The following is a 144,179-nucleotide window of genomic DNA, read 5'->3' on the forward strand; positions in this document are numbered from 1 at the left end:
GATATAAACTCTCTCCCTTCCTTACAGGGTGGTGGCTGATCTACACTGTGAAGTTTACTGTTCCGCATCGATGTGACTTACAGCAATGTCTTTCAGTTAGGACAATTTTTGTTTTCAGAGTCTCCCCTTCAACTTCTTTTTAAATGTGTATTTTTTGAGACAGTATCTGGCCATGTTGCCCTATCTGGTACTTTGCAGACCATGCTGGCCTCTAACTCCCAGCTAGCCTCTGGCGTCAGGCTCCTAGTGCTCCTAGTGCTCCTGCTGGCTGATTTTTCCTACTTCGATTTTTTTATTCAAATTCAGATATGTAAAAAGTCAAAAATTGCGACACACATTCTACCACCATCTTTTGGAGATGGGGGTTTGAAACAGGATCTTCCTCTAGCCCTGACTGTCCTGGACCTGGCCTCAAACTCACAGATCCACCAGTCTCTAGTCCTGGGATTGAAGACACGGCAGCACCTTGTTGAAGACATGCTGTTTGGGTGTTTTCTGTTTTTTCTCTTATGCACATAAATGTGTGTAATACATTAAGTTTCAAGAAAAACTTGGCACCAAACTGTAAGAAAGACTTTACCCCTTCCCCCCTTCCATACCCACCATTAGACTGTGTAAACATAGGTGTTTCTTAAGACGTATAGCTGAGCACGGAGACACACACCTTTAACCCCAATCCTTTGGAGGCAGAATTTGAGGCCAGGATGGTCTACATAGTAAGTCCCAAGACAGCCAGGGCTGTATAGAGAGACTGTGTGTCAAAAATAGAGAAATAAACAAACCCAACCCCCATACTCCCCCCAACCCAATAAAACAAAACAAAACAAACAACAAAAACAAAGACAGCAGTATGTTTAGCTGCCTGGTGACACGGGCCTGTTGTCCCAACGCTTGGAAGGTAGAGAAAGATCTGGAGTTCAGGTTGTTGTCAACTGTGGATCTTAGGGTAACCTGGGCCGTCTAACACTCAAAACCGACGAAAACAAAACAGGAGGAAGAGACTGAAGAGGAGCGGCAGGACAGTGGAGAGGTGGCTGGTTGCGGGTTCGCTTTCTGAACGTCCTGCCCAGCCCAGGACTGACGGGACATGTCTTTTTGCAGCTTCTTCACTCTTAGTCTGGACCAGCTGCTGGTCAACCAGAGCTTCCCCAAGATGGAAAGCAGAGGCGGATTTGAGCTTGCTCAATGGAGTATGTCTGGAATACCCTTTGCCTGTGCACATGTTAACATGTAACCGAGGTGGACAGTGTTAGCAGCCATGACCGCTAAAAAGGCTGCTGATTTTTGGCCAAACACAGCAAGTTCCTGCTTTTCCGGAGCTGCCTTATAGACAGCTACAAAATCAACAGAGCTGAAGACAGGCTGGGAACTATGGTCCTGCAGTACTGTTCAAGTTTGACCAAGAAAAGCCTTATTCTCAATTCCTAATTATTTGGGTGACTACTTTATTATAACTTTATTGTAAAGAACTTGCAAATAAAAACAGTGAAATTAATCAGGCGCAAAGTTTATATGTACAATGAACTTCTATCTTGTTAGAGTGCATTTATACCTTTGTTTTTGAGCCAAGGTATGACTATGTAATCCAGGCTGATCTTGAACTTGGGACTACCTTAACTCAGAGTGCTAACCAATGATAGATTTGTAGTCTGCACTGAGCAGGAAGAAGCTATTTTGGTGAATGGAAACATCTTCCTCCAGTGGGGCCAGGTGGGGAAGGTACCTGGAAAGCTGGGGAAGGTCTAAGCCTGTGGGCACCTGGGTGAGAGCCTGTGGGTGTAACAGGGGTCCTACTTGCCAGGGGCAGGCTCAGCCACTGTGTGGACAACTGCAGGTGCAGATCTGCTCTCACGGGTAGCCTGTAACAGCGGTGCAGATCTGCTCTCACAGGGTAGCCTCTAACAGCGGGTGCAGATCTGTTCTCACGGGGCCTCCTCTAACAGCGGGTGCAGATCTGCTCTCACGGGCAGCCTCTAACAGCGGGTGCAGATCTGCTCTCACGGGTAGCCTCTAACAGCGGGTGCAGATCTGCTCTCACGGGTAGCCTCTAACAGCGGGTGCAGATCTGCTCTCACGGGGCAGCCTCTAACAGCAGGCTGGAGGAGTGAATGAGAGGTCAGTACTTGGGCGAGTGTGGCAATACAAGTCAGAGAGGCCTGTGACTCTGTGACAAGAAGTGGCGAGCACAGGCAGGTTATGAAGGACAAGCCAACAGTCAAGGCGCCCACAGGCACATCCTGGGAGCACTGGCCACACTCCGGTCACCTCCTGCCCAGTTGGTGCTATGGGAAGTGACCTCCACACGGAGAGAACACAGGGCAGGCATCTTCTCAGCTGTCTGGGGAGCACTTGGCCTTTGCTCAATTCTTTTCCTCTTGCTCTAGGCAGGCTCTGGTGCAACACTCATCACCCCTCCTGCAACCCGGCACTTCCTTATCACACCGGCACTTCCTTTGTGAAAGCCCCGACCAGGCCCTTCCTGCCCCACACTGCTCTTCCTTCTGAAGGAGGGCTGCCTCATTCGTATAGAGAAACTGAGGCAGATAGCTTCTCTCTGCAGTATTCACATGAATCCAAGTTACTACTCAGCCAGGCCAGTCTTTGCCTTGACTCTGCACACTGCCTGGTCTCTGGCTTCTCAGTGGTAACAGCATCCCCAAGGGTCATTTTCTTTACATCCAAGTTCCTGTCTTGAATTGCTTGGTCACCCTGGGCCCTTAGGCCTGAGGTCCTGCCTTGATTCCGCCTTTAGCCCACAGAAAGGGGAGGAAGCAGCCCTTCTTCAGCCCTGTACCTTTGCCCAGATAGGACAGGTCGTGAGCATCCTCAACACAGACCAGATAGGACAGGACATGAGCATCCTCAACACAGACCAGATAGGACAGGACGTGAGCATCCTCAACACAGACCAGATAGGACAGGTCGTGAGCATCCTCAACACAGACCAGATAGGACAGGACATGAGCATCCTCAACACAGACCAGATAGGACAGGACGTGAGCATCCTCAACACAGACCAGATAGGACAGGACATGAGCATCCTCAACACAGACCAGATAGGACAGGACGTGAGCATCCTCAACACAGACCAGATAGGACAGGTCGTGAGCATCCTCAACACAGACCAGATAGGACAGGACGTGAGCACCCTCAACACTGACCAGATAGGACAGGTCGTGAGCATCCCGATAGACTCCCATCTTCCAGGTTCCATGTTGCACTTACTGGCCTGAAGTTGTTCCTGGCTTCTTCACCTCGATGGTCTCCTAACACCTGACCTGCTCAGTGAGTGGGAAGAGTTCCAGAATTGCCCCACCCCTCTGCCCTGCTCTGCAGTTAATTGAGTCATGCTTGCCTGACTTTGGCAAGTATATGTGCATATACTCTCTTGCTCAATATTAACCTAAAGGTTTGATGGAGCCAAAATACTTTTATATACATAGTTCTAAGACACAAAGCTATTTAGAAGATACTTAGAAACAAAGCCTCTATCATACTTTATGTACAAACATACACACACTTTTAAATTTGAGATACTGTTTCTGTGTAGCTGTCTACCCTGGAACTCGCTCTGTAGACCAGGCTGACTTTGAACTAAGAGATACTCCTGCCTCTGTCTCCTGAGTGCTGGGATTAAAGGTGTGTGCCACCACCACCTGACAAAATATGTATTTCTTTTAATTTAAAAAATTGAGATAGGATCTCCCAATGTAACCCTGGCTGGCCTGGAGCTCCATACAATGTATTTTTTAAACTAAGTAACTTGAGAAGCCTACAAATGGAAGAAACTGGGGGCAAAGGGAGCCTTACCCTAGTCTCTCTGTGGACTGGTGAATTATATTTGGGATATATTCTTTGGTTCTTTTTCCTCAAATGACCTTTCTTTCAGTTGCAACAATTGAAGCCAACATTTCCAAAATAGAAACCAGGTAGGAAGTAACGTTTAACCTTGTTAGTCCAGTAAACAGCTTTTGGAGCGCCCACGACAGCTGGCTGTATCCACATGTTCTCATAAACCTGAGGCATCTACTCTGAAGTCAAAGTCTGTCTCTCCAGTCGCCATTGCAACCCGCCCCTCAGCAGTGCCCACCGGAAAGGACAAGTGACTCCAACTCCTCCACACCTGGCTGTTCTGCAGAAGGTTTGTTTGGCCCCTGTCTATGACAAAATCGTCTTCCATGGGCAGCAGCCCGGCCAGCAAACCCTGAAGAGGCTCCAAACCCTGGCTCTAGGACTGGGTAGGCTGTTAACCTTTTTATTTTTCTAACTGAAATAATTTTTATCCCATACCATATATTTAGATTATGTTTTTCCCTTTCTTCCAATTCCTTCAGGATCCCTCCCCCGCAACCCCCCCCACGCCACTTAATTAACAACCCACTTTTTTGTTTGTTTTTTGTTTTTCGAGACAGGGTTTCTCTGTATTGCTTTGGAGGCTGTCCTGGAATTCACACTGTAGACCAGGCTGGTCTGGAACTCACAGAGATCCACCTGTCTCTGCTGTTTCTTTTAAGGCAAGAAGTTCAACAGGAAACTGTGACAGAAGTTATACGAGACAAAACATAAGGGATTTCCCTACCCTCAGAGTCAGGGTCAAGGATGGCTTTGGAAAGGACAAGGACCTAAAGTGTGTAGAAGCAAAAGCTAGTTTATTTCAGTAGCCTTTGGCTGAGGTTTGGTGTCAAGCCTTTCCCAACAGAAATTCCTCAGGGTTTATAAACAACTGTGAACTGGACCCCTGATCCCCCTCTCAACTACTAAGCATAAGGAATGACAAAATGTGCATTTGTCATCTAAGTCATAAGTGACATCTAAAAATTTTAAGTCCCATGTGGAAAGAAAACAGTACCATGATTAACTTGAAAGGATTATTAAACAACTTTCCAGGAGAATCTAATAGCTCAAAAACATTTTAAAGTTTTGTCTTGTAGCTTAAAACTTTTTATGTGTAGGAATGTTTCACTTGTATGTATGTCTGTGTACCACATGTACCTGCTGTCTTCAGAGGTCAGAAGAGGGCATCAAACCTCCAGAACCACAGATTGAAGCCATGGGACCCAGGCCCCTGGCACTCCAAACCACAGCGCCACCTCTCCAGCCCTCTTTAAATGTTAAGAAAGCAGAGATTGACAACAACGCTCAAACTTGGTCTTGCAATACATGTCTTTTACCCATTCCTAAATACCAGTCTGCAGGAACACTAGTACTTACCTAGTCCTGGGTTACGGTCCACAGGAGGTCCAAGAGAGCCCATGTTATGGTAGGAAATGTGAGAGACCCTGCTTGAATTCTGACTTAGTCCTTTTTGTGTGTGTTAGGCAAGTACAATCTCTCTGAAGAATTGATAACCTCGTTCTGAGGATTACAGGATGTAGTCCGACATCTATAAACTTCCCTCAACTTCAGACTGTACCCAGTGATGCATACTCATCAAGTTCCAAACCAAAAACAATAATAAAAAAGTAAAGGAAGTTCCCTCGACTAAATATAGACTCACTATTGCCTCCTATAGTCATTTTCTAGTCACGAACCCCTCTCGGGAACCATGCTTGACACTTTTTTCTACTAAGAGCTCCTTAAAACGTAATCCAGTATGTTTTTCTCCCCAAAAGACCATCTTAATATCCACTTTAGTAAGTACATCGCTTCATCTTGAAATTTCTGTCTGGACCAAGCTACCTCTGCAGGGTTTTTTTGTTTTGTTTTGTTTTTCGAGACAGGGTTTTTCTGTATTGTTTTGGAGGCTGTCCTGGAACTCTCACTCTGTAGACCAGGCTGGCCTCGAACTCACAGAGATCCGCCTGCCTCTGCCTCCCCAGTGCTAGGATTAAAGGTGTGCGTCACCAACACCCGGCTCTCTGCAGGTTTTTAAAACTGCCTTGAGTGTCTTCCGTCATCACCACAACCCATCTCCATCTCCCACTCAGTTCTTCATTCTCAGGTGACTTGGGGAGGAGAAATTCTTTTAAATCAAAAGTAGTGTCTTATCTAAATATACTTAAATAAAAACTGGTTCACTGTGGCTGGACAGAACTATGGGACTTGGCCATCTGTAAAAACAGAACAGAACAAATACACTAGAGCCACACAGATATAAGCACAAAGCGGGCACCAGTAGTTCTGGAAGTCTGAATCTATGGTCAAAACACCAGGTCCGTCTTCCGAAGAGCTTAGTTCTATCACCTATGAGGTGGGGGTGATTAGTATGTATGGGCTGGGGGGGGGGGTCGAGCGTGTTAGTATGTGAAAAGCACTTGGCATAATCTTTGGTATGTAGAGACATGGAAAAGGGCAGGCATTGTCAACTACTTCCTCAGTAAAAAGAAGAAAGTGTCATATTGTCACAAGCATGAAACCTGTGGGCAGTCACTCCCGTTCCAGTCTACATGCTCTCCATAGGCATTACAACCCTGGCAGGTGACACCTGTCTTGGTGAACTAGGACCTGCTAAAACAGAGCCGAGGGACAGTCTCGCGAGAATAAGCAACAAAAGAAACGCCATCCAAGTTCCTGACAACAAACATGGTATTCAAGTCTAAGAAAAAAAGAAGTGCTGGAGCTGGGAACCGGATTGTTAGGTCGTCACACCCCCTAGTGGCCACAAAGGAAACGGTCCTTAGAAAATGATAGTTTGGCCAAGATGATTTGCATTTGTATGTGCCTTTAAAAAATAGTTCACCACTCTTATGGGGTTTCTGACCATTTTTTAAAAAAAGATGATGTTACAAGACATGATGAAATATTAACTTAAGACACAAGCAAGGACTTTCTAATTTATGGTCACCCAGGTGAGAACCACAGGCAAGGAGACTTTGTCTGATATCCTTTTCATCAGTTATTTACAAGTGAGTAACAAGTTATGATGCCAAGACTATCAATCTACTCTTTGTGAAATCCTCCACTTCTGTAATAGGTAATTTTAGTAAAAGCTTCAATTACATGGTTTCTTCCTCTTGTACTTCATCTCTAGGACTAAGTAGAGAAAATTCAAAATAATTATTCATGTTAGGGGTTGCTCTTTTTGTAGACAGGGCCTCCTACAGCTAAGGCCTGAGCTCCTGACCCTCGTGACGCCAACTCCTGAGTGCTGGAATTACAGGTGTCTCTAGGGGGAGGTATTTTAAGTAGAAAAAAACAGGACAGAAATGATATTCACATTATGATTACCAATATGTAGGGAATACACACACAATCAGGCAAGAACTAGGAGGGAATGAAAAATTAAAACCTTACCGGGGAAAAACAGTGAATTTTCTCATTTTCCTGCCCTTTTCCTTACACTACTGTCTGTATGATTTTAATGTTGTGAGCTTTTACAGTCACATCTTCTACCGTATCAGCATCCGCAGGCCACCACACCCGACCGGGACAGAAGTTGCCCCCCCACGTAAATATATGTGATACTTGGTACATATCTGTATGTGAATTTTTTTTAAGAGAGGGTCTCCGCCTTTAATCCCAGCATTCGGGAGGCAGAGGCAGGCGGATCTCTGTGAGTTCAAGGCCGGGCTGGACCGACAGCCTCCAAAAACAATACAGAGAAACCCTGTCTCGTAAAACCCAAAAAAAAAAAAAAGAAAAAAAAAAAAAGAGAGGGTCTCATTATTGTAGCCTTGGCTATCCTGGAACTCACAGAGATCCACATGCCTCTGCCCCCTGAGTACTGGGATTAAAGTGTGCACTATTAAGCCCAGATATATGTTTTCATAAACCTTGACAGACCCCAGTGTATAAGCTAAGAAATCACTCCTGAATGGAAATTTCATTATAGCAAATGCATATATTTAAAATACTGTTTATTTGTGATTTAACATTAATTAGCATAACATCTAAGAGCAATATCAGATAACTTTTACACATTTCTCCACAGGACACTGGGTTCACTGGCTCATTCATTATGCCAAAGCAAGTAAATAGAGGCATTAGCAAAAGGTGCAATAGTTCACTGTTGTGTTTAAAAATATTTATGCATATTGCATTCATTTAGATATATATCTTCTTTAAAAGTTATGGAAAAGGATAGTTCACAGGTTACTGTGTCTACATACTTTGTAATATAACAAAAATGATGTAGAACGTAAAACAACCGTCAGATACATGGTTCAGCAACTCAAAGTTTCCACTACGAGATGAACAGACTCCAGTAGTTAGTGAGATCTAAAATGACATTTGCAGGCTCTGTTTCAAGTTTGCAACCACACAGACAGAACTGGCCCAGAGAACACTGTGGTCAATGTAACTTCTGCACGCCAACTCGCCCCCCAGGGCACCTTCATCATTTTTACTCACTGAGTATTGTGGATCATCCATTTACATTGATCTGTGACATTACTTGGGAAAATGGAGAACACTATATTAAACCTAGGTTTAAATTTGTATTTACAGTAGAAAGAAAGTTAAAAGAATTTTTAAGTTGGCAAAAATCAAGAAGTGGTAGTTTTCTCGCTGGTGGGATTAGACCTGCTGCTTTGTTCTAGTGCTGTTCTCTAAAAGTACGTATGTTTTAATCTCTTTAAAACTCAGTATCAACCAAGACATTGATTTTGGCAGAGAAAGAGACTTTTAGAAATTTGGGACTTGTTTTCAGTAAGTCAAACTATATATTCCACTGTGGATACACATCATTATCAAAGTAGACTCTTCCTTCCCATCCTCCCCTACTTCCCCTTTCAGCCTTTACATGTGGTTACCTTAGGAGACACTCTTCAGCCCTCAGCAATACTAAGAGAAAAATACATTATCCGGTTCAAATGCGAATCTAGACTTTTATATGCCCTTTGGATGCCATGTCCCTGGACTCCTGAATTATGCTCAGTACCAAGAAGCCTCAGGTGCGCTCTACTGTTAACTGATTGGCTAGATGCACATGACACCTTATACTGAAGGTATACAAACATTTCAACATACAAAAATTGTTTTTGTCAGAGTTAAACTAAATAACTCATGTTATGTATACAAAATCCCCTCTATGAAAAATAAGGGGCTTTCTAAACTAATAAAAAAGGAAGTTCTTCAAAAATTATAGTTTATTAAAATGACTTTTTTTGGCAAACAGTTACTTCAGGTGAGAGAATTTCATACTATGAATAAAAATCCAAACAAATCTTTCTTAAAACATTTAAAAAAATATGTGCCAGTGTGTACTAATGCGGCAGATTCTTGTTGTAGAAGCTTTTAGAGCATTCCATTAGCGCCCACTGAAACAAGGGGACCCAAGAGAAACAGTCAGTAACCACGATAAAGTTATAGTCTGATTAGCAAGTCAAGCAGCTGCTGAGAAGTAAAACTTCTCACTTTTCACTGGCAATTTCTTTCTAATAAAATGATGAGAAGGCCTGAAGTAACAGACAGGTGTCTGTTAGTGATCAACAGCAATAATACTTCATCAGGGTAGGGCTAAGTGACACTAGCAACTGTTTACAAATTCAAAGCCATTTTTGGACATATAAAAAGAGATGAATTTCAAAGTTTTTCCATAATGTTTTTCTTTTAGTAAAACCTCATTCCAGTTTTTTAAGTCCAGTTTGCTACATACCCCAATCCGATCTACCACTGTATATTAACAATGAACTAAAATGTGGTATTTAATTGTGCAATGTCACATTGTAATATACAAATTACAAAAAGACTACTTAGGCCTCAACTTTCTCCTTTTTTTTGCTCTTTTTGAGAAAAGAAGGTGTGCGGAATTTCTTCTTTTTCTTGGATGGTGACTTGGAAGGCGAGCCATCAGGTGACATGACCTCTTCAGTTCTTTCTGGAGACTTAATGGTGATCTCGATGCTCTCTATGGTCGTGCTCGTAGTTAACCTACTGACCCGCTGAGCAAGCTCATCTTCAGCGTCGTGCAGCTCATCCTTGCCGTTCACGATCATGACAGGCACGTCCACGGAGGTGAAGCTCTTGGAAAACAGCTCATGGTTGTCTACAAAAGGGGAAGGTTGAGGATTATTATTTACACAGTCAACATTTCTGTTTAGTTCTCAAAACTGAGGTGCTTAGCAATGTACTGAGGGACTGCTTTAATTTTACTGAGGACAGATTGTCATTTTAATAACCTACTATCTACTAGCATGAAGCTAATTTTCTTAAATGCCACAGGGGGAGAGAACACGGGTATTAAAAAGTCAAAGGTGACTGTAGCCTGATGGCACGTCATTTCATTGTAAATCGAATCATTACAAATGAAGAGGACAGCACTTAGTTTTCTCTAGATTGAGGGCGTCTGTGACATTTTCAACTGTAAAGAGCCTCATGCTTTTGATTAGAAGATGTATGACATGACGAGTCAATTTTAATTCCACAAATTCTTTAAGATTATGGGTTAGCCCAAGCCAGGCCAAACTGACTCAATGTAAGTGAAAGTAGTACATTCCATTTCGCAAGTGTGTAACATTTGGGGGAGAATTCAGTAAAACACTGGCAAGGTTACTGTGAACAGGTGTTCCATTTCTGACATGGGCACAATCGACAAGAGTCTTACGATATGAAGGCTATGGGAAATTACATCGAATACCTTCTAATTGTTCAGGGACATTTTGCGGAGACTGAGTCTGAGACTGAATTTGTGAAACAGATGCTGCGTCATCTGAGAGTGACTCCTGCTCAGCGTCTGTTGAATAAGATGTTCAGTTAAAAGCCATGCAAACAGAACAAGGAAGCTTACGGTTTCAGAGAGGTTAGTGCGCACATCCAACGCCTGCTCACAGAGGCGCCAAGCCCTTCAGCAATGAGCTAAGCATGCTAGCGCTATCCCACATGTCAAACTCTGATTCTGAGGAGAGTAACGTGTTAAAGCTTTGGGCCGTGAACTGTAATTCTTCACACTGGGTTAAAAGAAGCATGGACATTGACAGCCCAGACAAAGAATATATATGCACTCAGCTCCTGCAAGTGCAGGAAACCAAAATGGAGCCAGGCAGATGAAGAGTCACACAGCCTCGCCAGCGTTGCCACACGGGTGAGGCAGAATGGCTCACTGAGTTCCTAACCATTTCCAGTTAGTGCTCCTGTTGGAGCAGTGTTAGTGAGCTAATGCAGGAATGTAAAAGAAATTACTTACAATGTTATATATAGAAAGTGATGTCTAGAGTCTATTTGTTACCTGGCATCTTTAGGCTTTCAAAAATAAAAGATTAAATAGGGACATTTTATAAAATAGAAAAAGTTTCTTATGTTAGAACAACAAGTTAAATGTGCCACTTAGAACAATTGCTGTAAGTACATTAGTGAGTAGGATAAGCTGCTTTTGGGATAAATGGATGCCCAGATGTCATTAGCTATCTATCAGGTAACGCCATGGTATTTAACACAGAAAACCCGTCTTTTTTTTTTTCTCTATGTAGCTCTGGCTGTGCTGGAATTCACTCTGTAGACCGGGCTGGCCTCACACTCACCTGCCTCTGCCTCCCGTGCTGGAGTTAAAGGTGTGCACCACCGCCCAGCCACACAGACAGTGCTTTTATCATTGGCTCTGTTTTGCTCTGGTAGAAATGCTAACTGGGCACTGAAGCTGAGGGCACACAGAAGCTCTTATGCATCAGAGACTCCTAAATTCCACCCCGAGTCCTGCTTGTCCAGATGTCTTTCTTTAGATGTCACTGTCTGCCTTTCAGGTGTCTTGAGACCCAGCCCCAAGACCCTGCTAAGACCAGTCTCCTGCTAGGACTCAACTGCCAGGGCTTTTTCATTAATAACTTATTTATCTATTTACTTGTTTTTGAGACACGATATTCCCATGTAGCCTAGGCTAGTCTTCAACTTACAATCCTCCTGCCTCAGCCTTTGGTGCTGGGATCACAGCATGTGCCTCTTCACTACCAGCTCTCACAAAGACTTCCAAAGTCACCAAGACTCAACGCATCAGAGCACCCATGTGCCCCAGGAAGTAACGTCTAATCCTAGCAGTGTGTGCTGCGTGTTGATTTTGAATGACTATACTGACGCCGTTTTACAAAGCACTGAAACCATGTACTTGAGAATCTGTGACTAGCAATCCACACGCCATGCAATGTTCAAAGCAAGACCTGTATTTACTTTGTCTGGAAACCCTTTATTCATCTGGGCCTTGGTGTTACAAGTGTAGATAACACAGCCCGCGTTCAGACTGCTCTCTGAGGGGACAGGCTTTTCTGTCTTAAGGCGTAGGGTGGTCCTCTGCATCCTGGCTCACTGCAGCTGGGCAGGGCTAGAGTAGATGGGCTGGAATAGAATGTGAGAGCTCTGACTGCCTCTGCCATCAGTGTGCGGACCCCAGAGCTAACCAAAGAGGAACTCACCGTCCAGGCCTCGCTGCTTTCTCTCGATTGTCTTCGTGTATTCTTCAAGCTCCCCCTCTGTGAGATGACTGAATGGATTAGGAGGAGCTGGTGGGCCCTGATCATCATCTTCAAATTGCATGGTCTTACAAAGAAAAAAACCAACAACTTACATTCATTATCAAATGCTGTACATATCTTTCATATCTTTATCCACACACTCACACGCACGCGCACACACACACACAGTTACACACCCATGTAAGTCTTTGTGATTACCCAGTTCATAGCAATTGTAAGAAATGACTATGCATCATGCATTTTAACTTTTAAAATACTCTTATCAAATTATAAACAGAAATACCATATGATCCAACTGTATAATTCCTGGGTATATACCTGAAGCAGTCAGTCAATACATAACAGAGATACAAGGGAATAGACAAGTGGACAAAGAAAATGTACATATATACATTATTATTCAGTATTATTATTCAGCCACAATGAACAACGAAAATTATTTCAGGAAAATAGTTGTAACTGGAGGTCACCACATTCAATGAAAACATGACAGATCCACAAGGATGCACGTCACCATGTTATCTCATAGGTGACATTTGCAATGTTGAGGGCTGGGGAGGGATAGGCAGAAACAGTGGGACATGAGTGTGGTCATGTCTATGAGAAGTTCCAGAGGAGCTTTGGAATTGTACCCATGGTATGCAATTTCCTCACCGGAAGGAATTTTGCCACAAAGCCATTTTAAGAAGCTACAATTTTGAAAAGTCCTATAACTTCCAAAGTTTCAGACCTTCCTCCAAGGCCTAGGCTCCATTCTGAGGCAACTTAGTAAAGATGAGGGGCGGAGGTCTCGTTCCAGTCTTCTGTGTGTGTACGAGTCTGCTCAAGGCTACTGGGTGATTGAAGTCTTTTGTACTTCCAGGTGAATCTTAGTTTTGCTGGCATTTTTTTGATGGCTAAACACACTCAACCCTTTTTCCATGTGTTATTTATAGATTGGCTTGTCGTTTGGGTGCCCAGCTTCGAGCCCTTTGTGTCTTCTCAGTATTAATCACTTGTCAGAAGAATAGCTAGCAAAGATTTCCCCGTCTCTCCCTTCTCTTGGCTCTGTTGCTCCTGCTGCTGTACAGGCACTTGGAACTTAATCGTTCCTCATTTGTTAATCCCTGCTTACTTCTGGACCCACTGGAGTTCGTTTCATAAAGTTGCTGCCAATCTCTCCAAGTCCTCCAGTATGGTTTCTTTTTCTTTTTGGTTTTTTGAGACAGGGTGTCTCTGTGTAGCTTTGGAGGCTGTCCAGGCACTCACTCTGTAGACCAGGCTGGACTAGAACTCACAGAGATTTGCCTGCCTCTGCCTCCTGAGTGCTGGGATTACCGGTGTGCACCACCACCTCCCGGCTCCCCAGTACGTTTTCACAGCAGTGTCAGAACTCCATGTTCTGAATTAAGATCTTTGATACATTTTGCACTGAGTCCTGTGCAGGGTGAGAAGCAGGGACCTAGTTTCAGTCCTCCACAAGTGGACAGCTTCCCTGCCTTTTCTAGATATATATTTTTGGCACTTTGTCAAGAGTCGTGTGAATATAACTGTGTGGGCTTATTTCTGGGTTCTCTATTGTATCCCACTGATTTACTTATAGGGTTTTGTGTCAGTACCAATTTTTTGCTACTATGGCTCTGTTGAATAATTTGGAGTCAGGTATTGTAACACTCCCAACTCCCTCTTCCCCTTCTCTCTCTCCCTCCTGTGTGTGGACTCATACACATGTGTTCGAGTGTCTGCTAAAGAATCATTTGCCTGTTTGAAGTCTTCCATTTGAGTTTCTGAATTCTTTTTCTACTTCTGTGAAGAATGTGATTGGATATTTAGTGGGGATTGCATTGAATTTATAGATTGGGGTCAGTAGTAAGTTATTTTCATAGGGATAATTCAATTTCTTCTTTTCCTATTTCCTTTCATTTCATCTCTTGCTTTATTGCTCAAGAGTGGAAAGCTTTATCTTGTTCTTGTCTTCAGTCTTCCCCAGTTAGCACGTTAGTTACAGCTCTATTGTATATAGCTTTTATTCTTGTTGACGTATGACAAGCCTGTTCCTAATTTTTCCAGGACTTTTGTTTTGCGATAGGGTTTCTTTGTGTATCCTTGTGCTGTCCTGGCTGGAGATCAGGCTGACTTTGCACTCAGAGATCCACCTGCCCCTGCCTCCTAAGTGCTGGGATTAATGGCGTGCGCCACCTTGCCTGGCTTCTTCAGGACTTTATCATGGAAGTATGTGGAATTCTGTCAAACGCTGTTTTTGCATCTATTGAGATGAAGATGTTTTTGCTTGTGTGCTGTACAGACACAGATATTGATTTGCAGATGTTGAATCATCCTTGCCTTCTTAGAATGACACCAACTTGATCATGGTGTGTGATCTTTTCAATGTGCTCTTGAGTTTGATTTGTAAATATTTTATTGAGGATTTCTGCATCTATGTTCATTAAGAAAACTAGCCTACAGGTTTTCCCCCATTGTATCTTAATCTGGTTTTGGAACCAAGGTATTATTGTTTATATGGAATGAGTGAAAGTGTTCCTTTTCTGTTTTATGAGCTAATCGTTTAAGGAACACTGAATGGCATTCTTCTTCAAAAGTATGATAGAATCCAACAGTGACTCTGTCCAGTCCAAGGCTTTTCTTTGTTGGGAGACTGTTACTGCTTGGGTCTTGTTTTGAAGGAAGCAGGCAAAAGCACCTTGGCTTAAGCATAGTCATTTTGACTTCAAACTCCATTTTACCTGTAGGGTGAAACAAAGCCCAAATTCCCATGGGGACTGTCCAGAAGCTAATCAACTTCCTCTCTAGGCAACAATTCCCAAAACATAATGCCTGTTCCTAACAACAAAAAGAACAGATGGATTAACTGGTTGGACACTCTGTGTCAGTTACAATGATGGAGCACATAGGGAAAGCTCCTAATCCCCATCCTGATTGGTGAAAATGTAACTGGGGTGTTTATGGTTTTGGACTTATAAACCCTGCTTCTGCCCTGACTCAGGGCTGCCGGGAGGAACAGGCTCCTGAGTCCTTGTCATGCAGCCCTGATTGATTAGTGACCTGCTTATGTGGTAATTTTAAAGACTCCAGAACCCACAAGTGCTGTCTTTCTCCTTCCTCATGAAGCACAATGGACACAGCTTTAATGGTTTCTTGTTATTGATCTGTTGAGTTTTTCTTTCTTAAAGTTCTTGGTCCAATTTTGGTAAGGCGTAGGTATGTAGAAATTTATTAATTTCTTTTAGATTTTCCAACTTACTAGAGTATAAATTACAGAGTACTACCTAATGATTTTCTGAATTTAAAATCCCATTTTTCAGCTCTACTCTCACCGTTTTGGTCTTCTTTCCTGTTTGTTTACTATGGCCTCTAGCAGCTGTCTCTCTATGTGTGTAGTTCCCATTCTGAGGTTTATTCTTTCCTTTCACTAAATCTGGAGCTGGGTTATTTTCATTTTGAGCTACATCACTAAGGTTGTTTATCTGCAATCTCTTTTGTGTGTGCTTTTGAGTGTCAAGTGCGAAGGTCTGAGGAGAGCTGTGACAATGCAGCCTAAGCACTACGTAGGCTAAAGAGAAAGAAGAACAATGGTTAACTTAAGGCTGGTTGCTGTGTGACCAAGGAAAGAAGTGGACCAGGGGAAGCCACGGGGTCAATAGCAAACACATAGTAACACACACCTGAAAGCTGATTTCTTAACAAACAAAACCCAAATACGACATGCCTTCTGGGGGTGGGGAAGGACTGGGAGCATTCTGTAAGCATGAACTAAAAGTTTGTCCATGACAGGGTCAGCATTGCTCTTATTGTAAGATGAACTTTCCCCCACATTTTCTAATCTCTGGAAAGTGGGATTCATAATTTATAACTTCCTACAATATAAACGGCAGTAGTACCTTTTCTCTTAAGTGAGAAATAAATAATACTTGATAACCAATAAAATGAGTCAAGGTTTAAAACTAATAAACCAAGAAAAAGCAGATAAGCAAAGTGCTTTTTAGATGGGTCTTGCTCTGCGGTCCAGGCTGTCCTCACACGTGCAGTCCCTTCTTGTCCTCCAAAGTAGGAATTACACTGTGTAGAGGTGGAGCATAAAGTTGCTATTTAAACACATGGAGGCAAATGCTTGGAGCAACTAGAGGAACAGTCTGCCTCTGGAAATTGGGGACTGGATGGAGCACTTTAAGTTTTATGAGTTCTTCTGACTTTTAAATTACAACCTTAGTTTCAAAAAAAAAAACAACAACAACAACAAACATAGAAACATAGGCTTTGTGTGGCAGATTGAAACCCAAGGTATAATGCCTCAGACTTACAGAAGGAGGCTTGTCCACAACAATCCCTGCGAGCAGTTGAGACTGTGGTCCTGCTGTCTTCAGGTCGTATCGGTTCTGTTCCCGAATCTGAATAGAAATAGTAAGTTCTTAGGGTCACCAAGCACATGACCTCTGTCTTCTCTGTTCCTAAAAGTTATGGTTTGATATCCCCAAGTAAGAGTTGTTAATTTTTAACTCCATGAAGTTATGCCCCCTTTTACCGTCTGAACACCAGTAGCACTAATCCCTACCCTCCTGGTTCTCAGTTTCCTACTGTCTCATGCTGTGAGAGAGCTGTACTTCCCACTAATATGAAGGACTTTACAGCAGAGACATGTTGAATATTCCTTTCTCATAGAGCCCATTCATTGATGACTAGCACAGAGCTGGAGGTATCCAATCAAGCTAAAACTAATGAACTCCTGAACAGGATAAAGATCTCTCTTCTGGCCACAGAGCCGTGTCTTACCTTATTTCTCTTTTCCAGCACCTCAGTTGGGTTCGTGTTTAGAGGAACAAACTGATTGGGATCTTCGATTTTGATAGGTGTTCCACTACTAACTTTAGAGGAGTCCTCTGCTTTCATCCACTAAAGAACAAAGAATAAAATCATTTCTAGAGTGAAGCTTCATGTGAAAGAAATATTAGATACTAAGTAGCCGAGTAGAGTCTCCAGGGGGCATATTTTACTAAGTAGTATCTTGGTAGGTAACTACTACCTCATGCTAGTTAGAGAAGCCTCCACAAATATTGAGTTTAGCTGAAGCAAATGCCATTACAGTGCACATGAGTAATTCATGATGCTCCCAATTAATGCTCTCTTCTTTTGACAGCTGAAAGCAGGCTGTGGAAGCTACTTCAGACAGACAGACAGTGTAACTGTGCATTAACTGTTATTTTGGAGTTCTGTCTCCTGCACTGAATCTCATCAGGTGACAACAGCCAAGAAATCAAACTCAAGGAATGTCTTTAATGTACAATCTTTTAGATTTTTGCCTTTTAGTGTTGGCTGGAATTGGGACAAGACTTGAACTAGGATGCTTTAGGGGGTAATCTAAAGCCTCTAGCATAATGGGAACCATGGGGTTTGGAGGACCTTCTAGAATTCCTCTCCTCACTCTACACTCTATCTAACCCTGAGAGAAGGCTAAGTAAGATCAGTGGTGGCTGACTGGCAATCTCTGATTATTAAATCAATTCTGGGAAACTTAGATTTAATTATGTATCTTCCTGGAGATGACTGAATTAGATAATTAGAATTAAATGTCTAAACATTGCCATACTGAATGCTATTTATTTATATGATAGGTTGAACTAATTTTAAATAGCTAAGAAATGTTTGATGGAGCTGGGTGTTGGGGTGCACCCCTTTATTTAATCTTAGCACTCAGAAGGCAGAGTGGTCAGGTCTCTTTGAGTTCCAGGCCAGCCAGGGCTACACAGTAAGACCTTCTCTCTTCATCCAACCCCAAATAAGTTTGGTGGTATGTACTCCAAAACCAAACCAAATGTGGACCAAAAAATTTAAAGCAGATAAAATAACCCAATCTCTATTTACAAGGTCATGCTGAAAAATAACTATATACTGACTCATGCAATTGCGGCACAATGTGGTGTTTTAATGCCCTGAGCCACATCAACCACACAGCAGTGTCACATAGTGGGTTAAGAAGGTTCGAGACACTGTTGTCATTCAAACTCTCATTTAACCACAAAGAAACAGTTAACCAGGGCTGAGAAGTGGCTCAGCACTTAAGAGCACTGGCTGCTCTTGCAGAGATCCTGGGTTAAATCTCCAGCACCCACATGATGGCTCACACCATCTCTAGTAGTATCTTATGTCCTCTTCTGGCCTAAAGGTGTAGAGCCCTCATACACATAAAATAAGTAAAATAAAAAAAAGAACAAAAACATTTTTATGCATGAAAATGTCTATGAAATACATCACTTTGTGTGTTAATCTAAAATAAATAAGTAATATTAAAAAAAAGTTAACCGCTTTTGGTCTTCTTATCTAAAAAAAGGAGAAAAAGAGTATTCACTTTGTATTAGGAGAAGAAAATGAGATTATTCAAATATGAGGCTTGGGACAGAGCCTTAAATTTACTACTTGATAATGACAGTGGTGTTATTTTTACAATGCATCCTACTTCCCTGTAGCTCAGATGTGGGTCGGTGAGCAAGCAGGTAGAACACTTTGAGCGGGCCATGTGTGCAGAGTGGAGGCGTACCGTGATTTTGGTCCTGGGACTCATTTCCCCATTCCGAGACTCCTCCGGCACATTCACTTTCATGTAAGTGTTTGGCGAGTTCAGCCATCTTGTCTTTTCACGCTGCTGTCTCTGAGCCATGTACTTGAGGGGAGAGAGTGGCACAGTGTCATCCTCGAAGGAAAAGGCAGTCACAGTAGCTGGGATTTCCACGTCACTCTTGTGCCGAGGCTTCTCTCGAACCAGAGGATGCCTGTATGCATAGCCTGTTCGGTAGCCCTGTGGAGGAAAAGCCACACTGAATCAGCCAAGCCTGTTCCAACAATGCACTTGGAGGAGGCTACATCTTTAAAAAAATGATTCAAAGAGTCCCTGTTGAAAACAGGAGGGAAAATAAGCTGCACATAGCCCCTATATAACACTGGAGGTGAAATTAAACCCATTTTAATATATGTTTGAAACTGAGTCCAGCTGGTACTCTAGCTTCTACTGACAGAACTAGCATCTACCCTGATGGTCAGAAACATTTCCTGCTATGAAATTGGTTTTGGGAAACCAGAGCTTGGAGTCTTCCTTCCTAGGTCTAAAGACAACTTGTCTTCAGACCCTCCACTGAAGACAGTAAACATTCTAAGATGGCGCCTGCTAAGACATGCATCTCTAAGTGGTCAATATCCAATTTGTCTAAGGAACTAAATAAAGCAAGCAACAAGAACTGTAGATTGAAACACAAGCAAGGACCCGAGTCAATATTTGGTAAAAGATGACACTGAAGTGCTCAGGCCTATGAGAAATGCAAATGGAACCACATCTGTCAGAAGCCTATTTATTATCAGCAGACAAAAGATGAGTCTTGGGTAAAAGGGGAAGTGACGGGGGCTGCCCTTCTGTATATATGATTCTCTGATTGGTTGATGAATAAAACACTAATTGGCCAGTAGCCATGAGGAAGTATAGGCGGGGCTACGAGATGAGGAGATTTCTGGGGAGAAGAGGCAGAGAGAGGCCGCCAGGGATACCATGGGAAGATGGGACAAACTGTGCGCTCTCTGGTAAGAACATCATGTAGAAAGACATAGATTAATAGTTATGGGTTAATAATTAAGAGAGCTAACCAGTAAGAAGCCTGAGCCATCGGCCAAACAGCTTCTAATTAATATAAGCCTTAGACCAATGGGCTGCGGGCCCGTGGGACAGAACCTCCGCACACAGGGCAGAAAGAAACAGGTGCTCCTGAGTATTGTTTGGCAGGACTGTAAATTAACACATCCATAATTGAAAGCAGCACATCAGGACTAGAGCTACTACATGGTCCACTGATCTCCCACTTGATATTGATCTGAAGGAAGTAAAAGCAGCACGATGAGAGACACCCACACCTCCATTTTCAATGCAAAGTCAGCACGATGAGAGACACCCACACCCCCATTTTCAATGCAGAGTCAGTCACAATGACGAGGACAGGGAATCGGTCTCTCTCTGTCGTGAGTGGACGAATGGATGAAGAAAGTGTGTGCAGTAACTCTGGAAAGGGACAACCTTTTCTGTAAACTTCTGTAAACTTCTAAGTTATGTGAATTCATTATGTCTCAATAAAACACACATAAGCTGTTCTCATTCTCTGGCCAATCTTAGTGGCTGGTCTTGGTTGGGGGCTGTCCTGCACCTAAGGCAGGAAGATGGTGGCCTCAGAGAAGATGAAAAAGTCTCTGGAGTCGATCAGCTCTAGGCTCTAACTTGTTATGAGAAGTGGAAAGTACAGGCTGGGATACAAACAGACTCTGATGATGATCAGACAGGGCAAAGAGACATTGGTTATCCTTGCCAACAACTGCCCAGCTTTGAGGAAATCTGAAATAGAACACTGCCATGTTAGCTAAAACTGTGTGCACCCCTACAGGGCAGTCAGCCTGGACTGGGCACAGCATGTGGACAATGCTACAGAGCGTGCACACTGGCTGCCACTCGGCCAGGAGACTCTGACGATACTCTAATACCATCTGCACACCAGAACAGACTGGTGAGAAGTTAGCCTTTAATAAAACTTTAATTAGAGATCCTTTTCAAAACAAACAAACACCACACATAAAATGTGGGGTGAAAATGTAAGGAAATGTGGAAAATGCGCAATAGAATGCTACCCCTTCCCCGCATCCTTCTAAAGGAAGGGAAATTTTGGCATTAGTGGCAATACGGATGAACCCGGAGAATGTTATGATAACTGAAATAAGTCAGGCATCAAAAAACAAATATCACATGGACACACTTACATTTGCAATCTAAAAAAAGTTGAATTCATAGATGCAATTAAAATGGTGGTTACCAGAGGCTAGAGGTAGAAAGAAATTGATCCAAGAATACAACTTTCAATTATGTAGGAGGATTCAATTCAAGAATATACATACTGAAGGGGCTGGAGAGATGGCTCGGTGGTTAAGAGCACTGGCTTCTCTTTCAGAGGACATGGGTTCAATTCTCAGTACCTACATGTTATAGCTCACAACCGTACCTCCAGCACCAGGGAATCAATCCAGTACTCTCTTGTGGCCTCCACAGGCACCAGGCATACACATCACACACACACACTTACATGCAGGTAAAAAGCCCACGCACATAAAGAATTTAAAAAAGGAATAAACTATATGATGTAGGGACTATAATTAATCACAATGTGTTCATGGGGGAAAGGAAAACATTTCTATGTCTCACTGCCTGGTTTTTAAAAATGAGGTGAAATTACACTGTAGGCTCAACTCCGGTCATGAAGAAGTTGGAAATATTCTCTAAAGCCAAATGGAATGAAGTTCTCTTGGATCCACAGACAAGAAACTCAAGTCTAGGTTGACATGTCACCTACCAAATTGTCCAGAGTCCTCATCAGACCTTCGAACTCAATCTCGCCAGTCTTCCATTTCTGATGGGAACCCATATTCACACCACCTCCTCCAGACATGGCTACACCATGGGTGAAAGCTTTGTACTTCTGAAGATCCAGTACGAGCAGATTGTCTACTCCCCCTGCCCCTGCTATTGCCCGCACCTGTAATGAGTGGTGAAATATAGACATGCAAACTATGAGGACAGTAACAAGAATCTTACTTTCCCAAAGCCACAGTTTCTGTCTGGCAGCAGCTCACACTGTGTCAGCTGCTGATAACAAGTAAGAGACAAGCTGGCACTCACGTGCTGTCTGCAGCTGCACAGCCTTCCCACCCCTCTGGAGCAATGCCTTCTGGGACTCCCATTCTTCTGATGGGGAGTGCAATGGGAGCCACATGTTTAACACACTTCAACTAACTGAGCTTTCTTGCTAAATTTTAAAGCCCTTTTCTTGAAAACTTTCCCATGGCTATCTACCTAATATTTTTGTGAAAGGTGTACACGAGAAGGAATATGGAGATGCTGTGGTTCACACTTCAGGACACTTAAACCAAGGTGATGCTCATTGTCCTAGTTAAGCTTCTCACAGGCCCACTTGAGAAGTCTGAGGCTAGCACTGGCTACACAGAGATTGTATCTTCTCAATTTTTTCTGGTCCTGAAATAAATGAAAATGACTGCTACTCACTTCCTGTGAATTTGCTTGACTTTAAAGAGTACTAGAGCTTTTGCATGTATGCAGCATCTCTGAGGAAAGTGTTTAATAAACACCCAATGTGTTATAACACAAAGGTTGGATGGCTGCTAATTGCATGAGTTTATAAAACATCTGGTCTTAGTCTTAGCTTTTACAAAACACACCCAGCTCTTCATTTGCAAACACCTCGGGTTCTTAGTACCATCACTAGAGGGGACAAAGTAAGACTGGGAAATGACGTTCATCCGGCTCTTTGATTGTGGGAGTGTGAGTTTTAATTCCTTTTCCTTTTTTACTTCAAAGGATAACTGAGCTGACAAGCTTTGTTACAGAAATAAAGTAGGACTTCTATTAAAAGATAAAACAAGTCACTGGTCAATAGGACTTTGAAAATAAACACAAACCAAACTAAATGGCAAACATACGGCAATAAAAGAGAGGCAACAACCGGGTCCTACCTGAACCTCACAGGCCATCTGCACATTGAAAATGTAATGGAAAGCCTCCTCAAGTGTCTCTCCAAGCGCCACCACCCCGTGGTTCCTCAGCACCAGCACCTAAAGCAGAGGACAGAGCAGCGTTTCAACCGCACAGCTCACTCGGTGTTCTCACCACGGGCAGCTACCACAACAAAAAGTCAGCCCCTTGGACACAGACGACTACATACCTTACAGCTTGGACCCAGAACTTTCTGAAGTTCAATTCTTTCCTCCTCTTCATCAAGTGACCCCTGGTAGTCATAATAGGCTACATCTCCTAGGATAAGAGACTCTTGGGAAATTGGAAGGATCCCACACTTCATGGAGGACACCTATGGATTGGGTCCAGAATTACACATTTTGTTATGACCCGTATGCTTTGGAGTGTGACTCTTGGGTAGACCAGGAGACACTGGGTGATGTATAGTACCTGGCCCTACAGTGCAGCCCGCCTCCCACTCTCACTCTTTGCTTATTCTAAGGGGGGAGGAGTAGAGTTAAAGGGTACAACACAATTCACATGCATGTCAAACATTATGAAAGATGTTCTCCCCTCAGATTCTCATTGACCCAATTATTAAACTGCTTAGTGATCAAGTTTTTAACTGTTTATTTTTCTTATATGTGCATAGGTGTTTTGCCTGCATGTGTGTCTGTGTGAGGATGTCAGAACTCCTGGAAGCTGAGTTACAGACAGTGGTGAGCTGCCATGTGGGTGCTGGGAACTGAACCCAGGACCTCTGGAAGAGCAGCCAGTGCTCTCAACCACTGAGTCATCTCTCCAGCCCCAAACTGCTTAGTTTTTAAATCCACACTTATTTCTGCAAGTGTTTCCTAGAGTGGAAGCATTGGGTTCCAAGAACTTTTTGCTTTCTGGGAATGCAGAGGGGTTAGCAGGGTGTGGCAGAAGACACACCACGAAGCACCATGTTGGCACAAGCATGGCATCAGCACGTTCTGTAGTCATTCTGGCTTTTGCACAGGGCTGACTTACAGCTGCAGTAGCAAGGGTGTGGATGTGAATTACACACTTCACATCAGGACGTGTTGAATAGATTGCAGCGTGGGGACTGAATCCTGTATGGTCAATCTTCAAATTAGTACTTCCCTGGTCAACCACTTCTCCTATTATATTGACCTTGACCTGAAAAAAATCAGGGAGATATAATTATTTGGTACATACATCCCAAATCTCGTCTACATCCCACAGCTAACCCAGGGAGTGGCAAGTTTGCCCAGATAGTGTTTTAGTGTTATGGCCCTCTGTTTCAACACACGGAACAAAGAAAGCCAGGAACAATTTGTAAAAGAAAGGATACAGCTTTGCTCCCTTATTTCTAAAACAAGCACTAGGTAACAAAAGTTAGGATTGGGACAGCAGGCAGCACAAACCCCAGGACACTGGGTAAGAAGCTCTTTGTCTGGGGTGTGGACAAAGGCTAGCATTTGCTGTAACTGGCTAGAAATGTGCTAACATGCCAGCACCCAGATCGAGTGTGATTCTGTTGTGTGCTATGCCCACGGCAGCAGCGAGGCATGTAATCACAGAGAAAGAAAATACACCAACTAAACTGTTTACATTGAACTGTGCATATGCTTTAACCTTGTTTGGAACTTTTTTCCATGTATACAATATTTGACAGATTTTATTTAAAATATAAGCAGGGCCAGATGTGGTGGCACACACCTTTAATGTCACACTTGGCAGGCAGGGTTCTGTGAGTTTGAGGCCAGCCAGCCCTACCTAGTAAAACCCATCTCAAAAAAAGAAAAATCAGGTAAAGTAATTCCAACTCAATTTATTAATATTGTCAACCACCCTATTTTTCTTGAACTTGAAATTTTTTCTTAAAAACAAGGGTGCCCAGAAAAAGTAACAGGAATGGTGACAATACCAAAGTGGAGGCTGTAGCTTCAGAAAAAGAGAGGCCTCTGGGAATTATTATAATGTGGTCTTGCTCCTTACTTATTCGAACCTGGAAGAAAAAAGGAAAAAACAAGGGCTTACTCTGAGGCACTTGTACTGACAGCATAAACATGGCTAGGATTATGTTTGCAGCGAACAGGGTCTGGAAGGAGAAACCTCCTCCTGTGGAGGAGCCGAGGCGGGTGGAGTGGGACATGGAGGGACGGCGAGAGGAAACAAGCCGGGTGGTGACTTGCGGGACTGTCTGCCCCCCCCCCCCCCGTTTTCTTCAGTGGTCTTTATTCCCAATGCCATCCTTCCAAGTGAGGCAAAGTCAAAGCGGATGGCAGCGAACCGCAAAAGCGCAATTGTTTGTTGGTTTGTTTACGGTTGCATCAGCTGACAGAGCATTAGGTTTCATTGTGGCATTTTTCAAACAGAATTGGGTTTTAGTCTTTCTCCCAGTTCTTCCTGCCCAGCCTCTCCCTCCCGTGTCTCAGAAAGACAAGAATCTGAAGCTGTCTCACATGTGGGTCCTAACCTCCAGTGCTTGTCCTATGCAAATAAGGAAAAGTGTACTTAAAGCTTACAAGCACCAGGAGGAAACCTTCCTGTCCCCTGCTTTCCCTGTCCCCAGGGCTTCCTAACACCTCAGAGGCTCAGCTGCAGGTCACGGATGGGATGACCTGCACAGCTTCTTCCCGGGCAGCTCTGCAGCTAGACTCCAAAGGAACCTCAAGGCAAGAGGGAGGGTGGAGGAAGTCAGTCTCTTCCTTGGAGGTGAAGCTTAATTTACCATCAAACCTGAAAACTGGACTTCCCAGTAACGATGAGAGATCACAGTTGGTTATCTAGCTGGAATTTTAGAACAAGAAGCCAAAAGTAAAGGACTCACCGAGATGTATGTATTTGCCAGATGCGCCCATCCAAACAAATCTGTAAGTCTGTACAGACTGGCCAGTTTGCACCGAGTGAGCTTTTCTCCTTTCACATATGAGGATGTGTCTGCACCAGGAAGGTCATTAATAGGTGTGACCATGCCAAGACCTAAGCAGAAAAAGGTGCAAGAGATGTGAGTCAAATACTTCTTTAACCTGGCCATTAGACCCCAGCAAGTAGGCCATGCCTTGTCAATCTCAGCTTTGTAAACAACCACCTGAAATTTATCAGCACATACAACAGTTTCAGTCCAAACTCCTTCCAGTGAGATGTACTGAGAGCAAAAGTGAGGGCTGTCATCTTCACTATGACCTGGTGAGGGGCCCTTCACTTGGTACCTGTGAGAGACTGCATGTGACATCCCTGGGAAAGATGGTCAGACGACCCCAAAGGCAAAAACACTACTGAGAAACACAGCTTGCTGTTTCTTACAATGAAACGACATCAAGAGAAGGATGTCTAATGTCTCTTTTGACATATTCAAATGTAAGAGCACTGAAAATGGAAAACATGCAAGCAAATGTTGTCTGGATTCGGCCCTTTCCTACCTACCAAGTGGGGTCCACTTTCTGCCTCTGCTCTCTGTTGACCCTGCCGTGCGCGCTCCTCCTCCCCAGCCATTGTTCCCAGGACCAGGCTTCGTGCTGACTCCTGGCTCCCTTTCCTCCAGCTCCTAAGTTATCTTCTCCACTTTCCTCCAACCTGGTTCGCCCCCTGAGCCCAGGCTTCTGTTATGCTCCTGCCTGACTTTACTCTTCTCCATGAAAACATCTCACACTCTCTTCAGTATTGTTCTGTGAGGTCATCTTCATCTCTGGCCAGGCACCTCCTCCTCCTTCCCTGCTATTTCTAACGGCCTGTGACAGAGTAACATACAAAATCTAAAGTCCAAAAGTGATTTTGCTTTCTCTTACTTTTCTTTTCTTCTCTTTATGTCTGCAATGTTGACAACATTACGATTTTTAAAAGCTCAATTCTTAGCAATCTTTACTCCTTTGCATTATTTATTTTACTTTTCTTAGACAGGGTCTACTATGTAGCCTTGGCTGTCCTGGAACTCAAGATGTAGACTAGGCTGACTTAAAACTCACAGAGGTCCACGTGCCTCTGCCTCCTGAGAGCTGGGATTAAATGCATGTGCAGCCACACCCAGCTAAAATACTTTAATTTTTAATAAAATTTTATAGTACCATTATTTTATTCTTTACTCTTTCCACTTGCAAAGTAAATTTGCATTTTTTACAGCACCACAGAAAACCTTCCAAACTGGTCCACTCTGACTCCCTGACTTCCACATGACGGGGATACAGCTTTCCTGCTGCTGTGCTCTGACGTCTACAACCCCAAACACTCCTCCGTATCCATCTGGCAAGACGCTCTCCTGAGCACTCAACCGGCACACGTCAGCAACTCAAAGCAACATGCTGAACTGGACCCTACACCTGCCCTTCCCACTTTTCTTATCAGTCCTATAAAACCTGCATGTCCATCTTGCACAGAAAATCTCATGGGGCTTTAAGAATCACTGTCCAGTTTAAAAATGTCTCCTCGCAGTAGGAACGAGATTCAAAGTTCCAAACCTGGCGATGATGACTGACATCCAGCCATATTACCATCACATTTAAATAACACTGCCTGTGCTGTCATCTAATTTTGTTCTATTTGTCCCTTTAGAGAACAAGCAGACTATTATTTTTTTATTTCTGCTCCTTGAAGAACCTGAACTTATCCCCAGTTTTTCCCCACTTGGCACCTTTACCGGGTGGTACATGAATATTTTTTCTTTTCATCTTAAGACAAACCACACGTCTTACTCTACAAGGTTCGGTTGAAATGTGGTCTCCTCAAAGAGGCTGTCACTGATGACCTTATCTCTGTGCTACCCAGACACCAAGTATATAACCACACTAATTCTCTGCATGGCATTCCTTACCATCTTATCATCTTTATTCAGTGTTTCAAACTCCATGAGAAAAAGAAGCTTGCCAGCACAGTCCTTGTCCCTGAAACAGTGCTTTGTACAAATGCCCACTGCTAGAGTGCTAAAAATAGCTCAAGCATTGAGTTTTTGTTTCTGCTGGTAGACTGTTTCTCAGAAGCCAGAAGCCACTCTCTAGGTGACTCACAACCGCCCCTCCCCAGCACATCAGGATTGCCACTAAGCTCCCTCTGGTTCTCAGTTCTGTTCTCCTTGTTTTCCTCCCGCATATACCACAACCACACGTCTAGTCCAGGTACTTACGTCTCTCATAGACTCTCTCACGGTCTTTAAATGATCTGACCTTAGTTTCTTTCCTTTGCTGGCACTCATTCAGATCATCTGCTAAATCTTTCTTCACACGGGTCTCCACTTTCCATGCTGGCGGCTGTCTTGGGTCTAATAGTGAAGGGTCTTTTCAGCCTGACTCTTTTCCTTTCCCTAGACTGCTATCCCAGGACCCTCAGGCCCAAGGCAATGGTGACTACAAACACTCCTACTACCATGACTCAGGTGTCTGGAAAAGACTTGGAGTCAGTACAATCCTACTCAGAACCTTACTGACAAAAGAAAAAGAAGGGACAAATAGAAGAGCAAATAGAGCCCTCTCTCGAGTCTTCCACGGAGCAGCGTCTGCTGGCTGTCTGTGGCCTCCACACCTGCCCTTCACTGCAGAGATTCGGAACACAGGAAGACCAGAGCTTTTGGCTAACGGGACTTAGTACTCTAGGGAGTTCAGCGACACAAACTGCGGCTCTTTCTAATGAGCTATGCAGCGAATGAAACACCCACTCCTTTACACAAAGCTCTCACTAGAACACCCTTCGAAATCTTATTAGCTGACCCTCTTCTTTCGTCAAGTTTTTATTCAGTCTCCTTTAGGCAATAAACTCCAACTCTGAGCTCACAGCATGAAGACATAGTAAAGGATAACCGATAACTTCTTGTGAACAGTTTTGTAACTTTTTCTTCTATGGTTACTGTTAGGGTTTGAATCTGCAGTGTGCCCTACTGTGAAGGCAGTCCAGCCTTTGGAGGCGCTGGCTGTGAGCAGCAGACCCCAGGGACAGACTCCCTTCCTCCTGGCTGTGAGAGCAGACCCCAGCCAGGGACAGGCTCCCTTCCTCCTGGCTGTGAGAGCAGACCCCAGGGACAGGCTCCCTTCCTCCTGGCTGTGAGAGCAGACCCCAGGGACAGGCTCCCTTCCTCCTGGCTGTGAGAGCAGACCCCAGGGACAGGCTCCCTTCCTCCTGGCTGTGAGAGCAGACCCCAGCCAGGGACAGGCTCCCTTCCTCCTGGCTGTGAGGAGCAGACCCCAGGGACAGGCTCCCTTCCTCCTGGCTTTGAGCAGCTGCTCTGCCTTAGATTCCCATCTCACAGCCAGGGTTGTTTTACCTTTCCTGCCATGATGGACTGAAACCACTCTGAATCTGTGAGCCAAAATAAAGAAAAAATAACCACTACAGTCGTCTCCAGGGTTAGTTCAAACACATCCATCTGGGTCAGGACTATGTCTTATATATGCTACTCTAAGTGTCAGATGTTAATAACTTTTAAAAGGTACTGGGGATTGAACCTGTGACCTTGTGCATTGTAACAACCACTGAACCCAGTCCTCAGACCCTTTTTCACTTTTGAGGGTCTTCATTAGTTTGCCCAGGCTGGCCTTGGCATTTGACCCTTTGCTTCTGCTGCTGAGCAGCTGGTACCATAGGCTTGTGCCACCAGACCCAGCTCTGTCGTGTACTTCAGGGCTGAATTTGAGCAGAGTTAGCAGCTGGAGAAGAGAAAACAAAACCACAATGGACATACTCAGGGGAGGAGAAGAAAAGCCCGAGAAAGAGTTGGCCATGATGTAATCGGCAATCTGCTGTAAGGCTAGCAGACCAGTTGGGTTGTGGCCTTTCTTCATCTGCTCTTGAATGAGGCATTCCAGGTCTTCCCGAAAGGCCTGTAACACAAACAACCACGTGAGCACAAACATCTCATACAGAACTTAATGTTTATATGTAGGAACACCTTCTCCCAAACCTCTTCTGAGGGGTTTTCCTAGGCTGTTTACAATCAAGTATGATATATAAAATAACAAGTGAAGACACTCGAAAAAGTAAGACACTCCTAAGGGAGAAAAAATATTAGGCATTTTTTTGTATTTGTTTCTCTGTATTGTTTTGGAGGCTGTCCTGGAACTCACTCTGTAGACCAGGCTGGCCTCGAACTCATAGCGATCCGCCTGTCTCTACCACCCGAGTACAGGGATTAAAGGAGTGCGCCACCAACACCGGCCAGTATTAGGCATTCTTAATCTCAAAGGAAATGAGATATAATATCTATAGTGGACAGGTACAGAGAACACAACTGATAACAATATGTCTTGCGTACCAGGTGTAAACCAATGCAACAGACATGTCTTATTTTAAAGCTGCATCAGCTAATTTAGCTCCTGTGTGAATGTGGTAACCCTCCGGCTATGGAGTCATTCACAGAAAAAAAAATTGTGTGTGCCTGTGGGGGGGGGGCGCGTGCGTGTGTGTGTGTGTGCGTGTGCATTGGTTGGTTGGTTTTCGAGACAAGGTTTCTCTGTGTAGCCTTAGCTGTCCTAGAACTCACTCTGAGACTAGACTGGCCTTCAGCTCAGAGAGATCCACCTGCTTTTACCTCCTGAGTGCTGGGATTAAAGGCAAAATTTTGTACCACCACTGCTTAGCAAAAAATGATTTTAAAACACAGGAAATTAGGTTTTTATTTCCTGATTTCCACAGCAGTTCCATAAATGCTAACTTAAAACAACAGGAGCTATGCACCCAGTGCTTCTCCTCTACAACCCTGCCAGCGACATCACAAGCTCTTCTGACTTGGGTTCTGTATATCCCTGTTCCGTATCTTTTTATCGGGAGCGGTGGTGGCAGAAAACATGTCCATGGAAGTCAAATCCTAAGCACACTGAAGAACAACTTTACTCTTGTGCCTTTGGGGGCAGATCACTGGGAATCAAGCTTAGAGACACGCATGCTAGGCTGACAGTCTGCCACTGAGCTACTGTCTCAGCCATTCCTGTAACGCAAGCTGTTAACACGATTCATCATCCCAAACTTTTAATCTTTCAAATTAGCTAAAAAGTTGGTCTTGTCTTGCCGGCATTCAATCCACTTTAACTGTTAGTTTAATCATTTATCCTCCTGCTCATGAATATTTCACTTACTTTAAACATAAAAGTTCTTATAGCTCACTCAAAACCTGCTCTTTTTTGAGACTGCTGCACATACAGCAGGAAGCCCAGGAAGCAATGAAATTCAGTTTTCTCCTTGCACTTCAGTAGGAAAGGGCAGATAATGATATCAGTATAGACACCTTGGAGAAATGTCCCTTAGAAGGATCAGTCTCTTTTAGACAGTGGCAGTCACATTCTTCATAAAGGCAAATTTTAAAAAGTGGTAAATATGACTGAGATGTAATAATGCCTAAAGGATGAATTAATAATAGCATAGGATTCCATGATGGCAAGGGAAAATGTGGGTACATAAAATAGGGGTGACATGTTAGAACCAGGCCTGACTCAATGCTGTTCTTAGTTAAGAGGACTCCACAATCATGACCTGAACAAGTTGAGTCACCATGAGATACAATTCAGCCCAGGAAGAGGGTCATCCTTCCCGCTGCCCCATGGGGGCCACACCGGGATCTGGGTCCAAAGCACACCGGAAGCAGCTCCTGCTTTTCAGTGGAGAACTACCTTTCAGCTCTGTCAGCAGAGTGCAGTGGAAATGTGGTGAGGAGACTTTCCCCTCACCCCCACAGGCAAGCACACTTAATGAGACCCTTGGATGGTATAAGCTTTTAAGTTCTTGGGATTATTCAGAAAAAATACAAAAGCTAAAGGAAGAAGCTATGCTTTCTGCTAATAAGGCAGGTAGATATTTGCACTATTAATTAAAAAAACAGCTAACAATGACCATAATTATTAGAATTCTGAGTCCATGAAACAGTTTGCACATTTGTTTTTTCCATTATAGATTTAAGGCTTGTTAAATATAAATCACTAGTACAATTATAAAAACACATAATTGCATTTAAATGTATGATTGAAACCAGATCAATCATCCCATAAAATCCTCTGAGACATACTACATTTATTAGAAAACTCCACCCAAGGCCCTGTGGATAAAGCATGTGAGTGCGTGTAAGAGGAACTGACCCCCTCATAAAGACGAGTAGAGTATTTGCCGTCCAATGGCTGGGAGAAAAGTGGCTCCAGACATTCTCATTATCTTTACAGAACTATAGAAAAAGCTTAGACATGGGGTAACAGGCCAATCTGTTCTTGTAGACCTCTATCTTCCCTTTAAAATAAAACCATTTAAACATTCCTCGGTTTAAAGCAGCTAGAATTAATATTCTTTTATTCAGTTTAAAAAATGCCAGCTATGATGCATATCACTCATTGTCTGTGTCAGCTGTGAGAAGGGACACAGTCTATTTTATTAGGTGCCCTTGTCCTTAGATTCTCCCAGGTAGCTGCCAATAGAATAAAATGAACAAAAGTAAAATAATTTAAACATAGGCAGGGGGCCGGGCGTTGGTGGCGCATGCCTTTAATCCCAGCACTTGGGAGGCAGAGGCAGGTGGATCTCTGTGAGTTCGAGACCAGCCTGGACTACCAAGCGAGTTCCAGGACAGCCTCCAAAGCCACAGAGAAACCCTGTCTCGAAAAAAACCAAAAATAAAAATAAACATAGGCAAGGAAAGTCAAGCTATTGAGAAAAATAAACCCAAGAATGCCAGTAAGAACCAGGAATGAGGCCAAGGTATTAAGTGTACACTATAAACTTGCACATATTTGCTGGAAATGGATTAAAATTTATCTAATCTCCCACGGAATGTACAAGAATCAGGAAAACCCGGTCAGTGTACTGATATAATAGCTTCAAGATTAAAGAGCAACTTGCTGCTCAAGAGAGTTATTTGTTAAACTCATCAAAAATTTCTGCTAAGTGAGATGATACAGCTTCACAAGGTTGTCCAAGGTCACACGGGTAGTAAATGTCAGGGGGAGGACACAGACAAAGTTCTTTTGGTTGGTAAAAATGTTCTCAGTTCAGTGGTTGTGCACATTTTTGATCCCAGCACTTGGGAGGGAGAGGCAGGCAGATCTCAGTGAGTTTAAGGCACGCCAAGTCTACAACGCAAGTTCCAGGACAGCCACGGCTGTTATAACGAGAACCCCTGCCTTGAAAAATCAAAATAGCTCTCACTTCTATAGAATCCACAACATAGTAAGCACCCCCCTAAAGCTTGGGGTAATCTTTGGTGTCATGGAAGGGTGTCAAAGCTCTTCTGAAGTCAAGGAGTGTCCACTTTACGTCTAAATGGCTTCTATGTATTATAAAGTTATTACCAATATACATAAACATATCCTAGCCTTTTCATAGGGTTGAGAATACATCAAGACAATTCTTTTACAGCTAAATATTTAACTTTTTGTCACATATATTCGCAACTCAATTTTTGTTTTGTGTTTTTGGAAGGTTATTCAAATTAGGTCATAAAACAGCAGTAACTATACAATCACTACCAGTTGATTTTATAAACCTATCACTAAACTTACTCAACTTTCAAATAATAAAAACTCCAAGCATAGTGATGTTTACTTAGAATTCAAGCACTTAAAAGGCTGAGGTGGGGGATGCTGAGTTCGAGAACAGTCTGGGCTACATACAGAATTCTAGGCCAGTCAGCCTGGGCAACATAGTAAGACCCTATATTACAATAAGGAAACCAATAGAGCACGATGAATCATTAACCACATTCTTATGTTGTAAGAATCATGTCAATAAACCAAGTCTTTGTCATTGATTGACAAGAACACATGAAAATTTCCTAAAGTATGCAATGACTTGCTTAAGGCTGCATAGTTTAATAAGCAAAGGGAATAAAAATCTGAAGCTAGAGTTTTCACTGGGGCAGGGTCTTTTCCTAACTTCATCACAGCTGGGCTGTGCCTCTGGAACTGAATGTAAGACAGCAAGCATGCTGGGACCAGAGATGCTGAGTGACCCTCCCTGCACTGGGGTATTGGCTGGACGTGGGTAAAGCAAATGAGGTTAGTTAGTGGACTACGGCAATCCTGGAGTACTAGGTGAAGTCTGTCCTCGCGCAACGAGAATTCATCGAAGCACAATGGGATGCTAGCTTATAAGCAGGCAGCAAGGTTATACCCCGGCTTCTAAAGGGGGATGGGTAACTGTGAAGTCTCCAGTAACATACATACAAAATGCTCATGTAAACATGCACACAAACACAGCATAAACTACATCTTCTTCCATTGAAGAACATTAATGAAGGAGGAACTGGAGCTTGTGACATTCTATAAACAGTACAATTAAGCCAGAAGCCATCAGAGTGACAGACTATACCCAAGACATCATGACTATAGTCTTCAAAGAACTGCCACAAAAATATCATGTACTTTCATTTAGGAATTTATGTATACAATTTCCACAAAATTGCTGTGTTGTGGGATAATCCTCTTGTACACTGTAAAGATTTCTCACTCAAATTGATTTAGTAAAACGTTGATTGGCCAGTAGCCAGGCAGGAAGTATAGGTGGTGCAACCAAACTAAAGATAATGAGAAGGAGAAAGGCAGAGTCAGGAGTCGCCAGCCAGATGCAGAGTGAATAACACCATGCTAATAAAGGTACCGCCACATGGCAGAACGTAAACAGGAATATGGGTTAACTTAAAATGTAAGAGCTAGTTTGTAATAAGCCTGAGTTATCGGCCGAGCATTTATAAATAATATTAAGCCTCCAAGTCAACTATTTGGGAAGTGGCCACCAGGTATTTGGGAACAGGAGGGTAGGAGAAAAACTCCACTTATACCGCTGTGTGGTATCTGGATTGCACTCTGACAATAATGCTTTGCCAGAGGGTGGAGATAGCCATCAGCTGACCAAAATTAACCACAGACGTTTTGGAGGACTGTGTACAGAAAGGAGACAGGAAGTAGTAAGGCGGGGCTGAGAGAGGATCTCAGCCCTTTTGGATGGAGGAACAGAAGAGACAGGAGGTCACTGGTGGCTTCTCAGCTTCTCTGATCATTCAGGTTCTTACTCCAATATCTGACTTCCCATTTCTTATTGATAAAAGTAATTAGATAAATGCTTCACAAAACACCCACAGTGTACTAGACACTGTATTGCATTCTTTAGTTGCTTTATTTTATTTTCACAGCAAATGCGTCAAATAGTTTCCTTGTTTATCAATGAGAAAACTGAAGTGCAAGCCAAGTGAGTTTCCTAATAAATGACGATGAGTAAGCTTTGAACACCAATACAAGACAAGCATTATACATGAATGCGTTATGTATTGCATTTTAAAAAGACTTACAGTAACGAGAAAACGTGTTGGCTCTTTGGAAGTCTGGGAGCTGCTCAGTGAACTGCCTTGTAATTCTCCTGGTTTTATCTGCCTGCCCTTAGAACCTGACACCCTGGTTTCGCCTTTAGCATCCTCTCACCACAACATGCATGTCTGTCTGCTTGCTCATTCTACTCTGCCAAAGGGAAGCTCTGGCTTCCACGGCTCCTCTTCCTAAGGAAGCCTTTAACACTTGGTCTTAAATGCAACCTTCTTCTTGGAGTCCCTTCTAAACCCTACTGAGGAGGAATCTGAGTATTTCATCTCTTCTGTGACGCCCTCTGAACTCTTCACCTTTCCTCCCATCATGCTCAGGGTGCCTGTCTTCCATCTGCATTACTAACCTAGTCTTCCTGTGCTACCACACCATGCGCTCATGATTAGGGCAGTGTGTCTCTTTCATTTGTCTAGATGCTCTGTCTAGTTTATCTCAGTTACCAGTACCAAGTTTTCTTTTTATTTTCCTAGGTAAAAAGTGAAGAATCTTGACTTGAGTAAAGGATGGCAAAGATTTATTTCATGGGTTATTACTTAGAAAATAGACTTGTCAGCCTGTCACTTAAGTGGAGGAGTGATTCCTCCTGAGTAATAACTGCATAACACTTTCTATCATCTATGAGGATAAATTATTTTAACTTCATCGGATGCTTTACATTTTTTAAGAAGTCATTTAATGTTGCAACTTAAAGTCCTATTTGAAAACTTAGTTTGTCTCCAGAGAATGACAGTTTTAACAGCTCTCTCATCAAATACGAGTCTAAAACAATACAGTATATAATGCCTAGGTTAACAGCTGACCTGAACAAGGGGGAGCCCTTGGACCCCAGACTGATAGCTTGGAAACCAGCATAGTACTGTTCCAGACTCCCTGAATGTGGAGGTCAGTTTGGAGAGGGGCCTCTGGTAGTGGGTCCGTATTTATCCCTAGTTCAAGAATGGACTTTGGGAGCCCACTCCACATAGAAGGATACTCTCTCAGCCTAGACACATGGGGAAGGATTTAGGCCCTGCTCCAAATGATATCACAGACTTGGAAGATTCCCCCATGGAAGGCCTCACACTCCCTGGGGAGCTGAAAGGGGATAGGATATGAGGGTTGGTGGGGGCAGGGAAGGAGGGGAGGGAGAGGGAACTGGGATTAACTTGTAAAAGAAGCTTGTTTCTAATTTAAATTTAAAGAAATGTAAAGAAAGAAAGGAAGGCAGGAAGAAGGAAGGAAGGAAAGAAAGGAAGAAGGAAGGAAGAAGGAAGGAAAGAGAGAGAGAGAAAGGAAAAGAAAAAATGCTGAAGTGAGGGAATTAAGCTTATCTGAATCTTGAATCCTTTTATTTTCATTCATTGTTGAGAAAGACTATGATACTAAATCTCATAAGATATAGACACAAACAAAGAGAGAAAGCTCAGTTGGTAGAGTACCTGCCACAGAAACATGAAGACGTGAGTTTAATCCCCATAATTTATATAAAAATCAAGGCATGCATGGGTGCAACAGCGGCCTGACTTGTTAGAGCATAACCAAACGCTCTCAATCTGCATGCAAGGCCTGTTCCACAAAAGGAAGTGCATGCATGGCACTGTAAATCTGGCCAAGAATTGTGACCGGGCAACTCATGGGTCCCAGGGATGAACCTACTACTGTTATTTGATAAATGAACATAATATCAAACTATGCTATAAATGTGTCTACCTATAGATTAATATAGTTCTTAGTCCTCATCAGAGAGATTTCTTTATGTAGTAGATGGCTGTTAATGAAGAACTTGCAGTGGTCAAAGTGCAGAGAATAAATGTCAGTTGCGTGCTCAGCCATAAGCGGGGCATCTGTTTCCCACCTCTTTCCCTCAGGCTCAGAGAACATCACGGAGGAGGGAGAAAGACTGCTAAGAGCCAGAGGCTGGAGTGGATTTGGGTAAAACAGTGTCTTCTGGACTCAGCAGCTGAGGGAAGGGACTGCTTCCTTGGTAGGGTGGCCACGCGCCTGTGGTTGGGCCCTACACTGCTGTGTATATAGGCAGCACAGATTGTCATATAAAAAAGAGTATGAAATCAGAAAGGGGTAGAACATGGGGGTTAGGTACAGAAAGAGCTAGGGTGAGGTGTGTGGGATTATTATGATAATTATGATTTGTGGGTATGTGAGAAATTGTCAAAGAATTGATAAAACATTAAAATAACAACACGTATGGTGACAAACGCTTGTAATCCTATTTCAGGGGAAGTGGAGACAGGAGATCTCTGGGGCTTGCTGGCTAGCCAGCTTAGCCTACTTGGCCAGTTCTAGGTCAGTTAAGAAATACCACCACTCCCACAACCTGCCTGCCAAAAACAGTGGGCAGTGAACAACATCTGAAGCTGACTTCTGCATACATGTGCACATGCACACACACACAAGAGCACCTGCCCACTTACACAAACACATATGTACTAAGAGAAGAGCAATTTGTGAAATGAAACTGACCTGATGCAATTATTTTAGCTAATGCTACGAACAACAACACACAGGCAGAATTACCAGTAATATCTACCTTAGGAGTTAGGTAAGAGAATACTGATTAATGTTACAGACATTAGATGAACTAACCCTAAGTATCCACTTCCGGATATTGTACCTATCCGGATAATTACTAGAGAGGAAAACTGGGTATGTCCCAGGGCGTGGGGGAATCACAGACTTGCTCCCCAGGTACCCTACAATTATGCGATTAGATCTCTCCTAAAGCAGGGTTAAGAGCATAATAACTTCCTTAGCATTTCTCCATTAAGAAATGTATTCAACTGGAAATATACACCACTAGTCCTGTTGAGGAGAAAAAACAAACAAATCAAATTTCCTTCTGGATAGTCTTTCCTACACTGACTTACTATGAAAGCAAGGTTAGAATAATAACTTTTCTTCAAGTTGGTATATAAATAAAGTTTATAAAGAATATTTGCATCTTAAACATCCCAAGTGACCAAAAAGAACATGCTGATTCTGACAATTACTCTCAGCAGGTCATACCATTAACACTTAGGCCTTAATCACAGTCATATACTAAGTGCAAATGCAGTTGAACTTTCTTCTGTGTTAGAAAGGAGCATAAGGTGTTTCCTTGTTATTTTAAAATACTACTTGTGTAAGCTGTTTAAGCTACACCACCTATACTTTTCCTGTTTTACAGATTACAGCATACATGTGCTAACCAGTCCAAATTGCTTCCTACAGTGACAAGGCTTAGGACCAAGGACTATTGCCCATATTAAGCAGTCAGTCTGAGCAGAAGGCTGTTGGGTGATATTCAAATGTTTATTACTCAAAGCCCACGTAACTATTCACATATCTATCTACGCATGAATTCAGAATTTATTAAACACCTACACTGTCCAGTGTGCTGTCTGCTAGCTTGTCAGTTTACATGCTTTTTTAACTTTGATGAAGTACCATTCAAGACCCAGCAGTCTGTCCTGGACACTCACTTCATTTTGATCACATTATATGAGGAGTACATTAGTCAAGGAGAGCTTGTGGCTCAAGATTTATTATTTGTAATCTTTAATTATGTGCATCTGTGTGTAGGAATGCGCAAGTGTCCGTGAAGGCCAGAGGCCTTAGGTCTCCCTGCAGCTGGAGTCACAGGCAGTTGTGAGCTGCCTCATGTGGATGCTAAGAATCAAATCCCGACCCTCTGTCAGAGAAGAGGTGCTCTTATTGCCGAGCCACGTCTCCAGCCGGACACTGATAAAATCGTGATCTAAACTAGTTTACTCACTAACATTTGCTTTCTAGATTAGTGTATACACACATAAGTGTGTGTGTGTGTGTGTGTGTGAGCGTGCGTGCGCGCAAGCGTGCAGGTAGATGCAGGCCATTGTGCACACGAGGAGCTGGGTCTCTCCTTCACCATAGCTTCTTGGGACCCAACTCAGGCCATCAGGTTTGTGCAGCAAGTGCTTTTAACTCACTAACATTAAAAAACAAACAAACAGACAAACATATCAAATTAAATATGAAAAGAAGCTGTGAAATTCCTTGAAATAATATTTCTTTTCTTGAAGGTCAAAGGCTATCCAAATTTACATATTTGCATTTATCCATAATGTCTTATCCCTAGAAATTCTGCTTGGGTTGGATTAAATTAATTTAAGCAACAGAATGTGAGGATGTAAAACAAGAGAAGATTTGTGGGTGGAATTTTTGGCTTTCAATGGTAGTTATAGGTTAAGAGAATGGCACCTGGGCTAAAATTCCAACCCTACCATTCAACCAGGCTATAAAACATTCAGCCTATTATTTAATGTTCCTAATTTTCAATTTATTCATTCGTAAAGCAGGGATATCAATGTTTCTTTGAGTTGTTTGGAGGATCACAGATTGCTAAACATCCATAACAGGTACCTGGCACGCAATGAGTTAAATTTAAAAATGTATACTTTGCTTTAATTAGTTTCCCTGATTTGCTTTCTTTTCAAATGACAGGATTTTGTTTAGCTTATAAATATGTTTATAATTTATGTTAATAAACATGAATTGTATTGATTATAAATTTTTCTAATAAAATAGACTTCAATATTCTTAGGAAACCAACAAAAAATTTAAAAAGAATTATAGAGGCAGAAACACTACAAAATTGTATTAAAAGGAACAATGTTTATACACAGAAAAACAGGCCCTTGGATTACGAAAAGCTCTGTGAGAAGGAAGCAAGTTGAGAAAATTGCAAACATGAACCACCTTTCAAGAAAAGGGAAGTATGAGTCAGACAGTGGGACCAAGAGCCATGGTGACACACTTGTAGTGACTAGCAGGCTGAGTCCTCACCAAGGGAACTCCTACATGCTCACGTCCCCAGACTCCAAACTTTTCTGGTGTTGAAGAGTAATGTCTCTAACAGTTACTCATGCCTGTTGGGGGTGGGGAGGGGAAAGGACAGCTAATGCGGCTCTTTATGTGAACAGACTGAGAGGAATTACACATGACAAGCTCTATCTAAGGAACCATTCTCTGAGGATTATCTGCCCCTGGACCAAATTTACATGATAGATTCGGGATTCAAACTAGCATTAAGCAGTGCTAAGACTTTTAGGGGATGTTAAGAGAAGAAAATTAGAAAATCTGTCCTGGCTATAGGGCAGGCTGTGGTCTTCTGAACATAAACTGTGACCAGAGTGGACAATTTTCCCTCAAAAAGATGAACTCCATAGCCCAGTGCGATGGCACATACCTTTAATCCCAGCTCTTGGGAGGTGGAGGCAGGAGGATGACAGCCTGAAAGAAAGGCTATGTGACAAGGAGCTGGGGTCTTTTGCAAACAGCTACCGAAGTGATTCACCTCAGCCCAAGTCAAACCTCCAGATAACAGCAGGCTGGGCAGGAATCTGGACTGCAGTTCACACAGAAAGCGGCTGCTGAGCCACGACCACTCGGCTAGATTGCTTCTGGATTCCTGACTCACGGAAATGGTGATGTAAGAAGAACGCTAGCTGCTTTGAGTGCTAGGCTTTGGGATGGTGTGTTATTTGGCAATAGATAACTAATAAAGGCCACAGTGTGTGTTTCCTTTGTTGAAAAGTTTCTGATCATTTAAAGAAAACGTGAAAATCACTGTCTCACATCATGGCAGAATTTAAAGTTTACATGTTTTCAAATTTGTCATGAACAAAATTTAAAATTCATCATGCAAAGCTCTAAGAGACAAAAGTCTACTCAATAATTATTATTACTTTAGCATCTTTCTGGGTAAAAACTGACCATTCTTGTAAGTGAGTAGATAAGCAATGAGCGACACCTGTTCTTTCCCATTGTTTAACTTCTCCAGGGTATACATAAAATTAATGCTTTAAACGTAAATTTAAAGTGGAAATACACAGTATAAAAGTGAAAGGTTCTCTAAGCGATGATGCCTTTAATTGAGGAATACTAGAAAACAAAAAAAAAATCTGGCATAGAAATATAGTTAAGCTCTTTTTCCATTTAAATTTTAATTGACTGGTCCTCTGGGACATTTAACCTAAAAAAAAGTCAATAGTTTACAATCCTGAATAAAATTTGTTCTTGATTTCATTTTTTCCCATTACTTCACAGGATAGGTTACAATCGTCACTTGGAGAGTGAGTTAGTTCTTTAGGTCTGAGTACAACAAGGCACCGAGAACGTATCCTACCACCACCATCTACCTGGTTTAGTCTCTGCTCATCTGAAATCTTTTAGATTGGCCCTATACTTAGAAAATCCTTCCAAGCTTGCACTGCTCTGTAACGTGTCTTTCGATGCATTTATCAAGGCCACTGGTACAGGAAAATTACTCGGAATGGAATTCCCCTCTGGCTTTGGACTCTACTCCTGTGATTAAATTCACAAGGACACATAACAAAATGACTTTCCAGGCCACGTCAGGCACTGGATGGCCTGTGCTTATTTTAGTAACTAAACTGGAAATCTAGTATAATCCTAACCTAGATACCATGCGCCTATGTGTGCTAACTCTGCCTTAAGAGTCCTACAATCTTCAATATGCATAAACTTATTAATTCATTTTGTTTTTCAAATCAAGCAATTCTATCATTTCCTATCACTTTATGTGACCTGTGCAATTTTACTGTGACACTGGAAAAAATTTAACAAATCACTTCAATATGATGTAAATCAACTGCTGTGTTGACAAAATTTCAGCTTAAGTTAAATTTATAATCCACTTTTAGCCTAGTTAATGTGGAGTATGTTCACCTAGTAACAATAGACTTCTCAAAATCCTGCTATGAGCGTGAAGTAAGGAGCCCACGGGAACACAAAACCATGCACATGGATACACCCAGCTTGTTCCCATGATGTGTGTGCATTCCCTCCCCTCTCTGTTCAGACAATGTCGTAACCGGTGAACTCGTGCATTCAGCAGAGCCGCCTGCTCTTTGGAAGCAACTGCACCCAGAAAGCACACAAGGACGATGTACAGTAATAACTGTTTGGCACACACATTTATGAATGAGCCCATTTTCTCCACCCCTCTTTCACCTCAAGGAGTTTAAGCTATCCAATCACGTTACATCACGGAAGACTCATAATGAGTTCAACTCACAGGACTCTGCAGGATCTGAGTAACTCTCTTCCTCTGCTCCATCATATTGAAGTCCTGTCGTAGATCAGGAGACATATTCCTCTCTCGAAGATATTCCGGATCACTTTCATTGATTCGGTCAAAGTATCTCTCTTTGTGAGGCATGCTGGGAAGGGGAGGAGTAGTGATCACAGCTTGGCTGGTTTCTGAACTCATGCTTCAAGTCTTATTCTCTACAAAGTAAAAACAAAGACAAGAAGACATTTATTACAACACCTTATTATCATTTTACAGGAGCCAAGTAGAACGTTAAAACTTTTGGAACACATACACTTTCTTTTAAAAGCAGCTTCAGGGGCTAGAGAGGTCACTGGTTAAGATCACTGGCTGTTCTTATAGACATAAGATCACTAACAACTGTCTGTAACTTCAGTTCCAGAGGACCCAGAACCCTCTTCTGCCCTCTGCATCAAGCACATATGTGGTGTATACATGCAGGCAAAGCATCCATACACATAAAAGAGTAGCTTGACGGAGGGCTGGTGGGAGAGAGGATGATCCTAATGCATCATGGTCCTGGGTTTGAGTCCCAGCACTTCAAACATTTAAGAAGGCAGCTTCTCCACAAATACTGGAAAAATTTATGTAAACAAAAACTTTTTATTTAAAAACAGTTCGTAACAACAACAAAAGAAAAAAGCTATCTTAGATTATAATACTAAACAGAATTTTTGTTTGTTTTTGAGACAGGGTTTCTCTGTATTGCTTTGGAGGTTGTCTTGGAACTTGCTCTGTAGACCAGATTGGCCTCGAACTCACAGAAATCTGCCTGCCTCTGCTTCCCGAGTGCTAGGATTAAAGGCATGTGCCACCAATGCCCAGCTACTAAACTGAATTTTTAAAGGAAGCAATGATCAAAATATCCCAAAGTAAAGTGTTGCTTACTGATGGTAAATAAAGCATTGATTACTGATAGTAAGTAGCAGCAGCAGATCTCCCCTAATACGTGCTTTTATGTCAGACCAGACTTTTGCCCCATTCAAGGACCCTTACACTTTTTTTTTTTTTTTTTTTGGTTTTTACGACACAGGGTTTCTCTGTATTGTTTTTGAGGCTGTCGGTCCAGCCCAGCCTCGAACTCACAGCGATCCGCCTGCCTCTGCCTCCCGAGTGCTGGGATTAAAGGCGTGCACCACCACCGCCCGGCACCTTACACTTCTTAGTGGGTATTATTTACTGATGTATGAAAGAGTATGACTAGGTTTTTAAATGATTCAGTAACTTCTCAAGTCCTCCATCCTTGTGTAGCACGACACAGACAAACGTATACTTACACATAATTTAAATAAAAGTAAAAGGGGGGGATGAAAAGAAAAGGTATAGACCATGAAGAAACTATGTATGTAATAAAGGACTATGAAAAGAATATATATGAACACTCAAAGGGTAGCAGTAAGCACACAGATACATAGGTAACAAACAAATAGGCACAGGGAAAGATGTTCGCATCCCTCACTAGTCATCAGGGAAACAGAGCTGCAATGGTGCAGCTCTACACAGATCATCAGAATGGTAAAATAAACAGTGACAACTCTAAATGCTGGAAAGATGTGACAAGTCAGAACCTCATACACTGTCAGGATGTACATGGTACAGTTACCGTGGAAAAAAGCTTGATATTTTATTGAAAACATGTAACTACTATACAACTGGCAGTTATATTCCTGGCCATTTATCCCAGAGAAAGAACAAGTCACACAAATCTACACACAAATCTCGAGAGTAGTTTTATTTATAGTAGCTCAGAACAGGAAATAAGCATTGTGTCCTTCAACATATCAACAGCTAAGATAAGATACATTCATATATGGATGGTTACCTAGCAAAACAGGAATGAGCTGCTTGTATTTGCAAATGTCTGAATAAATTTTCAGTGAATTAAAGTGAGTGAAAAAGCTAATCCCAGTGGTTATATGGTGCATGATTCGTTTACATAAATCCTCAAATGACAACATTGTTGAAGTAGAGAACAGACCAGAGGTTGGTGTGTGTGAGAGAGGACGGTACGCTCAGGACCGAGTTAGGATTCAATGTATGCATTAAGTGACCATGGGCACAACTAGAAAAATCTGAAGAGGGTCAGTGCCAACAATTCTACTACCTGGGTACTGCAGCACAGATTTTAATTAAGAATTTCATACATGCACATATGTTTTTTGATCGAGTCCCCCAGTCCCTCCCTTCCAATACCTTCCCTATCACTTCCCCTTCCATTGTTTGCTCAAAACTCCATGTGTTTTTTTCAAAAGCCACTGCATCTGCTTCATGATACCAGGGTGTGCACACGTTCAGGGCCATCTACTGGAGCAAGGGTACCCACCCTGTTAGGAGCCACATCTGTGTAGAAAACTGTTTCTTTCAGTAGCTAGGCCTGGGAGTTAGTGACTACCCCCCATCCATGGTGGGATGGTAAAGTGTCTTGATCTTACACGTCTTGTGCATGCTGCCATAGCCACTGTGAGCTAATATGAGTAACTTCTGATATGTCCACGAAACTCTTGTTCACTGTTTCTGGCTTTTAGAATCTTTCACCCTCTTCTGCAATGCTCCCGAGAGGGGGTGCTACACAGATGTCCCATCCGGGGCCAACTACACTACAGTCTCTTATTCCTTGTACACTGACCAGCTGTGGCTTTTGGTGTTAACTGTTATCATCTACTAAAAAAATAAGGTTCTCTGATGAGGGCTCAAAGATGTATAAAGATAAGAATGTAGAAAGAAGTTTAATTCCACAGCAGTGGTGCCAAGCCTGAGTTCAGAAGAGATGTAGCCCATTCCTAGCACTGGGCTTTTAAAATTAGCCTGGGATGTCTGGGAGAGGCACTTTCTTCCATCCCCTATTGCAGGGTAACTCCATCTAAACTTTCTATGCATGTGGATGTATGCTTTTAGGAGCTTCTACAATAGGAGACATACGTCTTCTTTAAAGGTCTTCAGTGTTCTCTCTCCAGACTCCCTCTTCTCCCCTCTTCCCAAGCCCCATCCTACTTCAGGGTCCCAGTTTTATAAGATGTTACTAATGGGGGAAACTACATGAAGGATACAAGGGATCTCTGCTGATTTTTACAACTGCATATGCAGCTACAACTATCTGAAAAACATTTTTAAAATTTAAAGTTTAATTTTTATAAAATTAATATTCCTTAAGAGTGTTAAAATCAAAACTAAGAGTTCCCAATTCCATAGATGCAGTAGGGTAAAGCTTGTTCTATACCTCTCTTCAGACATTTTCAGTACCAGAAAGCACTCTGATAGAGTTTAACCAAACAACTAAACTGCATCTGAGTGAAAGCACATGGATCCTGTTAGCAGTACCTGGAACACAGTATCAAGAACACTTCTCATGGCAACTCAAGGAGTGTGGAATACAAAATGTGGTTACGTAACAGCCCCTGCCTGGGACACAAAATGAAATTCAGCATTAGAGGGAATAGGCACTTTGTAGCCAGTGTTCAGATCTTAGTACCAGTCAAGGAAGGTACAGCAGGGGAAATACTAACTCAGTGTGTGCTTAATAGGAGCCTGCTCTGTGGTCAGAACAGTTTAAATATGACTGCTCTCCATGAGGACTCTCACACCTAAATACGGTTGAAATTTCAGCTGATTACTAGATCTAAAAAATTTAAATAAATTGTGAAAATTCCATCTGTGCCCTCCTTCCAACCACAAAGCAGCCTACTACACGGTACTCAAAAGCACAAGGCAGACAGAGAAAGAGCAAGTCTTTCAGGGTCCCTCTCTTGCTTCTGCATGCACACAGGCACATATATCCACACACATACCTCCACGGATGTCACACATGCTCACAAAACAAACACAGAAAATGAAGTACTAACACTCTGTAACAAGTTGAATCACGAACTAGCACGAAAAGTGAAAGAATCCAGCTACCACAGACCACACATTTACATGCAGGGTTCAAACAGGCAGGCCTGCAGAGGCAGGGTATGGGTCAGTGGTTGTTCAAGGCTAGGAGAAAATAAGGGTTAGCTTCTACTAAGATTGCTCCTAAAGAACAATGAAGATGTTTGAAAACTTTGACTTAATTGTACAGTTCTGTAACTAACCAGGCTCGGGCGTAACCCAGTGTTTGCCTAGAATACTCGAAGCCTCTGGGTTTATCTCCAGCATAAACCAAGTGTGGTGGTACAGCCTGTAATTGTAGGACCTGGGAAGTGGAGGCAGGAGGATCAAAAGTTTACGGTCATCCTTGACTACCTGGCAAGTTCCAGCTTAGGCTGGGCTAGATCCTGCTTTAAAACAGTAACAAAGAACCAAATCATATACTTTAAATAGGAAACACATATGATGGGTGATTTATATCCCTATAAGATTATTATCTTAAAAATCCCACTAGAGAAGCTCTTGACTAGCTTGCAAATTTGGAGTGAGGCTATATGCAGAGCCTCCACACGGCCAGAAACTGTTACAAACTGCATTTGTAACTTCTAACTAACCTGCTCACAATACACCTAGGTTATAAGCAATTCAAACAAAAAGACTACTCATAAAAGCCTTTCCAAACTTCACATTCTTGGTCGTTTCAACTGTTTTCCAATAAGGAGAGACGTTCTGCTTTCAAGTCTCAGCCTACGGCCTCACACTTGGAATAATAATCAAATGTCAAGACTTCAAAGCAGCACTTGGTTAATAAACAGGCGCTGTTTATTGTGGTAGCTCTTCTGACCATTTCTATGGAATGGTGAGGACATTTAAAGTTCTAGAAAACAACTAAGACCCTGTACAAACTGTGACAAACCATACTCTTAGCCACTCAAGTTTTATTTAAGTTCAAAAAGTCACGGGTTGCTTTTATCTGCTAGCCACAGTTTTGCAAATAACCGACATAAAAATGATCAAGACACGAAGCTGAGAAAATGAAGCAAGTAACCCTGTCATTAGACAATGCAGACGGCACTTTCTGTGCCCCCAAGAGGGAGACTTAATTATCCCACAGCACACTACATCTTACTGCTGCTGCGGCTGCTGTCGCTGCGCCACTTCTCATGCACTATGTTGGATTTGAAAATCATATTTTGCAGATGAGACCAAATTATATGTCAAGGTGGTGATTTTTTTTTTAAAGTACAGTGCTCAAGGTATTGCACACTGGTTCAAAATCATAGCAATGGCATTTATTAGCGTTACACATCACTCAGATTATTCCATGGACTAAACTTATTTCTTCAATGAAATTTAAGTGAACAGGCCCATCATACCATACTTGCTTATACTTAATAAATGCCCCTGGCACACAGATGGCGCCAAAGGGAAGGCTGAAGCTCAGTGGTCCATGAATGGCTGTATTCGTCTCTCAATTCAGTATGTACAAAGGGATGTAGGAGTGAGGTAATCGTATAATGGTCTGATCCAAATACTGAAGGAACATGCTTTTCCTAAAGTGCTAAGTTATTAAAGATATAGAAATGCCCACTAACATTTTATTAATATTGTGTCCTTTCTTAGTCTTTAAAGACTTGGAAGCAAAAATCAACTAAAGAATTAGCCCAAATTTGCTTTTCTCCAGATTGCATAGCAGTGAGGAGGTATCAATGAGATGTGCTTACATATGAGGAGGTATCAATAATGATACATATATACATTCAGCAAGAGCATGCTCAACCTCCTGGAACAGACCGCTCCCACCACCCTGTACTACGTACTCATGACCTTTCATCTTATATACTAGCTCCTTTTCCCATTAGTGCTCAATAAAACACGCTAATAAGCTTCCTAAGGGTAGACAGTATTAGGAGATGAGCAGACTAGAAAGTGTAATGCAGGTGACAATAAGTGCATCATAAAACATTGCAGTATATTCCACACAATTCTGAATTCTAAGTGCATCATAAAACATTGCAGTATATTCCACACAATTCTGAATTCTAAGTGCATCATAAAACATTGCAGTATATTCCACACAATTCTGAATTCTAAGCAAAAAAGAACAGTATGTAGGGTAAGGGCCTTTAGCTGAAAGGCAGAGAAGACCACACAAGCACTGCTCAGCATTTTGGAAATTGGAGCTGTTAATCTTACCGATAACTGCTTATCACATACAGGCTATTTTATCTCCAAAACTAAGTAAGCATCTCTTTGAAAGCTTGAGGGCTTTATCATGAAATGGGCTTGGAAGAGACTATGTTGCGATCTAATGAGTACAATATACCAAACAAATGAGGGGGTGAGGAAGCCAGGTAGGTGATACAGAAGCTAGAGGAAGGAAGGAAGATGGGTAGTTTAAGGCCAATCCCGGGTTAATCCTGACTCAAGAAAAACAACAAAGAAATGAAGGGAAACTTGGTTTATAATGGGTAAGGTATGGAGTCTGGTGTGGTGGCTCATGCCTGGAATCACAGCACTCCAGTTCAAGGCCAGCTTAGGTCACACTGTGAGTCTGTACAAGCCTGATCTATAGTGTGTGACTATGTCAAATAGGGAGGGGAGGGGAGGGGAGGAGAGTTGGGGAGAGACAACAAGGTTCAAATGGTAGGTAGTAGAGGTGCTTGCCCACAGGCCTGACAGCCTGATTCCTAATCCTGGAATCCCACAAGGTGTCAGGACAGAACCAACTCTCTGAGAGGTGTCCTCTGACTACACACACACACACACACACACACACACACACACACACACACACACACTAAAAAATTTAAAACCACAAAACTCTAAGATGGGCACAAAAATAAACTTATGTATACACATACATGCTGAAACTGTAATCAGTAATTCATTTTTTGTAACCATACACTTTCAGATATTGTGTTCTATATAGATAATCTCATTTATTCTGATGGACATTTTCTCTATATATTTCTTTAGTCAATTGTTCTCAACATGGAGTATTTGGAAATGGTTGAGGAGGAAAAGAACTTTTCCTTCCATGAGAAAGATGACAGAGATCAGTGGATTGATGACGTGAGTGTGCCTCTCAGACATTTAGTTTGCTATTGAGTCCCCTAGTATCAGTGAAATTTTAAACAGTGAGATCTAGGAAACAATCCAGAATGTTGGCAGTTCATGATAAATGGGACTTTATATGGGAAGGAATCATTGGAGACTCAGGGTTTAGAGAAAGATTCATCACTCCTAGTTGCTAGTAATACCTCAAATCTTTGGCTTACTATCCCAGGTACTCCTCCTGGGGATAATGATCAACCCCCACATATTTCATGAACTTAAGTCTACTTAATTATTTGTGCAGGACTAAGTTTCAAAAATCAAAACTCCTTGCTTTTGACATTTTTTTCAGTTAATGTCTGAAGTAAAAATTTACTCTTAAGTATTACTGCAATATCCATACTCAGCATAAAATTTTTAAAAATCAATATTAAAATACAAGTGATATAGAAAACTTCACCAAGCCCTCACTTACATTTTTTGTTTTGTTTTTCAAGACAGGATTTCTCTATGTAACTCTGGCTGTACTAAAACTCACTGTGTAGATCAGGGTGGCCTTGAACTCACAGAGATCTACCTGCCTCTGCCTCCCGAGAGTTGGGATTAAAAGTGTGTGTTGCCGCCATCACCACCTGGCTTATGTCTATTTCTTAAGATAGCATTTTTTTTGGTTGTTTGCTTTTGATAATTTGGTTTGTTTTGTTTTTTGGCCATGAACTTTCATTCTTCTTGCCTCCTATCTCCCAAATTCTGGGATTATAGGTATTCTGAAAAAAAAAAATCCTGTTCTATTCAACCTGAAGAAAGACACAAGGCACATTACTAAAAACAAGATGGACTTGTAAAAGGAAACCGTAACTCAAAGTATAGGGAAGGGGGTTGTTACCATCCATTGTACTTCTGGGTTTTATTGCTAAGGTGGTCACTGCGGTCAGTGGAGGTAGGAGATGGGTGGATAAGGGGAACGCGACAAAGCACCTTACTTTGAGAAGGGAGAAGGGTCTGGAGAAACCGCTCAGTAGTTCAGAGCATGCACTGTTCTTGCAGAGGGCCTGGGTTCCACGCCCAGGGCCACACTGGCCATCTCACAACTGCCCCAGGGGATCTACTGCCTCTGACGTCTGTAGGTGCCGACAGTCAGACATGCATATGCGTGTGCGTACACACATGATTAAAAATGTTAAAAATGAGCTGCTGGTGGTGGCACAAACCTTTAACCCCAGCACTTGGGAGGCAGAGGCAGGTAGATCTCTGTGAGTTCAAGGTCAGCATGGTCTATAGAGCAAGTTCTAGGACAGTCAGGGATATACAGAAAAACCCTGTCTCAAAACAAACAAAATAAATAAATCTTTAAAACAAAATTGGAGGAAAACACATACAAAATTAAAGAGAGACACTGATCTATTTAAGTATTTCAGCTAGGGACTTTTGGCTTTCTTTAGCATAACTTACAAGACACAGCTGCTAAAGTCAGCACATTTTTACTACAAAGGGGTCTGACTCGGGCAGGACCGTCCAGCCTTTATATGTGGACTGGTAAGAGGCCTACAAAACCATAGCTCCATCCGAGTTCTTCTTGGAAATCTAGTGCCGAGCCACAGGAGTGCACTCATTAAATGCAGAACTAGTGCCTAGAAATCACTTCAAGTATTTTCTGGTGATGATCAGCGAGGACAGAAACCTGATGATAGCTTTTAAGTGAAGCCCACAAAAAGACAATCTCGATTACCCGAGAAGTGTTTGGTGGTGTTGTTTTTCACAAAAGCAGTTTCTCAAATCTTTATTTGCCCCCCCCCCAAAAAAAACCCAATGCTTTCGATCTCAGGTTTCTCTTTGCATTTTTATTGTTACTTCGTGTGCACATGCGTGTGCCAAGGCAGCCTGTAGAGGGCAGCAGCATCCTCAGGAGCTGGTTCTCTCCTCTCCTAGTGGGCTCTGGGCTCAATCGCAGGCTGCAGGGTTTGTTTAGCACCTGCCGTCTCGCCAGTCCTGAAGCCCAACTCTGACATTCCACAGCAAACAGATAGTTCCCAGCTTAGGATGGTTTGCCTCACATTTTCTTTAATTTCATGACACTGTGAGAGCAATATATATCCAACAGAAATGGTACTTCGGATTTTGATCTTTTTTATAGTCCTAGCACTATACAGTGGGATAATTTCCTTTTTTCTCCAGTGAACTAAAACCTTTATTAAGTAACTTCTGATATCAGAAAAGTAAAAGAATATTCATTAAACATAATTTATTAGTGCTTTGGTCACCCTATGGGATACTCCTCTCCCTCTTTAAAAATCTTCTTCCTTTATTTTTTTTATTTTGTGTGTATGTGTGCTTGCATGTATGTCTAGGCACTGCATGCATGTAACAGTGCCTGAGGTCAGCAGAGGGTGTCAGGTCCCCTGGGACTGAGATTGGACAGTTATAAGCTTCCAGGTTAGGGTGGGAACCAAAGGCAGTCTTACACAAAGCTCTTACACACTGAGCCATTTCTCTGTCCAGAGCTGTTTTCCCTGGCTACTGGGCCAGCAGTAATCCATTCTTTCCGTCACCCTCTCAACCACAGTCAGTCAGTATTCTACAGCATACCACGCTGCTCTGCTATTGTATTTGCTAGGTAAGTTTATGAAAGCATTTTCAGTTTATGAAGGATTATAGGAATTAACCCCATCATAAGTTAAAGAGCATGTATACTGAGTTGGATTAACAACTGTCCCCAAGCTCCAGGGCGAATCCCAGCACTCAGGAGGCAGAGGCAGGCGGGTCTCTGTAAGTTCGAGGCCAGCCTGGTCTACCAGGACAGCCTCCAAAGCCACAGAGAAACCCTGTCTCGAAAAACCAAAAAAAAAAAAAAAAAAAGAAAGAAAGAAAGAAAATGTTATGTTAAGATTCTGAACAAAAATATGTTTGTAAATCCCTGTGAAGATGTTTCAAAATGAATTCCAATCATAAATACAAGTTGCAACAGGTTTTACTGCTTCTGTCATAACTGAAATGTTAAAGCAGGTATCAGATCATAAAATATTAGTTTGATGAAATGTCCTTTTCCCAACATGAAAGCCATTTAAACCCCCGCCTGCAGCTTCAGCAACATGCTGGGCTCTGGCCCTCAGGCTATGAGAAGCTGTAAGGAGATGATGGCTTAGTGCAGCGGAGTGTCAAGTCCATGCTGCTATTGGATCCTACACTGGTATTCGACTTAATAAGAAAGAGACAAAAGTGTGGCTGGATTACTACTAATTTTTAAGATCCCCTAAATCATTCTTGGGTGACCTAAATCCCTTCCTTATTTTCAAATACTCAAATGCAAAACTCTCCAATTGCTTCTCCATGTGGACTTTTACCAATTACCACCCTCTGCCAAAAGTTCCCTGTGTTCTGCCTACATGCCAGGGCTTGACAAATCCCTCATACTCACTGTTAACATAACTGGCCTCTTTCCAATTGCCTTTTGTTAAGAAGCTGACCTCTTCTCAAGGGTTTATTTACCTGAATTCTACATCTTTGCTCAGTCACTCTGTCCTATTTTAGTCTGTGTTTTCTCCAAACCACATTGAAATAAAAATAACCAGAAGGGAAATGCTCACTAAACAGTCAACATTTCTTGAGCTCCTATTGTTGTTTAACTGCTTCAGTGGAGAAGCATGTTTTCATTCACGGCAACTCACATAGCCCTGAGAGGTGAGTGCTGTGATCTCAACTTCTATTGATAAGGAAATGTCTCAGCTGCCTTTCACGGGGCTGGAGAGAGGGACGGACGGGTCAGCGGTTAGGAGCACTTGCTCTTCCTGTACAGGATCCTGGGCCCTGCTTTGCTTCCCAGGATCCACACCAGGGAGCTCACAGTCACCTCTACCTCCAGTTCCAGGGAAGCTGACACCTTGCGAGAACTCTGCATGCACCAGGCACACACATGATGTTCATACATATACGCCGGTATTAACACATATTAAGAAACGCTATCAATTCCCAAATTAGTGTATTGGCAAATGAATTTTTAATTGTAAAACATTTGAAACTGAAAATGACAGCACATGAGGATTTGACATTTCAAAAGAGAATTGAATTTGCGGATTTCCCTTGTTTTACACCAATTTCATGGTGTGTGTTAAATTTATATTGGGTTTTTAAATGAACATTTTTCGTGCCACCAGGACTTATTTGAAGTGATGTGCTGCTGTTTCTCCGCACAGGCGAGTGTTGGGAGTAGGCCTGCAGAGGTCGTGTCCTGTCTCTCCCCCACCATCAACGCTTCAGCATCCTTTCCCACCAGGCTCTTTTGAACATGGTGACTTTAGTGTGCTCAGCAGTTACTGATGGTCCAATGTATTCTGAAGCCCAGCCAAAGCTTTTTTTAGAATAATACTCAAAACAAAGCAAATATTGGCTTAGTTATGACACTTGTTGTTCTAAATGTTAATAGCCTATTGTTCACTGTGGTTGTCTCAACAAGATAATACATTGAAAATCAGCATTTCCTGATAGGAAGTGAATTAATTCCCACTGTGTGTCACAGGACTCTAGGCAAACACTGGGCTGCATCAGAACAGAGTGGTGATGAATCTGATTCTGTCCCCTTTGCTTCCTCCTCTTTATCCCTCTCTCTAAAATGGATTTCTGCTTCAGCTCAAATCATACTCAGTTTGTTCATTTTGCTATTGCTGAACTGTTTTCCTAAAATGGCTTCAAATGCTTAAGCAAAGTTTGTTCAACACCCTGTAGCAGCATCCTGTATATTCCTAACCATGAAGAACTTCCTTAGTTGTAAATGCCACAATAGATGGGATAATTGACAAAGAAGCTATCAGGGTGTGTCCTCAAAACCTAGTCTCTATCACCATTTCCAGGGTTTTATTTTGTATGAGCAACTGTTTAAAGAAATCATGTATGAAGCACAATAATCACAAGCTTCCTTTTCTTACGCATTCTTTAGGAGGAACAACTGAACTTTAACTTATTAGTTCAAGTACTACAGCACTGTTTAATTCATTTAGAGTGCGAGTAATAAGCACAGTCCCTAGCAGATCCGCATACAGAAGAGCACTGTGACAGTACTGAAACTGTTCTAGCAGCCTTTCAAAATCACTGAAAATGCTCTTTGTTTTCACAAACTCAGATTTTAACAAGTTTCTTTGAGAACTTGTACAAGCCAGATGATAATAGAAAACAACAAAGAGATGGAAGTCAGGCATGGTGCCACATGTCTATGGTCCCAGCATCTGTGACTGAGACAGGGGAATTACAAGTTTCAGGAAAGCCATGTCTATGCAGCAAGGCCCACTCTCAAAATAAGAATGAAGAAATGGAGTGGTCAGGAGAGCCCAGTAGGGCCAAGTCAGTCATCAGGACACTCACCATGTACACAGCGCTTGACTCCTAGGACAGTAATATACCTGCCTTCTATACGACAGTCAACACAGAAAGCAGTAGCTACTTAGCATTACTTGGATAAAGAGCAACCTGAGATTTTTTTTTTTTTTTTTTTTTTTTTTTGGTTTTTACGAGACAGGGTTTCTCTGTATTGTTTTGGAGGCTGTCAGTCCAGCCCAGCCTGGAACTCACAGAGATCCGCCTGCCTCTGCCTCCCGAGTGCTGGGATTAAAGGCGTGCGCCACCACCGCCCGGCTGCAACCTGAGATTTTTAAATACAACTATTTAAGGTATACCAAGCCTTCCGCCAAGAAGCCAGTGCAACAAACACAAACTCAAGACTCCCTCCCCTACTGCTAGGCCTTCAGAGATGGCTTAGCACAGATGCAGTTCTCATGTCATTTGCTCAGAACAGGTATTGTCCAACTCTGTGAGGTCGAACTGAAAGAGGCAATGCTGAACACCTATGGATGATGCGGCAAAAGCCCCAGGCCTTGTCACCTTTTAACTTTCCTGGCAGGGTAGCCCTGTACAGCTCACTTCTCAGCCTGCTTCCTCAGCACTAGGTTAGAAAACTGGCCACGTCAAGTAGTGCCGAGTTCAGCACTCAAGGAGACAAATGAGGGGGCTAAAATTTAAGACATAACTTTTAAAGCTGATTTGTAAAGTTCTATGTCACACTTATTTGCATGTGTACACACACTCAGCACGTGAAGAGCTCAGAGGTAACTTGTAGGAAGGGTTTTCCCTTTCTATCAGGTGGTCATCAGGCTTTGCTCAAGTACCGTCTCACTGGCCTGTGGAGTCACAGTCAAAAGCCTTGGGATAATCTCTTAAGAGCTGGAACTTAAAGGCACAAGGACCCACTTTAAAAGCAAGTATCACCCCATATATTTTTTTCTCCCTCAACTATTAAAGCTCAATCAAAAGATTTGGTTTTACTTTTGGAATGGATTTTGTATTATTGAAAAAGAACTGTCAGAAAAGGACAGTTTCTGTAAAAATTTAGAATACTCAAATACTCTCTTTTACCCCCTTAAACTTTCAAATAGGCCATATGGCATGTCAAATAAATTACATCCCAACACACACACACACACACACACACCACACACCTTACTTATCCCTTATATAATTTGGCCCCTATAAGTTAAATCACTATTCCAACAGAAAAGCTATGAATATTAAAACTGAGAGGGACATTAAAACTCATGTATCCAATCTCTCAATCTACAGATGGTGAAGAAGGATAAAAAGAGGTGAAGTGGCCTGCCTGCAATCCCGTGGTCTCACAGTCAAGCTACCCGGCTTCAAGTCCAACACCCTTTCACTATTGTGAAGAAATCATCCCCTCTCATGCATGGCTAGTAGGAGGCCTACTCTTGACTGTCTCGTCAGACGAGGGAAGGTGGGTGAGGGATCTCTGTTCTCATGAAACACCGTCGTCCTTCACAACAGTCCTTGGGCTCTGATAGCAAAAGCACATCCAAAGCAGGGATACATGGGAAGCAACTTGGAAATAATCCAGGCACCCATCAAACTAAGAGCAACCAATAGGCAGCCTATCTGAGCACGCACTGAAGCAGTGCACAGCACGCACTGGACAGCTCCTTGGGAAGCGAGAGCTAAACACACAACAGCAGGAGCAGCTTCACTTCACACGCAGCTTAAAGTCTGAGTGCACACAGACAGACAGACAGACACGCGCAGACATCTGAGTGCACACAGACAGACAGACAGACACGTGCAGACATCTGAGTGCACACAGACAGACAGACACGTGCAGACATCTGAGTATACACAGACAGACATACACGTGCAGACATCTGAGTGCACACAGACAGACAGACATACACGTGCAGACATATGAGTGCACACAGACAGACAGACACGTGCAGACATCTGAGTGCACACAGACAGACAGACATACACGTGCAGACATCTGAGTATACACAGACAGACATACACGTGCAGACATCTGAGTGCACACAGACAGACAGACATACACGTGCAGACATCTGAGTGCACACAGACAGACAGACAGACACGTGCAGACATCTGAGTGCACACAGACAGACAGACACGTGCAGACATCTGAGTATACACAGACAGACATACACGTGCAGACATCTGAGTGCACACAGACAGACAGACATACACGTGCAGACATCTGAGTGCACACAGACAGACATACACGTGCAGACATCTGAGTGCACACAGACAGACAGACATACACGTGCAGACATCTGAGTGCACACAGACAAACAGACACGTGCAGACATCTGAGTGCACACAGACAGACAGACACGTGCAGACACACCCTTTGGGAAGTAAAGTTAAGGGCACTAAGGCGTTAAGGGACATTTGTCACACATTCTTTTATATTTCTTCACCATTTTATATGTGTATTTTCTCTTTAAAGGAACACTATAATTGCAAAATTTGGCCACTATAAAGATATTCAAAGGTATGCAATGACAATGATAAACAACAAATGTACATTACAGCAAAGAAAGGACGTATAAGGCCCTGGGCAGCAGTGCCCTGGTAAGGAAGGCGAAGGAGGGATTCACACTGTGAGTCTGACAGTTTATACCTAGCCATACTTACCATCATAGCTCCTTCTTTAGAAAGACCTTACATACCTTTCCTATCAGTCTTCAGGAATAAGGCATGGCATGGATGAGGAGACTTTTGTTAGCATTCTTAGAGAAAACAAAGGATTTGGGAAGCATGGTAAAAATAGTCACTATTTTTATATTATGTAATTATCATAAGAAAAATAAGAGTATTAACAGAGATACAAACTACTGATTTTTACATTAAAGTTCCAAATAGTCTAATTAAACATTTAACAACAAACTAGGTGTCAAATTGTGCTCTGGCACTACTGTAAAAGCTTAAGTCCAATTCTCTTCTCCTATAGGTAAAGGTACAGCAGAGTTGTTCGGTAGACCAAAGTTGACATATTTCAAAATCAAACAGAAAACAGTAGACTGTTTTCTTATTACATGACAAATTTACTTCCAAAGTTGAGTGATACACGTGTGGGTTGGGTCATGATGCAAAACATATTTCAGGCAGGAGTTTAAAAGCCACTTAGCCAAGTCCACACAAAAAGGAACTGTATGCTTAGCACAGAGGATGCTCAGGCAGGTGGACAGCCACATCACACAGGCTGGCCTCATTTCCACTGGGAATCCATTTTCTTGATGAGGAGGTGACATACAGTCAGAGCTACACCCCAGACACTAGAAACCAAAATGTCTGACATTCCTGCAGGTAAGTCTAAAACACAGCTTTGGTTTGCTTGTCATTTATAAGAAGACCTGGATTGGGAGCTAAACAATGTTTGCTCAGTTCTAACATGCTCTCTATCAAGGTTTCTGGACAAGTATGTGTTGTTACAAAGAGGTTTAGGGCATTTTAATCTGGAAAATATCTAAGAATGCTAATCTGAATTCCTAATTTTCTAGGTGAAGAAAGTAATGTCCAGACTAAGCTCGTCCCGACTGCATTCTTAAGTGACAGCAGACTTTTACTCTAGTCTCGCCGTCTTGTGAGATTAGAGATGGCAACCTTAAAAACAAGTGCCACAGAGGAAGGTGAAGCAAGGCGACGATGGTCAGGAAGTTTAAGAACAAAAAAGATGACACAATGTCACCCCAGAAGCTTTACAGAAATCCACCAGTTTCAACATACAATTATGATTCTGACTGAGGCAGGCTGTTAAACTTGCTTGCACTGAATGGGTGTGTCTCCCCCTGAAGGAGTATACAATGAACAAATAACACAGAGAACAAATCTCAAATCTCGACCTCTCTCAACATGCCCATGTTGGTTAGTACCTAACTCAACATTTTATAGACATTTAAAGCCCAGCTACAAACAGAACCCAGACATCTGAGGAGAGAGGTTGAAAACAATTTTCAGCATGGACCTCACTGAACAATAATTCTACACTTCAACTTACCATTCACGTCACAATTCTGGAGAACACAGAGCCACGGAACCGACGGAACTGCCCAGGCATGGAACACAACTTTGGGCTGAGCCTGCCCCAATTCTTCCAACAAATACCCAACAGCAGCAGGACAAAGCATCATTATGACAGAGAGAAAGGCCCTTTAGAGGCTGCCTTCTTTTAATTCAATGAACCCACTCTTACACACAGAGTTCATGCCACGATGTCTCAAAATGCAGTACTGTCCAATTATGCTATAAAAGTGACTAACACATTCAATACAAACCCTCTTTAAATACTTTAATGTTACAATATTAGCACACTTGGAGATTACTGGTATTTTCCTTTCTTTAAACAGTCAATGACACCCACAAACAGTTAAAAATAAGAACAAGTAGACAAATGGTATGAGAAAATAAAAAGCAGACAAATGACCTAAAAGAAAATAATCAGCTGGGTGAGAAGCCACAGCCTACTAAAGACAAGTACTGCTCGTGCTACTTGTAACTGGCACAAAACTGACCACCTCTCTCTCGGCTCTGCTCCCTCCTACACTGGTAGTCACAGGTATTACAATATATAACCCACTACTTACAAAACCTCTGAAGCCTCTGTTCACTGCTTAAACTCGTTTTCATGTGGCAGTTCTGATGCAATGCTGCCCTTAAAATGATCTTTGTTTTAAACAGCGAGATATCTACACAGTGTGGTTAGTGCAGGGTGGGGCCCACTCTGGGGGAAACAACACACCCAGACAGATTTCACACAGAGCAAACTGCACATTAATATTGCCTCAGCATTTTCCAGGGCCTCAGAGTCAAAACTCATTGGTTAATTCCTCTCAAAGTAACGGAGGAAAACTGCTGTCTGTAGATCAGCTTTCCTGCCAAAGCATGAACTGCAGGCTCATTCTGTTTGAGAGGAGAGAGAGGAGAGAGAGGAGAGAGAGGAGAGAGAGGAGAGGGACTCGTTCTGATAGTCCACACAGCTTCACTACTGAAGTGGACTACTGTAAAGGAAGTCCAACCATGCTAGCTTCTAAGTTTAGCAACTGCAGTTTTTACATATCTCAAGGTGTCAGAAATATAGCTTGCTTTAGAATATTACTTTAGGGGACTGGAACAACGCACACTATCCATTTTTTCTTCCTCACACAGAAAAAAATTAAAGCATTACACTTCCAGTTAGCAAGAGTTGCCTTCAAAACAAAGAAGGGCGAGTAGACAGCTCTGTGGGTCAAGCCATTTGCTGCTAAGAAGCCTGACGGCCTTAGTTTGATTACTGGAACACACAGTGAAAGAGGTAGCTGACCCCTACACGTTGTCACCAGACCTCCACATGAGCCTCAGCACATGTGCAAGCCCCCCCCACACACACACACGAGAAAAGGGATGTGATTTATGGACTTGTTTTGGTATGACATTAAAATGTATGGATAAAAGGGAAAATATTTTGATAGGCATCACTTATATGCATTACATTTAAAATTTTTTACAGTCATCTACTTTTATAAGAATTTTAGTTTAGAATTTTTTGTATAGCCGGGCAGTGGTGGCACACACCTTTAATCCCAGAATTTGGGAGGTAGAGGCAGGTGGATCTCTGTGAGTTCAAGACCAGCCTGGTCTACAGAGCCAGTGCCAGGATAGGCTCCAAAGCTACACATACAAGTACTATATAAAAATTTGTGTTTAGTTTTTCAGTATTAAATTTATCATTGCACAGTAACTATTTAAAGTTACTTTTAACAAATACCACTTTTGCATATGCACATTCAGAAATGCCAATTAATTTTTCATTCAAATTTTATAATCAGCCGGGCGGTAGTGGTGCACGTCTTTAATCCCAGCACTCGGGAGGCAGAGGCAGGCGGACCTCTGTGAGTTTGAGGCCGGGCTGGACCGACAGCCTCCAAAACAATACAGAGAAACCCTGTCTCGTAAAAAACAACAACAACAACAAAATTCTATAATCATACAACTGAATGGGTTTATCTGATTTAACTATCCAAGCATGTTTTTCTTTGTTTGTTTTTTATTTGTTTTGTTTTTTTTCAAGAAGGATTTCTTTATGTAGCCCTGGTTGTCCTGGAATTCACTCTCTAAACTAGACTGGCCTTGAATTCAGAGATCCATCTGCCTCTGCCTCCTAAATGCTGGGATTAAAGGTATATGCCCCCACTGCCTAGCTAAACATGCTTTTCCAAATTGTCATGGATTGTTTACATATAATGTAAAACAAACAGAAAAGGTTTTGATAGAAAACCAGGAAAATATGTTTAATGGTAAATATCATCATATTATTCTCAGCAACTGCCACCCTTCATATTGAAAGAATAAATCACTATGGAACACTGGGTGTCTTACAATTCTGAGAGGTGGCCTGAAACACCCTTTAAGGACATTATGAAGGTGGTACCCATTAATCTAGCCTTTCATAGATTATGAGGTCACCCCTGACGAATGAAAACGTAACTGTTCCAAACACTCCTTGGCAGTGCAAGTGCCTGGCTTGACCACTCTCCCCCAGACGTTAATTATGAACCTGCCGCCGTCCTGTGTTCTTGCTCTTCTCACCCCCAACCCCAACAAGCCAAAGGTGCAGCTGGGCATCCATTAAAAGAATCTTGTCTCGATACTTTTGGATTTGCACCGCTGGGAATGTGTTTTCAAGTCAAAATTCACTTTCACAGCTGCAAAGGAAATGACAGGAGAAGAAAAACACAGCCAATACATATCAGCAATTAATTCCATCCACAACTGCCCAGCTGTTTGTGCATGGAGGAATCAGTCTGTTTCCTTTTGGGGCTCTCACCACTGAAAATTGATACTGCACATCCAGAGACACAAGCTGTTTGTAACATGTCAGGAATGTGCACAAGATCACACAGAGTTGAAGAGACAAAATGAAAACCAGATTCAGTTTTCTTGGAGCTTGTCGGTATTATTTCATAGTTTTAAAAACTCAAAAACACCCAAATCACAGAGAGAAGAAATATATTTTTAAAAATCTCATTTCTGAATATTACCCTTTCAACAGAGAGGAAAATCTGCCAATGACATTAGATTTAGTAACAAGAAGAGACACACTGGTTTGTTGGCATAGACAAGGTATGGCATTCTTGGGAATCCATATGCCTCTAGGAAGTTAAATAAAGCTAATACTTTTTTGGACATGTGCGCACACACACACATACACACACACACACACACACACACACACACACACACACACACACACACACACCCCAAACATTTCATGTGAAAGCCACCAGGCAATGGTACTCATACCACAATCATGCAGTAAATCAAGTTTTTCTAGTTAGTTCAGACATTATTTGACATAAAGGTATACCTGTCTATTTCAAAGATCCACATATATTTATAGATCCAATCTTCTAGGGTAATGGTCAAGGAGTGAAAATTTTCTTTCCTTTTGCTCATCAGCTTTTTGGATTTTAAGTAAAAACACTCTTGAGTGGTAGAGGGCTTAACAACTATAGTAATGAGTCATGCAACAAAAAGTTAATCTATGCCCTCTCTCTGTCCTTCAATTACAATTTTATCTGAAATATCTGTCATTTAAATCTTTGTAAAAATTGCTGCACTACATTTTCCTGTATAAAATAAATCCTATTTTCAGTACATTAAATGGTTATGGCTAGTTATCATGAAAATTAAAAGAAAAAGATGGCATTTTTTAGAAAAAGAAACTCAACTTGAGTCCTGAAAGTCTAAAGCTTCATTTGTTAAATAAATGCACTTTAAATATGTGGTAGACTGAAAATAGAACACAGCACCAAAACCAGAGCTTTTTCCTCCTCGGTAAATGTCATCTAGTTGAAGACATACAAGGAAGGAAGCCAACTGAGTCTCTGCTCATGTGACATTACCTCTACAAGTATGGCATAACCATTAGTGACTGAAATTTTTGTCTGGCAACTTCCAGCTCTGTGAGACTCTCAGTCTAACTTAAAATACCCAGGGGAAGGAAGGAACCTGTTCCCCGCCCATGAGATGGTTAAGGCGGGGTCCTGTCTTTAGAAACTGATGAGTTGCTTGTTAGACTAACTCAGGATTGTCTCTGGGCTGGGGATGCAGTAACAAGGGTCTTCATTGAGGACAATGACAGGAAATTAAAGTGAATATCTAAAAACTAGCTTATTACAACTTTAAATTTTATTTCTATATGTATGTGTGTGTGCACGTGCGTGCACATGAGTGTGTATGTGTACATGTGTGTAGGTGCCTGTGGAGGTCAGGTATCTGAATCCCTGGAGCTGGGCACCAAACTCAGGTCTTCTTGAAGAGCAGGATAGGCTCTTAACTATTGAGCCATTTCTCTAGTCTTTTAGGTTTTAATTATACATTTACTATTTCATTACAAAAGTTTAAATATACAGCAAATTTAAAGAAATTTTACACCAAGCACCATGCAAACATTGCTTAGGGTCTGCTCAAAACACTGTTTTGTATTAGTTTTGTCACATCATCTCTACCCATCTGTTAATTTATTTTAAAAGCTAAGTGTTCCTCAACAACCCTAACTGCTATAGAGGTATGCAATGTTACATGTATCTCCAAATGTTCCCTCACAGTTCCTGCCCTACTGCCCCAGAGGCAAACTCAATAGCTAGGCCTTTGAAACCCTTCATTAAACTATCCTGCTGTGCTACACATAGCTTGTACTTGGTAACAAAGAAGGACAACTGGCAGGTATGGCCCGCCTAGGTGGGAGGAACCTAAGAAGACATTACAAATGAAAAGTGACTATAGACTCAGCTACTTCAATTACTCAACTCTGTAGGTGAATAAAGCAAACTTCAACTGCTGTGATTTGCCTCTCTAGGGCACTCAACCGGTCAGTTGTTACTGACGACAGAGACCTAGAACCTGCTCACGTAGCAGCTCTTGCTAATGGGAACGCAGGCAAGCGCAGGAGAGAAGTCTACTGTCTGAGATTCAGTTTTGTCAGCTACAACTAAGAGAATCTGAATGTGTAAAGTCGACTGTGTTAAAGCAGAGCATCTGGAGTCTAAGGCATCCTCAGCTCTGTGCTACCCCATGTTTGGCTCTCATTTTTACATGCAAATGTTTATACACATAGGTAGAACCCTGCCCCCACCCAGCATAGTAAACTGAACCTACGCCCTCGTACATTAGGCTAGGACGCCATCACTGAGCTATACCCCTCACATACACACCTTTTTTTCTTTCTTTAACTTTTTGGTTTGAGACAGTTCAGTTGCCCGCCCTGGGTGGCTATAAACTTGTTCTGTAGCTCAGGCAAGCCTTAAGCTTGCAATCTTCCTGTCTCCACTTTCTAGGCCTGGCTAGAACCCTTTACGCATTGTTACAGCAGATAGTGTAAAATGTACCTGGGGAGAAAAAAGGGAGAGGTATTTCCTTTTTGCTACCAGATCTGGAGGGAGAGGTACAGATTAATGACTGTGCAGTGACTAGTTAATGTGTAAATACTTTCCTCTTTGTCTGCATAAAAAGCTCCTTTTGCTTAATGTGGAAAAAAGATTCTTCACCAAGGAACCAAGGACGCATTCTGGGCCTCGTTTTGAATCTAGCCTCTTTCTTGGCCTACTGAACAAGGTTAAAGCCCTTCATGTATGTTTCCATAGTTGCTTTGTCTAGATCAGTGGTTCTCAACCTTCCTAATGCTGCAACCCTTTAATACAGTTCCTCATGTGGTAACCCCAACCATAAAATTATTTTCATTGCTACTTCATAACTGCAATTTATGCTACTGTTATGAATCATAATATAAATATTTTTAGAGATAGAGATTTGCCAAATGGGTGATGACCCACATGTTGAGAACCAGTGGTCTAACTACATACAGAGGTCCTCATGATGGCTAGCTGCTTCCAGGGACTCCTCTACTCATTTGCAAGTACTTGTCAAATCTAACCCAGAGCCTCTGGAATCACCTGCAAGTGCATAATGAATGAACACATCTTGGAACAGGTATTCAGTTTCAGTCAAGTAGCAAACTCACTATGGTGGAACGCTAACCAAGAAGGCCAAGTGTCAGAAGACAGGGAAGCAAAACAGAAACAGGAGAGTGACAGGCATGTAATGTAAATGAGCAAACACGTATGCATCAGAGAGGCACCGCTGGAATAAGGATGCTGTTGGGAGCTTTACATACAACCCCACAGAGAAGATTAAAATCAGAGAGGTTAAGCAAAAAAGGTCACAGAACCAGTAGAATCAAGATTATAATCAGACATGGGTAGGCAAAAAGTCTCTGTAGGTAAAGGCACTTGCCATCAAGTCTGATGATCTGAGTCTGATCCCTATGAGACCAAGGTAGGAGGAAAGAACCGACTTCCACATGTTATCCTGTGGTCTCTGACACAGACACATACAATTTTCATGACAGGCCTACTTCATACCTAGTGTGGAGACTTGATTAAAGAAAACTCAGTTCTGGGAACAACTGAGTTGTATAAGAGATTTAGCTGAGAGAGTAAAACCCAAAGGGAAACAAGGAAGTCTGGACAAAGGTAGCCAAGCCAACGTGCTGATAACCGTGTTCCAGCAGGGTCAGCTTCACAGGACAGCCTGCCCTACCAGCTTGAGTCAGAGATGCTTCTGAACTGTGGGAGGCTCGGGAGCAGCTTTACTTTCTCAGGGTTTGTTTCTTTATCTGTTCTCAAGGGATGACACACACAGTAAGACAACCCTGGGTAACTTAGGAAGACAAGCTTCCTCTCTGTGTTTGTGAACTGCAATTCCTGTGTGACGATTTCTCATCTGAGGAAGAAACTGGCTCTACTTGCCCTATGACGATGGATTATAAATAAGGAGGCTGCCATCCCAGTTTAAAGCCCTCCGATGACCTCCAACACAGCGCTCCTCACACCTACTCACACCTCCTGCTCACTGGTATACCTGATGCTTAGCTAATTAAAGGCAGGGCCTCTGAGCAAAATACAATGGATGGTGATGTCCTTTCCTCTGTAGCACTTGGTACCCTGCTAATTGTTAAAAGAGACAATCCAGAATTGAAAAGGAAGGTCGAACATGATGGTAAATACCTCTTATCTAGTACTCAGGAGGCAGAGGCAGGTAGATTTCTGTGAGTTAGACAGCCTGATCTAGCATGTTTTAGGCTAGCCAGAGCTACATAGTGAAACCCTGTCTCAAAGCAAACAAAACCACTGAGAATTTTAAGGAGGAAGCAATTCTAGAAAACAGGAGGTTAAGGATGAATGAAAGATGACCAATGTTCAAAATAGGCCCTTTTGCTGGACCAAAACCAAAGAAACAACATAGCCTAGTGATTAGCAAACCTATGGTGTCCCACAGTGATATCCGCAAATCATTAACAGTAGAGCTTGGGTGTCATCACCATCTTCAGACAAAAGTTAATCAAAGTATAAGACTGCTCTGTATCGCCATGGCTGCCGAGTGAGGTGAAAACAAACAGGCTTGAGGTCTTCTGAAACCAGTGCACCTCACTAAACAGAAAAGGAAGGCAAGTGGGGCTGCAGAGACGCCTCACAGCTGAGCAGCTCTTCCGGGGACTCACGTTTGCTTCCAATTTCAGTGCGGGTGACTCCAGCTGAGAAAGCCCAGTGCCCTCTTTAGACCCCTGCAGGAATGCATGTGCGTGCGCGCACACACACACAGAATAAAAAACAACAACAAAATTAGTACCATTAAAAATACCTAACACTATGGGTCTGGTGATATAGACCTTAATTTAGTTACTTGGGAAGCTGAGGTAGGGGTGGGGGTTAAGTTCCAAGCCTGGACTACAGAGTGAGTTCAAGGCCAGCCTAGGCAACTAAATGAGACCCTGTCTCATTTAGAAAGTAAAAAGAGAGTCAAGGATACAGCTTAGTATTAGAGACCTGCATGGCACGTACAAAGTCCTACGTTCAGTGCATTTATGAATAAAATAAAATAAAGAGACTGAGGATGTACTCAGTGACAGGCTCTGAGTATGATTCCTAAAGTAACAACGCAAACAAACAAAACTTTAATTGTGAAAAACAAAAACTCTGTAACTGTAAAAATGTATATAAAAATCAGAAGAGCCCTCTGAGACTGTGAGTGCTGTCAGCTGTGATGTTACGATGTGGCCCAAGGGTCTCGGCCTACAGTCCTGACTGGGGCAGAGCTCTCCACTAGCAGTGAACCCTTGGTCTTCCTGCTTCAGTCTCCCACATGATGAGATAATAGACCAAAAAACCCCAAAACACAAACAAAAAGCAACACAAAAACCAAACCACACAACAATAAAACCCCAAACACAAAACAAAACCATGAAATAAATGCACTATAGGCATAAATATGAGTCAAGCAATTTTCTGTAATGTTTTGTTTTCTAAATCATTTCTGAGGTACACTGCCCCAGTTTTAACTGTGACAACACAATGAGGAAGTTACCTTGAGGTTTTGTGCTCAGGGTTTGCTACTGGTAGGGCAGGCACTTGTTCAGCAGTTCGAAAGAATGCATTCATCCTGCAGTTTCTTACCTAAGTACCACTAGTTTGGATCATTGCATTAAGGGGGTGGGACTATGGAAGAATGTTCATGTTGCTACTGTTGCTACGAAACAAATCTCTGAAAGATGCTTTACACTTCGATAACTTGCCCTTGCAAATGTTCTACCTCTTCCTTTTTAATAGGAGGGAATGCATTCTCATAAATGGTGGCTGTACACATCCTCCTGGAAAGCAGACCCAGCCCTGCTTCAGTGCCAGCGAGGGTGACAAATGACAACTAACTCAGTTTAGCTGGAGCTGCAGAGATGGCACTGCTCCTCACAGAGCACACCTCGTCCCTGACACCGACGTCACACTGCTCCTCAGACACCTTTTCTCCCGTCTCCTCCCTCATTCTTCAGCCCAGGCACAGTTCTGTCTTCAGTGAAAAGTATCTTGAGGTGTTTCTCCATTCTATAGCTGGTAGATTTGTCTGTCAGCTACTGCATGATAGGAGATTTAATCAAAACCAAACCAAAGCAAAAATGTTGTCTAAATATCTCGGATTTGAATTTTGCCCCCAACTATTATTAAAGTTTCAAGTTGCTCTATGGTAAATCTATGCTGTACTTATCAAATGGTCATTCCAAATTTAGATGTTTAAAACTTAAGTTTAAAGTCTAAATTGGAGGCATTGGTGGCACACGCCTTTAATCCCAGCACTCGGGAGGCAGAGGCAGGCAGGTGGATCTCTGTGAGTTCGAGGCTAGCCTGGTCTACAGAGCAAGTTCCAGCCTCCAAAACAACACAGAGAAACCCTATCTCAAAAGACCAAAAAAAAAAAAAAAAAAGGAAGGGGAGAGGAGCTGGGATAGACATTTGAAGCACGCATGTTTCTAATTTAAATAAAAACAAACAAAACAAAAAAGTCTAAATTGGTAAATCAATTCACCAATAAAATATTTCTTTTCTTCATTCTGCTTGAATTCGTTTATCCTACTAAGAGCTTATTTCACACCTACTATGTACCACAGAAGAGTAGGAGGCATGGAGGAGGTTGCAAGAAACAAAATGAGAGAATGCCCCAATCCTAAAATGTTAGCAATTTAGTGGATATGAGGAGGAGGAAACGTCAACAATGATTGTACAGGGTATTAGTGGTACCATCCAGAGAAAAAGGGCATTGGGAAAGGTTCTAAGGATGCTAACTTGATTTAAAAAGCATAAATGCTAAGTGGGGGAGGGGAAAGACATTCAAAAACAATATACTTTTGTTTGTTTGTTGAGACAGGGTTTCTCTGTGTAGTCCTGGAATGTCCTGAAACAAGTTCTGTAGACCAGGCTGGCCTCCAACTCAGAGATTCACCTGCTCTACCTCCTGAGTGCTGGGATTAAAGGTACCCCATTGACAATACACTTAACCTTGTATTTTATATGCAGCATCTCATAACACTAAAATATGAGAAACTGCAATTGATATAAAAGAAACCATCACTGGTTAGCAGCTCATAGTGCTTTTTGTAATTTTACTGACTAGAAACTTACAATCTGTTAGCAAACTCCACAACTTTGTGTCACGTGCTTTTACTTCTACCTTGATCTTTGACCCACATGCTAAGAGCCATGAACAATACTTGTTTTCACCCTGAGCGAACCAATCTTAGAAACAATTCAGGCCAATGATCAGGAAAGCTGGTCACACTCTACTCTACCACATAGTCACCACCACAGAAAGAGGCACAAGAATGCTCTAGGCGAATGTTCTAGGTTGACATCAAGGTCAGTAGACTAAGGCACACTCAGTGTGGGAAAGCCCAGGCATGGTCAATGGACTAAATACTTCAAAGGGATCAAGCATAAGCATGCTGGGTCTAACAGGGAGGGCCAAGAAGAGGGAGACAACACTGTTAACAGAGCTGTTTGACAAGGCACCTAAGAGATGAACTTTTGTGGACGAGAACAAAGGAAGTCTGGAGTAGGCCGAGATGTAGCTCAGTGACTAAGATCCGCAGCTCTAGTTAGGTCTTCAGTGACTAAGATCCGCAGCTCTAGTTAGGTCTTCAGCTTGACTCTGAGCTCTGGAAATAAGAGGGGGAGTGCTAAAATGGTGACAAGGAAAGGTGAAAGGAATTATGTCACATTACTTGTGGGGACACCAGACTGCGGCAATTACTGACAGTTAGATATTTTGATCAAGCTATTTTTTTGTTTTGTTTTTCGAGACAGGGTTTCTTCTGTGTCATCCTGGCTGTCCTGGAACTTGCTCTGTAAACCAGGCTGGCCTCGAACTCACAGAGATCCGCCTGCCTCTGCCTCCAGAGTGCTGGAATTAAAGGTGTGCACCACCAACACCTGGCAATCAAGCTATTTTTGTTATGAAAATTTCATAATATTTATGCTCACACATCAAAGTATACACGAGCCCCCAATTTAAAAATTCAAAGAACATGGTGATCATTTATAGCACACATCATCATGAGAAAAAAAAAACTACCTACAAAAGAGAAATTAGGGGAGAGTTATTTATGTTATGTGAATTCTTTAGAGTCTTTGCCAGGTTCTTTTAAATGGTAACCTCCTGCATTTAGTCGCAGTTACTGGGGTGTGGCCAACTTTGGGGAACAAATAGTTTTATAAGAAAAGCCACCTGTGATTTACATCTATGAGCTCACTCACATGTATAATATTTAAGCTCTAACAACAGGGGGAAAAAACTATTTTGTCTTTTCAAATGTTGACAGTTGAATGCCGGACCAGGAATTTCTCCATGAAACGTGTATCTTTGAGACAGCATATAAGTAACTTCCTCAGAAAACACAGACAAAGAAAGGTCACAAAACAACTGCTTCTGAGGCGGTCCAAAGCTGGGTGGGGTGAGCAAAGCACAGAAGAGACTGAGCGCAGGGTGGTGACAGGAGATAAGGAGATCTGAGATGAGTGGGGGCCACGCCCACACCGAGCTCTGTGGCTGACTTCAGGGGTGAGACATGAGCAGGTCAACAGTTCTGGTTTTGTTTAGCTAGAAGTTTGCACAATCCTACAAACAGAAGGAAAGTGAAGGAGTGTTTCTAACATAACAAGTTAAGATGTGTAGGTAGCTATCGCTTTAAAAATATTTTTTAAAAATGAATGACTAATAGAAATAGGATAAAGGGAGTCAAAGCTAAAATAACTGCACTTTTAGTATTTCAGAAAGACAATATGGACATCTTATAGAGGAAAATGAAAAACAGAACTTGGAGAAAAAACAAAACTCCATGTTAACTCAGGGAATTATCTACTTTTTCATGTTAATAGCCCTTTTACTCCCATGAACTATAACATCCGGAAATAACAAGGCCCTAATAAGTGACAATGACAAAAATTTGGGGTGTCTGGATAAGTGCAACCTTTTCTTGCTCTGATTCAAAATCTAGCAGCGTATAGAAACAACTCTCAATGTCTGGGCCTTTAAAATTTATTTCAAGATTAGCAGGACTTGGCTCTGCAGGGTTCTTTCCAAGCTGTCAAACTGTTAATCTGTACCAACAGCTCTAGACTCCTCTAAACTAATTCTTGTAGTTGCAATACAGCATGCGAGATGATGCCTTACTGAAAACAAAGGGGACAGTAGAGAAAGCCCAACATATTTAGAGTGGTTTTTTAAGCTCAATGGTAAAGGGTTTTATTTAGTTTGCCTGAGGCCTGAGGCCATATGCATGACGAGAGGAGCGAACACACACACACACACACACACACACACACACACACACACACACACACACACACACACACCCCTCCTATCCCAAAGCAACCAACCAATCAGCTTGTGAATGGGAAGCAATTGTTACCACCCTTTACTTGAATTGTGTGTCTAGAAACCACATGATGGATTTTAGAAAGGCCTTCTGTGAGAAGAAAACGACTTTTTCAGTCTCAACTTTACTATTCTCTTCGCTATACTCTCAGAAAGGGTTCTGTGTAACTGGAAGGTTGCGCATCCTCGTCAACGAGCAGGTGCTTCACGCTTCTGGTGACGCCTCTCTTGTGGATGATTTACTACATTCATCAACTCCGCTCCTTCTCCAAAAGCATCAATTAACATTCGTTATAGAACTGGAAAAGGGGCACCATCCACTCAACAGTGTTTTCTCTTCCTAGAACACAGAAGTCAAGATGTACCTGATAAAGCAGAAAGCGGTCGGTACACCTAGACTACCGCTTTTAACACAGAAAAGCAGCAGCTCTTACATTCCGGCTCAGACTAGAAACAAAAGTGTAGCGAGTGATGAGGAGAGGACCCTGACCTCTGTCTGGTCTGGTGGGGTGCTGCAGAGGGAACCCAGGCAAATGTTCTCCAACTGCGCATCGCCCCAGCCTGAAAAGGAGCTCTACAGAGCCATTTCCATGTAATTTCATCTCCCTATAAACTGCCTAAAACTCACAGAAGGGTTACGACAGCCAGTCAGGACCTAGAAGCCTTATCTTTCTAACCACCAAGTGGAGGAGGGGAGGCAGAAATAATTCCTGCTTCACATGTGTGTTTCAGCCCATCTGTATGCTAACTAAAAACAACTTTCAAAATTCACTAACAGTTAAGTGTTGACAAAATAACAGGAGTCTGCATTCTGAAGGGTTACATCATGAAAGCACGAGCAAAGCCCTGAGAAAGCTGAGGCAGGAGAATCCCAAGTGCCAGGCAGGTCTGAGTTACAAAGCTGGACAAATACGTCATCTGCCCACTAATGTGGAAACAAAGGGGATGGGAAACAAACAAACAAAAGAAAGAAAGAAAGAAACGGGCAGGCATGGTAGTGCTTACCTATCAGCCCCTGGGAATGGGGCATGGCTGAGGCAGGAAGATAGTTCCAGGCCACCTTGGGTTAGAATAGCAAAACTGTCAGGCACTGTTGGCACACGCCTTTAATCCCAGCTCTCGGAAGGAAGAGGCAGGTGGATCTCTGTGAGTTCGAGGCCAGCCTCCAAAACAATACAGAGAAACCCTGTCTCAAAGACCAAAAAAAAAAAAAAAAAAAAGAATAGCAAAACTGTGTTAAAACAAAACACTTTAAACACTCAAACCCCAAATCAAAAAGCCTTCTTCTGATCTGTTCTTCCCCAGAATGATGAGTGGAAACCAGATCTTTCCTGAGAACCTGTGACAGGTCTTCTCGTATAAGATTTCTTTAGCTTTGTATCTGGAATCTACATACCAGGTGGTCCAGAAAACTCCACCAAGAGAAGAACACTATGTTGTCATGGGCAATCTGACACACCTGGGGCAAGGAAACCAGAACCAGACATCTTGTCCCCACTGAGGCTCAGGGGCAGAGCACATGCAAAGCAGATAGGAGGCCGTGGGTTCCACCCTCTGTGCAGACAACCAGTAATTAAGTAGTAACAAATAAACAGATGGCTCAGAGACAATCAATGGACAGAACCCTGTCAACTTCCGGACTCAGACTAACAAAGCACGTAAGCACACAGACTCCCTTAAACAATGCCCAGGAGAAAACAGGGACAGATCCCCACCCTCTTCTCTAAGAACTGCAAACAATGGGGTAATTAAACCACAGAAAATAGGGAGTGTAGCTCCGAAAGAGCTAACAGAGGGGATGGAGGAGAAGCCAGAGTCAAAGAGAACGGGGCTGGAAACAGATCAGTAGCCCAGAGACAGGCCTTACCTACAAGAGACTGACGCACTTGCAGCAGACTTCAAAAGAAAACTAAAGACAAAACAAAAATTTCCAACTGCTAGCAGAGATAAGTGTTGGCTTAGAATGTATCCCACAAACGTAGGTGAACGAAGAAGAAAGTAGCTGTGAGGAAGAGGAAATCAACTGGTAAATGTGTAATCCTCATGCATCAGCAGAGCCAGCCCCGGCGTGGAGGCGCATGCAGTAGCCCTAAAGCATCCTCACACTCTTAGACTTCCTTCTGAGCTAGGAGTGGTGACGGCGGGAGTGGAGGCCACGCCTTTAATCCCAATCCAGGCCAGCCTGGTCTACATAGTGAGTTGTAGGACAGCCAAAGCTACAGAGAAAACTAAAACCAAACAAATAAACCTAAGCAAATAAAAAATTACTCTGGGGGCTTTCCCACTGTCATTCAAGTTCAACAACACACAAATTCCATGTTTAACTCACTATGTGCCTACAATGAAATATTTAGCTGTTGTTCGTATTCTCATCTGGGCATATATCCAACCTACTGCTCCATGAAATACTTGAATACAATCTAATATATTAGGAAATCAGAAAAAACTAAATGAATGGGGGGGGGCAAATACATCTGTACACCGAGTACAGGACACAGCTGTGACGTGTCAAGCTTACAGGACTTTCTGTAGCTAGCAGCAGGGTTCCATGACTGAACAGGAAGCATCCTCTGAAAATACAGATGTTCCCAAGCTCCAATCCTTCTGCCCTCACTTCCCGCTTCCCGAACACACTCACCCCTGACCTGGGCCTGTGCAACCCGCCCACGCAAGTCTCTTTGATGAATTCAGTATCAGCAATTCTACAAATGAGTAGCATTGGGGGGTCCACAAGGAGCCTTTAGTTACCATGTTCCCAAATACAGAGCCCTAAGGGACTAATGTGTTTGCTGCACTATTTGAATAAACATGTTGTAGCAAGCATGACAAACTAGCTTTAGCTCTTGAATTCATACTTGAACACACAAAACATAGTCTATCCCTTCTGAAAGTTGTTTCCATAGCAACAAATACAACTCAGAAATCAGGATTTTCCTTTTTGCTCTTTTCACAGAATAAGATGTGACTCACACACAAGGCACTTAATCCAGATCCCAGGAGGCAGAGACTGAAAAGGAGTATATGGAATTAAAATGTGAATTGTAAATCATGGGTCCTCCAAATTGTAAATTAAAAAGAAAAGTTAGTCAAGCAACGAAACATGAGACAGTGGTCCACTTGGGGGCCAATGATAACTAACAGTGATATGGAGGAGTGCTCCTGCAAGCCCCACTTTCGAATAAATTTAGAATACTAAAAACAATCTACGTGAATTCGTAGATGCTGATTAGAGACCCCTGGTGCATGGGAAGGAGTGAACGTTCCAAGTATGATTATACATATATAAACAAGACACGCTCCAAACAAAGGAAATAGTTATGTGCTCCAGGGTGCACTCAGAAGACAGGAAATGGTGAGCATTTTTAAAGAGAATGCTATAGAATTACTTTTAAACTAATACTTTTTCTTCTTTTAATTTCTCAATTTACTTTTTACCTCAGAGGGCAATAGAACAGTGTGGCCCTGGTTCCACAGGAAGCAGCACCACCAGGGGTCTGAGACACAAAACAGCTAGGTCTCAAACAGGAAGCCGCTGCCTGCATGACTGCGCACACACACACACACCACACACGCACACACACACGCACACGCACACGCACACGCGTAGGGAGCAGCAGCAGTGATCATGGCAGGGAGAAGGCACTCTGCTGCAAGAGTCTACCCTCTCTCAACTACTACCACAGTTTATCAACAGCTGGGAAATTTCCCTTTCCTAAGAAAACGGTAACTTCTTAATTCAAAGTAAGGTGGAAATGACCCAAAAAAAATTCTACATTAAAAAAAAAAAACAAAAGCAGTCTCCAAAGCCACAGAGAAACCCTGTCTCGAAAAACAAAAACAAAACAACAAACAAAAGATGCTTCCTGAAGGAAACATAACACAGACACCAAGCATGCAGGAAAAGTCTCTTCATGAGGTAGCAGAGAAAAGAACTAACTCTAGGAAATGCAGTTAGCGTCAGTGGGAGAATCAGTTTCATCTCAGTGGGTTGCCTTTCTCAAGTACAAATATTCCTAAAAGGAATACCACTTTATACTATTCTACTTTATATTCTGTAAGGGTTTTTATCTGTATTTTTTAAGTCTTTGATAGTTTCATGCATTCACATACTCTATTTTTAGTCACAGACAACCCCGATTGTTCTCTTATCTCCTACCTGCTTCCTTATCTATACTCAACATTATATATTTTACATTTATTTAGTACATATGGGTGTTTGTCTACATGCATGGCTGTATGTGACTATAATGTGCCTGATGGCCTGTGCAGGACAAGAGAGGATGCGAATCCTCTGGGACTGGAGTTACAGACAGCTGTGAGCTGCCCTGTGGGTGCTGGAATTGAACCCAGATCCTCTGGGGGAATAGGACCTGTGTGCTCTTAGATGAGCTGTCTCTCCAGTCCCAATCTATAACTTTAAAAAATGATTATCTAGGTTTAAATTTTCTACACATGCATGCAAAATTTCACCAGTTCTTTAGCTTTGGTTCAGATTATTTTAAAAACAATTTTTTGTAAGTGTATTTCTTTATTCTTCCAGTTTTTCTTTTGAGTTGGAGGCATACTGGAAAACAAGCCCTGTCTTCACAGAGCTTTTCTTTCATGTGCTCTTACTCATCAGAACAGTTTCTGAACTTTAGTGAAAATGTAGATAACAAACTTAAAAAAAAAAAAACTCCCTGGCTGTAGCCATCTTTTAAATGAGAATCTTCGGGATGGCCACAGACAGTAGTTTTGTTGTCTGTCTGTCTGTCTGTCTATCTATCTATCTGTCTATCTATTTTGCAAGACAGGGTTTCTCTGTGTATCCCTGGCTGTCCTGGAACTCACTCTGTACACCAGGCTGGCCTCTAATTCTGCCTGCCTCTGCCTCCCAAGTTCTGAAATTAAAGACATATGCCAGTTTTTAAGCTTCTGGTTATGCAACAGAAAAATCATGCTGAGTCCCAGAGCACATGCCCAGCTTTAGGAAACAGTAATTAAAACATCCTAGGCATTCTTCTGACCTCAAACAAAAGGGCGGAGAGGAGAGGAGAGGAGTCCACTGACGCGGAACAGTGTTCTTAGTGCGTTGGTGAGTCACTGCTACTCACAACAGCAGCCTCTCTTGCCCCTGCCCAGCTGATGAACAGTGTCTGTGGAGGACCATCAAGCTCGCCTTTGGCACTGTGCTGGGGGCATCTGGGTACTCAGAAGGATGACCCAATACTCACTTGGGAATGTGTGGACATACATGAAGTACACAGGGTGTCTCCACAATACAGAAGTTAGGACATGCAAAGTTCTTAAGTTCCTGCCTTTCTTTTGCTTTTAGTTTTCTGCTTTTTAAAATTAGTTTTATTAGCATCAGGAAAGAAAAAAAAATCAATCCCAAATCAAGATGTTTGTGTTGTAATAGAAAGAATGCAGGTAAAAATAGTTAGGGGGCTGGCAAGATGGTTCAGTGGGTAAAAGGTGCCAAACTAAAAGACCTCAGTGTGTTCCCCAGGGTCCACATGGCAGAGGAAGATTTCATGTTGTGTTCTGTCTTCATACATGCACCGAGGCATATGGGTGCCCACACATGACCATGGGCATATGTATGTAAACACAGCTGTAATTTAAAAATTCTTCTTTTTAAATTATTAGGAGGCTTTCAGCCCCAAAGTAGCTAGTATTAATAATGTTAAAGGGTACAAAAAAAATAAGTCTTTTAAAAAGCAAAATTATCCTTTTAAATCCCGTATTTCTACAGACTGTTTAAAGGCAATCTGACTTTATTGTTATTATGTGTGGGTGCGTTGCCCGTCCACATGTATTGCTGAGCACCACTCATGTGCCTGGTTAAGAGGTGGTCAGATGCCCTGGAACTGGGCTTACCGGCAGCTGTGAGCCACCAGGTGGCTGCTGGAAACAACTTCGGGTCCTCTGCAGGAGCAGCCAGTGCTCTTAACAGCCGAGCATCTCTCCAGCCCCTAGAAAGCAATTTAAACCAACAGGCAATAGAACAGACTTTTCCCTACAAAAGAGCTTGCTCTAATGAAATACCTCATTTAAGTAAAACAATCTATATAAGTCCCATAATTCTAAAGAGTTCCTGTGTTAGACATGCACAGATGTCTATGCCTGATATCCTATGTGTTACCTAGAGAACAGGTCACCCCTGGCGTGCAAACCCTTATCCAGCTCACTATATGCTGAAGCCTTCTATCCGTCAAATGCTACTGCTTAACCCTGCAAATGTCTACTGAGAGTTCTAGGACAGCCGGGGCTACACAGAGAAAACAAAAACAAACACAAAGAATGTAACTGGTAATAGTACAAATGTCCTGATTTTAGAAAACACCCTAATGACAATTAACACTAAACAGATTTAGTAGGCTGTACTTCTGTTTATTCACATGTATGCAATAAAATAAAGAAAAAAGAAGCCGAGGTAGAGGCAGGTGGATCTCTGTGAGTTCCAAGCCAGCCAAGGGCTACATAGAGAACCCCTATCTCGAAAAGGAAGAAAAGAAAAAGAAGCTGCAAATTTGTGGGGAGAGTGAGTGGGGGGAGGGACACAGGAGTTGGAGGGGAGGGATGATGAAAATACAGGATACATATATTAATTTTTTGTTTGTTTTTCAAGACAGAGTTTTTCTCTGTAGCTTTGGAGCCTGTCCTGAAATTCACTCTAGACCAGGCTGGCCTTGAACTCATAGAGATCTACCTGTTTCTGCCTTCCAGGTGTTGAATTAAAACTGTTCACCAGCATCACTCAGATGAATTTTTTTTAATTTAAGAAAAATAACCTAATAGAAAAGCTAACATTGCTGGGCGGTGGTGGCATTCGCCTTTAACCCCAGCACTCGGGAGGCAGAGGAAGGCGGATCTTTGTGAGTTTGAGACCAGTCTGGTCTATAAGAGCTAGCTCCAGGACAGCCTCCAAAGTCACAGAGAAACCCTGTCTGGAAACCACCACAGCCCCCCAAAAAACCCCGGAAGGCTAACATTATGTACAAACAAACAAAACTACAAAATCCCCAATTCTAAGGTAGTTAAGAGTCTTCATTATAGTATACTGGCAATCAAACAATACATTACAAGTTTTAAAACATGTTATATATATTCAACTCATGGTACAAAGCCATTCCTTCTAAGTTACCTAATCTATGGACCCAGTGACTAAAGATCTGGTAGCAAAACGAACAACGCTCTTTCAGTAGTAAAAATGCCTTCTTCCATCTTCTGAAAAAGAACTTTCTAGAGCAGCTATTAAGGAAAATTACTGGCAAGCATCCCATGTGCAGACAGGTTAGCTGCTACAGAATACCCAACTAGAAAAGTACGGCGTAGCCTACAAGTGGGGCAAAGTGAGAACTGAGACTACGAAGAAAGTCTGTGGATCACAAACTCATAAATGCAATCGCTACCCCACATTCCACCTTTATCAACCAAGGTACCAAAAGATTTAAACAACCAAAGGAATTCGAGGAAAACACTGGAAATTGCTAATAGCAGCTTAGTGTTTCCTCTACTACTGCCCACAACTGTGTAATAAAGACACAAGTCTGGGAAGAATCAAAGATGACCAGAGCTTCATCTCTGCGCTCGATAATCACTGTCTAAAAACTCTCTGAAATCAGTGAAGAAAGACAAAGTTCTCTTTCGGCTCTAGGTACATGGTGAAGATACTGAGGAAGGTGGGCATCAGAGAATATCATCTTGTATTTGACAAAGGGTGGGGTTTCAGATCTTGAAATCTCACATTGTTCAAATGGTTTCAAATTCCATATTCTCAAAATTTTGCTTGTGTTGATACAAAATACCTAATTTATGTGTTTCCCATGTCTATTTTTTAACTCCTGGTCAAAGTGAATTAATGAAACTAACTTTTCGTGTTCCGTTCCAAAAAACCTATTTTTGACTTAAGCATAAGGAAAGATACTCATTTATTTCTAAAACGTATATTTACTGTTGCCTGGGATATGTGGTTTACAGGGTCTCTCTGTGTAGCCTCAGCTGTCTTAGAACTTGCTTTATAGACCAGGCTGGCCTCAGACTCAGAGATCCCCCTGCCTCTGCCTCTGAGTGCTGGGGCTAAAAGCGTGCACTATTAGCGCCCTGCAGCATGTGCCCACTTTAACTGGGCATCATCTCTGGGTAGTGCCAGTGATCTATATGACTCTTCAGCACTGCAGCATTCATGTCTAATAGTACTCAACACTGCAGCATTCATGTCTAATAGTACTCAACACTGCAGCATTCATGTCTAATAGTACTCAACACTGCAGCATTCATGTCTAATAGTACTCAACACTGCAGCATCAATGTCTAATAGTACTCCTCAACACTGAACCCTTGCTGGTTCTCACTTGTGCTTTACTGCTCTAAATATTGTTAGTCACTTCCAACACTGCTCAATAAAGGAACCCGTTTCTTAGAAAACACAACATTCCGTGGGACTGTATGAAGTCCTGAGTAAACAGGAACTGCTGACATGAGCACAGCCATGCCAAGGACCCCAATGCTTCAAACCCATGGAAATAAATAGTAAGACCTCCCCCGGTCCTAGTACAGCTGCTGATACAGAAGAAAGTATCAACCACGGCATGGCTTCTGTGTAGCATGAATAATAAAAATCCAGAAACAGATATTGGGGTTCAAGCTGAAGGTCAGAGAAGCAAAGTGGCCAGCCACTAGAGAGTTCTCACCTCCACCAATGCTCAGACAGAAGGGGCCACCCACCCAACCTCAGGCTGCTCCCGACTGCACTGCTCTCCACCAGACCTCAGACTCCTTCAGCTCTGGTTCCTCTCGCCTCATATTTCACTCTAGAGCTGGGATTAAAGACATGGGACGCCAAGTGCTGAGATCACCTTTGTGTGACCTGTTTCTATCTGCATGGAGCCCTCCAGTTTACAATGACTTTCATATCCATTATTTCACTATTTTATGTTCAAGTCAACTCAGTATAATTATAGTGCCATTTTCATGGACTAAGATTGTCTATGAATTGGGGACATCAAGTTAGTAAAGAGCAATAGAACCCAAGTCTTCTGAAGCCTGCTTCTTTGGTAAATCTAGTTTTAATCTTTTTTTTTAATCTGGGTGTTTCTAAGTCATATAATATAAAGAGTCAAAGAAAAATCCATTACTAACACTGTGAAGTTCATGAAGGTTTTCAACCTTAGAAAATACCATCCCTCTAAAACCTTACTCTGAAATCTGGCAACTCATCTCTCCATCAACTCTGTTAAATATAGAGTTTTTGTCCTTAGTGTCCTTAGTCCAAAATATGTACATTTTGAAGCCAGGTAGTATTTGGGAAATATAGCATTCAATATTTTTGAAATTAAGCATTATAGTGATATGCAGCTGCACAGTTCATGGAGGGTCTTAATTTACCACCATACTCCATGTCTACGAAACATAATTCAGGACACCTGGGAAAAAAGTTCACCAGTTAAGTCAAATGTTGTGGAAACATCTGCCTGGGTGTTTTATCAGCATAGCTTCTTCCTATTTTTCATTCTGGAAAACATTACAGCATGACATCATATCAGTCAAGAGATTATAATAATGGCTAATATCATTAGGCACCTACTAGATGATAAATGCTGTTCCAAGCACTTCTAATGGATCTCATCAGAAAGGAGCCTTTCCCTCAAAGCCAGCCAAGTAACAGTCCCATTATCAACTGTTATAACTGTACCTTTATACATACAACTTAGCTGTTTCTGAATACAAAATGCAAAGCAAATTCCTATTACTGTAACTAATGAAGCAAATGCTAGGAGTATTTTAACTAACTGATAAATACTGGCAAACTGCCTTATATGACAGTCAAACGTCTAAAAACACATCAGAATTAAGGCTTCGTTTAACATCTCTGTTTTGGGTTACTTCACTCATTCCTATTCTTGCTATATAGATTATAACAATAATCTTAGTGCAAAGTTGTGGTGGTTTGAATAAGAATGGCTGCTATAGGTTCATATATGTGAACACTTATCAGGGAGTGGCCCTACTTGAGAAGGATGAAGAGGTGTGCCCTTGTTCAGGTAGGTGTGGCCTTGCTGGAGGAAGTGTGTCACTGGAGATGGGTTTTGACGTTTCAAAAGCCCAAGCTAGGGCCAGTGTCTCTCTCTTCCTGCCACCTGAGGATCTGAATGCAGAACTTAGCTACTTTTCAACACCAGGTCTGCCTGTGTACTGCCATGCTCCCTGCCATGATAATGGACTAACCCTCTGAAACTGCAAGCCAAGTCCCAATTAAATGCTTTCTTTTATCAGAGTTGCCATAGTTATGGTGTCTTTTCACAGCAATAGAACGCTGACTAGGACAATAGTATAATAAAAATTTTACTATTTTAACTTTACACATAAAAACAGTTGGGTATGAAAGTGTATGCACTATATTCCAATGGTGTGTTTCTAGAAATGCAGACATAAAATTTAACTTAAATGACCTTGTAGAATCCAGACAGACCATTCTAAAGGTAATAACCAAACATGCTATACAAAAATGATCACTAAAAACTGAAAGCTACTTCATTATCATCCGCCACAAAAAGGAATGTTTCTACACTGAAAGAAAGTAGAAAGATCACGATGGTAAATTTTCTGCCATGACCTTAGTGCTCTCAGCCGTCTGGTTTGTATTCAGTCACTAACAAACTGAAGCACTATCTGTCCTCTTCAGTTACTGCACATGCTTTGTCTTGCCCATTTCAGAACAGATTTGTAAAGGCCTCATTATTAACACCTTGAGCCAAAAGAATGCTATCTACTTAGGATATAATTGTTCCTGCACTCATTCCAACAATGGCTTCCTGAAGCTCTAACAAGATCCTCCTTTTCTATTCAAATTTTTCTAGCAACCCTATCTCTAGAGGGGCTAAGACCTTTCCATCCACCTGTGTGAGGTCATTTTCTTTACTATCTGATGAATCTGTATCTCCTCTGGAATGCTTTTAGGATTAATAAAACATCAATTTATTCATTCATTCGTTTTTCATGTTTTTGCTATAAGCTATGTGTGAAAATACCCAATGCATACTAGAAAAACGTGGTCTTTAAACATAAAAGTGACCTGGCTAAAACTCCTCTCCATTGTCTTTGGGATGAGCATCTATGACCTGGACACCTTATGGTTCACTGGAGAGATCACTTCAGAATCACACCCATCTCAGCAATGCTACAACACCAACTCCAAAAACAGAAAACTATAAGCTAAGATACACTAGACCCTGACAGTACTTAAGTATTACTTTTTCTCAGTTCCCAACCAGGTAATTTTCAAAGCAGTATCTTATATTTCATTAGAAGCTACTATTGTTTGTTATGCCTATTTAGTGTCAGGGCACACATGTCTTTAATACTAGCACTTGGGAGGTACCGGCAGGTGGATATCTAAGTTTGAGGACAGACTGGTCTACACAGCAAGTTCCAGGCCAGCCAGGGATATACAATGAGACTATGTCAAAAAACAAAATTGCTGTTTGCTTTATATACTATTTTATATTCTGAAAATGAGTTTTTCAAAGTCAATGATATTGCCCAGTGAATCAAGATTAATCATTACTGGCCTAGTATATACAATTTGCTGAGTAGCAGAAACAAATAAGAGTTCATGAGAAACAAATTATAAAGTAACCCATTAAACTCAAGTAGGGGCAGCAAGATGATTCAGCCATCTAAAGACACTTGCCACTACAGCTGGCAGCTGGTTCAGTTCCTGATTCTCAGATAATGGCAGGGGAGAAAGACGGCTGAGTTTTCTCGACTTTCACAGCACATATGCACAGCCACAGAAATGTGATAGAAGATTGTCAAAGCTCTCAAGAAGAAAAACATGCATTTGTCTGATGGGAGATGTCATTCTGTAAATCTGTCTCTGTTGAATAAAGCACTGTTGGCCAATAGGGAAACAACACAGGTGGGACTAGGAGTTGAGGAAGATTCTGGGAAAGAGAAACACAGGGAGACACCATGTAGACCGCCAGAGTAAGAGGTCCTGACCCCTTTCTCCAGTAAGAGAAATACTTAGATTAACAATTACGGGATACATAAGTCAGAGACAGCCAGTAAGAAACCAAGCAAATGACCAACAGCTTTATAATTAACACAGTGTCCTGTGTGTTATTTGGGGCTAAAGCGGAAGTGGACCCAGGTGGGATCCAGCAACAATATGGCGCCCAATGTAGGGCTTAAGAATTTCCACTTAAACCTTAACAAAAGCTTAAAAAGGGATTTTACAAACAAAAGAACAGAGAGAAGCACGGCTTCTTGGTAGCAGCATTTTTCTCAGGTGGGCTCTGTTTTGCTAGAGACAAGCAGAGACTCACCTGGCTCGCTTAAGGGAGTCCTCCTGACTCAGCATAAACAAAAACCAAACAAAAAAACAAAAACAAAAAATAACAACCAGCAAGGTTCTTTTAAGAGGCTCTGTTAACAGTTGAATGATGTGCACAAGCATCTGGCAGTGGCAGTGACCACATCTCCAAGCCAGCACCATGCTGCATAGACTGAGGTAGTGAGCTGGAGTCACACTTATGCCTGCCAATGTTGGAAAGCCAGCAGCTGTTTCCGCTTTAATTTTAGCAATGTTCTTTAGCCTATATAAGACACGTGACCAAAAAACAAAGTTTTACAGTAAAGTCAGATTCAGATAAAAAAATATAGGTAGACTTGGGAGAGTAAAAGAAACAAGTGCTTTAATCCCAGCACTCCAGAGACAGAGGCAGGTAGATTTCCAAAGAGATACCCTGTCTCAGAGAAAAACAAATAACAGTAAAAGAAACAGAGTAGTATAAGCCATATAAAGATGGAAAATACACAGAGAGTCTGGATAGTGTATGCATTGTGTTTTTCAGTTTTGTGATTGCTAAAAAAGGAACAACTGCTAAAGTACACTTGATTATAAATGCTGCTGAATTAATTCAACTTATATCTTTTGAAAGTGCCTTGACTTCAAAATTTAAGTATAAGGATATGTTACTTTGGAAAAGATATTTTATTTCTGTTTCCACAGAAAATGGAAAGCTGTGGATTCCTTCCAGGCTTCTGTGGTTTGAGGAACCAAGACCCTCCCCCACCCCAAGCAGTGGACCAGGTGTTTCAACATCTAAGACAGCTAAGATGATGCAGCCTTACAGACCATGAAAACAAGGACTTAATAAAGTTTCTGAGTTTTGTCATGATCCCCATGGTATGAACAGCGCCCCCTTCCAGCAGGAAGCAGTTTGGAATGAGCAACATCCAAGTTCCCAAATTTTGTTTATAAATCTTTGTTTTCATTTGAATGGGGTTCCTTATAATTGGTTAATGATCACAACCAATCTCTTTTTAAAGGTAAAAGGGGGATTATGGTATGGAAATGAATACTTTGTATTGGTATAGTTTTTCATTTATTGATACAAATTCAAGGTCAATTTTGTGATGCATATATTTCTCCTCTTGATTAAGTATTGTGCTTATACTGATCTTTTAAAATGTAATGCATAATTAAATACAGATTATAGATAGTTACTTATAGTAGTTAGGTTAGTTAGGTTTTCTAGATATAGATATATTTGAGATAGATAGTCTTCAAACCTTTCAAAGACCTTCAGAAAATGGCATTTAAAATGGTTTAGGGTTTTTCTTGACAATGAGAAATGTCTGTTCCTGGCAACACCAATTACATCTAAGAGGAAGATGGGCATCAAAGAAACTCGTTATGGAGTTTGCTTTCAACATAGCAAGATTAGCCATTTGTGCAAGAAACTGCTCTTGCCTAGACCATTTGACTGTTGCTGTATAATCTAGACATGCAGGACCCACAGAAAAGTCACTACTGAATTTGGACAGTCTTAAAGGAAGTTCCTGCTTCATGGAAGAGTCTGCCAGACTTTCTGCAGGACACAGAAAAATGACTGTCAGACTGCCAATGCAGATGTACAGCTTGAAATTTCCTGCTTTGCTGAGAAGTCTTCCAGAAACACTGTGGCCTATGGGCTGAAGATGGATGCCCCAACATTACAGAGGAACTTCGGATGTCTCTGTCAATTCTAGTGTTTATATATTATCCTTCTGTGGTCTTTGATGGAGTTGAAGGCAGATAGTTATAATTATAGTTTTCCTTAGTTATGATAAAAGATAAGTTACATATAAGACTTTAGACTCACAAAGATAGGATAGATGATATTTTCTTTAACTCTTACTAAATGTTAATGGACTAAATATTGTAACTATAGTTCTTATTTGATAACTGTTCTGTTATATATAATTTGACTATGTTAAAGTTAAAACCTTTCTTTTTATTTAGACAGAAAAGACATGATGGGAGATGTCAATCTGTAAATCTGTCTTATTGGTTGTTGAATAAAGCACTGTTGGGCAATAGGGAAGCAAGATAGGTGGGACTAGGAGTCAAGGAGGATTCTGTGAAAGAGAGTCACAGTCAGTTACAATGTAGGATGCCAGAGGAGTAAGAGGTCCGGACCCTTTTCTCCAGTAAGAGAAATACTTAGATTAACAATTATGTGTTAAATACTTAAGTCAGAACTAGCCAGTAAGAACCCAAGCAAACAGCCAACAGCTTCATAATTAATATAGTGTCTTATGTGTTATTTGGGGGTTCAGACAGCACAGCAGGATCCAGGAGATTGGCAAGGAAGACTACACTCTACATTTGTCTTTTCTCAAATTTAGATCAAAATCAATGAAAACTTTCCCTGATGTGCGGATACTTTTAAGACAATGAGCATTCAAACTGCTTTGCCAATAGTGGGAAATTTCTCTCTTAAAATATTTGCTAGAAATGGGTAAAAAGTACTTGCCTGTAGTCATCAAGAGAATTAGATTTGCTTCCCAGTCTAGAAAGCAAAAGCACTAACGAAAAGAAGTACCAGACAAAACTCATTGGTCGGTAAGATTACGTAGTGTGCTACCTCTATACATTATTTTCTAACACCACCAAAATTTTCATAAACACACAAAATCTACATTTCATATTGCAGGTATTTTTATTAAGAATGGCATTGTTTTAATTGAAATAAATTATTCTTTTTCTTTTCAAAACATGAAGGTTTCTTCTTCATAAAAAGATTTATAAGGCTGGCTCTGAGGCAGTACACTGTAATCTCAGAATGTGTGAGAATTAAGCAGGAGTAAGAGTTCTCAAAAGGCCAGCTTGGGCTACAGTCAGACACTGTCTCAATCAATCAAATTTCAGGTCACTTCTCACCAAACACACTTGTAATACACCAAAGCCAACTCAACACTAGTTCTGGTCACATGAACAGCAAGCCATTGTTTGTTCTGGTTGAACCTCTGGACATGTCACTACCTTTTGATTGTCTTACCACCAGGCCCTTGTTGCTCCTCCTCCAAATGCACTATAAAATTAATGACCATTTTTGTACATTTCAAAGTAACTGTACATTAAATCACCTCATTTTTCTTAGTGTTCATGACTCTACCAACCTACAGAGCAGACAACTACCTTCTAGTTAGAATTCCTCCCTTATGATGATCAAGTCAGTCTATTTCAAAAACTTTTGCAACAAATAAAGTCATAAAGTTCTAAGAGAAGTGGATTTACCTATATGTAAGAGTTTGTTTTCAATTTTTACAAAGCTTTTTATGTGAGTATTCTACCTGTATATATGAATATATTTATGAATATGCTCTACATGCGTGTCTGGTGTGTTGAGAGGTCAGAAGGAGACATTGGATCCTCTGGAACTCGAGCCACAGGGGGTTGTGAGCCACCATGTGGTGCTGGGAATTGAGCCCTAGGGCTCTGGAAAAGTAGCCAGAGCTCTGATCATCTCTCCAGCCATGTGTTTTCCATTTTATTGAGACAAAGTCTTACTGCACAGGCCAGGCCATCTTTGAACTCATGATTTTTCTGCCTTAGCCTCCCAAGGGCTGGAATTAAAGACTTTTGCAACCACTGGTGAGAGTAAGGAATTCCTTTGGAACCCCAAAATTCCATAGGTAAACTTGGGAAAATTCTGTTTGAATCCTCTCAAAGAAAGGGGGGAAATTGCCCATGCACGTTTCTGAGGGGCATCCACAGCTTCCACCAGCTATGAGTTAGGAGAAGTCAGGAGGAAACTCATCAGATGGCACACTGTGAGTGCCTGGCCATGCAGTACTAGCCTACACAGGGCAACTATACCACTCCCTCTAAGGCCCAGCGAATTAGAAAAGGGGCAGCAAGAATGTAAAAAGCACAGAATGAGAAAAGTGTAGCAAAAAGAGTCTTCCAGAAGACTTGAGATGACTGTTGTTCTCATGGACTCACTGCAGGTGTGATAATATTCCCAAGACAGAATATCATGAATGGGGGACGGGCCTCTAGGCTTCACCCTTCCCTAAAGGACTATTTGCAGTTAATGGTGCTCGAGGAGGTGTCATTTTCTTCCTGGTGCAGCCACTGGTAAGTTGCCCATGTTTAGTAATACTGCCCAACTTTTTTTTTAAGAAAGGGTTTCTCTATGTAGCTCTCTGGCTGTCCTGGAACTCACTCTGTAGACCAGGGTAGCCTTGAACTCATAGAAATCCACCTGCCTCTGTCTCTAAGTGCTGGAATTAAAGACATTTGCGCCACCACTGCCTGTGTACAAACAATCCTAATGGACTCGGTGGGTCACGTATAAAAAGAAGACATGAGAGGGAGACTTGGGGAGGATGGATGAGAGAGGAATGTGGAGTGAAAACTACTCATTCGTTATACACGTGCATAAAACTGCCAAAGAACTTTTAAAAGCTCACTTGATGATTTCACTGGAGCATGCCTTTCTGATGGGCAGTAAGGTGGTATGTAACTTGTTGCTGATGAAGAACTTATTTGCAAGGTGAATGATTCTGGAAGTATATAATAGAGCAGGTGCAAGGTTATCTTTAGTAGAGTAACACTCTTTTGATACTTTTCTTATGACAGTGTCCAGAACAGCACAGACTGCTCACAATTATGAGGGCATCTGTGTTAATGTGCCAAGCACATGAATAACCGATGTTAAATTTGTCCAACAGAAAATCCCTCAGAACCACTGGCTTGAACTGTCTACTCCCATTCCATAGACTAACACAGGCTCAGAAACAGATTTCCCTTCTGCCACTCCAGTCAGAGCTGAAGGTGAAATGGACCCTCAGAAGCACAGTTTTAGTCTGGGCTGTGGCTTTTAAAAAAGGACTTTATGCTTTGGTATCCTTGCTGCCCTGCACACTCACCTTGAGGAGCCTCATCTGGCTGCCACAACCTCAGCCTCCATTTCTCCTGCCTTTCTGTCACAGGTCTGTATGTCTCCCTGCCTGCACCTCCTGCTCCTGCCCCAGTGTCTTGACCTTCATGGCTAAGCAACCAATCACTTGCTTTGCAGACTAGGTGGGAGGGGCCGGAAGGAGCCGGTGAGAGGAGAAGTATGAACTTTGCTCCAGTTCTTTCTCCAGGTTGAACCAGGACTTCTTTACCTCGACCTCAGTTCCCACATTCTTCTCACTTCACTCCTTCTCCTCCCAAGCTAGTTTTCCTTCCATTCCTGGACACTGCTGACTTTTTTCATGCCTTAATGCTCTCTCTCTGGAATACTACAGGGATCTTCTTACTTCAGCCTTATTCCTCTCCAGCTACTCTCAATACTACTGCCAAAATAAGATATTAAAAGCACAAACCTGACCACATCACTCCATTTCCTATAAATCTTTCAATGTCTTTCCATTTCACACAGAACACTGTCCAAAGAACAAGGTATATAAATGTCCGTGGCATAATCTTTGTTATAAATCTATTATCCGTTCTATACTGTAAGAGGACAGTGCATAATTCCATGTGGAATTAAGTAGTCTTTATAACCGGTGATAATCATAAAAATTGCTGTACGGGGTTACCTGGGCTCAGCTGGGTGTACCATGTGGGAGAGGGCATGGCAGCAGAGCCTGAGGCAACTGGTCACTGTGCCACAGCCGTGAGCAGGGAAACAAAATGCTGCCCAGCCCCAAGCATGAATGCCTCCCCAACTAAACTTTTCTAGAAACACCCTCCTAGACACTCTCAGAGGTATGTTTCCATGGTGATTCTAAGTCCAAGCAGGTTGTCACTGAAGACTACCCATCACTGACATCAATATTTGAGGTAAGAAAGCTCTAAGATGGTCCTGGTGACTCCATTCTCTCTTACTCACATTCTGTGTAGTCCTTTTCCACACTTTACCTTCAAGGACCGCATATGACCATAGAGAGACTGTATTGTGAGATTATGTTACTTAAAAACAAAAAAAGAAAAAAACCATAGATCCTATCCTCTTTGCAGCCCTTCAGTTACTCCAAGGGAAGACAGAGGTCACATCTCTTTCATCTGCAAAAGGGATGACACTCAGACCCTGCTTTCACCACTTCAAAAAAACAAAAACAAACAAAAAACAATCAGCAAAAAATGGGTTAAAAACTCCAAAACTATGAAACTACTATAAGAAAACATAAGAAAAACACTTTTTGAGAGAGAGAGAGAGGGAGAGGGAGAGAGGGAAGGAGGGAGGGAGAGAGGGAGGGAGGGAGAGAGAGAGAGAGAGAGAGAGAAAGAATTTGGCTACAAGGGGGGGGGACCAGACCTAAACAGACAGTTCTCAAGAGATATATGATAAAGTCCTTCTGTGTGTATGTTTGTTTTATTGGTTGATAAATAAAGCACTGTTGGCCAATGGGGAAGCAGGATAGGTGGGACTAGCACAGGTGGAGGATTCTGGGAAATGGAGGTACAGTCAGTCACCATGTAGGAAGAGAGAAGAGTAAGAGGTCTGGACCCTTTCTCCAGTAAGAGAAGACCATGTGGAAATACTCAAGATTAATAGTTATGGGTTAATAATTAAGTCAGAACTACCCAACAAGAAACCATAGCAAACGGTCAATAGCTTCATAATTAATATAGTGTCCTGTGTGTTCATTTGGGACTGATAGGGCTCTGGAACCAGGCTGGTGGGAAGAATGCTCCTTACAGATATACAAACGGCCAACAAGCAGGCTATCTCCCTTATAACCTACAATTCCCTTAAACCATGAACTGTGGGTGGATGGGGTTGAAGATACAGGTTGCAGGCAGTATCAATGAACGCACAGCAGCTTACGGTGCTGAGTGGAAAGATGGATGGACTGAACAAATTAAATAGCATGGATATCACCTACTGTTTTAGTTCTGATTCAGGCATGGAGAAAGAAAACTAGGGCAAAACCCACAAAGAAAGCTACCATACTACAGAAAGCACCTTAGTTTCAGTAAGAAAGGTTCCTGTCCTCAACGTTCCACTCAGCACCTGTGGCTTAGTCCTAAGTACTACCTTACATTAAACACCATTTTTTAGTTGTTCAGCAAATGTAAGCCTGTACTAGGCCTTTTCTTTTAGGCCACCAACAAGCTCCTAAATCATGACACGAGATGTATTAATTTGAATGCTCAGTCTAGTTTAGGCTCATTTCTGGCTGGCTCTTTTCACTTAGCCTGTTTCTCTTTATCTACCCTCTGCCCCAGAGCATTTCACTCTCCTTCCCTCCTGTGCATCTCACTTTCACTGCTTCATGTCTGTGCCTGGCTTCTGGCTCCTCATTCCCTCTTCCTCCTCCTCCCCCTTCCCCTCCTCCCCCTCCTCTCCTTGAGCCTAGATTTCTCCTCCTATTTTCTCTCTTCCTGGCAGCCCTGCCTACCTATTGACCAGTCAGCTCTATAACAGACCAATCAGGTGCCTTAGGAAGGCAAGGTGAAACAAATGCTACACATCTTTATAATTAAACACATCTTTACATTATTAAACAAATGCAGCATGAACAAATGCAACACACCTTACACAGTAAAAACGATATTCCACAGCATAAACAAGTATAACGCATCTTTACATAGTTAAAATAATATTCCACAACATAAGCCAAAGCCACACGCACAATTTCCTAAATACAATGAAATTAAGACACCATCTCAGTATTTAGTGTGGTAGGTAATGAAAAGAAAATCATTTCTTTTTAGTAGGAAGTCAGTTATAAACCACATGTCTCAAAACTTGACACATAGCAAGTTAAGCTTCTTTGTTTAATTTATACACTCGTTTTACACTTAGCTAAGCTATACTTAGGATTTTCTATTACTCACAAAATGACACAAGTTTCAGTCCTGGAATGATTCTGGATGCACATTTAGCTGTTAAATTAAAACCAACCAACCACAAAAAACACCTTTATTTATCGTTTTTTTTTTTTTTTTTTTTTTTTGGTTTTACGAGACAGGGTTTCTCTGTATTGTTTTGGAGGCTGTCGGTCCAGCCCAGCCTGGAACTCACAGAGATCCGCCTGCCTCTGCCTCCCGAGTGCTCGGATTAAAGGTGTGCGCCACCACTTATCATTTTTAAGGAATTCATCGAAAGCAAAATGTTGCTTAAAATTTTTCATATATATATATATGTATATATATATTCAAATTAAAGACCATAAATAGTATGCTTTGGGGTGTGGGTATGAGTGTGTGTGTATATCTGTGATTTAAACATCCTTTAGAGTTCATTGTCTAGGATGAACCTCAAAACCTCACTTAATACAACTGTTTATAAAGCAGTATTTTGGGACATTGAAATCTTTAATTTTCCTTTCAATTCAAAATAAAACAGTCTACTTTAAATACCATTAGCATGTCTTAATGTAATTATTAAATTTAAAATAGCTGTATTTTAATTTATCCTTTGATATACATAATTTTGTAAAATAGCTTAAGAAAACTACATGATCAGAAGTAAATGTTATCTTTTAAGCAAAAGGAAAACTACATTTATAAAAGCATCAAAACACCTCCAAATGAGAATACATACATATATATATATATACACACACACACATACATATGCCAACAGTAATTCAAAAGCATTCCCTTGTAGAAATTAATATTTCACAGAAAATAAATATTTGTAAGCAAATGGATTTAGTAATACTAATGTAACAACTATGTCTTTTGTGTGAATTTTCATGGGAAAAAAATCATCACAGCAAACCCCAGCTATGCAAACCTGTAACTTGACTGGCACTGTTTATCCAACACATATTCCAAGAACAAGAGCTCCAGCACAGAGAATGATTTTACTGGAGCTGCTGGTTTTGTGCTCTAGTCGCCTGGAGAAAGTACTGCCCTTCAACAAAGAGTTGTACCTATAGGCACCACCTCTCAAGCTAAGGTGCATTGTGAACCCTTAGAGAAGGTGCAACAAAGTAGCTTTCCCGACATGTTTGGAACTACTTCACTGAGAAATCCTAAAGCTAATGAGGTACAGGACAGTGGGAAATGACACAAAGTGTGAAAAGGTAGTGTATTACTACACTAATGCAAAGCTCACCTCAAAGTGCAAAAAGGTCCACAGTATTTAAGTTGCAGTCCTCATCTGTGACCTTTCTCACTTGTACCAAGTGGGACTCAGGTGGCCAACTACCTGCTTACCTTAACTACATCTACACACAGAAAGATAGTAACTTGTGTTATTCACTAGGCTAAGCCATCTGCACTTCAGCATATTTCTTGTTTGTAGAGTCACAGAAGCAAGCAATCACCCTAGGAACTCACAGTAGAAATTAAAAGCAACTGAGGGGTGTACATGAATTTATTTCCCTGTCAGCTTCTAGCAGTAAGAATACAACACGAGAAGAAGTATTTCTGCTAGATATTTAATGTTTGTACTGTGTATCTTTTAATATGGCATATGAGAATATTAATTATAAACCAACTAATCTTAAAGTAATTATACTGCAGGAGCATTGCTTCCACTATGAATCCCATTCTCCAGAAATGAGCCCATCTGATCTGCCAGCTGGATATAACCCAAGTACATTTCGATCAGCACTTGGCAAATACCCATTACACACAGCATTTTACACAGAATACACATTAACAATGTATTCTAAGACGGTCCTAAAAAAACAAACCATTGTATTATAACACAAATATATTAAATTTATCTTCTTTAAATTTGCAGTTTAAACTAGATGAGCAGTTTCAATAGTACTCCAATACTGTGCTTCAACTCTGCATACATCTATTCTGTTATTAGTCTGTTGGCATCTAACACTGGATTGGGAAAGCCTGCCATCTGGTAGTTATAGCAACTCTTCACTAACTTGGTTAGAAGCTGCAGATCATGAGTCATCGAGAAATGAAAACCAAGTTTATTATTACTATGAATATATCAAAATCATTTCTTCAAAAACAGCCATTCAACAGGGCTTTTCACTCAGAGCAACATCATACATATAAACATTATGTAATTGGCCTACCAAAAAAATCAAGTTTTAAAGGGGTTTTGGGGATGAATGATTGAATTAAGTTAAGTCATTAGGTTCACATTCCCCTCACCCAAAAGGCGGCCACTGTCTCTTTTATAAAGCCTAGGGATGAAAGCCAAATTAGCCCTATTTAAGTTGGCCATTCAATTTAACTCTCATTTCTCTTCATCATAATGTGGACGTTCTTTGGTACACATTCCTTTCCTCTTGATGAAATTTCAGGTAGATGATACTAATAAATAAGTATCAGACAAATAATGATATAAAAACATTACAAACATGTATACCATATGAGTATGAACGAAGTGTTTAAACTTGCTATGACCTCAGTCAGGAAAGAAAGGCAGAGTAGGGAAGAAAATGACAGAATCTGATCATTTCAGATTCTACAGCTTTCTAACGCATCAGTTTCTTTTCTGAAATAACAACAACCACGGCTTACATACCTCTACATATTATAATGTCACCGCATGTGCAATGAGATATGTACTCTGGAGCCTCCCCATCTCCCTGTCTTCCCTTAAACTCACTCTGAAGCCAATGCAAGCCTTGAACTCCAACACTCCCCGGCCCCTCTGCTGCTCAAGCTGGGATGGGAGACGGACAGCACTATGCCTGGATGAGTTCTGCTCTTGGAACTTGCTCCAAGTCATCACTTCTCCCTTCCCCGGTGTTCCTTTTCCTGTTCTTCCTTTTATCTTTCCAAAGTCAGCAACACACACTTGAGCCTGAGGTAGGCGGTGCAGTTGAGCAAATGCAGCCCCGCAGCACTCAGATCAGCTAACAATCTCACGTCACATCCCGACATTCCCCTGCTCATCTCAGAGCAGCGATGTCCCGGGCATGGCCGTCTAGAGATGACCTAGAGTTACTCGAGGCTTATGCGGCTCAATGCTTACTGTATCCCATTGTTTCACTTCAACGCTAGCCATAAAAAGCCTTCCTTCTGAAGCCCAAGATTTGATATTCCCAGCATTTAGCAGACATTCTTCTTGTGTCTTTCCCTGAAAGCTTCTGCAGTACTTTCTGTGATGGATTACAAGGTGAGAAGGACATCCCTTCACAAGCCTCTGATGTGACATCCTACCTAAGGTTGCCAGTAACTCTTAAGTCTCTCTTGACAGAATCTGGGGTGTTCTCAAGACACAAAAAAAAAAAGTATATAAAACAGGTAAGGTACATGTAAACAGTTAATTTAGCTGCTGTGAAATACTACTTCAAAGAATTGTTGTACAAGGTAAATATAATTTTCCTCAGTTAATTTTTTTTCTTTTGGCTTTTCGAGACAGTTTCTCTGTGTAGCCCTGGCTATCCTGGAACTCACTCTGTAGACCAGGCTGGCCTCGAACTCAGAGATCCACCTGCCTCTGCCTTCCAAGTGCTGGGATTACAGTTGTGTGCCACCACCGCCTGGAGCTTCCTCACTTAACCCTAAGTGGTCATCAGTCAAGATCATTGAGCAATCATCCTCTCACTCCTTCACCTATGGCACCATGCTTCACAACAAGCCACATAGAAAATCAAAATGTAATGTACAGAATATACTATTGGCTCAGAACTGAAGATTTTCTGTAATGTACCTATATGACAAGTGCTCAAAGAACAATATCTATAAATTTATTTTTGTCACCTGTCTTCAAGAAGATTGGCCAAGAGTAAGCAAGAACCCATCCGAGTGGAGCAACCATTTCCTGTTTGTAAACTTACCCTGGGAGGTTTATGGGGCAGAGAAGCAGTGACTGCATGTGGCTAGCAGAGCCCGAAACAGCACTTGTCACACAAGCTAGCCAGACATGCTGGCTGCATACCTACAAGCTAGAAAATCCCGAGGAAGCCTTCCCAGCTTCCTGCCGGTCCTCATCTGTAAGGAGCACAGCATGAACTCTTTCCTTTATGGCAGCATTGTTCAACAGAAACACAGAGGCATATGCACACTTCTAATGTTCTAGTAGGTACATTAAAAAGTAAACAGCAAGACCAGCTATGGTGATGCCTGCTTATAATCCCAGCATTTGGGAGGTAGACATATCATCATGAGTTCAGAATAATATTCCATTAAAAAAAAAAAGTAAAATCAACCACTTAATTTGTGTGGAGGTTAGGGGCGTACTATGAGACCTGTGTGCAGGTGTGCCTGCCCACTGAAGTACATGCTGAGGCCAGAGGCTAATATCAGGGTGCTTTTTCTCAATGATTTCTGATGTGGGATGCCCATCTGTACGCTATGAATATGTTTTACTACCATTGGTTAATAAAGAAACTGATTTGGCCAATAGCCAGCCAGAATATAGCTACGTGGGAAATCTAAGCAGAGATACAGAGAGAAAGTAGGCGAAGTCAGGGAGACAAATGTAGCCGCTGGAGGAGTAAGATGCCAGAGCATTGCCAGTAAGTCACGGCCACGGAGTAATACACAGGTTAGTAGAAGTGGGTTAATTTCTTTGTGACAGTTGGTTAGAAATATGCCTGAGCCATTGGCCAAACATTTATAATTAATATTAAGCCTCGGAGTGATTATTCCATAATCGTCTTCAGGACCAGGAGGGACACAAAAGCTTCTAGCTACAGGTTTCTCCACCTTCTTTCCATATTTATTTCCTTTTGAGGCAAGGTCTCTAGTTGAACCTGGGCTTACTGCTTTGCCTAGATGGGCTGGCTGATGAGACCCTGGGAACTTCCTCCCTTAGTACTGGGGTTATAAGTTCACAGTTTAATTTTAATGTATTTGTTTAAAGAAACACCAAAAGTTCACTTCAACATATAATCAATATTAAAAATTATGGTGTTTTAAATCCTTTTTCTGTAATCTACTGTATACATAACATTGCAAGTGACCAATGTCGCATGTATGCGGCTAGTTGCTGCATTTGGACAGTGGAGCACTAAAATTTGGCAGCAAGCCTGAGCCCACTCCAAAGAATCTCTCCTATCTAGTAAGTTTCAGTTAGACCAGCTCTAGCAATTTATAACCATTTCACAGACCTTTATGTTGCCAAGAGACTCTATTGCCTTGAGTACTTTAATGAAAAGACAGTGCATCCAAAAGCTGGTACAGTCAGCAATGACAGCACACACACAAGCAAATGACAACGGATGCTGGAACTGCAGAAATTGATGAAGGGGTGCTGATCACATCAATCAACACCATTTCTGACTGCTCACCAGTGGAACATATCCCAATCAGGTTTACCCTTAATCTAAAAGAACATTTTTAGAAAGAAGACATCCTTAAGGGACTTCACTGAAATAATGTTTTGAAAAATGGAGGTCAATAATTGTAGGAAACTTCCATCTCTAAGTTTAGTGGTACCCCACACATTTGGATGTTCTACCTTTAGTTATGCTAAGTTTGTTCAAGTTCAACCAAACTGTAAACAGCTTTCCATCAGTAAAGAAAGCTGTGCATATGGCTCGCTTTTCTTCAATTCAAGAATGTGTTCAAAGTCTGTAAAGCATAACCAGATGTTGTTGGTGAACAACTGGAGTTTCAGGCATAACTGAGCACCAAAAACAATACCAGAGATGAGGTCTACACACTGGTTTCTGTGTACTCCAAAAATCATTTGGAGCCCCCTTGCCCACATTTCAATATTCTGGATCTTTAAATAAATCTCTCAAAGCCCACAAGAAGTCATAAATATAAGTGATTGAAAATACCCTCCCTCCTCCTTAACAGACTCAGATCAAACAGCTAACATCATAAAAAGTCACCATTCTATCTAAAAATGTGAGCTGATGCTAAAAGTTGATTGAAAACAAAACCCTAAATTAACGTTAATCCAAAATTACCAAGTGCCTGTTTTTCTTTCTTTTGGAAAAAGTTTCCTCCATTCAAATTACCACACCAGTTTATAATCATCACAACAATCTACTACTCGGTAAATTGATCTTCTAAAGTAAAACACATTGAAATTCCAAACACAATCACCCCTTTGACAAAAACTTTAAAAGAAACAAAATACGGTGCACTTGTACCTTATCTAAGAAAAAATGAAAAGTTTTGGAAACTGATGATTTTTGTCTTTAGCACTTGAAACAAACTTGGGAGCAAACAGATGCTATTAATTAATGGATAGATGCACTGAAATTAAATTAAAATCAGTGTCTTACAATATGCAAAATACAGTATGAACATTTTCACATCACTTCTTGCTGAACCGGTCCTTTAATAATTCTGACTTAAAACTCAATATTGCCAGGTGTGGCCATGAGCACCTTTAGTCCCAGCACTGGGGACGAGGCAGGCAAAGCTCTATGGTTCACATAGTAAATTCTAGACTAGCCAAAGCTACTCAGTGAGACCCTGTCTCAAACAAACAAAAACCCCCACCTCTACCACAATGCTTACAGTCAGCTTTGTTCAGTTCAAAAATTGACAGCTTAGGAATGAGCCAATATTCTGCCATACACTACATTCTTTTCACGCTTGCTTCCTCCTTCCTTTCTCAATCGGGATTGTGCAAAGCAAACAGGAAACATTTAGTCAATACAAGTATTGATCAACTATGTACTGACACTATATTTATGACATACTTCACATGTTACACATCACCTTCAAAGTAACCTGAGAGACTTTCTTGATCCCAGGTGTCTATCTGAAGACTTGGGAAGGCTCACAGATGTCTAGCTTGCGGAAGGCTAGCAGCAATGGAATCAGATGTCAAATGTCAACAGCTGTCTTTTTAGGCACACATGACGGCTCAGGCCTGTAATGCCAACACTCGGGGAGCTGAAGCAGGTTGTAGTCTGAGCTGCAGATGAGACCCTCTCTGAAGACACAGGTGCCCAGGTCTGTACCTGTGTCCATGCTTACAGAAAAATCCTCTTACATACTGAACCAACCATCTTCCAGTCTCAAAGTATATGCTAATAGTTAACTTCTCCTTGATAAGCTTCATCACAAAACCAGACTTTAAAACACTAACATCTCTAACATGACCGATTTCTTTCTTTACTGGGTCTTATGTAATAGCCCACTTAGCAGAAAATAATGGAAAATTGGGGTCAAAAGTTCTGTACTCTATTTCACTCAAACAAATGTGTTAGAGGAGTGCAACTGTTTCTCATTTAAATACATTTCTTTAAAAAAAAAGTCAAGGCAGTCAAATTCATCCAGTTTGAATTTTGAATTTTCAATATAATGTTCCTAAACATGTCAGAAACATTTACCATATACATGACTTGCTTCGGTGGTGAGCATACTAAATTGGAACAATACAGAGAAGATCAGCATGGCTTTTTGTTAAGAAAACAAAAAGTTCACGGCAAGTTCCAGATATATATAAAATTATCCAAGTCAAAGAAAAATTTAAAAACTGAACAGAAACCTCTAAGTCCAAGCAACTAAGGTCTTGCCCTGTCCAAACCCTTCTGTGGGAAAGATTATGCGGAACTGTCGAGTAAGCCCCCGACTGCAAAGTGGGCACCCAGCAGTGAACTATACAGCACCCCAACGTCACTTCACAATCACCTCGTCCTCTGCCTCTGCTCACAGAGGATAGCCTTGGGATTCCAGACTCCTGCTCTGAACCCGTTCTCCAGATTGGAAAGTTTCAAAGAATGCTTGCTCCTGTCACTAGAAATCCCAAGAAAAAAAGGCAAATCTTTAGCAGCCAAAAAAACTTGCAAGTCCAGAAAGTGAAGATCCCTCCCCTACCCTCTGAAGATGGCTCCCTCCCTTAATTCTCAAACTCCCTTCCCTCTACCAAAGCATCTGCCCAGCTTGGGTGGAGTGCCCCTCTAATTGTGAGGCCATGATTCCTCACTTTCAAATAATGGCAAGAGGTTCTGTGGCTCTGTCTCAACTCTAGAAGCTTGAAGATTAAACATAATTATTGTTGCAAAACATAGACCTTAGATTTTAAATTTCTGTTTGTTATTTTAATAGGGTTTCTCAATGTAGCAATCCTGGCTGTCCTGGAACTCACTTCATAGACCAGGCTGGCATAGAACTCACAGACATCCACCTGTCTCTGCCTCCTGAGTTCTCGCCACTGCTGGCTAAAACTTTTTTTAAGTCCACCAAATACCTGATATTATTTAGAGAGTGCAAAGTAACTGCAATGAAACTCACTCCCAACACCACTCTGCCTTGAGAGGAAGTGAAGATGGGAAAGAAAAATTCAATTGGAAGAGGTAACAAATGAAGCATCTTGCTGAAGATTCCACGGGCTATTCTGAGATGAAATTTAGATTTACTTCTTATGTAGTGAGATAGGAGACAGGTGTAAGCAGGAAAAATCTTGATTCAGAAACTTAAAAATAAACAAAGGAAAACATCTCTAGAAAAATGTACAAGTAATAGTTGAGTCATTTAGTGATAGAATAATATTTCACTGTTTAACTCTTGTGCCTTACAGACTTTGTTCCAATTTCTTACTCAAAAATAACTTTAGATATTTTAAAATGAAATTGATTTTATAAGTTTGGTTAAAATAATAAGTTTAATTTAAGCTTTTAAAAAAATTTTTAAAGATTTGTTTATTACATATACATATACCAGATTGAATTGTAGATGGTTGTGAGCCAGCATGTGGTTGCTGGGAATTGAACTCAGGACCTCTGGAAGAGCAGTCAGTGCTCTTAACATCTGAGCCATCTCTCCAGACCTAATTTAAACTTAAATAAATCTTGTTTTTTGAAACACTTGGAATATCTTTTATACATCTGGTTTATTTTCATTACATTTTATGTTTATGTTTATGCTTAAAAAATATTTTAAATTTTATGAAGAATATTTTTAGATAAAAAAGTTATTCCAAACTTTTTTTTTAGATTTATTTTATGTATATAAGTCTAAGCACCATATGTGTACAGTGTTTATGGAGGCCAGAAGAGGGCATCAGACTCCTTAGAACTGAAATAACTGATGGTTTTGAGGGCCATGTGGGTGCCAAGAATTAAACTCAGGTCTTCTGCAACTATTCTTAACCACTGAGCCATCTCTTCAGCCCCCCAACAACATTATTTCATACTTAAAACTTTTAAACACTAAAGCAAGTTTTAAAAATAATTTACAAGTTAATTTTGTTAAATTCAGTAGTTTTTCCACAGTTGTACAATTACAACATCCTCTTACATGTCTTCTTATAAAGAGATACATAAAAAATGCCCAACCATACTTATAACAAAGCTATCAGAAACATCAGAGAAGCCAAACCTGATACTGTTTCACTATACAAATTATGCTGTTTTCCTTGATTAGAGCCTCCATTCTATTTACAAAACAAGAATGGCCCTGCAAGTGATTTTTGACATTTCTACTTAGCTTCTTATGTGTGTTACCACCATGTGTTTACTCTATTAAGAGGAACCACTAACTGCAATCAAAGAAAAATTTTAAAATGACACAATGATTTCCTAGTTTTGACATGATAGACACAGTATTACAACACCTAATGCTCTCAATTATTTCCTTTTCATTACTGCACTTCTCAAAAGTTTAAAATGAAATATAAAAGCATAACATGGGGATGCAGTTTCATTTGGAAACAAAAAGATTACTCCTTGGCCAAAATGATTATTCATCTATTTCTAAATGCACAAATAAAAATAAGTTCAAAGACTGTCAATGAGAAATAGCTGAAAAGTAGTAAACAGACTAAGTCACATTTTTAAAATATGTATTGGAAGGAAGAGATATCATCAAAATTTGCTCAATCTACCTAATTCCCAGTAGGACCTAGCTGCTATCTTTCCCTCTCACAAGTAAAGTGTAGTCAAAATGGAGTAAAATCATTAACTTTCTATCTGTAGAGATCTTCAGCAAGTTGCATAAATTTTTTTCCTTCAAAATCTCCTGTTCACTGTCATCCATGGGGGGAGGGGCCCTCTACAACATCACAGAAAAGATGTTTGTAGATTTTTATTCCTCATACTTCTGGAGTCTGGATAAAGCAAGATCCAAAGGTTGAGAAATGCGGTGTTTGGTGAGGACCAACTTTTCGTTCATAGCTAGTTAATGGCTACATCGCATGCAGGAAGGCTAAGGAAGTTCCCTGAGGTCCCACTCTTCCTCTTCCAAAAGCTCCACCTGAAAACAGTACCATACTAAAGACTATGCACTGGGGGACCATAAACAGCTTACCACTCTTTCTAACCCCAAAGCTACAGCTTCAGTTTACCTGCTCACCTCTAAATGCCTCTAAAATCAATTCCGCCAGCATCCATTACCTTCACTGCCATGACATTTGTTAACACCAAATCTCTGTCACATCCAATTATGGCTTTCACCAACTAAAACAGGCTTTATTAGAATAAAGCCATTCAAAGCCATCAATGCAAAGATTTTTTTCTAAGATTAATTTAGGGACTTAATTTTATGCTATATGGATTACATTTTGGCAAAAACAACTTAGATGGCATGGTGGCACACATCTGTGATCCTAATATATGGGAGATCAGGGCAGGGGGGTTGAGAACGAGATCAGCTCAGTGAGATCCTGTCTCAAAAGGGGGTGGTAGTGCTGAGATTGTAGCTCAATTTGTAGAGTTCTTGCCAAGAATGATAAAGCCCTAGATTCAATTTCCAGCACCACACAGAACTGTGTGTGGTGACACATCCCTGTAATCTAGAGGCAAAAAAAATCAGAAATTCAAGGTCATGCTCAACTACATAGTAAGTTGGAGTACAACCTGGGCTACATGACACCTGAAAAGAACCCAAAATATAATAGTTTCAGTGATGATGGTGGTGGTAGTGGTGGTGATGGTGGTGGCAATATAATAATAAAAAATAAAATATTAAGATAGATGGTATATGACAAATTAAAGAATCCTTTCATGTACCTTCGGAACAGGTAAATCTTCAATGGTAATATTTTTCAGTAGTTAAATATCATCTTGGGGTTGTCAGAAATATTGTGAATTGAGTGCTCCATATCCTTTAATTATAGACATGGAAAACACATATCATCTTTATTGACTTGAGACCTCACAAACTTATTTATAAGCTGGCTCTGCTCCCTGAAGCTCAGAACTGATAATCGTAGAGCCTTCTTATGCTTAGCTAGGTCATCCCCTAGAAAATGGGCACTAAAGTGACTCATGACTTTCTGTTTGTCTGAACAAAGCATCTTAACCTCTGTAAGCAAAGCAAGCTAAACCAGGTTGGGTGTGGCCATTTTTGCTTCATACAACATTCTCCTGGGAGAGAATCGCTGTTTCAGAAATAAGGGTCACATCAATTGCTAGTGTTTTTTTTTTATGGACATATGAATGCACACAATACACATTTTCCTGATACTTTCTTATAAACTAAGGTATAATCCATGTAGCATTGTTTGTTCTTTCAAATTGTCTATTTCAGTGGCTTTTAAATACATTCGCAATGCTGCAACGGTCACCACTGTGTAGTTCCGAAACCTTTTCATCTAAAAGGAAACCTGGAAGGCATCAAACTCACTCCTTCTCCTTCCTCTGCACCAGAATCATCTTGAAGTGGACTCATACGTGTCCTTTGATGCCCGTGATGCCCGCTTCTTCACTTGCACAGGTCTGTCTGTCTGTCTGTCTGTCTGTCTCAGCACTCCCTTCCCTCTTACGCTGGAACAGTGTTCCCTCTTACACATCACCACTCCATCTCATGACTGGTTAGCATTCTACCTTGTGGCTACACTGTCCTTACTTATCTGCTTATCAACTGCTAGGCGCATGCTCAGCTGCCACCTTTTGCTATTATAAATAATGCTTCTATGAGCACCGCTGTACAATTTTTTTATGGGAACATGTTTGTGTTCTTGAGTACATAGCTGTCAGAATGGTTGGGTCATAATGATAACCCTGTTACTATTTTTAGCTGTGTTAACTGAGAAACAGCCAGGCTATTCCATTTACAATCACAGACATTCGTAAACGACAGTAACAATGATATTTTTGTTTTTACATTTTAATTAAAAGTAAAATATTTTACCTATAGGCAAAAAGGATATCCTTGGATACTAAGCATCAATAGAAGTTAAAATAAATTTGAAGTTTGGGTAGGAAATTAAAGGTTTTGAAATCATAAGAATGCATAACAGGGCTGGGCAGTGGTGGCACACGCCTTTATGCCCAGCACTCAGGAAGCAGAGGAGCTCTGAGTTCAAGGCCAGCATGGTCTACTGAGCGAGTTCTAGGACAGGCTCCAAAGCTACAGTAAAACCCTGTCTTGAAAAACCAAAAAAAAAAATGTATAATAGTATTTCAAGCCCTTACTACAGTAAGATGTTTCTCTGGTCATTAAAGGGATTGAGCATGCATGCTTTAAAAAAAAAAAAAAAAAAGGAAGAGGAGACCACAACAAGTCTCAAATTTATAGTCAGCTTATATTATGCTTTCTCCACACTTCTGCAGACTTTTGTTTGAATTGAAACTTCAGGATCATGCTTGAGTCTCCTCTCGTTTATACCCACAAGCCAGTTAAAGTCCTGTTGGCACTGCCTTTGAAATATACCCAGAACCCAACCCAATCTCACCGCTTCTACCTGAGGTATTCCTCGCCTGGTTCATTGAACCAGCCTCTTCAGCAGCCTCCCTGCACCCTGCTACGGGGTACTCTCAAGTCACAGCCAAAATCATCTTTACAAAACACACGTCAGCCGGGTGGTGGTGGGCACACCTCTCATCCCAGCACGCGGGAGGCAGAGGCAGGCGGATCTCTGTGAGTTCGAGGCCAGGCTGGTCTGCAAGATCGAGTTCCAAGACAGCTAGGGCTTCACAGAGAAACCCTGTCTCAAAAAAAACAAACAAAACAAAAAACATGTCAGACTGTCACCCATGCCAGCTGTGTGGGCCTGGAGGGCCTAGGCTTGTCCCCTCTGCCTGCAATGTTCTGCCTCCTGCAGTCACAGAGTCATCTCCTCTTCTCTGTCTCGTGACACTTCTCAGTGAGGGCTTGACCCAGTCATTCTATTTAAACTGACATTTATCCCCAAAGGTCTGTCTATCTTCTTCCCTGTTGTACATTTCTCTCTCACATGACATATCATGTATTAATTTATTTATTTCTATTTGTTCCCACAAACGCACGCTCTTTGGTTTACTGAATCCTCAGCACTTAGAACAGAGCCAGCACATTAGTGACTGCATAGTAAGCGCTTGCTGAATGAGTAAAGGAGCAAACGGAAGAAAGCATCAAAAAACAGAAACCTAAGCATGGGACACAGGAACATTTCCGAGGACAAACACCACAAGCACAATGCCGTCAGGACGAGAGCGGACAGCACCATCTCTGGAAACACACCACCATGTCTGCAGTTAGGAAAAGCTGCCCTCTCTCGTTAGGATCTTCTGCTGCCAAGGCCCTCGGCTTCTGAAGAATTCAAACTCCCAGCGTTGACAAGCTCCTAGAATGATGATGTCCTCTTATCTGACATGGTATTTGCCTTCTGTTAGACCCATTTTCAGTCAGAGATGTCGCAGCTACGTTGCAACCAAACCGCTAACTAGTGAGATCTGTGTTCTCTGTGCTGACAAGCATACCACCTTCAAGAGTCTTAAGAGAATGTACCATGACACGTCACATCATTTAACACATGGAACACCAAATATGCTTTCAAAAGTTACACTCTTTTTCAGGAAGTCAATTATAAGCATGGTCAAGTCCAAGTGAGACAGTTGAGACATTCTGGAACAAATAATTTAAATTCTAAAAACAGACTGCTATTCTACAAAAACTTTGAATAGCTGGATCTCATAATGTCACCAATTCACTCCACCTTAAGTTAAGTAAGACACAGACAGAATTATTCTCTAGCATTCAACAAGTATGAGATAATGGATGGAGATTCCTTTTTAAACTACAAGCCTCTTCCCCAAAGGGGCTGCTTATTCAGTATGGGGAACAGTAAGGATCCCTAAATCTCCTGCTGATGCCTCCCTCCTAAGCACTGACGCTCACACGTTTGCTCAGAGTGTTCCTGTGAGCTGTCATTTTCATGTGGGCTCTGGGAAAGCACTGCTACTGTCTACGTGACCTTCATTAGTATAGCACATGTCATACTCTAGTGCCACCTGGAGAGGAAAGTGCCCAGCACTGCTGTGAGTTGTGACCTCCTAACCCTTACAGAAGAGGACACTGTGAGCTACAATTAAAAAGAATTTCCATCAAGCTATAGAAAAAGTTCATGCGCAGAAATCTCTCCCCAAAATCCTTTCTGGTGTTTTTAATTAGCAAAATCCTAACTTCCCTCTAGGCCCCCTCTTTGCTTGTTTGTTTGTTTTTCCGAGATTAGTTTTCTCTATGGAACATCCCTGGCTGTCCTGGAACTCACTCTGTAGACCAGGCTGGCCTCGAACTCCCTGAGAGTCACCTGCCTCTGCCTCCACTCCAGGTGCGTGCCAGCTGTCCGTTGGTCTTTCCCTTTAGGCCCACTCTTAGCCCTCCCACCCCTGTTGTAAATACTATACGCAGTTTTCTGCTTTCTGGGCCTGTCACTTGGCACCCGATACACATTAGCAAGTAACACCTTTTGTACAGTTTCCGTAGTTGCTGCTGACTTTTCCTATTTTTAACAGCAGAAGTCAGAACCAGGGAGCCATGCTTTTCCCAGTCTACCGAGTTTTCTAGGCGCTGTATGGTACAGTGTCGCCCCTCACATAGGAAAGAGAAGTCAGCAGCTCTCACGTGGTGACTGAGTGGCAGCATGACCGCTGCTGAACTACATCACAAGGCTTAGTCAGGGCTGCAGAAATGGCTCAGTGGTTAGGAAAACTAACCTTGCAGAGGACCTGAGTTTAGTTCCCACATAGGACAGCTCATAACCACCTGTAACTCCAGCTCCAGAGAATCTGACTCTGACACCCGCTTCTGGCATCTGAAAGTGCCACAAGAACATGTATAAATCCACACACAGACACAGACAGCTTTCAGTTATATCAAAGCAATGGTCTCCAATTGATGGGGGAAGTCCTTCTGTGTATATGTTGTCTTATTGGTTAACAAATAAAGCACTGTTGGCCAATAGGGAAGCAAGACAGGTGGGACAAGGAGTCAAGGAGGATTCTGGGAAATGTAGTCATGAGCAGAGAGTCACCATGTGATCCTGGGAGAGGGTACAAGCCTGGCATTCTCAGTAAGATAAGACCTTATAAAAATACATGTTAATAATTATGCGTTAATAATTAAGTCAGAGCTAGCCATTAAGAAACCATAGTTAACAGCCAACAGGCTAATAATTAATATAGCATTCTGTGTGTTCATTTGGGACTGATGTGGTTCTGGGACCAGGCTGGTGGGAAGAATGCACGTTATATCCAACCTTCTAAACTAATAAGGATTTTTTTTTTTTTTTTTTTTTTTTTGGTTTTTACGAGACAGAGTTTCTCTGTATTGTTTCGGAGGCTATTGGTCCAGCCCGGAATAAGGATGTCTTTTAAGGGTTAATTATATAAAATAAATAAGAACAGCACAAAAGAAAGCAAGTCATTTGTTTTTGAGATAGGTCCTATATAGTAGCCCTGTCTAGCCAGGAACTCTAGATATAGACCAGGGTATTCTCAAACTGGTCACAATTCTGTTTCTGAATCTCAGTTGTTTTTTTGTTTTTGTTTTTTGAGACAGGGTTTCTCTGTGGCTTTGGAGCCTATCCTGGAATTAGCTCTTGTAGACCAAGCTAGCCTCGGACTCACAGAAATCCACCTGCCTCTGCCTCCCAAGTGCTGGGATTAAAGGCATGCACCACCACCGCCTGGCTTGAATCTCAGCTTTTCATGTGGTGGTTTTATAGGTGTGGGCCACCACACTCACAATTATGAATCTGTTAATTGAATGGCTCCATGAATTCAATAAAATATTTTTGACTATAGATGACATAGAGTGTATCACATTTAGTGCTATGCAAAGTGTACTTGATACACATGGGATGTGGAGGTTTCCCTCAGGATCTCAGACTGGCACACAGTTGAGTTTTATTCTTCTATAGACATGGGCTATCTTGGCCCTACTGCAAGTTCTGCTACCTAAAAGAATGTAAGAAAACCACAGCTGGGCGGTGGTGGCGCACGCCTTTAATCCCAGCACTCGGGAGGCAGAGGCAGGCGGATCTCTGTGAGTTCGAGGCCAGGCTGGACCGACAGCCACCAAAACAATACAGAGAAACCCTGTCTCGTAAAAACCAAAAAAAAAAAAAAAAAAAGAAAGAAAGAAAGAAAGAAAGAAAGAAAGAAAGAAAGAAAAAGAAAACTACAGAGCTGGAGAGACGGCTCAGCATTTAAGAGTATACTCTTCTTGCAGAGGATCTCGGTTCAATTCTCAGTGGCCACATCAGGCAACTAGCTGCATCATGATTGCCTTTAACTCCAGTTCTGGCTGGGAGGGGGGTGAGGAGTTAGGGGGATATGCTGCCTCTGACCTCCTCAGGCACCTGTATTTACATAGATACACACAACTAAAGATTAAAATAAATGATACATAAATGACAACTAACAAACCCCTTATTTTCTATTCCTTACCATAAATAAGCCCAGCCGAAACCTGTAAAGTAACTCACTCTCTCTTCCCAGGAAGTCATATATTTAGGCACAGTGGCCAAGGCATGTGAAACAACTTACTATAGCTAAATTAACTTAAACTAAAAGAGAAAAAGGAACAAACAAATAAACAGTACAGAAAAAACCAAATAGAGAACACTTCAAAATCTACTTCATGAATACGTCCTGATTCTAGTGAAAATTCAATTCTGTTTATCCATCTGTTCACCCATTAAAAAAATATTTTCCAATGAAGACAAAAATATTCTAATCTTGGTTCAAATCTTCTGTGCAGTCACCACAAAGACCTGTGTAAACCTAGGAATATCACAGCATAGAGTTTAGGGACAGCTTTGAGTTCCTAAACAACTCCTGACTGTAGTCTCCTATGAAAGCCTAACTAAACTTCAGATAAATGGAGTACTTTCACATGCCTCTGGCAGTTTTTAAGGCTAATAAAAATGACTATCTAATTAGTTATATAATAAATATAGAACAATCAAGGGTGCTCTTACAGTAACAATTGGTTATATAACAAATACAGAACAATCAAGGGTATTCTTAGTGTAACAATTTCAAAGCTGCTTTTCAGTTCTTACTGTCAAAGTTCCTTCTCATCTGGCTATGACAGGTTTGTTCAGGTAGCCTCTACTGACCCATAACAGCTTTTACTAACTCCAGCTCTATCCATTCCTGCTACTACAGTTTCAGGAAGACAGGAACACAAAACAAAAAGCCTACAAAATAGCTAGGATACATTAAAAACAAAAAACCTAAACAAACAAACATAAAAAACCCTCTTGGAATTAGTGAGTTCACTCAAGTAGGAATCACTGCCTTAGACACTGAGACAAAGAAAAAAAAAGCACAAGGGGAAAGCTTCCTTACTATTTGCTGGAACCACCAATAACCAGAACTGCTAATAAAAATACATCAAAATGATTTTGTTTATCACCTAGTTTATTAATTTCACCATGGCTAGACTGTCTTTAATATCAATCCAACAACTTCTTAAGGTTTCTTCTTTCCCATGCATTCCAACAAGTGCTGAATTAGTTCTTCATTGTGTGTTCAGGCCTCCTGCTGGGAAACATAATTAAAATTAAGCAGGCAACAATTCTACTTGGTACTGAGAGCTTTTCAGATCCTCCAAATGAGGCAAGGCCTGGTTTCTCCAGAAACTGCCTGAGTTCTGCAAGGAGAACTTAGATGCTACTCACCCTAATGCTGGCCACTCAGCAGATGGCACTCTTGTCTCTGGGGTCAGATTAACAAATTCTGAGGCATATGCGTGCCATTCAGGTGTGAGGATACAAAGCGCTTAACCCATAGTCACATTCCTCCTGCAATGCTCATCAGAGCAGAGGCCTCAAGCCAGAAACTTACAACAGCCAATGGAGCTTTCCTAGCATGAACAGGGTTTGAGTCCCTGACCTATAAAGAGCGCAGGAAAACTGAGATTATTATAGACATCAAGTGCACCACACAATCATTAACTCAAGTGACTACTAAGTAATCGGTGTCTTAGAGCCTTTACAAGCAAGTACGATTTTCTTATTCAGGCACAAAATGTTCCAGACCTATTCCATTTAGTGACAGTGGTGACAGTATTTACATGGCTGGTGACTGGGTCCTTGTATTTAGGGAACTGTGATTTTTATCATTATCAACATTGTTTAAGACAAAGAATACACTAGTTAACACTGACTGAAAATAAACTTTAGGGATTGGAGAGATGGCACAGTGGTTAAGAGCACTGGCTGCTCTTCCAAAGGAGCCCGGTTCAATTCCTAGCACCCACATGGCAGCTCATAACTTTCTCTAACTCCAGTGTCAAGGGATTCAACACCCTCACACAGACATATTTGCAGGCAAAACACCAATGCTCATAAAATAAAAAGAAACAAATCATTAAAAAAAAACAAAAACAAAAACCTTGGTATCCACTTAAATAGATCAAACATTTTGATACAAAACTACTGCAGATCTAGTTTTGTAAAAATAAAGTGTTTAAAGCAGTGTGAATTTCTCATTCACTGGTGATATTTAGTAAAGAATGGCTCCTGGGGCCAGGAAGATTGCTCAGTAGGCAACTCTGCTACACAAGCCTCAGAGCCTAAGTTCACTTCCCAGTACCCACAGGAAAGCCATTCGTGGGGGCTGGGGTGCACACCTGTAATCCCAGCCCTGAAGATGAAAACCGGAAGACCCCTGAGGCTTATAGGCTGGCCAGACAGTCTAGCCTATTCGACGAAGCCCATTTCGTTCCTAGTGTGAGACCCTGCCTACAAACAAACAAACAAGGTAGACAGTTTCCAAAAAATGACACCCAAAGCTGACCTCTGGCTTGCATATGCATATACACATATGAGCATATGAACATGAATGTATACATGCAGGTGTATGTACAAGCAAAAACATTGTCCCCAACTACTAGGTGATGTGTGAGGTTCATACACTTTTGTTTCCAGAGCTCTTTCTGTGAGATTTAAAAAGCAAGTCAACTGTGGAAATGGAAGAAACTCCTAGTGTAACCTCCACTTGAAAGCTAATTTTCAGCAATTACACAGGGATCAGCCTTCCCTGGAAGAGAGACTACCGCCCTGATGACAAAAGTCGTAAGCAAACGGCAAGGTAGGGGAACACACCATTCTAACGCTTGAGAAAAGAGAAGAGGAACATACTAATGCCATGGCCAATCTCTTTCCCTTTCCACCATCAATCTCCCCAGGACCATGACAGCACTGAAGTCCCACTCATCAAGCTCTAATGCCCACCACAGCTCCACCTCAGGTCCCACTATTGCCCTTTCCCAATCCCTTCCTTGGCTATCACAGATTGGCCCTATTAGGATCTTTTTCCCATGAATAATTAGAAAGTGAAAACAGAAGAGTCATGCAGTGACAGTTGTTGATCTCATCTAAAGAGTAAAAGTAGTGTTTTTCAAAGTTCCATGGGGTGGGGAGCCCTAAGTATATTTCTTTAGACACACCAAGTAAACCTAGCTATCTCCTCCATCTAGAGACAGAGCAAACCCATCTCTCAGCTGCGGCATTCAGTCATCCCATTAGAGCAAAAACAGACTGCTGCATGGAATAGAAAGAAATGCTACCCTGGCACACAATGAGTGCAGCCACTGTGGAAGAACTCCACATGACACTGAAGATGATGACAATGATGGCAAATTAAAGACAGACTTACATCTGTGCAGACCTCTCCATTCCCATGTAAGGACACTATTTCTTCGTTAAAGATGAGGAGTAAAATATCACAAAATAAATTTAAAGGGGATGGCTACAACAATAAAATAATGAGCTCATACATAATACTCAGAGTTAAGTTCTATTTGTAATTCAATGCTTGCCTTGATATCTGTTTGCCTTTTAATGCATAATGTAAGCATTCACATTATTATACAGGGGCTAAGGAGATCGCTCAGTAAAGTGTTTGCCATCAAGTATAAGAACCTGAGTTTGGGGAGCTGGAGAGATGGGTCAGTGGTTAAGAGCACTGACTGCTCTTCCAGAGGACCTGGGTTCAATTCGCTGGACCCACATGGCAGCTCACAACTGTCTTTAATTCCAGTTCCAGAGGATCAGACATCCACGGCAAAGCACCGATGCACATAAAAAATAAATAAATAAATAGAACCTGAGTTTGATCCTTAGCCCCCATGTAAAAAACCAGGTGTTGGACCCCGCAAGATGATTGGGTGTGTAGAGGTCCCTGACTCCAAGCCTGACAACCTGAGATTGATCCCTGGACCCACATGGTGGGAGAAGAGAATTAACAACCCAGTTGTCCTCTGACCTCCACATGGTACTCCATAGTACAAACATGACCACACAAGTACATACAAATAAATAATACCTGCAATTTAAAACACTAAAAAGTAGATAAATACAAAAAGAAAAAGCCAAGATCGCTAGCATGTGCCTATTAATTCCTGCACTGGCAAGGCGGTAAAAGATCAGTGCCTGGGTTAACCTAATGTGCAGGCCATTGCAAAACAAGATGAGGCCAGGTATGGTAGTGCGTGCCTTTAATGCCAGCATTTCAGAGACAATGGCAGGCAATCTCTGATTTTGAGGCTAGCCTGGACGACAGAGGGAGTTCTAGCCAGGACTACACAGTGAGATTTGTGTCAAACAAACAAAACAAGGTGGTGGCTTCTGAGAAATGGTATCTCAACTTGATCTCTAATCTCCATAGTCATACATGTGCATATGCACCCAAACCCTCAGGGCATGTGTGCACACATGCACACATGCATACACACAAAAAGCAAAAGTAAATTTCGTAAACATATATGTACACACTTGAGACACTGGTTTCGAGGACATTATGTCACCAGCTTACATTTTTCAAGTTTGTTTTTACCTTCAGCTGGTTATGGGAAATGTCAGGTATGTCCACTGCTCTCAAAAAATATCAACTGTATAACTTGATATCCAAGCTATGGTCTTGTTTGAGGAAGTAACATTCCTAACTATTAGCCAATGCGCCTCCTACATACCAGTATCTTCACTACCAATTTCAGGGGATCTGAAACCCAGATTTCAAAGTTCACCTTATATCAGTAAGTCTTCACACATCCAGCTAAGCTTTAACTAAAGTCGTCTTTGAAAAGGGCGTAGAAGTGTAAGGTAATGATGTGTGTCCTTCTGAAAGGCTCAATTTAGACCCAGCCTCTTTGTAAAGCTATGTGCTGAGCTTATCACCTTCATTTTAACCTCTGTGTAAAGCTATGTGCTGAGCCTTATTTTAGCACAGTTAAGATTAGTCTATGCTGCCCTTTCAAGATGCAAACTTCCACACACTGTCTCTTTAAAATCAAAGATTAGGGCTAGAGATCTGACCCAGGTGGTGGAATGCTTGTCTAACAGGCACCCCTTGGGTATGAACCCCAGCACTGTATAAAAGTGTGTGTGGTGGTATGCACCTCTAATCCTAGCACTCCAGAGGTAGAGGCTGGAGGATTAGGCGTTCAAGAATGTTATCCTCAGCTACATAGAGGATTTGAGACCAGCCAGGGCAACTTGAGGCTAAGTTTTGTTGATCACAACCATTTGGGATTATGAGACAACTTTGAAAAGCAGAATGGTTCTTCAAGGCTTCTAGGAGGATCTTCACTAAGTGTAGTGAGTAACGCCCTAGGAGGGGGAACAGTGCTGAAGGAAACAGGAGAGTCTAAGTCTCATTATCTATGTGTACACCAAGGCTTCAGGTAAGTTAAATAGTATTTTTGTAACATTCAAATACACTTTCAGCTGTGCAATTAATTAAATCTTGAACTTTGAGACTTGCCTAGCTATGAAGACCAACATTATTATTAAAACACATGAAGTAAATAAACTGCAGTTCTTTCTTGCTTAACACTTTTTTAATTGTTAGTACTCAGTAAACATTTATTGAATAAAAAACCAGGCAAATAGATTAATTTTACCTGAAAATAATAGAATCCCAAGCAGACACACACACAAACACACAGACCCCCTATAATTTACTGTCTCTAAATGAAATAATTACAGCACATCTTACTTGTTTTAGAGGGATACATTCCAAGATCCCATTAAAAGTCTGAAATCACTGATACATGTATTCTATGGTTATTTTTTGATAATGTTTTATTTATATATTACGTACAATAGGACTAACAATAACTAATAAAATATAATATACTGTTACAACGTTATTTAAAACTTATGATTGTTCATTTCTGTAATTTTCCATTTAATATTTCTAAACTCTATTTGGCCAACAGCCACTGAAATTCTGGAAAGCAAAACTGCAAATAACCGAGAACTATTCTACATGCATCAAGCAGATAACAAGTATTTTCTTTCCAAATTACAGTCAGTGTGAGTATTTGAACATGTCCACTTCAGAGAAGATTTAATACTGGCGAGCACTACAGTAAATCTGAATCTGACTTGGCTTCCAGCCAAGGGCATTAAACCAATGACAAAACCCAAAGACCTCCTAACAATTGCAACTATAAATACTTGGCAGGGACCCTAAGTTCAGACCATAGCACATTAGCGTAGGAGACATGAAATAAAGTGCTAAAACATTCACTTTGAGTCTCAGGGATGTGACTGTGATTGTTGAGCAACTGTCAAACTGGCCCTGAATAATGTCACTTCAGCTTACAGTTAAAGGGAAGACGGCACTGCTGATTAGACATGTTAAGCTTTCCTACTCAAATGTTACAGGACTACTTTTCCCAAAGGAATGTAAAATAGCACTAACTATGAATCATGGCAAAAAGTGTTTGAAGGTAAGAAACAGCAACTTGTGCATGTCTTTCAGCAGCCTAGACTTCCTTTACTTAATGTATTTATTTTAGCACTTCCCCATAACTTTACATTGCATCATCAGCAAGGGGCATGAGCGCTCTTTAATAATTCTAAACACAGTCTGCCTAGCCCCTAACTTATAATCTGTTTAGTATACCAACCGCAACAGTGAAGCAAGTCATAAAAACCACTGCACATCATTGAGCAAAACTCACATTCACTCCAGAAAAACATTCTTGATAAAACGGTAAGAGTCAAGTGTACAACATAATTTCTCATTTACTTTTTCTCACTGACTAAACTTTACATTCTGAAAATACCCTCTTATCAAGCAAAATAAATATTTTGAGGAGTCATGTGATCATCTATGTCATATGCCAAAACTTTACCAAACATTTCCTGACAACACACATGCAAAAACCTGCACTGTATTGAAGTCTTATAACCACGTAGCTAAAGAAATTTTTATGCTGAACATTCTAAATAGATAATAAAAGTTGCTGTTTTGTTTTTTTTTTTCTTTAAAGCAACTATTACCAACACTCCAACACTCCTGGTCAATTTTAAGTTAGCAAAGATTGAATTCTATCTTTAAAGAGGTGTTAGAATTGTAGAAAAGTGCCCCCCCACACACACTCAGGCACATCACTCCTCAGTAAAGTTAATCTGATCAATTTAAGAAAACAATGAATTTCCGTGCAAGTAAATCCATCGCCAAGGAGATTTAGCTATAAAATTTTTTTCAGAAGTGCTCGAAAAGAAACGACCTTATCAAAGAGTAGTCAGCCCTGTACCTTAGATACACAGGTCAGGGCACTTCATCTTAGAAAGACACATGAGTATACTCTTACTAGAATTCTAAGACCCAAATCGGTACCCTTTCAGTAGATGGGAGTCCATTCCAAGAAAGGGCAACCATTTCACTTTGGTCACTCTAAAATTGTCATAATTCGTCGTAAAGAACTCACACATGTTTACATAGCTCATCCCAAGGCGAGCCTTACGGATTCCTTCCCGAGCCTTGCTCCTAATCCTTACCCAAAGCCTCTTGGCTGAGTTAAATCCCACACCACTGTAGCAAAGTCAATTCCAAGAGCACATGCGCCAAGGATATTTAGTGGTTTTCCTTACACTCCCAGTTCAAACGGGCACCTACTTGCAATTAAATCTCTGCAACAAAAAAAGTTCACCTGAGGCCATTCTTACCATTTTAATAGAGGCCTGGTTTATGCTACCTGCCGTGGCCTTGCCTCAACCATTACATACCTCCAAAGAGGTTGGAAGTGCCCCAAACAGAGGAAACCAAACCTGCTGCCAACTCGGCTGTCACCCCACAAAGAAGAATACGCAATATGTATGCTTGAAGGGGTGTAGCATAAGTGTGTGTGTGCGCGCGAGCGTGTGTGTGTGTGTGTGTGTGCACGCTCCTACTATGTGTGCTGGGGAGGCTCACAGGGATTAAAGCGGTTGGACAGTTTCAACCTGTGGCTGAAGTTTCTTAAAAACAAACAAATCCACACCGTCCCCTTCCACCTTCTCCAAGCGCGGGAACCTCCCACCGGCCCCGCGCGTACCTTCGGGGTCAGCAAGGCTTCGTGAACACAGGATTTTGCAACCCCACGCCCTCACGGGGGAGGGAGAGCCGGGGACACCGAGACCCGACCCGACCCGACCCCGCACCGCTGCACCCGGACGCCACGACCCCCGGGTCTGCGCCCCTCGGCCCGCGCGGGGCTCGCGTTCCCGCCCCAGACACGGGTCACCTGGGGCCGCGCGGCCAGCCAGGAACAAGTCGGACCCCGGGCTCCCGCAGGATTACCTCGAGGCGCCGCGGGCTTTGTGCCCCCTCCTCCGCCACCTCCGGGCAGCCGGGTCCGCCGCAGCCTCGTCCGAAGCGTCGCTCAGCGCCCGAGGAGAGGGACCTGGACGCCGAACCCCCGGCGGCAGGAAGCGGCGGCACCTGGTCGCCGACGCGTCTACCCCTCGCCGGTTCAAAACAGAGCATTTAAACCCTTTCCTCTCCCTCCCGCCCCTCGCCCGGGCGACCGTTACCGGCAGGCGCCTCACGCTCTGGCGGGACGAGCCCAACTACCCCAGAACGTCCTCTGCCCCGCCCCCCTGGGCCCCGCCTCCACAGAGCCCGTGACTCCGCCCCCTACAGCCTTGGGCTCGCGTAGCCCCCTTAAAAGCACCCCGAAGGCTCCGCCCCACAGCTCCAGACGCCCTGGCCACGCCTCCTGTAGGCCACGCCCCAGCACCATTGCTTCCGCCCCCTACAGTTTGACCCTCCTAGCACGCCACTTCAAGGCCCCGCCCCACAGGGCCCGAGAGCCCTGGCCCCGCCTCTCATAGGCCACGCCCCAGCACCATTGCTTCCGCCCCTACAGTTTGACCCTCCTAGCACGCCACTTCAAGGCCCCGCCCCACAGGGCCCGAGAGCCCTGGCCCCGCCTCTTGTAGGCCACGCCCTAGATCCCTTCACTCCGCCCCGTACAGGCTTGGCCCTTGTTGCTCTAGAGCGTGCCCCTGGCTCCGCCCTTCTTCCCCCCTCCCTCCCTCCCCCCCCCCCCGAGCGTCCTGGCGCCGCTTCCGATAGGCCACGCCCACAACAAGCTCTCGCGCCCTCAGGCCACGCCCCCGGCGCCCCTGGCGCTCTCCGGCGCCGCCCCTCGAGGCCCCCTTAGGGCTGCGAGCTCGGTATCTGTGCGGTGGGGGCCTACGTGCTCTGCCGGGCTGAGGGCCTGTTGCGGGGCGGCTGCCTGGCGCCTCTGCAAGGTCTTCCTCCCTCCGTGCAGCTCCGATCCGCTGACGGAGAGGGAAACGACCCCGGCAGAAACGCGATTGAAAGCGGGAAGGTGACGCCTCGGAAACATCTGCCTCCCCCAGTTCGACCATGCTTCCCCCACCCGAGGAGGCTGAGCCGCAGCTCGCAGGCTGAGCCTCTGCGGCCCACAGAGGCTGCTGGGCTTTGCCGGGGCGGCCCTACGGCTGGACCTCGGCACGTCCCCCCGCAGGAGGGGCCTCGGTTTTCTCCTCTGCACATTTGCGTTTGGGGGAGCCTCCTGCCTCCCCTCCCTCCCACGGAGGGACCCGGCCAGGGCCCTTAATTCATTTGGACCAGCCCAAAGTCTGCACTCCTCTACTCTTGGCCCCTTGCCTCTCAAACCTTCCTTCCCAGAGCTGACCTCTTGGGAGATGAAAAGTCTAGGCTCTGCCAGCAGCCTTCAAAATGAGTCTGAGGCCAGGCAAACTTTGCAGCACTCATTTGCAGGGCTGGGGATCCCTCCACAGGTGACACTGGCCCACCACCCCCGCCTCCCAGACATGTTTCTCACTCCAACCAACCTGGTCTCGAAATAGCCCTCCGGGCACGCGCGCTCCTCCGCCACCCACGGCTTGCACGCCCCTCCAGCACACATGCCCTCCAACTGCACACCCCTCCCAGCGCCGGCCTAGGGATCCCTGGTCCCTGGGGTTAACCCCACCCTACCACACACTGCAAACTTCATCCTCCACCCTTATCTCCCGTCCTTTCTAAGGCACTGGCGACAGGCCGCTCCATTTCCTTCCTCATCTGCAGGCTCTCTTCCCCCTCCTGTGCTTCACGTCAGCCCCCTCCTCTCCATCCCCTCTTCCTCTAAAAATGTGTTCACTAAAATGTAGTTTCCTCTGCCCACAGATGAAGTGTGGCAAACGAATCGCATTCTTGGCACACACTGCAGTTCATTTATCCTCCTCCTTTTCTCTCTCTCCACCGGACTAAAGCTGTAGAAATTTTAAGTCTGCCACTACCTCCCATTTTCTTACAAAAAAGAAAATCCTGACCATGCCTTATTATTTTTAAATACTCCTCAACAATCGTGGGGAAGTCTTGCTAAGGCTTAAGGAGAAGACGATATTGAGGAAACGCTCAGCCCGTCATTTCATTTGCCATTTAAAAATATCTGCAGTGTTTGAGAGAGAGATTGGGAGTGGCTGTGTTTTCTTCATTTAAAAAGAAAAAAATGCTTTGCATGCATCAAGGCTAGCCTTTTTTTATGCATAGCCAAAAAAAAAGTACTGTAGGAGCACATATCATATAATAGTCTGCACTACGCAGGACGTGTGCCAGACAGAACTGTAGACCCCAGCCCACCTCCAAAGGACGACAGATTCACAGAGCGTTTTTTAAGCATGGCTGAAGAAGAGCGCATTCCACGACCATTCCCTTCCCACGGTTCCGAAACAAAATGGGTCAGAGACGTGCTTACCTGCAGACGATCCAAAGCTTCTTTGCGTGCAGGGGAGCCGACGTGTGTCTGTCTTCCCCGGCGAGGTGTGGATTCTGCAGTGCTGCACGGGAACCCACTGCAGCCGCGGAGCGGCGGCGGCTGCTTCTCCCAATGCTGAGTAGTAAAGTATGTGACTTAGAGACTCCACGGTCGCCGTGAGGCGCTTGCTTGGAAGAGAGGAGGCGGAATCTTTCTTAAAGGAGTGGGTTTGGTTTTTCCTCTCCCACTGTTGCTTCATCAGATGAAAAAAGGGAGGGTAGGGTGGGGTGGAATCAGGGAGGGTTTTTTTTTCCCTTTCTCTTTTTTAGTCTGAGCAAAGCAGTACAGCTGGGGGAGGTCAAGGTTAAAATTAACCGAGAGAACGGAGCCACGAGGGTGAGTCAATGAGAAATGCTAGAAGCACTAATTTTAAAGAGCCCTCTCTACTCCCAATATTGGGGTTAATTGCCAAAATAAAGCTGTGTGCCTTGAAATGGAACAGCAGCTTGCGCTAATATTTAATTTCCAATCACTGTACTAAAGACCCACAGAGATGCTATTTAGTACTTACTACAAGTATGAAAGGAACAATGATACCTGAAACTTCTAACACACACACACACACTTTTAGGTGAGGTTTTTTGTTTGTTTGTTTTTGAGGCAGGGCCTTACCATGTAGTCTTGGCTGGCCTGGAACTTGCTGTGTAGACCAGGCTATCCTCAAACTCACAGAGATCTATCTGCCTCTGCCTCCCAAAACTGCTGTGATCACAAGTGTGCACCACTACACCCAGTGCTAACATATTTTTTGGTACTGGCATTCAGTACCAGAAAATATATTTTATTGACAGATTTCAATGTATACTTCCATGTTATAAAATCATTGTATCATATACAGAATAAAATATGTCCAGCATAATTTTAGAAAATGATGGCAGAGTATATTGTGCTATTGAGTGAAATTAACAGGATTAGGAAACTCAAGGGGTTTTATTTAAGTGCTTGTAAATCTGTTTACATAATTAAAATGTGCCCTGACTATGAGGAGTATGTCTTATAGCCTCACATTTTGATTTTAATATTTCTTCACTTAAGCACTGATCATTCATTACCCTTTTCATCATGCTGAGTATAGAAGTGTGATCTCCAAATAAGAATAGATAAAAATACAGAAAATATTCTGTCATTGATTTTTTTCCATAGTTTTTGTTAATAGCCTGTATGGTATTGAATAAGTAACATTGTTTCATCGTTAGGTTTCCATTTTGTAAAATGTGAAAATTGGATTGAAATTTCTACTAAAAGACTGCTAAGCAGTGTGTTGGCCCATGCCTTTAGTCTCAGCACTCAGGAGGCAGAGGCAGGCAGGTCTCTGTGAGTTCAAGGCCAGTCTGATCTATAGACAGAGTTCCAGGACAGCCAGGGTGGTTACACAGAGAAATCCTGTCTAACAAAAAACAAAACAAAACAAAACAAAAAATCCCACAAATACTAAAAGAGCCATTCCCAATTCCAAATAACAATGGCTTTATGACATTCCATTATTTTTGTTGTTTAATGCAAGTGAGCCCCACTTTAAATTACTTTTCCTTACAGTGTGGATTGAAATAAAGTTTGAGAGCTGGAAATGTGATTTGTGGTAGAGAGCTTGTCTAGTGTGCGTGCACAAATCCTGGGTTTGATCCCCAGGGCTGGAAGGGTGGGTAGTAAATTTTCGCTCTCAATGTAACTGGGGTTTACTTGCTATCCCAAAATTATTTTTCAAGTCAAATAACCATTTTGTAAAGTGAATAACCAGTTGCAGGTCTTGGTTGGCAGAATGCTACCACACAAGTTAATGCCTGCTTGTTCTTTGTTCTCTGTGTGATCTGGATCACTATCAATAACTTCTTTCCCAGCTATGCTGGGCACTGAGTCTAGGGCCTTGCTTGTGCTGGGCGAGCGTTCTCCCGCTAAAAGCAGTGCTCGGCCCTGTGCCTCGTTAGACGTACTCCTGCCGCAGTGTATGGAGGAGCTGGGCGCATGGGTGAGCACCACCTCACTCTGCTGACATCTGCTAAACGCACCTGACATTTATTTAGAAGCGGGAGTATCATCTGGTGAGTCTGAACCGATTTTAGAGCTCACCTGTCATTTTCAGACCTGGGAAACACAGAAATCCAGAGACGCAAAATCGGGACAGTTTATAGCCGGAGCTGGTGTTAATGCTGAGGGTCCATTCTTCACACACAAGCAAGGTGACGAAATAATACCCATGAAAATGCACAGCTTCATGCCTTCGTTTTGGGGGCTTAACAACACTTGTCAACAAAAACAAAGCGGTTACACTCAGGGATACTGTGTATACCTAGGACATGCTAAAGAAATGTATTAACTAATACTTTTGATATAATATCAAAGGCACAAATTGTGCCTGAACACTTTCGTGCCACAAAGTGATGAAACTTGTCAAGAGGAATGTAAAAATAAAACAAAAACCGGCAAGGGGAAACTCACAACCTCCCATTAAACAAACTCCTGTGTATCTTTTTTAAAGTGAACTTACTGATTTTTATTTCACGTACATTGGTGTTTTGTCCGCGTATAAGTCTGTGACGGTGTCTGATCCCCTGGATGGAGAGAGGGACCTGTGGAAGAGCAGCCAGTGCTGTTAACTGCTGAGTCGCCCAACTCTTCAGCCCAACTCTTGTTTATCCCATAGGACCCTTCACCAGTCAGCGAGTTGTGTCTTTGCACACACTGGTGCCTTTGCCTCTGTTTGTACTCTCAAAATGCCTGCCACAAGGAAAAGTGCTTTTTTTTGTTTGTTAAAGCCGTGGAAAGGAAAGCCTTATATAAGTCTATTTCTAGTCTTTGGAAAAGATGTTGGGATACTGCAGGCCTTGGGCAGAAGACTAGTACATTCCAATCCTGACCCAGTATTCCCGGTGAAGAACCTGTCACCAGTCTAAGACAAGTCCCCTGTGTTTAAAGGAAACATTAGTGTTGTGATACAGTTTATGTTCCATGGTACAGAAGCTTTGGTGCTGTGGGTGTCTTACCTAGCAAGACAGTTTTCATCACATTGATACCCAAAAGAAAAGGAAAGAAGGAGGGAAGGAAGGAAGGAAGGAAGAAAGGAAGGAAGGAAGGAGAAAAAGAAGATCTCTTGCTGGGAGAAAATTGAAGGAAAATGGTTTCCCAGTTTCTTTCATCATCTATTTTTGTCTATGCCTTTTTTCTGCTTGGCAGTCTTTGCATCTATGAGGTGGTAGTGAACGATGAATAAAAGTGATTATGTGTATGATTCGAAGCATGCACCACCCCAATTCAAATACTTGTCTTTGTATCTTTCCAAAATGCCTGCACAGTATCTTTTAGAAAGGTACTTAATTGACGCTTTTTAAAAAAATGAATGCACAATTTAGTGAATGACTTGCCTCTCAGATGCCCGGGAACTGGTCACAGAGTGTTTTTGTTTGTGTTTTAATTTGCAGTGTCTGAAAGAACCGAGTCTATTCTTTGCCCCCTTTCCTAACACAGTCGTCATCTGAGGGACACACGGCCTTCTTCCCACAGAGCGCTTAAAGTGTGCCTCATCTGTATTCTTCTTAAACTGTCGCCACAGACCTCCACATGAGCTCTGGTTAGATCAAGCTGTGACAGAGACGCTTTCTGCCAAGAAAACATAGGCCTAAGTTTCCAAATCTTGGTGTTCTGGTTTTGTGACACCAACTGGTTATATGACCTCAAGTGAGTTTCTTGATATCCTGGCTTCCTGTTTGCCAAGTGGTGGAGGTGGCTTGAAATACTCACACCAACTGCTTCATAGGCTCATTGTGCAGTTCAAATGCAGTGCGCGCGCGTGTGTGTGTGTGCGCGCGTGTGCGCGTGTGTGTGTGCGCGTGTGTGTGTGCGCGTGTGTGTGCGTGTGTGTGTGTGTGAATGCTTTGAACTTTTTAAAGCACTATAAAATATAAAGTGTTATTATAGGAAGATGCATTTTAAATCAATTATCTAATTAAGAGATTTTCCCTAAACAACCTGTTCTACTACCTACTGCTTCAGAAAGAGCCCTGGTGTTCTCTCTCTCTCTCTCTCTCTCTCTCTCTCTCTCTCTCACACACACACACACACACACACATTCTCTCTCCCTCAAACACTCACACACTCTTAATCACACACACTCCCAATCACAAACATACTCTCTCTCAAACACATACTCTTAAAAAACACACACATTCTCTCAAATACACACACACACTGAAACACACACAGTCTGTCTTAAACACACACACTGTCTCTCAAATGCACACACACACTCAAACACACACACATATACTCTCTCTCTCTCTCTCTCTCTCTCACACACACACACACACACACACACACCTGCTGTTTCCAATTTATAACCACTTCTGGGCTTTGAGGATTTTCCCCAGCGTAGGGAAATATGATCTGCAGTTGAATGTAAAGTGTTAAATATGTATGGAGAGCTCTCTCCAAAGCCCAGTCGTCCAGACTTACTTTTTGAAAGTACTCAGACAGAAAGGTAGACTTAATGGAGCATGGCAGCCGCCGCGTACTGTGTAATGTCCCGCGCGCAGTCAGTGGGGGAGAAAAGCCAGTCCCTTGCAGTCTGACCACACCGTGCATGCTCTGATCACCCGCTTATGCCAAACCTGTCTGGAAGCAATTGAGGAACAAGGCAGGAAGGACAGACAAGGAGTCCGTGCTAATGAGGTTTCTATTCCCCAAGGAGACATAATCAGGGCAAAAATACTCATGGATTCATCAACATATTTTATTAGCACTATGTGACCTGTATGGTTTGTTTTAAAGGAAATACCTTAGCTAATCTCTGACAGACAACTGTTTAAATCAGGCTTGATCAGTCCCTGTGGGTTTAGTGAGCCATTGTCCTCAGGGTCTTTTTTTTTTTTTTTTTAGTATTTATTTTCTATTTGGTGGCTTAAAAAATCATCATCACCAAGTAAGCGAACAGCTGCTACAAATAAGAATCAGGTAATGAGAGACTCACCTATACACAGAATACGGATTTGTACGAACTCCATTCAAGAAGTCATCAGTCAGGTCTAGCCCCTGCCTCTGGTCACAACCCCCCAACCCCCCCACCCCCCCCACCCCCCACCCCCGCCGCTGCCGCTTTTGGCAAAAACTTCCTCACAGGAAAAATGCCTATAGAACAGGAGAAAGGAGGGAAGCCCTGCCTGTGCACTGCTCTGACCCCCAAGAGCCCAAGTCCTCTGGTTATTGAGGGGAGGATAGCGCTAAGGGAACAAATGAGGATGCAATTAGGTTGGAGGTCCCTGGTTTATGCTGTTCATTCTCTCTCTCTCTCTCTCTCTCTCTCTATATATATATATGTGTGTGTGTGTGTGTGTGTGTGTGTGTGTGTGCGCGCGCGCGCGCGCGCACGCGTGTATAACTGTGTGTTTCTTGAAGTAAAAATTTTAAATAAATGTTTTAAATAGAACAGTGGTTCTCGACCTATGGGTTGCAACCCCCTTTTGGGGTCAAATGACCCTCTCACAGGAGTCGTAAATTAGATATCCTGCATATCAGATAATTACATCATGATTCATAACAGTAGCAAAATTATAGTTATAAAATAGCACTAGAAATACTTTTATGGTTGGGGTCAGGACAACATGAGGTACTGTATTGTAGGGTCGAAGCATTAGGAAGACTGAGAACCACTGATTAAAAAAAAAAAAGAGTACACGCCAGGTGTTGGTGGCGCACGCCTTTAATCCCAGCACTCGGGAGGCAGAGGCAGGCAGATCTCTGTGAGTTCGAGGCCAGCCAGCCTGGTCTACAGAGCAGCCTCCAAAACAATACAGAGAAACCCCGTCTCAAAAGACCAAAAAAAAAAAAAAAGTAGTTATCAGGCCTTCTGTCATCAGCGTTCTCGTTGAAGTGACATCTTCTTTAAATCTTGTGTAGCAATCCCTGGTGCCCCCACCACTATGATGCCCGGGAAAACAGGGTGACTTGGAAACCCAAGAACTTTCCTAAGATAACCAAGTTCTGAGATTTATCCAAAATGTTTCTTTGTGGGAACAAAGAACAACGCAGGCTCCAAGCAAATGCGGCAGACCTGCCTGTCCCTTGGAGGGGAGGCTGTGGTGTGGATTGGACTAGAACACTGTGCTGCGCAAGGCCATTCCAGGGCGATCGGAATGCAAGCTGACTCTGGAAAAACTATTGCCTCATATGCAGGACGTGTGGGCTTTGTGTTCGCCATGGGGGCCTCACTGAGATCAAGGGCCCCGCCGCTGGTCGGTGACATCCCAGCCACCTCTGCCTCATGTGAAGTCCTGTGCCAGCCCGCAACACTCTTCTGGAGCCCAAAAAGCCTCCTCCTCCCAGGCTTCAGGCCTCAGCGCTAAACTCTCCAGAGGCACGTTTGAAACTCCATGGCGTGCTGAGATTAAGACTGCGGATAGAATAGGAGTTAGCCTGGTCTTTGCAGGTGCTGAAGCCCTACCCTTCTTCTTCGGGCTGATCTTCCAGCAGATGTTTGACAACAGAGTGCTTGATGTCATACAGGAAACTGCATTCCCATTCCCTTCAAAGGGGGTGCTGTGGTGGTTTTAACAGATAGGATCCCCCAAAACCCAGGACTCTGAGAGGTTGGAACATAGGGACTGGCAGGATTAGGAGGTGTGGCCTCGTTGGAATGGGTGTGGCCTTGTTGGAATGGGTGTGGCCTTGTTGGAATGGGTGTGGCCTTGTTGGAGGAAGTATGTCATGTGGAGGCGGTTTTGAGGTTTTATAAGCTCAAATCTGGACAGTGTGAAGGGATTTTTTTGTTTTGCTTTTTCTTTTCTTTTTCAAGACATGGCTTCTCTGTGTAGCTTTGGAGACTGGCCTCGAACTTGCTGTGTAGACCAGGCTGGCCTCGAACTCACAGAGATCTGCCTGCCTCTGCCTCCCGAGTGCTGGGATTAAAGGCGTGCGCCACCACCACCCAGCAATGTTTTCTTTTATAAGAACTGTTGTAATTGTGTCTCTTCACAGCAACAGAAACCCTAACTAAGACAGGTGCGCCCATCCACAGTGTTGCCCGTGTTCTGTCTGCAGACCTCTGTCTAAATGCCACCGTCTAGTCTGTCATCAATGAGTACAGGTGAGCCCAGGCTCTGTCTGTGGAGACTGAGGACACCTTCCCACGGGCTGAAAACCTCAAGGATGTCCATCAGCATTTATGGCTGCCACCGCTGTAGCAACCGCCACTGCGGCCTCTGCTGCCGCCCAGGAAGAGTCAGAGGAATCAAATGAGGATACAGGTAGAATCCGGATTTGGCATCTACCCGAGTTCTCAAAACAACCCTCTCTGCCCGTTTTATTTGGGAAACATGTGAAGATCTTACTTCCTTTTAAGAAAGAAAAAAGAAAATGGAAAAAGTCATCGGTTTATGAACAGAGAAGTTGACATGTAGATGCAAATGATGTAATTGTAGCATAACAGCTAAAATATATCAGTTGAGCAGGTATTTTTTTCATTTTACGGTCATAACTTGTCAACTATTAATCTTCACTATATATGTGAAAATGAGTCATCTTGCCATCCCCTTCTATTACATTTTTGTTTGGTTTGTGTGTGTGTGTGTGTGTGTGTGTGTGTGTGTGTGTGCGCGCGCGCGCACGCGCATGTCATGGTTTGCACGAGGAGGTGAGAGGAAAATGTTCAGACGTTGACTCTCTCCTTCAACTGTGTGGGTCCCAGGGATTGAACTCGGCTCCTCGGGCTGGTCGGATGGGGCTGTTCCCTGATGAGCTATCTCGCCAGCCGTGGCTGTATTTATGATCAGACACCACCTGCAGTGGACTCACTCGTGTCTCCTAAAATACTGATTCCTAGGCTCTGCCTCAAATATACTGAATTGGAATGTTTAGCCCTGGGGATGTAGCCCTGAATCACTCCAGACGAGCTTCAAATACTTAGCACATCAGTTTGAGCACTGGAGTCGGGCCTACAGCACCTGTGCGTGTGTTTGGTGTCTCAGAGGCATGAGTAAGTGAAACACACAAGGCAGCCGGACTCTTTCTCCGTTAGGTGAAAGGGACTCAGATAGGAACTATTCTTCAGATAGGAACTATTCTGCTCACACCTTTTCTCCTCTGTAAACTCGTCCAACTTCCTGATACCCTTAAGAGAATCCCTGCTTGACCAGTGGGGTTAAATGACTGAATTTATGTAGAGCTTCTATTCTGATGTCTGACTAACTGGAGTCTGTGTCCATTCCCTCCTTCCGTATCAGAAATGGGTTTTTGGTTTGCATTCTTTGTTCTCCTGTTGTGTGAAGCCTTTCCCTTGCCAGCTGCTTTGGTTCCCCCACTCCCCCGCCAGTCGCCTGGGCTCTGACACGTTGTAGTCCCCAAATAACACACAAGACGCTGTATTAATTATGAAGCTGTTGGCCTTGTTGTTTCTTACTGGCTAGCTCTGACTTAAGTATTTACTCCATAATTGTTAATCTAAGTATTTCTCTTACCGGAGAAAAGGGTCTGGACTTCTTACCCCTATAGCTACATGATGACTCCCTGTGTTTCTCCTTCCCAGAGTCCTCCTCGACTCCTAGTCCCACCTATCTTGCTTCCCTATTGGCCAACAGTGCTTTATTGACATATACACAGGACTTCCCCATCATTCTTCATTCTTGTTATGATCTGTAGAGTAAATATAAGCAGGTAACGGAAAGAGAGCTGATACTTGGGGTTTCTTCTTAAAATTTGCTTCATGTGTATGGGCGTTTGGACCGCATGTATGTCTGTGGGCCATGTGCATGCCTGGTGCTTGCAGAAGCCAGAAGAGGGCATCAGATCCTCTTGGACCTGGGGTTAAAGACGGTTGTTAGCAGCCAGGTGGAAGCTGGGAACTGAACCTGGGTTCTCTGGAAGAGCAGTCAGTGCTCTCGGTGGCTGAACCATTTCTCCAGTCCATATTTTGAGTTTTTAAAACTTGACAGTCCTGGGCTGGGGATGTTGATAAACAACCACTTAGCATGCATCAGACCCTGAGGCTCACTGTCCATCTCTAACAAAATAAAGCATGGCGGAACTGAATGTTTTATCTGCTTAGTCTCACCCTGCTCTGGGTAAGGGTTAAAGGTAGGTGCTAGCGATTTTATTTACGGGTGAAGAAGCTGAGGCAAGAGCTGAGATTCAGACCCAGGTTTTCCAGCTCCAGAACCTCACTGTTCATTATCCCGCATGTTCTGTGTATCTTCTGGGCACTTAGATTCTAACAAATACGCCCTTCTCTTGGGAGAACACAACTGCAAAAGTATCGTTTACAAACATGCCAGAAACACTGACAAGTTAATGCCGTAATTTCCTTCTTCACTTGTTTATGTATTCGAGATGGGAGTGCAGAAGACGGTATCCAGGCCTCACACACGTTGGGCACATGTTTTACCACAGGGCTATGCGTCCAGACCCCTGAATTTCCCAGCTTCATACTAATCACCTGTAGCACTGCCTAACACATAGTAGGTGCTCTGGTGCATGTTTGGAAGGAGTGGAAGGCTGGGTTTGTAGCAGCACACTTCCTCAGAATCTCCCATAGCCAAGCCCATGCTTTTCAAAGAAACCTGCAGACAAACTGATCTGGTCTTCCAAATCAGCTTATTCCCTGACATAATTCAAGTCTCTAAATCTCAGAACTACACATACTTACAAATAGTTCTTGAATCCTTCTTATGGGCAATATACTCATCTGGCACCAAGAGGAATTTTTTTAAGTATACAGCCTGTCTGGTTGGGAAATAAAACACAAATGTATGAAGTAACTAGATTGCAAAATCACCTCATACGAGATGACAGATGTGGAGCCTCTAGGAAATGATAAACACGTAATAAAGTGCTGTCACGATGTGGGTAATATTTTCTGCGCTAATAATTATTATGGTCCAGCTATAGTCTTATTAACGAGAAGAAATAACAACCGCTGTGGCCACCATGTAACGAATAATTCTGTGTTGAACACTGCTGGGGATTCTGTGCATGTTTAGTCATGATGGCAGTTCTGCTAAGTCCGTGTCATGAATCCTCCTGCTCACATGAAGAAGCTGTGGCCCAGAGAAGACCAAGAACTCCCCCAACACACACACACACCACACACACACACACACACACACACACACATGCACACACACACCGGTCTTGAAATATACAAATGGAGTCCAGGGGTGAGGAACTGGGCATGGTGGCACATGACTGTCACCTCAGCTGCTCTAGAGCCTGTGGCAAGAAGATGGCAAGTTGAAGGCCAGCCTGAAGTACAGAGTGACTCCAAGGCCATCCTGGGCAACTTGGTGAGATCCTGTCTGAAAATAAAATTTCTTAAAAGGGCTGAGCAGTTCAGCGGCAGAACACTTGATCTGCACGTGCAAGTCCCTCAGGCCAACCCCCAGCGTGCTCGGAGGGGAAAGGGGAGTCAGTTCTGCCCGAGAAAACAGGGAGAGTGATAGAAGCCCTGCAATCTGCAATTAGAGATATCGTTTTTGAAACAAGTCTTTCCTGGGAGCAGTAATACCTTGACCTAAATTTTCACTGAAATGTAACTGTGTGACTTGGCACTGGTCTTTTGATGGTGAAGGAAGTTGGGCACAGGGGTGCCTGTGCACTCTGTAGGTCAGGCTCACCCAGAGCTGTGCTCAGGAATATGTGCATGGTGAATGTATGACTCAGGTCTCTTCACTCAAGAGGGACAGAAGAAGAGGGGGAGGGAAGTATGTCAGGAGAGTGGCAGTAAATCTGTTTGTCTGCAGTGTGTAATTAGTAGAAAACAAAGTTAGAATGTATGTGTTCTGCAAATCCATAACCCCACCCTTAATCTAGCCAAGATGCCCAGAAGCACTAAACGTATCCGCGAGTCTTCCTTGACTGACAGCCTAGCTGCCCACTTCCAGTACTTCCTATGAATCTACTCACCTATCTCCGCTCCCCAAGGCTGACTTCCTGCTATCTGCCGGCTACTTTTCTGGTGCTGGGGACAGAGCAGTGAACAAGATTAAAAAAAAAAATCTCTTGACTTGTAACTTTTTCCCCCCTATGGAGGAAGCCCCGGATGTTAGAGTGGGCGTGGGGAGAACCGGCGCAGATGATAAAGATGTGACGGAAAAGGAGCACTGGTCTGGATAGTGGATTTGGTGCGGCCGGCGCTGTTTTTGTTAGGATGAGTCGTGACCCAAATGGTCCGTAGCCAGGCAGCTGGATGAACAGGTTAAGTTCAAAGTTCTTAAAACTGGATCGGCCTGGTGTGCTTGAGAGGCAGGGGAGGGAGGGAGGGCCGGGAAGTTGAGCACTGCGATGGGTGGGGGGGGGGGCGGGCGCTGGCGAAGAGGCTGGGGGTGGGGCGGGGCTGGATCATGTAAGCTTGGAAGATCCCAGGAGGGGTTTGTTTGACTTTGAGAAGGCTTCAGGCCGAGGAAGGAAGGAGTCTTGTTTGTTCTTGAAATTTCACTCTTTACAGAGAATAAAGCCTACACAGATATGACCAGAAGCTGGGAAGGCAGTTAGGGACCCACCGATGTCACACTTAGAAGAGTCACTGGCTTCTTGCAGGGGTGCTTTGGTTAAGGGGTACCTTGGCGGTGCTGTTGGGGGCAGAGTCCACATGACTTACTCTGTACAGGGTAAGGGAGTGGAGAAGGGGGAGAAAGCCCCGGGGAGAAATGGTGGCACAAATACCAGAAACAGAGAAGCCTTGAGAAGTAACCATTTGTCAAGCAAAGCGAACACTCTGTTGGGCTTCAGAGGTCCATCTTCTCTTCCCGAGAACGTACCCCGCCCTATAACTATGTTGTTGTTGTGAAACAGTCATAAGTCATTTCCTCTCCTTAAGTCCCAGTAGAGCAGGAGCCTAGTTTATCTTGTTCACCGTTGTATTCTTTGAGTCTAGACCCCTGGAAGGAGCCCTGTAAACACTTGGGAGTTCCTTTTAGTCTGGCTCAGTAGTTCTCAAAGCTAAGTGACATCGAAGTCTGGCCAGCTTATTTAATATATACAAACAGCCCTCACCTGGAGGTGAGGGCTGTTTGTATATATTACCAAACTCCGCTATTGCGGGCTGAGCTGCACCTAAGGAACTGGAGGGGCAGCACTTAAGATGGCCGTGGACTGCAGGCTCTGTCAATGCTCACACAGATGTTAGCCTTAGAAATCACGTTCAGTGGCATCCGGAAAGGTCTGATACCTGTAACCCTAGCTCTGGAGCCTTAGAAATCAGGTTTTGCTGGGCATTGGTGGCGCACGCCTTTAATCCCAGCACTCGGGAGGCAGAGGCAGGAGGATCTCTGTGAGTTCGAGGCCAGCCTGGTCTACAGAGCGAGCTCCAGGACAGCCTCCAAAACAATACAGAGAAACCATGTCTCGAAAAACAAAACAAAAAAAAGAAATCACATTTCAGTGGTATCCCGAAAAATCTGATACCTGTAACCCTAGCTCTGGAGGCACCTGGGGCGGAGGGATCATGAATTCAATGCCACCCTGGGTTACATACAAACATACGTATGTACGTACATACATATGGTGATATTCTTTAATGCAATGAAATTATAACATATTGATTAAAAGCTTTTGAGAGAAAACCAGTGAAGGAATCCCAAAACCTCTCCTATTGTCTTTGACTTATAGATGGTTGTGGGAGACCAGAGTGGGGTCTTTTAGAAGAGGCTGACACACAAAGAAAATTGGCTGGCTATCTGCTACAAGAGTCAAGATGTCCTTGTGTATACAGGTCTGTGAAGTTCTCTTGATGGTGGCAGCAAATGCACTTTTGTTTGCACAGCACCCATTCCCCTTCTGGGAAGGGTACCCCAAGATCCTTCAAGGAACCCCCTTCTCACCCCGTTGCTATGGTGCTGACATCCTGCCCTTTCCTGTGATAGGGATGGTCCTAGCCTGGATCAACCAGATGCTCCCTCCCTGGCGTGTGACTCTAAAGTAGAGTGACCCAAAGCCTCGAGAAGACCAGAGATCTGCTCAGGGGAGGTCCCTGCAGAGAATTTGAATAGATAAGACCTCAAAGACCTCCCGGTCTTTTCTCAGGCCAGATGATTCAGTTTTCCCCCAGGATAAGCTATGAGCCTTACTCCTGCAGGGAATGCCTGTCTTACTTAAGTTAAAGTGGTCTCACTTACTTGTCCCAGGAGCTATGACCCGGAGTGATACAAATCTTGCAGCCTGCAATTAACAAGTCCTTTCTGGGAACAGTGACACCTTGAGTTAAGTTTCACTGAGGTGTAAGTGTCTGATATCAGGCAGAGAGTGACAGCTCTAGGGACAGACATCAGTCACACCACTAAAGAAGGAAGGAGAAGAAGGGCTGGGGTGTCACCCTTGGGTCCCCTATCACAATTGCCCTGTGTTTATGCATAAGATGTATACCTCCCTGGAAACTGAATGGTTTCTATGCAGTTGTTCCAACTACTGAATCTCTCTACCTTTGGATGAAATATTCAGGGCGAGCCTTATCCAAAGCAGGGCATAATTACTAGGACACATAAACCCAAGACATCAATTTGTGAACATGAGAACTCATAACATCAAATTTAGTTCTCATTTCCTTCTGTGGCCCCCAAGGGAAAAAAGAACATCCTGTCCTTTTAATCATTTGGGCTAAAGCCTAGTCCTTTGTTGACCTCTCCCCTCCCCATATTTATATTTTTAAAGACCCATAACTCTAAGACGCTAAGAAATTAGTAACTCACATCTTATGAACAACAAGACAAGTTTCTCACCATCTCCCTCATCGTGATAACTGAAATAGGATGCTGAACACAGCCAACAGCATTCTGAGTGTAAACCACACCCAGGGAGAGATAACAAGCCTGTTGTTACAGTTTAACAGGAGTAATAAAAATGAAAGCTAATCACTTGCAGATTGCAGGCAGCATTGACAGAGATCAACTGTTAAAGCCAGTCTGATGAACTTTTTATTTTATATTAGGAGCGGTTGCTATTTGTGAAAGCAGAAACATAACAACAATATCCAGATGTAAAACCAGATGGATTCTGCACGTCCAGTTGCCTCGTTGAGGATGCCAGCCATAGGAGGTTGCCATTCTTACCACTGAAGCGTGGAGCACTGTTTGCTAACCTTTGCTGGGGCCTTACCCTGGGTGTGAGCTATTGCAATCTCTTTATTTTATTACTCATCTAACCCTAGGTTCTCCGTCAGGCGTTACCCTACCGTGCCCACTTAGCAACAATGCAATGGAGGCATGGAGTGATTTGCCTGAGATCCAAGGGGAAGCAGCAGACGTTGGCTTTTGAATTCCTGAAACGCTGCGGCTCCAGAACCCGGCATCTCAACCCCTTTCACTCCGCCTTCTAACACGGCTAGGCCTTCGGGTGAGTCAGATCCTGACCCTTCCATCCACCCACGCTCGAGGTTCTCTCTGACTATTTAAAGCTACATTAAAAAAAAAAATCTCCCTGAAGGAGGTAGTCAAAATAAACAGACTTTCTGACATTCAGGTGGCTTGGATGTTAATCATTAACTTAGTGGCAAAGCCTTGAAGGCAGCCTTTATGGCATTGTGTTCACCAGGTTTTACATTCAGTTCAACGGTAAGAATTTAAGTATCTAACCTAAGTCGGACTCCAGACACAAGCCAAGGTCCTAGGTTTTCACATTTGGTTTGCCTTTTGTTACAAAGATTTTGGAGTGGGGGATAGGTTCATTTATTTTTCCTCTCCAAAAGGTGGGTTCTTTTTCTTTCCTAAGAGGTGGTTTCATTTCTCTGTCAGGGAGGTAACTCAGAGGCCAGATGGGCCTCTCGCCTGGCGTAAGTGTGGGGCACTCAGTGAGCAGGGTCTGCAATGCACAGGGTCACTTCCACCGCCACGGGGTGGGAGTCTTCTCAGCCGGTCTCCTTCAGGTCTACCCAAGGCAAAACATGCCACGGCCTGACGCTGGCTGCCTTTCTTTCCTTTGCTTGCGTTTGTTTGTCTTTCAAGACAGGGCTGTCCTGGAACTCACTCTGTAGACCAGGCTGGCTTGGAACTCAGAGATCTGCCCACCTCTGCCTTCTGAGTGCTGGGATTAAAGGCCTGAGCCACCACCGCCTCTCCCCTCCAGGGGTCAGGGTCTACTCTCCTTTTCCTCCCCCTCCTCCCCCAGGGCCAGTGGGATTGCCCAGCCCGAGGGCTTTTCCGAAGACCGCCACAATTCTGATAGGGTACACCTGGAGTTGGGCTTGGCTTTTGTGTTTTCTGGGAATACTCCAGCTTTCCTTTTTGCCTACAGTGCAGCTTTAAGTCTATTGGGATGTTTTGTTATTATTGTAATGGATTAGGAATTCAGAGCATAGAAAAGAAAGACACCAGATGGTCTTGCCTTAGACCCTTCCTTGCCTCTTTGTCTCTGTAAGAGACCAGAGCTGAAGGAAGATGTGGAGCCCAGGTTAGCCAAAGTCACACACAATTAACGAAGGGCATCAGCTCCAAGGTTATGTGGGTATATATGTGTGATTGTGTGTGTGTGTGTGTGTGTATGTGTGTGTGCGCACGCGCGGGCGCGCACATAAAAATGTGTCTGCATATTTGGAAGCTCGGATCTGCTAGTGGCTAGGTGAGTAGGAGTCATCAAAGTTCTGTGCCAGTCAGCTGTGGGCTTGAGCAAATCCCTTCATTGCTCCGGGTGTCTCTGTGTAGAAAATGGATGTTGGAGGAAGAGGGTTTGGAAGTTTATTGATCCAGCATCAGGATCAACTGCAGAATTTCATCTTTAATATTCTTTACTTTTTCCATTTTTAGACAGTTTATTTGTTCTTGGGTTTTCTTTTCCTGAGACCTCTCAAAAACCATATTGAAGCCCCCACGTTAGTTGAGGATAACTTTGGACTTTTGATCCTCCTGGCCCCTTCTGAACTCGGGATTACTTACACCGCCATATCTAATCTAGTTTTACGACCTGCTGAGAATAGAGCCCAGGCCCCCTCTGCAAGCTAGGTAAGTACTCTAACGAGTGAGCTACATCCTTAGCACCTCATTTACAATGTTCTTTGACAGGTGACCTATTAACCACTTTCCCAGGGGAAACACCCCCACCCCCTCCCAATCTCAACACAGACCCCTGAAGGCAAACTCAGCTTCTCAGTCTATTTGCATGAAAGGTGGAGTTACTTGGGTGGCTTGAAGACTTGAGCACTTCACTGGCTGCAAAACCTTGAGGAAACTGCATGAGGTTTCTGAGCTTCAGCTTCCTAGTCTGTCCAATGGAGATATTGTAAACTATGGATTTATTGTAAGCCATGTACAAAGTTTATTGGGAAAGTTAGAAATAGTTTCTATAAAAATGCCTTGACATAAAGAATGCTTGACAAAATCCTGAAGATTCTTTTTGTTTTTTGGTTTTTGAGTTGTGGTCTCACTGTGTAGCTCTGGCTGTTCTGGAACTCACTCTAGACCAGGCAAGCCTCCAACGCACAGAGATCTTCCTGCCTCTGCTTCTAAACTGCTGTGATTAAAGATGTGCACCATCACAGGCTGGTGGTGGCTCTCACCTTTAATCCCAGCACTTGGAAGGCAGCGACAGGCAGATCTCTGTGAGTCTGAGGCCAGCCTGTTCTACAGAGGGAGCCCCAGGACTGTCTTGAAAAACAAATAAACAGAAACAACAACAAAAAGGGAATGTGCCACATGAGTGGTTTCAGGTTCTTGTTCCAGTGGTTCCTTTACAGTTTTTTCAACCTTTCCTTTGCACCAGCCTTAAACAAATAATCACTTCCTATATATTTCCTAGTGTTTCCTGTCCTTTTCAATCCAATGTTATTTTTGCTTGCACAATTGAAAACGGTCTGATGGAAACTTGGACTTAAACTTAGTGAAGTTATAGTTGTGTATATGCTGACCAAGGCCAAAACATGTATTGCGGAAGTGACATTTCATCTCTTTATGGTTTTTTCTTTTCAAGGCAGGGTTTCCTCTGTGTAGCCCTGAATGTCCTGGAACTCACTCTGTACACCAGGCTGGCCTCAAATTCACAGAGATCCGCCTGCCTCTGCCTCCAGAGTGCTGGGATTAAAGGTGTGTGCCACCACCGCCCGGCTTGTCATTTCATCTTTTACTTGGGGCATAAGAGGTTTTTAGGGTTTTGCAACAGATAAATATTATCCCTCTGAAATAAAGAAAGGTTGGATAGAAACTAAAATATCCCTTGAAGGAAAAAGACATCAAATATCCTGGGGAGGGATTTTGTGAGTTTGGGGGTGAGAACCCTGAAGTATGGATCTCAGTCAGTTGAGACTTCCTGGAAAATGTCCTCAGGATAGAAGCTTCACAATGGCTGCTCTGGAATTCATCATAACTATTGACCATCAAAACACAGGGCTTTTTGACCCAGCAAATCCATGGAAAAGGAGCTCTTCGACAGAAACCCAAGCATGAGCATTCAGAAAGACAGTCACAGGGCTGTTACTTTGTGGTTTCTAAGAGCAAACTAAAGACATGATGTGAAGCGTGGCCCCCAAACACTGGACCCCCAAAGTCGATTTCAATATACTGGTAATGAAGCATGGTGCTGACCTGTCCGATGTCCACGCGTGTTGCCAAGAAAAAAGAAAATGGTACAGGAAGATACTGCACTTGCATATCTAACTGTATTCACTCTGTGTACTTACGTGTACAAATGGATACACGCGTAGGGTGTACATGCTTAGAAAGACATTCCGAAACTGTTAACATTAACATTAGTTAATCCTGAGGGAAGAATCTTACTCGTTTGGAGGTTTTTTTTTGAGACAGGATCTCTCTTTACCTAGTCCTGGCTGTCTTGGAATTCGATCTATAGACCAGTCCAGCCTCGAACTCACAGAAATCCACCTGCCTCTACCTCCAGAGTGCTGGGGTTAAAGGAAAACACCACCATGCCCGGCTTCACCCCCACTTTAGTTTTTAATCTATTTGAATACTTTTATACATATTTGTGTAATTTTTTAAATAATAATTTGAGAATAGCTAAATCCAGAAATATGCTTAAGCATTTGGTTAGCTTTTCCTAAATAGTAGGAGACTTTCCTTGAACAATACCTTTAATTTTCCCCACATTTAATTAGTCAAGGGGGCATGCGTGTGCTTCGACATGAGTAGGGGTCAGAGAACAACTTGTGAGAGTTGGTTGTCTCTTTCTATGACATGGGTTCTTGGGATTGTACTGAATTTGCCAGCTTGGCAAAGGCAAGTACCCCTACCCGCTCAGCACCCCTACCACTGAGCGTCCCTACCTGCTCAGCACCCCTACCCTCAGAGCCACCTTACTGACCTGAGAAAACCTTTTAAAAGAGAACAGACTTAATCCTTTTCTTTTCTTTTCTTTTCTTTTTTGAATAAGAAGAATCTCAGATCTGAAAAACAGTCTGGTTTAGCCCTCTATAAAAATAACCTACTATCCAAGCCCTCTGGACAAAAGATTTATCTGGAATTTCTGAGTCCCTGGGGCAGCTTCTTACCTTTTCACCTCTTCCTCTGGATCTTGAATAAAACAAAATGTCATGACTGGAGTATGACTCTTAGGTTGTTGTCTTTGAAGAAAGGAAGATTTGGGCGTCAGATAATTTACCACAAGTAACCTGTATGCACTCGAGGCTGAGTCCTGGTTACTCTGTGGCCCAGGAGCTTACCCGTTTCAGCCTGGCACTGCCGACTGTGTCGCCTAACATGTGGACTGTGTCACCTAACATGTGCTTGTTCAGTTGATTAAAAAGCAGTGATTATGAGTACCTGGGTGTAACTTTTTTCCAAAGGGGAACCTGCCTTACACAAGGAAATATCCTTTAGTGACCACACTGTCACTAAGTCCAGCCAATCGCTTCTTGAAATTTGTTCTTTCCGTTGGTGAATACAGTTTGTTAAATTCACTCATTTGTTCCTTCATGTATACATTAATCTCTTCCTTCATTTGCTTGTCACCAATAAGGTGCAGAAATTAGCAGTCATCTCAAGGCTTAGGGACCAGAATGTGTGCCTTTGAATTCCTAGGCAAACATTTACTGCCTGTAAGATGTTGACAACTTACATAACCTACCCAAGTGTCTGATTCCTCATCAATAAACTGCTGACAGTAACCAATAATTTGTAAAGACCATTTAAGACATTATTATTAGCTATTTAGAGTAGTTATGTGTGGTAGCAAATGCCTTTAATCCTAGCACTTGTGAGGTAGAAGCAGACAGGTATCTGTGAGTTCAAGGTCAGCCAGAGTTATACAGGGAGATCCTGTCTAAAAGAAAAGAACAAACAAACGGAAAAGTAGCTTGCCTTTAATCCCATCACTTGGGATGCAGAGACAAGAGAAATCTGTGAGTTCGAGGTCAGCTTGGTCTACATAGAGAGTTCCAGGACAGCCAGAGCTACAAAGAGATAAAAACAAAACAGATAAACAAACAAGCAAGCAATAAAGAACCCAATAAACAAAAAAGCAAGATATCTAAACTGTCTAGCATAATACTTGGCACATATGACAAGCGCAATAAAAGTTGGCTATTGTCACTTACAAGTTTATCATTCAAAAATATTTGTTTAGTGACTAAGGCTCAGTCACTAATGTACTTGCTTCTTGAGCATGAGAACCTGAGTTCAACACCCAGCACCTAAGCAAAGAAGCCAGGCACTGTGCAGACAAAGCATGCTTGTAATCTCAGTGCTGCAGAGTTCCAGGCAGGAGGACCCCTGGGGTTCAGGGCCAGCAGGCTCCGCCTATCTGAGGAGCCTGAGGTCAGTGAGGAAAAGCTGGATGGCACCTGAGGAACAACACTAAAGGAGACTGTGTTCTGGCCTCTCCATGTGTGTGTAGTATATACATACACATGTGTATATACATATACATGTGTATATACATATACATATATGTATATACATATACATATATGTATATACATATATACATGTGTGTATACATACACATGTGCACCTGCATATGCAGAAACACACACATACACACACACACAGCTTTTGAGTACACGCATATGAATTGTTGCACAGAGTGAGTTGGGACTGTATACCAAACTTTATGCCAGATTCTGAATTTGATTACTGTGGTCGTTTGAATAAGAATGGCCCCCATAGGCTCATAGTCCCTAGCTGGTGGAACCATTTGGGAAGCATTAGGAGGCATGCCTGGCCTTGTAGGACAAGGTGCGTCACTGAGGGAGGGTTTTGAGGTTTCAAAAGATTCCTGTGACTCCTCCAACCTCATCCCTGCTCTCCTCTGCCTTGTTGTGGATCAAGATGTTAACTGTCAGCTGCTCCTTCACTCCAGCATCATGGACTCCAACCCTCTGAAACCATAAGCTAAATTAAACAGTTTTTCCTTTGTGAGTTGCCCTGGTCATGATGTTTTATCACAGCAACAGAAAAATAACTAAGACAAATTGCTTAGACTGTATTCCCTGCTTTTAAGGAGGTTAAACGTAGATCGGGGGTTTCTAATGCAATAGAATTAATGGGCTTCTTGAACTTGGATGAAGAAGGGGGAAATCGTTATTTTCCACTATCCTCTATGCCTATAATCTCAGAACTTTGGAGGCCACAGCAGGAGAATGATAAGTTGAGGCCAGCCTGTGCTAGATTGCAAGACCCTGTCTCAAAAAAAGAAAAGGAAAGGAAAGGAGGCCTCTAGCACTGTGTCTGCGATCCTAGCGCTCAGGAGACTAAAGGAGGCTAGCCTTGGCTACATGCTGACATCCTGTCTCAAAAACTAAAACAACCAAAACCAAAACAACAACGAAGCAAACAAAGCAAGCAAGAAAATAAAACCCTATAATTAAAATGTAACATTTCCATCAGTTATGATCGTATTCAATATATCATTAAAGTGTTCCAGTATATATGACTTCATAACTAATAAAAATCAAAAGCACTTTCGTAGCTTGGTTGAAATTTCACGTATGCACATTATTATTTTGGAATACATATGTATTGTTAGATCTACTGCTATACCTAGGAATTGGCTTAATAGAGAAACTTAGTCACAGCTAGATCTCAAATCTTGCTTTTTATTTTGAAAAGTATGAGTTAAGACTTTTGTGCCACAGCATTTATTATTTTAGGCACCCCCCAATGTCTTCTGGAATAAGTTCGTGCATGTGTTACATGCGTGTGGATGTTCATAACAGCCCTAGTCACCAAATCAGAAAGCGAACACAAGCCAAATCTTCATCATGAAAGCATGAAGAGACCAGCAGCGCTGGGTTGATACAAAGAGCTGTTAGCCAGAGATGGGAATGAATAGACAATTTGCTACATTCAGAACCATGGGTGAATCCCAGCCCCAAGGTTGAACAAAGAAACTAGACACAAAAAGGAACACATTACATAATACAACCGACAACGCACAGTTTAAAAGAGACCTTTACAATGAGCTTCTGGGATTAGGAATCAAGACGGTTTACTTTCACAAAAAGATGATTTATTTTTAAGATGAGTGCTTTGCCTGTATGTTTGAAAGTGTGCCACACGTGTGCCCAGTGTCTGTAGAGGTCAGAAGAGGGGTTCAGAGCCCCTAGAATAGGAGTTACAGAGGGCTGTGAGTTGATGTGTGGGTGCCGAGAACCGAACCCAGGTTCTTGGCAAGAGCAGTCAGTGTGCTACACCATAGACTGGTTTTGCTGGGTTCTGTGTGTTCTCCTTTTTAAATTAATTTACTTAGTTTTGGTAGCCATCTTCTCGAAGTTCTCTCAGCAAACAGCACGGCTTGTTGTATGTAGTTGGGGATAGTCGCCATCTAGGTCTGAAAAGGGCAAGAGGCATGTCTAGTTTGTTAGAAAAACCAGCCCCACAGCTTTAAGGAGTGTGGAGAGGAGGGAGAGACCCGCGAAAGGAGCTAGAGAGGTCACCTATGCGAAAGATCATGAGGGCCCTAACCTAGAGTCCAACCAGCGGGGCGGGGCGGGGCGGGGCAAATCAGGGCTCTGGAGAAGCAATTGAAAACACAGTCTGCCTCCATCTTCGTTCAAACACCGGAAAGCCCCAGGAGTGCATGGACTCTGCGCTGCATTAGTTGACCACAGCATTAGTTTGAGCACTTTTCGAGTTTCAGGCGAAGCCAGTTACAAACCTCCAAGGATCTACCGTCATAGGCAGTGAGGATGAAACAGGACAAGGAGCCAGGACACCAAGGACAAATGAAACTTTCCCCTGGGACCTTAAACGCCATTAAAAAGGTTTTTACAGTTATTTTTCCTAGGCATTTCTTGAGCAGTAGAGTTTCAATATAAAATTTAGAGTAGCTAAAAGTAAAACAAAACTAGGATGGAGAAGACAATAGGGGCCAGGGGGAATTTTAGCAGAAAGTGGAAAGAAAGAGGAAGTGAGATGAGTATGTATCACACCCACACAAAAGGGGAAGCGAGAGTTCGCCGGGATCAAGTTTGATCTCATGTCTTAGGTGCAAGCATTCACATCTCTGAAACTGCTCCAAAGGAAAGGAGAGCCTCGTGACAAAAGCGGCTCATCTCGTTGGCATATCTGTGCTCCCCTGGGAGCAGGGAGGGAGATGCCATTTATCTGGAAGCGATTGGCGTGTTCTGGAGGGGAATGCCAGCTGCATGCGAACATTCAAGAGCAAGCTCAGACTTCATTTCCTGCCAAATGCTTTGGCTCTCTGCTCCAGTCTCTCCGGTCCACAAGGAGCAAGGCAGAAGTGCCGAGTACTGAATTCCCTCTCCATCACGCCAACGCTGCTGGACCACCAGGCAGCTCTTGTTCAGATCCTATGCGGTTACTCTTTCAATATCACTCCCTTGGGATGTCCTTAGATCAGAATCTGGAGACACCTCTCCTGTCCAGTACAGAAAACTCTGAAACAGACAGTGTACACCTTTAAAAAAAAAAAAAACAAAGCAAAACAGAATCCACCGCCCCCCCAGCCATTATTAAACCCTGCAGACTAGAGCTCCATAAACATTTGTTTACATGGCATGGTATCTTTGTCAAATGTTTGCAAAAATAAAAGAGATGTTAGGGGACCGGAAATGAGTGAGGAAGAAAGGGGAGAGAAGATAGAGGGTGAGTATGTGAACTGCCAGCCGTTAGAAACTGCATGTGTTGTTTGATCCATGGAAAACTCTGAGACAGACTAAATTATATCCATTTTAAAGCAGAGAAAGCTGACATCACTACACACACCACACACACACACACACACACACACACACACACACACGTTGAGATAGGGTCTTATCAATAGGCTTCACTATGTAGCCTTTGTTGGCCTGGAACTCATTATGTAGACCAGGCTGGCTTCAAACTCAGAGATCTACCTGCTTCTGCCTCCCAAGTGCTGGGATTAAAGGCATGCACCACCATTCCTGGGCTCCAAATAACTTTTTTGAAGTAACACAACTAGTAATTGTCAGAATTAAATCCTCATTGGCTATGTGCTAACACTGTTGTTCGTTCAGGGAGGCTATATGAGGAAATTTTAAAATACATTTTAGGGTTGGAGAGATGGCTCATTTGTTAAGAGAGCTGCCTTCTCTTCCAGAGGACCTGGATTTAATTCCCAGCATCCACCTGACAACTCAAACTGTTGTGTAACTCCAGCTCCAGGAAATCTGACACTCCCACACAGATATATATTTTTTGACAGGCAATCAAAAAATATCAATTACATAAAAATTAGAAAAATTATTTTTTAAATGCATAACCTGATAGTTCTAGAAGTTTTTGTTTGTTTTCTTTTTCTTTCTCTCTCTTTTTTTTTATTTCTGCGGTCCTAGAACTTGCTTTGTAGATCAGGCTGGTCTTGAACTCACTGAGGTTCGCCTGTCTCTGCTTCCCAAGTGCTGAGATTAAAGGCGTGATTCCCCCACCACCACCTGGCAGTTCTAGGAGGTTTTATCCTATAGATACATTCAAATAGATGCTCAGAAATACAAATGTAAGTGTTATTAATTTCAGTGCTGATTTTCCATAGGAGTAAACTGAAATCTGTGTAAACATTCCTTATAAACTGATTAAATAAAATTTAAAAACCTTGGTAAAGAAAGAGGTCATACGGAAAGCTGTTCAGGATCTATTGTGAATTGGAGAAAAGCAAGGTACAGAGCAATATGTTTTCTTAAATTGTATTTAGCATTTAAAACCATATGTAATTATATTCCGGCTATATCACTACCAAAGCCTCTGGAGAGTTGCACATACTAGCTCATGCCTGTATCCTATGGCTTTGGGAGTATGTGTGGCGGTTTGATGAGAACCCCCGCCCCAACTAGACACTTACGTTTCATGGAATTGTTTGGAAAGGATTAGAAGGTGTGGCTTTGCTGGAAGAGGTGTGTCACTGGTGGTGGGCTTTGAGGTTTCAAAAGCCAGTGCCATTCTCAGTTAGGGCTCTGTTTTAGCCACTGTTCAATTGCTGAGATGAGACACCATGACCAAGGCAGCTATTATAAAAGAAGGCATTCAATTGGGGACTGGCTTGCAGTTTCAGAGGTTTAGTCCATGATCATCATGGTGGCAAGTGTGGAGGCATGCAAGCAGGAACTGGAGCAGTAGCTGAGAGCTACATCCTGGTCTGTAGACTGAGAGAGAGACTCTGGGCTTGGCGTGGGCTTTCCAAACCTCAAAGCCCTCCCCCCCAAGTGACACACTTCTTCCAATAAGGCCATTTCTCCTAAATCCTTCTAATCCTTTTAAATAGTGCTATTCTCTGGTGACTAAGCATTTATACATGAGCCTAAGGGGTCGTTCTTCAAACAGGCACAGGCCAGGTGTGCTCTCTCTCTCCCTCCCTCTCTCCTCCTTCCCTCCCTCCCTTCCCCTCCCCCCCTCCTTCTCTGCCTTGTGCTTGTGGATCAAATGTAAGTCTCATCTACTGCTCCAGTGCCATGCCTGGTGGTCTACTGCCCCATGTTCCCTGTCTCTTCACAGCAACAGAAAAGTAACTAAGACAGGGAGGCTGAGGCAGGGGATCACAAATTCAGAGCTAGCCTAGACCACACAGTGAATTCTAGGATAGCCTGAGCTACAGAATGCGCTACCATTTCCAAAACAGAACAAAAGATAAATAAAGAAAACAAACTAGCAGAGTGTGCTAAATTAGCAGAGTGCTTGCCTGGCATTTTTAAAGTCCTACATTTGATAGCCAGGTCTGAATAAGCCAGGTATGGTGGTACACACCTGTAATCCCAGAAATTTGGGAGACAGAATGAGAAGGGTCAGAAGTTTAAGGTCATCCTCAGGTACAAAGGCTAGCTGTGGTGTCTCAGATAACACGTCTGGAAAACTAGATTCCATCTTTAACAGTTCAGCCCTGAGGAGGTGCCTCTGATCCAGAGGGGAAGAGAGAATTCTCTTTCTTTAGACCGTTTACTTGATGAATTGTATCAAAGTATACTTTCAATTTTACGTATGTGTGCATGTGTACATGTGTGTATGCAGTTGCACATGTCTGTGCATGGAAGTATGGAGACGTCAGGTATGTGCCTTTTCTCTTTCCACTAGCTTTTTCAAGACAGGGTCTCTTGCTGGTTGGCTAGACCAGCTGTCTCTCTCTGTTCATGAAGGCTGGGGCCTCAGATGAACTCCACAACGGGCAGCTTTTTGCATAGGTGCTGGGGATCAGAACTCCGATCCCAATGCTTGCACAGAAGTATTTTTTCCACTCAGGCATCTCCTCAGCCTTCACCAAAATACACCTTTAAACAATAGGCATTTGTTATTTTGCACAAAGCAAATATATTGATTTAGTTTCATAAAGTCCAGGCATATCATCATACATCAAGATGCATTGGATGAGAGACTTGAGGGACCCGGGAAGTTTGAAGCAAAGAAATGGGAAGGAGTGGGGGGAGCAAGAGTCAGGCATGTGGCATCGTGCCTGTAACCTCAGCACTTAGGAGGCCGGAGGATCAGAAGTTCAAGGTCATTCAGGGTCTCTTGAGACCCTGTCTGCCACCACACTTACACAAGGTAGGAAGAGAACCAAGAGAAGCCTTGCTTTTGTTTGTGACTTGAACAATAGAAATGCACTGGTCTCATGAATCTGAAGACTTCAATTCCAAGATTTCAGCACACCTGTTTTGTTGTTGTTATTGTTTTGTTTTGTTTTGTTTCTATCAAGTCTCTGAGAAGAGTTTGTTCTGTTCTTCCCTGCTGGCTCCTAAAAGTCTGTAGGTAAATCTTTGGTGTTCTTGCTTGGTAGATCTCTGATTTGACGTCACATGATAACATTCTTTTGTAGTTATATCCAAGTATCTCTT

At 42.5% G+C, this 144,179-nt stretch overlaps 1 protein-coding gene, 1 long non-coding RNA gene and 1 pseudogene across 7 annotated transcripts; 2 read left to right on the top strand and 1 right to left on the bottom strand.

Moving 5' to 3' along the window:
• Positions 1–7,779: 7,779 nt before the first annotated feature.
• Positions 7,780–118,172, bottom strand: Add3 (adducin 3). 6 transcript variants are annotated; one of them, XM_013115368.3, is made up of 15 exons: positions 117,965–118,172; positions 42,196–42,407; positions 29,537–29,675; positions 25,703–25,854; positions 24,797–24,877; positions 23,896–24,045; positions 23,090–23,233; positions 22,881–22,979; positions 21,704–21,886; positions 18,868–19,125; positions 17,106–17,225; positions 16,637–16,723; positions 12,279–12,402; positions 10,517–10,612; positions 7,780–9,925 (listed from the first exon to the last, which is right to left on the bottom strand). In XM_013115368.3, the coding sequence occupies exons 2-15, from the start codon at positions 42,388–42,390 to the stop codon at positions 9,633–9,635; spliced, it is 2,121 nt and encodes a 706-aa protein (XP_012970822.1). In that variant the 5' UTR covers positions 42,391–42,407; positions 117,965–118,172; the 3' UTR covers positions 7,780–9,632. The 6 variants fall into 6 exon arrangements, with proteins under 6 accessions (XP_012970822.1, XP_021085554.1, XP_012970826.1 ...); XM_021229895.2 differs by lacking the exon at positions 117,965–118,172 and adding an exon at positions 117,060–117,078; XM_013115372.3 differs by lacking the exon at positions 117,965–118,172 and adding an exon at positions 115,534–115,764.
• On the top strand, positions 20,526–20,955 carry LOC121134187 (annotated as a pseudogene).
• LOC121139361 lies at positions 48,181–58,481 on the top strand. The gene is made up of 4 exons (XR_005876315.1): positions 48,181–48,318; positions 49,057–49,152; positions 55,738–55,909; positions 57,978–58,481. It is a non-coding gene; the product is annotated as an uncharacterized LOC121139361 (long non-coding RNA).
• Positions 118,173–144,179: the final 26,007 nt, after the last annotated feature.

Source organism: Mesocricetus auratus, unplaced genomic scaffold, assembly GCF_017639785.1.
Source record: "Mesocricetus auratus isolate SY011 unplaced genomic scaffold, BCM_Maur_2.0 Super-Scaffold_4256, whole genome shotgun sequence".
Taxonomy (NCBI): domain Eukaryota; kingdom Metazoa; phylum Chordata; class Mammalia; order Rodentia; family Cricetidae; genus Mesocricetus; species Mesocricetus auratus.

Coding starts and splice junctions, on each gene's coding strand:
- Add3 (XM_013115368.3), bottom strand. CDS start 42,390: ATGAGTTCAGAAACCAGCCAAGCTGTGATCACTACTCCTCCCCTTCCC. Junction 23,234..23,895: donor ACACCCTTGCTACTGCAGCT/GTAAGTCAGCCC, acceptor CCCAATCCATAG/GTGTCCTCCATGAAGTGTGG. Junction 21,887..22,880: donor AGATGGCCTGTGAGGTTCAG/GTAGGACCCGGT, acceptor CACTCATTACAG/GTGCGGGCAATAGCAGGGGC.